The following is a 143,174-nucleotide window of genomic DNA, read 5'->3' on the forward strand; positions in this document are numbered from 1 at the left end:
GTGAAACCCTTTGGAGTAAAGGGTGGGTGCTTTAGGAAAGTGTTCAGGACCGTGTAGAAAATGTTTATCTGTAAAAGAGATAACTGTGCGTGTATGAAGCCATAACTTGAACCTGGAACAGCCATTTAACTGAAACAGCCTTTTATTTGTAACATTGAAATAATCTGTCTAAAGAACAATAAATGCTTATAAACCTCTTTGTACCATCAAACTGAGAAGAAAAAGTCTGTAAAGCAATTCTAATTTGTTTTATTTGTTAAAAAGCCTCTCAGAGTTCCATTTTTCCCTCAAAAAGGTGGCCACGTACGATTCTTGACAGGATTTTGCCTAAAGGGCTTGTGTGTGCATGAGTGGGTGTGCCTGGGCTATTGGCAGCTATCTACTGAGCCCCTACACTCCCCCGCCCCCCTGGGCCTCTGTCTCCATGAGGGAGTGGAGTGTGTTGTAGCAAGCTTCATAATGTGTGGAGTTTGAAAATATCTTCAATTTTGCCTGACAAAGAAAAAAAAATTACCCCCTAGGTGTCTGTGCAGCACAGACAGCCCCTCCACTTGGGAACTAATGAAGTGGGGTGTATTGTGATGCGGGATGGGGGTGCTGTGGGGGTGGGTGGGCGGAAAACACAGAGTGCGTACCGGGCACACTCTGGCTCAGCTACGCCTCTGCTACCCCTCCAAAGCAGGAAGCCTTTAATGGCATGGGTGGTACATCTAAAAAATGTCCAAGTTTTTCTGCTTTCATTCCAGTTTCATTTACTGGTACATATCGACATTCACTAAAATGGGCTATGTAACAGGTTAACAGCCCAATTTGGGAGAGGGGGAGTAAACCCCCTCCGGAGGTGGTCCGGCCCTACACTAATGGAAATGCCCTTCCCAGGACATTACCCCAGCGGAGGGGCAAATCCACTGGTGCCTGGCTGCTGTAGCACCCTATGGTGGCCTTGCGCTGCTGCTCTCATGCTGCCCCCAGCTGCCTCAGCATGCTGGGGGCATTCCAGGTACAGGCCGGGAGCGGAGAGATGAACTTAGTCAGCTTTCACTGCTCACCCAGTCCCCACGTATTGGTGGGGGATAGTTCCGAGATTTACCAGATTATCTGTGGTACATTGCTGCTAACCCCTACGGGAGATTCTCTGGAGGTTTTAAAAAACTTTTTGAGCTTCTTGCACTATGGGAAAGCCCTTTGGAGGGGGTTGGGTGGCTCTGGAGTGGCCCCATCCTCACCCACGGCCCACTCTGGATTGGACTGTTAGAGACTTGAACTTCTTAAACATCCATTATTGCTAGGATTGCTAACCTTATTCTTAAACTATTCCTCCTCTCTTCACATTGCCAGATTTTGTATTGTCTTATAAACAGTATATGCATTAGGAAAAGCAGCAGAAATAAAGTTGTCAGCTCAGCCGCATAGAGAAGAAAATCCTATGAAATCAACACTTTTTGAAAAGACCAGAGCAGATATTTTCACAATCTCTTCTGAGTCTTCCAGGGGATGAATAAGTTACTCTGCATCATCTGGTAAACTGCCAGCAACATAACCTTGTTTGAGACTTCCGCATTATAACTGTATTATTAATAAAACAACCCTGGGAAAATGACATAATGTTATTAGGGAGGAAACTGTCAGTCAGATCCTTCTTTGACTCACCAGATAGGGTTTCAGCTGGAGTTGGAATCCATTTGAATTCAAGGTTTCTCTCATAAGTGTAATAAATCTCGGACAGTCAAACCTGGGATAGATCAGTAGCTGAAACGAAGATAATAAAATGTGTTAAGGAGAAAAACTCCTGTTACTGTGGCCTATCTCTAATCTATTCAACTTGTTTACAGCCACACTGGTCCAAAGATAAAACCCAGAATGCAAAGACACAAACCATGCAATACCTTTTATTAGGACTGTGAGGCACCCTGCATTCGTTGCTGCCCCTTCCTCACTGCCCTCCACCTTGTCTTGGTGTTCCAGCTCTGGGAGAAGGGGTGAGGTCTCAGAAAGGTAAGAGGAGGAGGTAGCTGCCCCGTTCCTTCTGTCCCTGGCAGGGAGATCCCCCAGTTCTTAATGGGATTCTCCCTGGACTGATTTCTCCCCAGCCAGCCCTCTCTTGCCTGAATTTGAAGGGGACACTTCACCTGCAACTTTCCCACAGCCATCTGAACCGGCCTCAGGCCCTTTCCCCAGAATCCAGATTAGCTGCCCAGTCTGTTCCACCACCATGCTCTGCCCCACCCCTTCCGTTACCCCCATGGAAATCTGCCTCAGTATTCTTCCTAGATGCCAAGACCTGGTGGCAAGCTGCTGCATTCTGCTGGGCTCCCTTCCCTGCTGCCATGACGACTTTCTTTGCCCTGCCTCCTTAGCCTTCCCCTCTGTGCCCGACTGGTGAGAGGGCCTGCCGTCACCCTGAACCTTCGCTGACCAGCCATCTACTCTCCTTCACAGCCCCAGGTTCTCCTCCTGGGTCTTTCCAAGTTGACCCTTGCCTCTGGCAATCGCTGCTCCTGCTATCTCTTCCTTGCCAGCTGTGGCAAGCCCCTCTATTTTGGGTGGGTTGTTGGCCATGGGGGGGGGGGGAGCTGGCAGGGGCCAAGAGTCTAGGCCAGCCACAGCTCGGGAAAAGGACCAGCCCAATTAGGAAATGTAATACTGTGCAGACTTTCCTCAGAAATCTTTATCAAGCTAGATGTTACTACTAGGTTGAAGTCCTCTTTGTATATTTTGTTTATTTTCCAGTACACCCAAGATTCATGGTATTTGTTCTCAATAACAATCCAGTGACTGGAAACAGTCCTGATTCTAAATCGGGGAGGCTTGAGTCAGAATTGTCAGCTACCATCTCTTTATGGGGTTCAGCTGGCAGCTCCCTCTGTTAAGAGTCTGGGGGTGACTCTGGATGCCTCCCTTTCTTTGGAGGTCAAGGTAACAAAATACTGCCAGGGCAACATTTTTCCATGTTCACAAACCCTGGCAGCTAACTCTATATCATGCTATGAAGAAGAAGTCCTGGTAGGGGATGCAGGGGCACCCCGAACAAATGTTGTCCCCGGATGCCAGGTTGATTTTAAATTTTAAACCTACTTCATAGAGTGTCTATTGTGAGGAGAGGAAGGAAAAAAAAGCTTGCAAGCCACCTTGAGTCTCCTTACAGGAGAAAAATGTTGGGTATAAATCCAAACTCCTCCTCCTCCTCTTCTTCTTCTTTTTCTACTTCTACTTCTACTACTGCCACTTGCCACCACTTGCAGGACCATCTCTCTAAGTACATTCCCAAAGAGTTTTATACTCAACTGGAAACAATCCCCTGGCAGTTCCTGGCCCAAAAAGTATCTGACCTTAGCTAGGACAAGAGCTTTTCAGGCCTTGGACCCAGCCTTACAGAATTCACTGTCTAATGAAAACTGTGGGACTTGGCTCAGTCTGGCAGGGCCTGCAAGACAAAGATGTTTTGCCAGGCCTCTGGCTGGGGGTAATGACAGCATATACATCAGCTGGTCTCCCCCCTTCTCCCCTTTTTTGTTTCCTTGCTGGGCATGGTTAGATTCTTATACCTCACTTACATCTTTTTTTGGGATCTGCCTCTCATTTCTTCCTGAGACCAACGTCACCACGTATGAATGGTGATTCTCTCCTTAATGTTGATTTTAAATTGTATTTGAGAGGGAATCATACTTCGAGAGGGAATCATCCATCTTTTTAGTTAGGATAGATTTTAAGATTACAATAGAAATTATCGCTATGTTACAGGGTTTTATATTTTGGTTCAAATTGATGACTGTGTATCATTGTCTCATAATTAGCCACCCAGAGCCCAGCTTTTTCCAGGAGAGGGTGGGGTATAAGCAAAAAGAGAAATATAAATATATAAATAAATGTAAAATTCTTCTCACCTCCAAAATCCTGTCATGCTTTGGATATATGTGTGAGTGTTAGAAGCTAACCTGGTGTTTAGACTGAGGAAGTTTGCCAGAAACGATCTATTTTAAAGGAAAGACCCTGAATAATAAAAGGCTGAACAAATATAATGCAATGGTGGTTTAAGTTGTAAAGTCAAGTGTTAGTATGTTTAAATTGCGCCCTGAAGCTGTACCCTCTAAATGTCAAGGGGTAATGAGATCCAGGTGGCCCGTTGCATCATTAAAATGCAGCCATTCTTGTATATGGACCAAGCCTTTTCTCCTGCCAACATTAGTTGGTTCCCTTGTATGTCTTTTGTTGGCTGTCCTTGGCATAATGCTTCCTGATTACAAGTAGTCCTAGCTTTGACAGAGGAATGAGTCTCAGCTCTTGGACCCTTTGTGAGAGATGTTATAGTGTGGTCAAAGTCCAACAATTGAAGCAAATCTGGATTTAAGCTGTCCTCCCTAGATTCCACCAGTCGCTGAGTTCGCCTAATCAGTTGGTGATTGCAGTTTGTTCAGCCACAGGCAATTTTCTGAAGGATTGCAGCAAAACTTCCTCTACTGAATTTTCTAGGTGGATTGTTTTGCTAACAGGCAGGTCTGTATAACTCCACAAGTTAAACCCCTAGGGTCCTCCTTCAAGGTAAGCACTTTTTTCATTTGCAATTTTGGAATTAGAAAGGGCATTGTGGTTAAATTATAGAACACCCAAACTGAAAATAGGCCTATATAGTTCAAATTTGCTCTCCCAGATAGCAACAATGAAGGAATTTCTGCTGCCCTGAAGGTAAGAAGAACTTTCTGAGACATGTTAGAGTTATTTAAAAGTTCGACTGAGTGTAAACCAATGATCTGTTCTGCACAGCCTAAATAAGATGTCCTGGGGACTCTAAAAAAGCATTGGTATTTGCAAGTGTCTGTCACAATCCAGACATGGAGGGCTTAACTGTGTGCATGCTAGTTAGCTACTGAGGTCAGAGTTTTATGGCCAGTCCATTGATTAAGTGATGGGATTTGGCAAGTGCCAGTCACACAATCCAGTAATGAAGGAGTTAATTGTTGCATGCTAATTAGTTAGTGAGGTCAGAAGTCAGTGACCAGGTAATTGATACCTATTGGTCAGGCAGATCTAGTATGGGCTACATGCCAGGCTGCATGTAGACATTAGATATATATTATTTGTTACACTCTGCACGTGCTCAGTCGCTCAGTCGATAAGTCTTAGCCATGTAATAGTCTAAGCAGTAAGCTGGCTAATGAGCTAGCTAGATAGAAGATTGTTTTCTTGTTTTCTTCCAAGTTACCCTTCCCTGTTAGTAAATAAACTTTATTACAGTAAAGCAACTGACTGCCTCATTCATTTGCGGACAAAGGTTGTGGCCCCAGTACTTTCCATTGCATTGAGGAGAGCCTTTAAGTAACAGTTGCTGAGTTAAGACGAGGGAAGTTTTGTTTTCTTTTTGTTCCGATGCTCCTTATGGATTACTTTTGAGGATTTCCTCCTTCCTGAATTGAGGAACCCCTGCTGTGACGTTGCTGCCTGGAAGAAACTCCGACGGCTGGAGAAACGAAGAGAGATGGTCCCGTCAACTGACAGGGAAGTAACCTTACTTAAGTTAATCCCACAAGACTTTTTAATTTGGAAAAAGACTGTTTATTGTACACTGGAATCACTCCAGTTAACTGATGTCTTGACAAAAGATCCCAATGAAAATGATGTGGAGAAACAGATTTTCCTTATATGGGATAAACGTGTCTTATCTATGCTTTTAAGAGCCTTAAGCAGAGAAGAGTTTTCCCTAATTCATGAACGTGAAACCGCAAAAGCTTTATGGGAAGGTTTGAGTGCGAAGTACTGCTTGCAATCATCCAAACAGAGAATCATATTAAAAAAGCAGCTGTTTTCATTTCGCCTGAATGAATCAGGAGATCTGTGTGAATACTTAAAGTGATGAATCATGTGTCCTTGATAAAGTCTTCTGGGAGCACCGTTGATGAATCTGACATAATTGCATTAATTTTATGTGGTTTCCCCAAAAGTTACAAAAGTGAAATATCAGTCCTGGAAGCCAAGGACAATTTAGAATTGAATTATATGCTCAATTTTTTACGGGATGAATATATTAAAAGGCAAACAGAAACTGGGAATTCTGAAGAGCTAGGAGTTATGATGCTTGGGAAAGCTTCCAAACAAAGAGATTTCAAATGTTATGCCTGTGGAGGTTTTGGCCATATAGCCAAAAATTGCAGAAAAGGCGGAGCATCCCAAAGCCCATGAAAGGACAGTCATAAACAAACCATGCCTCCGAGTGAAAACAAAGGAAGTGGGAGGGGGAGAATTCCCCATCCGCCAGGGGACGAAGGAAAGCGGTGACCAGAGACCAACCTACACGGTTGCCAACTCCATTCTGAAGACTGCAAAGGATTTATATTTGCTTGATACAGGAGCAGATTGCCACGTCGTAAACTCTAAAGACTATTTTGTTGAAATGACACCGTATAATGATGCATTAACTCAGGCCAGTGGCCTGCCATTTAAGGCTGATGGAAAAGGAACTGTAAAAATCCATGTTTGTGATGAAAATGGACAGCTTGTTCAGCATACTCTTGTGAATGTAATTGTAGTAGTGCACCGCCGACCCAGCAGTGCCGTAGTAGAACGTTGGGACGCCAACGGACCTGCGGCCTTGCCGGTCGCATCGCACCCCCACTCCTCATCCCCCCATGAGTCACGGGTCATGAACTGTCTGGCTCAATCACCGGGCGCAGGGACAATGGTCTTGCCCCCAGGTGAGGATTAGGCTCAGACGCGTACGCTCCTCTCCGCACGTAGCCAGATGAGATCATGCATCACATGATGATCTCCCGGCCTCCCGCTCTCCCGGAACTCCCCCCCAGTCCTCCCTCCTACACGCCCCCGATAGAGTAACAATAAAAGGTGCCAGGAACCGGCAGACGGGAGACTCGCTAGGAACACGGACCTCCGGTCTCCCGCTGCTGGCGATCTCCACCAGATGTTATCTCCGCGTCTGCCCGTCTCGTTCTTACGCTGACCGCGTGGGTAATAACCCAAACCCGAATCCTCGAACCTCCACCCTGCTCACCGTCAGCCAAGGGCGATAACAAGTCCGCTGATCGGCGCATCCAGGGGACCACCGCTGCATCGCCTGTCCCTCTGGATCGGCGCATCCAGACACGGCCCCAGGGACACTCTCTCGTCCGACGGAACACCGGTGAGTATGGGGAGCTTGCAAAAGCAGGGCTTATGACAAAGCATCATGGACGAACTGAAAGCGTTAAAATGCAGGCAGGGTCCCCGTGAAGAGAAGGGAGCTGGGCGCAAATTAGTTGAGGAGATGAAGCTCAGTGTCCATGGTACCCAGTAGAGGGGGGGACATTGAATCCAAGGACTGGAAAACATCGGGCGACTCTTACGCTGACAGAGCCTCAGCGCCCGGTGTCGCCAGCAATGACGGAGACAATGTTTTGTCGCCATCAGCCTGCAGACCTATGGCTCCCTTTGCTGGTGGCCGCCTCCTTTCGATCTTTCACCTTCAATTTCAACCCGGAATTTCTATCCACTAAATTGGACGTCCTCCTTTCTGCTCCCTCTCGCTCTTCTTCGCCCAGATTCAAACTCTCTCGCTGGCCGCCCCTCCCCTGCTGTTCTTTCTTATTTTCCCCAAGCCACTGCACCTCCGCTACGCCACGTAATGGCGCTGGTTTCAAAACTCTTGCAGAACGCATTAGCCACGACGATCTGCAGAAGAAAGAAACCCTGGACGGAAGACGATGCCGAATTCTTGCATTGTGCCCCGTCCACTCCACAGATACCGTGGGGAGGGATGGCATAGTTGGCGGTTGTCGAGTACCGCCCCTGAGCTATGTAAAATCCTCACCGAGCCTCGCAGCGGTCGGCGGGACGGGAGTCACCACCCTATGTGAGAAGCATGCTCGAGGCGGTCGCGAGGAGCCACCTAATGGTCCCGGACGACTGGAAGACCGCCTTCCATGCTCCTGAGCCCCGCACACCTATGCGATCTGGGAGCGGTAGTTCCGCCAGCAATGCCTTAGCAGGGTAATCACCGGGCGGCGCCTACACCGGCCACAAGACCCTTATCGTGTTTCCGATGCCTTCAGTAACCCCAACAATCAGATTGTCCTACCTGAAGCCACCCCACGTCGCCTCTGAGTGCTTACAAGGCGCTTGTCAGGGTCCCCAATTCTGGCCAGCCCACACAGAGCTTCCCTGCCATCCGGCCAAAACCCCAAGAACCCTATAATGAAGCTTGTGAGCAGACTCCGGGAGGCTCTCAAGAGGCAGGTTGACAACGAGGGAGGCTCAGGGCGAACTCCTTAGGCGCTCTCGCCAAAGAGAGCCCTCGCTGAATGCCAGCAAGGCAATCACAGGCTTAGGTATGACCCTGAACTGGCCGACATGCTTAAGGCTTGCCAGGATATCGGGTCCTCACCACCACGCGGACCTCCTGACCGCGAGCCCTTCATCGCCGCCAGGAAACAGCCCGAGGCAGGTGTTTCAATCTGCCACCAGTCCGGACACTTCCCATAAAGATTGCAGGCTGCCCAGTAGGGGCCTCCACGACCTGACCGAAAGGGGTCTCCCCAAAGGGAGAAGACCCTCAGGGAGGTCTGCCCCGAGCCTTCCACCCCTTAAGCAAAAACTATCCCTTGTTACAGGGGCACGGACTCGCTTGGAGCCCAAGCAAGACACCCCAATGTAAGGGCATCCAGGAACGGCCTCACGAGGGCAGCCGTGACGCCACGGCTCCAAGAGCATCCCGCCCACTCCACAGCTCTGCCCAGGTGAACCAGGGCGCGGGGAGCCCCAGCACGGCCATCACTTCCAGTGTCCGGGCGGCCTGATCAGTGGCCGGCTGGGACACATTTAGGCGCCCGGGGAGGAAAGGCAGGCCGGGCAGAAACCCCCCTAGAAATCGGGCGGCAACTCATCGCCCTCCCCATGGTCATGGGAGCTCGGGAGACGAGTAAGCCCAGCTTCACTGCCCTCCCCCCTCACGTGGACCACTAAGACCCCAGTATGGGTAGAGACAGTGGCCGCTGCCCAGAGAAATTGATTGCCATGCACCAACTCGCGGGAGGAGCTGGACCGCTGGCCACATTGAGGTCTCAACATCGCCCTGGAACACACCTGTCTTTCGTAATAAAAGAAGAGTGGCCGGTGGCGACATTACAGGATCTCAGAGCAGTAAATGCCTGTATCCAGCCCATGGCCCTCTTCAACGCGGTTTACCCAACCCCAACCTTATCCCCTCAGACTACCAGGTCCTGGTTGTTGACCTGAAGGATTGTTTCTTTTGTATCCCCTCTCCCTGAAGACCGAAAGTACAGCTTCACGGGTGCCGGTGCTTTTAATCATCAGCAGCCCACGCCAGATACCAATGGAAGGTCTTGCCCCAGGGGATGCTCAACAGCCCCACCTTGTGTCAATTCTTTCGTCCATCACGCCTCTTTAGCCCCATTTCGCCAAAGCGCTGATATGATCATCCATTACATGGATGATATCCTAGTAGCCGCGACCGTAATTCATCCCCCGCGGTGGGTGGCGCTGCTAGCCGACGCTTAAAACAGTCAGGCTCTATACATCGCTTCCTAAAAGGTGCAGAAGAACGAGCCATTTTGTATCTGGGGCATATAAGCTCCTCCACTCCTACTCCCGCCAGCCTCTGTCATACCGAGATTCAAATCTCCAGACACGCCACGCCTCCTCCAGCTGCAGCAGCTGCTCCGGAACCCCTCAACTGGTCCGCCCTTCGCTCACCACCCCTTGCTCAGCCTCCCCTGTTTTCGCTACTCCCCGCCGCCAAAATCCAGGGGACAAGATCCAACTCACCCAGGAAGCACAAGGCGCGACACCTTCGGAGCAGTAAAGGAGGTCCTAGCCAGCCGATGGGTGGATCGAAGATCCCCAAAGATCAACCTCTCTCACTCTTCTCCTCTTGAACATCTCCTACCGGGGTCCTAGGGTACCTGCGGCCGCCACAAACCTTCTTGGTGAATGGCTTTACCTGCCTCATGTGCCCACAAAAAATCTCTCCACCCCGGCCAGCTTTACGCAGATCTCTACCAACCAAGGGCTACGCAGACTCTGGTAATGGTGGGATGGGACCCGAAAAAAATCGCCGCTTCTAAACAGAACAGAGTTCCAACACCTCTTGAATGCCTCCCTCACCCCTCCAGCTGGCCTCTAGAAAACTTCGTGGGGTGACCCTCTTCCACCTCCCCAGACCCTCGCCTCACTCTCCTCCACTCTACCCCCCTGTCCTATCTCGGGCCTTTAGCTGCCCCTGCCCCACTCCGTTTCCACCATCTTTCGCCCGACGGGCAGCGCTGCCGGCTTCATTGCATTTCAACGAAATGGTCAGTAGCAGACCGCTTACACACCGCCTCTCCCCAAGCCTCCGGCCAGCGGGCGAATCTTCGCCTTGACCATTCTGGCCTTTCAAACTTTCCCCAACCCTTCAACCTTTCTGGTCGATTCCCAATACGTGCGGCGCACGAATTGCCCACCTACCCGAGCCTACGCGGCCCCCAGAATCGCACTCCAAACCTTCATGAGTTCCTTCCTGACGCCACGGAACCTTCTAGCATCCAGAACCTCCCAGTACTTTGTAGGCCATAAGGCGCAGCTACACGCCGCCTCCCAGGCTCCCCCCCAGCGAAACCAGCACGCGAGACAACGCCACCCACATCTCCACCCTCTTTCACCCCTTCCAGCGTCATTAGCTCCATTTTTTCCACCAGGGGCAAAAGCACTTTCGCCCGATCCTGCAGCATCCCCTCAACCAGGCTAGTCCATCGTTAAATCCTGGCTCAATGCTCACGCCGCCCCTCGCCAGACCCGGGTAAACCCGAGGGGCCCTGGCAAAATGACTTGTGGCAAATGGACGTAACCCCGTCCCTGCCCTAGCCCCTGGAAGCACCTACATCGTAACCATAGATACCTACTGGGTATGCGCCTGGCTACACCCACTCGGTGAGACCACCAATCACGTCATCCAGCACCTCTTTGCGTGCATAACCGTCATGGGTCAGCCTCCGTTTAAAAGCGGACAACGCCACGCATATTCTTCGGCGCTGCCATGCTCCTACCTCTGTGACCAACTGGGGAATCGTGTTAACACACGGGATTCCCTACAACAGCACCGGCAAGCAATCGCTGGAGAAAGCAAATCGCAACTTCAAAGAGATTTTAGCCAGACAACTAAAGAAAGGGGAGTTAGCCCCCCATTTAGGCCACATACAACAAACAGTCTCAAAGTACTTTTCACCATTAATCATCTAAATTTGCTCGCTCTACCATCAGGACAACAGGTCACCCCATAGAAAGACACTTCAGGCAGTCAGGACTCCCCTCCCCACGCCAAGGTCTACTAAGCACCAACTCCCAGATCGAACCTGGCGGGGACCGGCCCCTCATAACCTGGGGAAGGGGTATGCTTCAGTCCTTCTCCCTACAGGTCTCTATGGATCCCAGCCCGACATGTCCGACCCGGCTCGAGGAACGATGCCAAACGAAGCCAGGCCACACCACGAAGACGGAACAGGCCTCCCCCGAGCACCCCATCCCACAGCCTCAGCAGACTTACAATCAGCATCGAACGACCGAAGATCCGCCCAACCCAAGACTCCCGCGGCAGCCGACCCGGGCTTCTAGACGCCCAAGAATCCCAAAGCTGCAGCCTTTATGCGGCTATCACTGTGGATTTTACAGCCATCAGCAGCTACTAATACAACTACCCCCCCACGGTGACAGTCGGTCACCCCTGCAGGATCCTCATCTACTCTAACCGCCATCCTCCTTCCCTCCCCTAACGCCTCGGCCGGAATTTGAACTTACAGCCGGGAACATCCCCGAGCAGTTAACTCTTGGAACTCTCCTCGCCCTCAGCCACTTGCATGTTATCGAACACTTCTTCCCACTAATTCGTTTCGCAGAGAGTCACGAACTTATAGCTTTGGTAACCATGTCTTATTGTTTAAATTTATCGCATGCTCCAGTTTTCGGGTTATATTATTCGTTATTACTGCATCTCCGCCTCGCTCATCTGCCGACCTTCTGCCACCGCCGCTGCCACCCTACCCCAGGCTCCACCCTTCAGGAGCCTGACACGCCGCTTATCGCTTCCACTCCGCTTTCAATCCCTCCTGTCGGATCGAGCGCGATCGTCCTCCTGCGGAGTCTGCCTCCCTCGTGACTTCCCTTGTGGGAGCCCCCCGGACTTATTTCCTGTACTATTGGCCAGCTGGACTGTGACCTCCTCAAGTCCACCAACTCGCTTCACTGCCCTGGATGCCCTGGCCTCCGAAAGCAACAAGAACTTCATTAAGCCGCTCTAGATAATCATGCCGCCATTAACTGAATCACCAAAGCGGTGAGAGTGTACATAATATGTATTGTTTTAATCTCCTGATGATTCCCAATTGTTTACGTGAGCTGCAAGAAATTGTATCTAATCTGAAGTGTGATGTTTTGCCCCGTTGGTGGTCAGCCCTCTGGAGCTGGCTGCCGAGGATGGTTGAGTGCTATTGTACAGCCTCATGCGTTTGTCTTAATTGTGTGCCTTATCGGATCTTGTTTCGCCTAATGCGTGTCTAATATTGCCTGTAACGCGTGTGTAAGCCCCTCGTGATTTCCCTTACCCCAACCAAGTTCTAATGTGCACAAAGCGGCTTGGTCAGCCCTGACCAAACGGGCGAGGAGACAAGCTGCCCCTTAAATCGCCCTTAAGCGTTTCGCCCCGCTTTCTAAAATGTAAAAAAAAGGAGGAGATGTAGTAGTGCACCGCACTCCAGCAGTGCTCGTGAGTAGAGCGTTGGGACGCCAGCGGACCTCGCGGCCTTGCCGGTCGCATCGCACTCTACTCCTCATCCCCATGAGTCACGGGTCATGAACTGTCTGGCTCAATCACCGGGCGCAGGGACAATGGTCTTGCCCCCAGGTGAGGATTAGGCTCAGACGCGTACGCTCCTCTCCGCGATCAGCCAGATGAGATCATGCATCACATGATGATCTCCGGCCTCCCCGCTCTCCCGGAACTCCCCCCCAGTCCTCCCTCCTACACGCCCCCGATAGAGTAACAATAAAAGGTGCCAGGAACCGGCAGACGGGAGACTCGCTAGGAACACGGACCTCCGGTCTCCCGCTGCTGGCGATCTCCACCAGATGTTATCTCCGCGTCTCGTCTCGTTCTTACGCTGACCGCGTGGGTCGACTACAGTAATGTTTGTCAGTAATTCTCCTGAAAATATAATATCAGTTCCTCGCCTCATTGATGCCGGTTTTGAAATTACAATGAGGCCTTTTCCGCACACACGCAGAAATGAACCTCCATTGGCATGAATTGTGCCGGTGGAGGCTTGGAGGCCTTTGGCACGTTAGTGTGCGATCAGCCTCAACTCCCCCCCCCCCGCCGGAGAGGCAGCCTCCTCCACTGACCTTGTCTTCCAGCGCCGCTCTGGAGGGCTGCAGGGACTCGCCCGTGCTACCCTCTGACCTCCAGGAGTCGGAGGGCAGCGTGGGCAGGTCTGTGCAGCCCTCCAGAGCGATGCTGGAAGATGAGGTCAGTGGAGGTGATGGGAAAAGCGGCGTCTTCCCAGCGGTGCGGTTCGAGGTTTACAACGGTGGCTTCATGCCGCTCCTGGGCAGCCTGGGTGAACAGCAGCCCAGGGACGGCATTTTTGCCATCCCTGGGTCGCTGTATTTTGCCCGTGCAGAAAGGGCCTAAGAAATAACCGTTTTGTGATAAAAGATGTAAGACATGAAACTGAGTACCGTGCTGAGAGACACGGGGCTTTTTTTCTATCTGAGGGATGCTGGAAGAGAAAGAGAGGATGCTTCTGAGGAAAGGGAAAAGATTTTCTCTGTGACTAAGAATTGTGATCATAAAAATTGTCTTTACATGTGGCATCTCAAATTAGCTCATCGGAATTTTATGCTGTAAGGAACTTGTTTTGGATTGTGGTTTAGAAATGAAAGAGTGTGATCTCAGCAGCCAGAGAATTGAGATTTGCATAAAGGCGAAGTCTACTGTTCCTAGGTTGTCTGCTAATTATGAACCAAGTGAGACTGTAATTCTGGAAAGAGTGCACACTGATCTGATCAGCCCACTAAAACCCTCTGTGGGAGGGGCATGATATGTTTTGAGTTTTGTGGACAGTGCAAGTCATTTTGCTTATGTTTACTTGATAAAAACTAAGGACCAAGTGCCTGAGAAATTTAGGAATTATGTTGCTGCTGTGAGAAACAAATTTGGCAAAGCCCCACAAGTTTTATACAGTGACAATTGAACTGAGTATTGTGGCAGTGAGTTCCAAAGATACCTGGAGTCAGAAGGGGTGCAGAATGCCAGAGCAGTAAAATATACGCCTCGCCACAATGGATTGGCCGAGAAATTCAATCGTACTTTGATGGACAGTTCATGCTGCCTCCTGACGCAGGCAAATCTGCCAGATCCATGCTGGGGAGAAGCCGTGAATACTGCAGCTTACCTTTATAATCACAGTTGGTGTAGATCAACCAACAAGAGTCCTTTTGAGATGTGGCATGGAAAGAAACCAGGCCTAAAGCATTTAAAGCCTTTTGGGGCAAAAGCCTATATATATATCCCCAAAGCAGAGAGGGGGAAGTTGCACCCAAGGGCTAAAGACAGAGCTGTTCCACCGGGCCTTCGGAGGATCCAGCCGCTGATGGTGCCCCCCTTCTTTGGCCCTTGACATCCGGGCCAACTGCCACCTAATGAGACTCGCCATTCCTCCCTTTTGGGGGGGAGGGAACTTATAATCAGTATGCTGGACGCCACCCCTCCCCTTTATGGGAGGGGAGGGAGCTTTTAAAATAGACTGTTGAACGCCATTTATTTTATTGGGTTTATGGTTTATCTATTAGAAATAGCTTTATGGTTTTATCGCTGCTTGTAAAATGTTTTAATTATCCTACATTGTTATTCCTATGTTGTACACCGCCCAGAGCCCCTCGGGGATGGGGCGGTATAAAAGCTTAAGGAAATAAATAAATAAATAAATAAACTCGGATTGGTGGTTGGTTACAATCCTCATTCTAAAGGCTTTAGAGTGATGGATCCTGAAACTTTTGAAGTGGAAGTTTTGAATGTTGTTTATGTGGATGAAAGAACTGTTCTGAATGCAGCTGCGCCAGATAACCCCACAGCAAGGCAGCCAAGCCCTGATGAGGAGGAAGAAGTAAGCTTTAATGAATGGTCCCATGAGTTGCCTGCAGATCCCACAGCCCACCTGGCAGCCACCCAGGCAACATGCGCTGGGGAGGCTAACCAGCCAGAAGGGGGAGCAGGAGAGGACAGACCAGAGGAGGAAGAGTGCATACCTGTTGTGAGGAGGTCAGCTAGAGCAAACAAAGGTATAAAGCCAACAAAATACAGTGACTACATTCTCTATGCAAGAACGCAGAATGAAGCAATTGAGCCCACAAGCTGGGAAGAAATGATGCAGTTACCCACTCCTGAAAGAGAGAAATGCAGTAAAAGATGAACTGAATTCCCTGAAGCAGAATCAAACCTGGACTTTAACCAAGTTGCCCCCTGGCAGAAAAGCAGTGGGGTGTAAGTGGATTTGATTATGTTTGTGTTTGATTAATGATTGTGAAACTGTCACTTGAGAAGGGGTTTGATGGTATTTGGCAAGTGCCAGCAACACAATCCAGTAATGAAGGAGTTAATTGTTGCATGCTAATTAGTTAGTGAGGTCAGAAGTCAGTGACCCGGTAATTGATACTTATTGATCAGGCTGATCTGGTATGGGCTACATGCCAGTCTGCACGTAGACATTAGATATATATTCTTTGTTACACTCTGCACGTGCTCAGTCGCTCAATCGATAAGTCTTAGCCATGTAATAGTCTAAGCAGTAAGGTGGCTAATGAGCTAGCTAGATAGAAGATTTTTTCTTGTTTTCTTCCAAGTTACCCTTCCTCGTTAGTAAGTAAACTTTATTTCAGTAAAGCAACTCTTGACTCTGCCTCATTTATTTGTGGACATTAAGCTATTGGTCAGCTAACCCCAGCATAGCCTATGTGAGACTAATCACGTACACAGTAGTTATAAAGTAAAGGATGTTTCTTGGTTTGTACCACACGAGGTAAACCCCATTGCCTTGCTAGGTAGGCATCATGTGGGACCACATAGTGCAAAGATATGTAACTAAGTTAGTGCTACAATAGAAAGCTATACACCTTAATTGTACTGGAAGCCATTCGAGTGCATGTATATATATGTGCCAGCAATTGACTAACAACCCTATACCTGAAAATAATGGCTTTTGATTGCTAAATTCTTGCCTTTTCTTTGAGTTGGATCCAACCAGCTTTTCCATACAGTGTCACCCAATTCCCTTCCCTATTACACTCCCATCTTACATGTCTGTTGTACATGCAAATCCCATGTTCCTTTGCATAGCCTCTTTTTTGGTGATAAAAGTGAACCCTTCCTTCCTGTTTCATCATCAAAAAAGCCGAGTGGATCTAACTTCTTGTCTTCATGTTTAAATGGTTGCTCCAGCAACTGCTGTGACTCTTCCTTGTCTGAGGGACAGGAGAGGGAGGGAGATGCTCTCAGTCCCAATTTCATACCTTCTCCTACGAGTTCTCTTGCAGGCCACACAGTTATGAATTTTCATAGTCTAGCTTAGGGGTGGCCAACCCATGGCACACCAGATGTTCATGGACTACAATTCCCACCAGCCCCCACCAGCATGGCCAATTAGCCATGCCAGCAGGGACTGATGGGAAATGTAGTCCATGAACATCTGAAGCGCCGTAGGTTGGATGAGAAAGATTTCCCCTCAGAAATCTGGATTTTTGAAAAACCGAGCTTAAAAAAAATCACATGCTTTCTTACCTTATCATGCAAAGTACGAACTGGAATAGGCTGCCAATTAATCTGAGGGTGCCACCTTTGGTTGCGAGCAGGAGGAAAAAGTCCGGCTAGGTTGGCTTGAGCACTCATAATAGTTCGATCAACATCTGAGCTTTGGACATAGATCTGAAGAAGTAAACATGAATAGTTCAGAGGAGTGTTGACTCTCGCTCCTATGGATCAAACACCAGACAGCACTGAGGCCCATGCCACACAACACAAATAAATATGTCTTCAGGATGTTAAAAAAGAGTTTGGGGGTGGAATTCCACACAGTGTCCCCCACCAAAATGTCTGAAAGAGGTTTTATTTTTGCTGAAAGCAGATTTTTCTGACAACGCTACACCAGTGACCTTTTCCCCCCACTGAAGGTGCTTTGAAAACATTTCCTGCTTCCTTTGTGAAGGGCAGGAAATGCTTTATTTTTCCCATCCAACTTGTTACAGCTCTCACTTTTGGTTTCCGAGCTCCAACTGTTTGCAGAATACTCCCACAGACACTTCCTCCACTAGCAGCTCATCCCCACACCTGCCAGTTCTGTGCATGTGTCATTTTTCCTTCATCTTTTTGGTTTCAATGACACGTTGAAGCTACGAAGACATAAGAATTGCAGCCGATTCTCAGTGACGAAGAGAGGGGAAACTGTGCTATGTGAACAAAAAAAGTCAAAAGATTCCTTTTAAAACATCTGGAAGACATTTTATTTGTGTTGTGCGGCATGGGCCATGGTCAGGTGGATGTGAAGCTCAAGAATATTTTTTTCTTGGGGTCAGTTCATGGATGAGATGGGTAGAGGTAGTAGTTGAAAAATACTACAATTTTATGCAGAGCATGAAGCTCCCAGAATATGTCTGGATGAAAGGATCATGACAGACACATGGGAGATCGAAAGACTTTGTAATGGTGCCACTACAGAGAATGACCTGTCTGTCTCTAGTGACTACCCTCCTTGGAACTGAACGGAGAGCCCACAGAAAGTTTCTGAGTGTGAGCTTAATGGCTAAATAAATGCTAGGTCTCAGACTGCATAGGCTTTTAAAGGTGATATCCAACCATTTGGATTGTCCCTTCAAAGCAAATTTTAGATTCTTTTAGAAGTGGTAATATAGATTCCCCCAAAATTTACAACAGTTGGTCGGCAATCTCACCATCACATTTTTGCACATCAGGATCTTCCATTGACCAACAGTTGGTCACCACTGGTACAGATTTTGCATATTCATCTGTTGAGAAGGCTAATGCATGCATGTAAATACCTCAACTTTGATAACAACGTTCATGTAAATGTTGCTGAGTGAACAACACATGCTACCTGTCTTTTGTATTCAGGACCTAAAAGTCTCCCATATTTTCTTCGGAAGTATTGCCCAAGATTATACAGCTGATTCATTCCTTCCTGTGGGAGAAATAATTACATGGGTTATAGCTTTAATTTATTTGTGGCTACTGTTTTTGAAGAAACCATTTCAAAGTAGGAAAAGTACTTTGCATATAGGATAACAGTTTCATGGGATAACAGTTTGATTGTAAAACAGTAACGTAATTGAGTCTTGAAAGTGTAGAGCTTAGAATTTTTACCTATTCATTTCACAGCTATGGTAGGAGAGCAGGGCCTGCCAGCATGGCGTAGTGCCGTGGTGCCAAAGGTTCGCCACAACTGGCGTAGTGTTTAGAACAGGTGTGGCCAACCTATGGTGCTCCAGATGTTCATGGACTACAATTCCCATCACCCCCTGCCAACCTATGGTGCTCCAGATCTTCATGGACTACAATTCCCATCACCCCAATTGGCCGTGCTGGCAGGGGCTGATGGGAATTGTTGGCCACCCCTGGTTTCGAAGGTTGGATTAGAACTGGGGACACCAAGTTTAAATCCCTGCTCGATTATGAAGGCTTTCTGAGTGACTCAGTCATATTTTTTCAACCAAATGTACCCTATATATTTGTTGTGAGGATAAAATGGAGGAAAGGAAAGCTATCTAAGCCTCTTTGGGTTCCCATTGGGGAGAAAGGCAGGGTATAAATCAAATAAAAGAATAAAATTGAAGTGAAGTTGAGATTTTGGCACAGTCTCCAGGACTGGCTGTAAGAGAAACTGATCTGTTTTTATTAGTGTTCTTATTCCACTGTAACTCTGACTTGAATAATGCAATTGCTATTTACAGCTGTGTGAATACTCTGTTATAATTTGTGGCCATTTTTGCAGAAGTAATCACTGATACCAGGGTGGAAGTTTTGGAATGTCTACATGGTGTCATCCCCTGATCATCCAGTTTCTGGATTTTCTCCTGCTTCAGTATGATCCTTCTCAATCCTGGTTTGATACAGCATTTTTAGAAAGGTTGCAGTCTTTGCATACTGTTCAGTGATAGCACCCAAAATACATTTACAATCAAAAGGGCAAGAGATAATTTTAAAAAATGAAAGCTGTGAATACTGAGGAGCTAGTAGATCATGGAAAGAGACTGTTATAACATTAGGGCACTCTGGCACTCCAGCAATTGCCCACTTAAAAAAGAAGAAGAAGCTCAAAACAGCCCTCTGGTGCTGGTAGTAACAGAGTTGAGGATGTCAACCATGGGAAATGAGGCAAGGGCAGGGGCCCCTTCCACACATGCAGAATAATGCACTTTCAATCCATTTTCAATGCACTTTGCAGCTGGATTTGACTGTGCGGAATAGCAAAATCCACTTTCAAACAGTTGTGAAAGTGGATTGAAAGGGCATTATTCTGCATGTGCGGAAGGGGCCTGTGTGGCCAAAATTAAAGCTTTTTTCTAAAGGTAAAATAGGAATGTAGAAATAGATTGCCAGGAATGCAAGCTTAAATAGTTACTGGCTTGACTCCATTGTATTCCACTGTAACTAAACTGGCAATCTTATCAGCGGAGCCTCAATTAATAATCATGTAAAACAGTCCCAACACCTTTTTAGTGATTAAAATATATTCAGTAATTTTCAAGAGGAAGCATCAAACCTTGGTGAGTTGTCCAAATCCTTGTGGCCAAGTGGATTCTGGGTGCGCATTCGTGGGAAAAGTTGCAAGGGGAGTTCTGTCACCATGTCGGTAAACCTAGTAGAATAGGTTGAAGATTGAATTAGCTTTCAGGAACTAAATAAATATGTAGTTAAAGAGCCTCTTCATGTTCCTCTTGGAATGATCAATGGACCAAATTGCTAAAAACAACTATATATATATATATAAACCTTTAATGGCATAATTAAAACAACAGCAGCAATATACCAGCAACAATAGCAACACCAGTGTAATAATACAATCTCCAGTACAGTTTGGCCCTCCAAACAGACCGCAGTGTAAGCTGAGTATGCTATAGAGAAAGCATGACTTCCATGTCACAGCTCCATGCTTGTATCCACAGTGGGATTCTGTATAGTAATTGCATGGTGATTTTAGCATTAAATGCCTTAATGGCTGCAGGTACAAATTCATGACCTTTGGTGCGAAAATAGCGACTGATGGCCTTGCAACTAAGTTTGCTTGATTCAATAGCCAATTTCCTTTGGGTAACCCAAGAGGAGTTGTAATTAAAGTGGAGACCCAAGTATTTAAAGTGTTTGACCTGTTCAAGCTGTTCATTGTTTATTGGCCAACTGAATGGTCTCCAAGAGCAAGCAAAACCATTATTTTTGACTTTGCGAAATTAAGCGTCAGGTTATTATGACTACAATATTCAACACAGCGTGCCAGTCGCGTTTTAGAAATAGCCAGCTTTTAATGGGAGAGTAATATGAAGTCATCAGCATACAAAGTATTAAAGGTATGAATTAGAGTATAGTTTCAAAGCAGAGGGCAGTCGAGGAATCCTCCAGCAAAAGGAAGCCAGATCACTTAAAAAAAAGATTAAATAGGGTCGGGTGAAACACACCCCTGTTTGACCTGTTAGTGGTATATAAGGACTAAGTATACCATCAGGAGAGCATTTGACTTGACAGGTAGTATCATGATGTACGGCTATTACTAGTGTAAGTAGCCTTCTGTCAATTCCTAGATTAACAAGTTTTCTCCACAGTAGATCTCTGGAGACAGAGTCAAAGGCCCCCTTTAAATCCAAAAAGGCCACAAACAGGGATGATTTGCTTCCGCTAGTGTATTTTGTGACGAGAGTCCTAAGGATCAAACAATGATCTAAAGTAGACTTTCCATGTTGAAATCCTATTTGTTCTGGGCCAATGATTTTGTTTTCTGTAATCCATGAAGAGAGTTTATTGTGCAAATATTTGGCATATACCTTGCCAGTGATGGACAATAAACTAATAGGACGATAATTGGAAGGGAGCAAAAAATCTCCCCTTTTGAAGACAGGAATTATAATTGCGTGGGTCCAATCTGATGGTACAAGAGCTGTTTGATTAATGGATGTAAAAAGAGCTGCTAGTACCGGGGCCCACCAATCAACAAAGGTCTTAAATAACTCTGGGGGGAACCCGTCGGGTCCTGGAGCCTTGTGGTCCTTTAGTTTGAGCACAATTTCACGCACTTCTTCTGCGCAGACAGGGGGCCACTCTGGACTGTCGTTTATGTAGGCAGAAACATGCAGGTTAGGAGAATGAGGGATCTCATTAAAAACATCAAGGAAGTACTTCTGCCAGATATGACTAGGTATACAAGCTGCGTGGAAACTAAGTGAACCTGAGTCATTGAATACAAGGGACCAAAACTTCCTTGAGTCATTACAGTTTATTGCCTGTACAAGTTGCTCCCAGTGATCCTTTAGTAAGATCAGTTTACATTCTTTGAGAATACTATGTAGTTGGTTCTTTAGGGAGAAGTAGGGAAAATAACACCCAAGGTGTTATTACAGGAGGTATCTCTAAAGATTGCATAAGTCTCCCGTAAGAGTCGCTTTATACGGTAGTATTCATCATTTAGTGCTAGATCATGTTGGCTTTTCGATTTGGTTCTTTTCACATGGCTGGTGGTCAGAGTTGTGGCAATAATCTCCTGCGTTAACTCTTCAAATGTGCGTAAAACACAAACAGGATTAGTAGTTTGAAGAGTGAGTGATCTTAGGGCCATGAGCTTATGGGAATAAAGTATGGTGCTGACTTCCCCAGTGTTATTTTTTAAGGCCAACTCATTCTAACAATATGTAACAGGCTAGCTGATTTGGCCTCAGAAAAGGAGTGGTTTATTGATATGGTGATAGTTAGCGGTAGATGATCGCTCATATGATTAAAAACAACCTGAAATTCCTTAACATGTTTCCTAATCTTAGAGGATACTAGGACCTTGTCAGGAGCACTGCTGACTCTGTGTTGGAAAGATGAACTTCCTCAAGATTTTGTGGTGCCACCTATAGACGGTGGGGTTTGAAGAGGGGAGAGACTTCAGTAGCCCCTAGAGCAGGGGTGTCCAACTCTGGCACTTCAGATGTTCATGGACTACAATTCCATGGTCAATTGGCCATGCCAGCAGGGGCTTATGGGAATTGTAATCCATGAACATCTGAAGTGCCAGAGTTGGACACCCCTGGCCTGGAGTCTATCTTCCAAAGCTGCCATTTTCTCTAGGGAACTGATCTCTGTAACATGGAGACCAGTGGTAGTAGCATGAGTTCTCCAGTTACCAACCGGAGATGAACAACCTTATGAGTTGAACAATTATCCTATGAACAGTTATCGAAGTCCACTGTTATCAGTGGATGGATAGGATTGTTGGTATTGTTGGTATTGCTTCATATTGTTGCACGGGAAATAATTTATCTCGGGGGGTGGGGGGGTAAATAGAACTTAAGAATATATTGTGGAGAAAGAATAACGTGCAGCTTTATGCATCTATAGAGCAGGGTCATCGTCAGCAGTGTGGTAAAGGAGCCTCATACTTACAGTCACCAGAAATTTCAGTTCCCTCCCTGTGACAGTAGCTGTTTGAAGAAGCAGAATGAAGCAGAGACTAAGGACGGGGAAACCAGAGCTGATGAGGCTGCGTGCCTGACCCGGCACTGACATGATCGTCCTGAAGGCAGGGCAAAAATGCTTTTGGGGCCAAAGTGGCTCCTAAGGAACTACTTTATAAAGAACAAAGGGGTGGAGTCACCATGCTGCTCCCACCTGTCCAGCCTCTTTCTGGTCATGCCTGATGTGATGGAGTGTTGGGAACTGGACAATATGCCAGCTGGACAACCAGAATGACATTTCAATATGCATTTACCCAAGTCTCATAATATGTCTTGTTGACGTGCTGGACTGCTAACTCCTGAGACTTGGTTTCCTCCCTTTCTGGGCCTGCCAGCATACTCTGAACATGTTTATAGCATTGTGAAATTGGTATGGATGTTCTCTCAGTCTCCTTTAACACTGGTTTTCTACATCCAATGTCTCAAATGGTGGAGGGGAAAGATGTAGGAGCACCATTTGCCTCTAACCTCCCCTCAAGGGTCATGCAAATTAGGTTCACTCATACTGTTGTCTTTTTTCCCTCTCCTCTCCTATCCCAGAAGTCCTGGTTCCCATCTTGGAAGGACTGTTACCATGCAATGTTCACAAATCAAGATCACAAAAGATCAGGTCTTTCATAACTACCTGAAAGATCTATCTGGGGCCATTGCAGCCTCAGGGCTGTAAAAATACACCATGGCCAGCTTGGTGAAGTGGTTAAGAGCAGATGGATTCTAATCTGGAGAACCGGGGTTGATATATCTGCCAGATATTTAACAGTGACATGAAAATGCATCAGTCTTTCAAGCTGATGTCTTAATTCCTCTGACTATGTTTTTCCTCCAGAACTCAGACTAAGTAGTCACAATATAATTATTTTATTCTTTTAGAGCAAGAGTGTCGAACTCTGCCGCTCCAGATGTTCATGGACTACGATTCCCATCAGAGACATCAACCTTATCAAAGAGGCATTGCCCTGCTCACTCTTTTCTTGGGAAAACACTTCCCCACTTAGCTGTTATCCACCTGATCGGCCAATAAAACTTTTGGCTTCAAGCCAATCTTGTTTAGCAAGCATCTTATTTCCCCCTCTATCTACACACTTTATTGGTATAAGACTTCCAGTCCATCAGGTAGCAGCAACAAAGCCATGACACGTTTTTTTCCCCATCAAGTACTGCTCTTGCAACCAGCTCAGATACCTTGGATATTGCAAGCTGGTTTCCATTTCACTTCTACCACCTCTTCCATCTTGCTTCATCAAACCTTCCTGGACTTTATCTTCTGGACAAGCTTGTATGTTTACTTCCACTAAGTTTTTTAGTGATAGTGCACAGAATGGCAGCTGCCCTACCCCATTTCAGTTGAAATCAGGGATTCTACAAAAGTAACACTTACAATCCATGGATTCCACTTGCAGCTTGTATTGAAGTTTGTGCTTCTGTTTTTTGTGAGCGTCTCCTGGTCACCAATTGACATGGCTTGATCATGGTCTGTATGCAAGAAGACTGTTGCAGAGGGGGTAGAATTCTGGTTTCAACTGTATGCTGTTCGTTCTTTAGGATAATTGTTTAAAAAGCATATGCATTGTGAATTGGTTGTAACAGTCTGGGATGGAGGCATCAATAGAATAAATATAAAAATCTTTATTTAAAAAGTTAGGGAAGATTCTCATGGACATCTTACCCTATATAATTGGGCAGCGTGTAAAGTGTCGCAATGACGAACCCACAGCCAGTGGGTCAGCAGGACTGTCCACTCACCCATTAGTTCAGGTTTGTTTTGCCAGGCAATCCCCTCATCTTCCATGCAACAGCCCTCTTGCTTCCCCAACCTCTTCCAACCTCCACCCTGAGGCCTGCCACTCTCGCACAAGCCCTGTCACCCACCTCTCCATTCCCCCATCAACCTCCCCCCAACCAAAACAAAAACCCACCTGAACCAGCACCCTCTTGTAAGTCCGGGGTGCATAGTGACATGGGGGAGAAGGCAGGGGGCAGCAGATCCCTGTGCGGCCCTCCTGGCCCCCATTTCTAGAGCCCATTTTATTTAAAGTTCAAATGGGCTTTGGGGCTAGTTTGAAATATTTGCATAAGAATATGTAAGCAAGGCATCTTTGTTCCAAAGCCTAGTCAATCAATGAGGACATCAGCACAGCACAATACCATTAACTCGATAGATTATTTGGACTGCTTTCCGAAAATGAAATGATCAAAACAGTACTTCATATTGTATCATCCAGGCAGAACTAGTGCATTGTTAGTTTCACTAACCCATATCAGAACATTGTGCACAGTCATTTCAGGGTTGAGAATTAACGGTTGCTTGACTGGTGACAGTTGATTATGGACATTGATTACAAAGGACATGGGTATCAGTTATGGTCAGGGTTATCTCTTTTAATTAAACACAAGACAACTAAGGGCCAAGAACAATACATTTTTAATGATTTGGGCCTGATTGCGGGGAACGTAATTTCTTAGAGCCTACAGGACCTCAGTTTAGCTTGCGACTGTGAGCTGGGGAAAGTGAGTCCTGTATGTCCATGGCTGGAAGCAGAGGCTTACCGACTTATGCCTTGCCCCAAGCCCCAAGGCCCCGCCACTGGCCTCCATGCCTTTGCTGGAGGCTGACAACTGCTCTCCCCAGGCTCTGAGGGAGAGGTGCCTGGAGACCCAGTTGTCTCCAGGCGCCATTTTCCCCCTGTACACCTCTGGCTGGAAGGGAGTCCTGTGCGTCCATGGTTGGAAGTGAGTCCAGTGCTCCAATTGGTTGGAAGTGCTTTGTCATTCCATTCCATCTCTTAGCGAATTATATCTTAGAATAGTACAATTTTACAGTATAGCTCTTATACATTATTACATTTTCCCTCTCTTTCTCTTGAATGATGGTCTCTAGGAAAAGAGATGGCTAGTGAGGTAGATTATTAACTTTATAGTTATCTTGGGGAATACTGTGGAGATGCACTTTCCTCATGCTTACAACTAGTGGTGGGATTCAGCCTATTTGCACTTATTCGGTAGAACTGGTATCCAATTTTTTGTCTAGTTCAGAGAACTGGTGTAATCCCACCACTGAGTCCTGTTGGAACCGGTTGTTAAATTATTTGAATCCTACCACTGCTTACAAGCTCACAAATGTCTCTACAAAGTAAGCTACTATTTCAAGATGGTCTATTTGGGAAGTGGGACATTTTCAGTTGCATCACCCTTCTTAAAAATTCATTGACAGTGAATCCTGTGACATTCCTCGGGTGATTGGCAGCATCTGCAGACCTCTCCTTACTTCAGTGTTTCAGGAGCTACTACAATTGTAAAATGAAGTGTATCTGGTTACTCCAGCTTCATCCAGCTCTCCTCAAAGGCTTGTCTACATGTTTTCAGTCAATTGGCTAATTTTTTAACTAGTTAGCATCTTCTTCAGAAATATGAAGGAGGGAGGGAAGACCCCATAAAATATTTTTCCCAAGGACTGTTTTTGGAAAATATGGGGCAAAAATCTGTATTTTTTTCTCTTTTTGAATGAGTGAGATGCTTGTTAAGGTGAGGTTTTACTCACTGAACACATGAAAAATGAACACTTTTATAAGACAATCTGCAGCATTCGATAATGATACTATGGATTATACAACATATTTGCAAGGACATGTTTATTGTTTAAGCATGAATAATTTTCCAACAATTAATACACAGTAATAGGTTTGATAATTACAAATTCCTGGAAATCTCCCTACATAATAGTAGACATGTTTACTTAACCTTGAAGTTAGGTTTATTTACAGACACAAGGAACAGAGAGCTGCTGTCACAGTATCAGTAAATTGATTCTCATTTCTAATAATTGAACTAAATCAGTTGACTGTGCAGTCCTAAGCAGAGTCACACCTTTCCTAACCCATTGACTTCAGTGCACTGAGAAGGGCCCAACTCTGCTTAGGAGGGCACTGTGAAGCATGGAACTCTGCATTATAGGCCACAAGGATTCAATACTTTATTTTTCTAAGGTATGCTTTGTAGGCACAGAGGTACACAGCCAAGTGAAATCCCTGCATGGGAATTAATGGCCCAAATACAAAAAGATTCCAAAGCATGGCCAGTCAATGAGAACAGTAGTACAATACCTATGATAGCCTTAAAAGAACAAATGTATTCACTGGAAAGTGAACATTACAGGGATCTGGTGCATGATGTTGCTACAAAGGTTATAAGTGTTGGAACAGTGACAACACTAATCTCTTTGCAGAATGTAGTTATTGCAGAGCTGAGTGATTGTTTATAACGGGTTGGATCCATCCAGATTTTCCGCTGGTGAAAAACAGAGGACCATGCTGGGATCATGGACAAAAACCATACAGGATGGGAATTGTAATAAAGGGAATTAGAAGAAACAAAGGCTGTTTCCGCACGGGCAGAAAGCAGCACCCTAGGGACGGTTAAAACACCGTCCCTAGGGCGCTGTTTGAATAGCACTGTGTTCTGCCGCCCATGCGGTGCGAAGACATCTGTTATAAAAAGCTGCGTCTTCCCGCCAGTGTGGTGCGAACTGCACCCCTGGAGGTTGGAGGGTAGTGTGGGCATGTCCCTCCAGCCCTCCAGAGCTGCACTGGAAGGAGAGGTGAGTTGGAGCCACCTCTCCAGTTTGTTAAATCTTCATGCTGAACGACTACAGACCAGTTGCTCTAACATCTGTAGTTATGAAAACTTTTGAAAGGCTAGTGATGTACCATTTGAAAACCATCACGGATCCACTGTTGGACCCCTTGCAATTTGCATACCGAGCAAACAGATTGACAGACGATGCTGTTAATATGGCTTTGCACTATATCCTACAGCATCTTGAATCGCCAAAGACCTATGCAAGGGTCCTCTTTGTTGACTTTAGTTCAGCATTCAATACTATCAGACCGGACATTCTTCTAACCAAACTAAATCAGCTAGCAGTACCTGAGCATATTTGTAAGTGGATCACAAGCTTCCTAACAGATAGGAAACAGCAGGTGAAGCTAGGAAAAATTACATCAGACACCTGTAAAATGAGCACAGGGGCCCCCCAAGGCTGTGTACTTTCACCCACTTCTCTTCTCTCTGTATACCAATGACTGCATCTCAAACGATCCATCTCTTAAAATACTGAAATTTCCAGATTATACAACAGCGATTGGTCTCATTCGCGACAACGATGAAACCGCATACAGGCCGGGAGGTTGAACAAGCTAGCCTCGTGGTGCCACTGGAACAATCTAGAACTGAACACACTTAAAACCGTGAGAAATGGTGGTAGATTTCAGGAGAAACCCTCCCATCCTACCTCCTCACAATACTAGACAACACAGTATCAATAGTAGAGACCTTTAAATTTCTAGGGCTCCATCATATCTCATGACCTAAAATGGTCACCTAATATCAAAATGTCATCAAAAAAAGCACAACAAAAGAATGTTCTTTCTAAGCCAACTCAGGAAGCTCAAACTGCCCAAGGGAGCTGCTGATACAGTTCTACAGAGGAATCATTGAGTCTGTCATCTGCACCTCTATAACTGTGTGGTTTGGTTCTGCAACCCAACAAGATCGACACAGACTTCAGAGAATAATCAGAACTGCAGAAAAACAATTGCTGCTAACCTGCCTTCCATTGAGGACCTGTATACTGCACGGGTCAAAAAAAAGGGCTGTGAAAATATTTACTGACCCCTCGCATCCTGGACATAAACTGTTTCAACTCTTACCCTCTAAACGTCGCTACAGAGCACTGCACACCAAGACAACTAGACATAAGAACAGTTTTTTCCCGAATGCCATCACTCTGTTAAACAAATAATTCCCTCGATAATGTTAAACTATTTATTATATACTTATTATATAATTACTGCACTACTTTTTTCATCATTCCTATTACCCATCTCCTCCCACTTATGACTGTATGACTATAGCCTGTGCTGACATTTTATTTTATTTTATTTTAATTTATAATTTTACATTTTATGTTTTCATTACTATTGATTGTTTCCTGATTGCTTACTAGACCTATATGACAATCATTAAGTGCTGTACCTTATGATTCTTGACAAATGTATTTTTCTTTTATGTACACTGAGAGCATATGCACCGGAGACAAATTCCTTGTGTGTCCAATCACACTTGGCCAATAAAGATTCTATTCTATTCTATTCTATTCTATTCTATTCTATTCTATTCTATTCTATTCTATTCTATTCTATTCTATGCTGGTGGAGGGCCGTTTCTGCCGTCATGCAGAAACGGCCTCAGTGAAAAAGCTGTCTGTATCCAATCTATTGGTTGTGGGCATTAACACTAGTCCAACTGGGAACCAAACATTCCATACACGTGTCTAGAGCTAGATGTGAAATTATACATGCAAATAGGCAAAGTACACATGATTCTTCAATTTGATCCAGCAGCCAGCAAGTGTTAGGACTGATACTTGGGGAACTGTTTTGACTGGTTTGCTAATTCTTGATTAATATTATGAACATAAGAATTGTTTCTATTCAAAATATCTAAGCATGACTGTAATCCTAAACAGTTGCACCCTTATAAATCCACTGAGATTAAAAGGGTGTAACTTAAAAGGGTGTAACTCTCCTTAAAATGGGACTGTAAGAGTTCCAAATGCTTGGGGTTTGTCTCCTGTATCTCCTATATGGAATCCAGCACCTCCCAGTTAATGTTAAACTTGTTACTGAAAGCAAGCTTTATTATTAATCTGTGGTAAATAACTGATTTTCAGAGATAGTTGGCCAGAAATCATGACACAGTGAAATTTATTACTCCAAGGAAGTGATTGTTTAGATGGAATATCATGCACAGAGGTATTCTGCAAACTCTCTTTGCTTATGTTTTCGTTTTTATTTGATGCATCTTTGTATTTTCTTGCTTTTCCAACAATATCCATATAGCTAGAAGAGATACAAACATGACAGCAGCCTGCTATCAAATCCAGTAGAAATCAGGGATTATTTTCCTGTGAGAAATAATCATAAAAACATTGGAATATGAATCCTATGCATTATATCACGTGATCTTTTTCAGCGCAGTGAAACATTGAGCAATGTGTTGTCTTCAGACTACACCCCCCCCCCAAACTATTTCATTCAGAGAAGTCACATGAAATGTGAATTATAGCATACAACTTGATATCCCAATTTTAAGGTTGTCAAATTCAGGTTGGGAAATGCCTGGAGATTGGGAGGTAAGGCCTATTGAGGGCAGCATTTGGGAAGGTGAGAGACGCAATCTCTCTCTCCAGGGGGAGAGCAGCTCTGTAGCCTGGAGATCAATTCTAATTCTTGGTGATCACCAGATCCCACCTGGAGGTTGGCAACTCTACCTGATCCTGTGAATGATGCACAGAAAAAAGTGTTCTTGTGCATATCAATAGCTGAAAATATGTATACCAGTTGCTTTTATATATGTAATTTATCCTTCTCTCCTGCTACCATCAGTATACTGCTTCTGTGAGAAAACTAAGCATTTATGTCATCAGCTGTTTGGGAAGAAAAATTAAAGGCAGCACTTAATTCCTCCCTCGAGATTTTAATCTTGGTCCAAGTGGAGATAGATAATTGGATGACAGAATGATATTATATTTCCCATCATATTGTAACTCGCTCTATGTGGGCCTACCCTTGCGTCTGATCTGGAGGTTAAAGCTGGTCCAACATGCAGTAGCTCTCTTGCTCACAGGGGTTGCCTGTAGAGATCATATTCATCCTGTGTTGCGCAGTCTGTATTGGCCAAGCCAATTGGCGGTCCATAGCATCAGAAGCATCTTCTTAGACCAACACCAAAAGAGAGGATTTGATTAAAACATAGGTTTTTTATTGACTGACAGGATTTTACTGACTGATTTATATGATTTGTGACCAATTTCACAAGCCTTTATTGGCATAAAATAAACATACAAAATCAGCATACAAAATTTGCCCATTATTGCTCACAATTATAGACACTGGTACTAAAATACTAAATACTAAAATATATACATGGTCCTTCTGTAACTATAGGACATTCCTTCAGCTAAGTTAACTCACTTAAACGTCATCGGATACTGACAGAAGCTAGAAAAATTACTGCTGGCTATATGTGGTCATAATACATAGACATTGGTTGGTATTCATCTAGACTTACGTCTATTATTGTTAGCAGAAATTTTGCTACATTCTCACACACTGTGGGATCCATGTTGTTCAAAAGCATAGGTATCTTAAGAGCATCAGTTAGATTGTTATACAGAAATGGGATAAGTGCAGATTGTGACATTCTGATTTTTGCAAACCTTACACAATGAAAGAGGGTATGATCGAGTGTCTCCACCTGACCCATATTGCATGGACATAGCCTCCTCTGTTTATCAATTTGTTGATATCTGCCATAGAGCAGCATAGAAGGCATTAGATTGAATCTGGCCAGTGTTAAAGCTCTTCTTAATTTAGGGTTGGTGATCCACTGTAAATAATTGGCCATGTGTCCTTGTTCAATTGGAATAAGCAGGGTCAGGGGGGAACACGTTTTCCTCGCAGCTGTTATCATATTCCGATACTCTTGTTCTAATAGCTTAGTTTTCAAGCAGCTATATGCTTCTGATAGGGAAAGAGGGACTAACGACTCTAATGAAAAGCCAAGAGTGTTGATTTTTCCCTCAACTAGTTTCAGCCACCTAGAATTTGCATAGTCGGAAAGCATGAAGTGTAACAAACTGGAGTGATCCTGCAAATAGTGGATACGTAGCCAGTATCTGACAGTTCTCAGCCAGGCCATCGTGGCATATGATATTTGCCCGAGTTCTAAACATAGGGCTGCATATGAAGCATAATTTGGTAAGCCCATAATTTTGTGGAAGAAACGGGACTGGGCTGTGTTTATATTTTTGTTTATAGCTCCGATCCAAATAGGTGCTCCATAGAGGAGCTGAGAGCCGCATTTAGCATTGAACACCTTCAATGCGGATGGTATATACTGGTGGCCCACAGTGAAAAGAAGCGGCTGAATTGCTAGGGCACTGTTGTTAGCTGCAGCGAGTGCTAATTTCCTATGTACTGCCCAATTAAGGTTTGCTAGTAAGAGTTATGCCCAAATATTTGAACTGGTTAACTTGTTCTATGGGTCTGTTATTGATGGTCCATGTATGACTAGGGGGTCTTCTAGCGAAGACCATTATTTTGGTTTTTTCATAGTTAATTACCAGTTCGTTCCTCTTACAATATTCAGCACAGCAATTTAAGAGACGAGTGAGACCAACTTTAGTGTGGGAAAGAAGAACGGTGTCGTCAGCATACAGTAACTTAGCTGGCACGTGTTTAGTGCTTAGTTTGGGAACATGCCCATTGGCCTTCTGGAGGGTTGGCACTAGATCACTAAGGAATATATTGAACAAAGTGGGGGCCAATGTACAGCCTTGTTTGACCCCCTGGTTGTGATGATATTTTCTGTGAGCGGTCCTTTTGTTGCGGCTCTTATTCTGCAGCTAGTGCAAGTGTGTAGCTGTTTTATAAGAAACAGTAGTGTGGGGTCCATGTGTAGCATGCGTCAATTTTCTCCACAGTAGGGCTCTAGATATGGAGTCAAATGCCCCTTTTAAATCCAGGAAGGCTGCAAACAGTTTACGGTTATTATGAGTTATACTTTTGTTAGCTAAGTGTGCTAAAACTGTTACATGATCCAGTGTTGATTTATTTTTAGTGAATCCAATTTGCTCCGGTCCTATTACTTCTGCTTGCTTGACCCAATCTTCCACTCTCCTAAGGAGTAGTTTTGCATATAGTTTGCCAATTACAGATAATAGGCTTATAGGACGATAGTTTGAAGGATTAGTAATATCACCCTTTTTGTAGATTGGGACAACTATAGACGCCAGCCACATCTTTGGGATGCGGCCCGTGTTATTTACATGGGTAAATAAGGAAGCCAGAGTTGTAGCCCACCACTCGGGTGAGGATTTAAGTATTTCTGGTATTATTGCATCAGGACCTGGGGCCTTACCGCTTTTCAAACCACTGATTAGTTTACTCACTTCTTGAGGATTAACCTCAGGCCAATCTGGTAGCTTGTGACCAATTTACTTAAACAATGGCCTGTAAGCAGAGCAGTTTCACAGAAAGAATGGGTTGATGGTAATAGAACACACTTGGGCTGTGTAAGAATGAGCATGGAAGAAGGAGAAGGAGGAGGAGGAGAAGGAGAAGGAGAAGGAGAAGGAGAAGGAGAAGAAGAAGGAGAATAAGAAGGAGAAGAAGGAGAAGGAGAAGGAGGAGAAGGAGAAGGAGAAGAAGAAGTAGAAGAAGAAGGAGGAGGAGGAGGAGGAGGAGGAGGAGGAGGAGCCACCGCCACCACCACCGGAGGAGGAGGATTATTATTAGGAGTCTCAAGGCAGCTTACAAACTTCTTCCCTTCCTCTCCCCACAACAGACATCTTGTAAGATTGGTGGGGCTGAGAGACTTCAGAGATAACTGTGACTAGCCCCTCGCCCACTACCGATCTGCTGGGGTGGTGGGCCTCTCGCTCCATGCCAAGAGGGTGGGCTCTATGGCACTGTATTGCACTGAGGTCCCTGTCTCTCCAGGAGTTTCCCAACCTGGATCTGGCAACCTGAGCCCCTGCAACCCCCACTGGTAGCCAGGGGGGCTTGGCAAGTATTTTGTAGTGGGCCTTCTATTAGATGGACCTTCTATTAGATGTTGGCCTGGAATCCTAACCATGACACGACTGAAAGTATACCTCAGCCTCCAGACCTACCAGGAACAGACATTGGATCTGAGGAGCCAATACTGTCCTGCCTGCTTTATCTCACTGATGCCCCATTTTGTGTGCCTTGCCACTGATGCAGGTTGAACTGTCTTGTACCTACTGACTATAAATTTAATTGGATTTGCCAGGGTTCTAATATGGGAAAAGAAACAGGTGAGACATCTATCCATCTCCTCTGCCCCTTGCATAATTTTATAAACCATTATCTTGTGTCCGCTCAACCATCACTGTCTAAATTAAGAATTCCCAGATGCCTTAGAGTTACCTCATAGGAAAGATGTCACAACCCTTGATCATCTCAATTTCACTCTTTTGTACTCCCTCCAAAAACACATGGTACAAGATGGTGGAAGATGGCACCTGGAGCTAGGTGGTGATTTTTGCAGCTCCTGTAATTAAGTTAGAAACATTGTTTTAGAGGGCCCAGGGAATAGAAAACTGTTTTTTTCACTACCTTATGTGATTAGTGAGCATAGCGAGTTTTGTAATTGTGTCGGGTGAAGTCATGTCTTATTTTGGGGTGTTTTGTTCTGCTGACTGCGGGATGAGCAGATGAGCCGACGAGTCGGATGAGCAGACAAACGGTGAGAGAGATGGGACAATGTGGTTTCTCCCCGCCTCCTCCCTGTGCCTTTCCGTGTGTGGACCTGGGCGTTCTTGGAATTCTCCTGACTCCTTTCCTGACTCTTGGAGAGCCTGGCTTTGGGGGTCAGTGGCAGAGACCCCCAATCAACAATCGATTACCCAGGCCAAGTGTGGATGCAGATGCGGGCAGTGGTGGGACCTTTTATTTTGTTTTGGAATAATAAATACAGAGATGGAAGTTGAGGGTCTATGCGTGTCTTATATCAGCATCTTCTTTTAAATATTAACATTTTCTCAAATGATGCAGAATCACTATAAACCTTCTTAGCTTTTCTACAGTGTTTAGTACTAAACTGAAAACTATGTTAGCTGGAGTGCAAAAACACAACAGAAGAACAGAAGAAACTAAGCCAAATGAATATCATTGCACTGGGATTTAAAAGAGTAGAAGAGTGTCCTCTAGAGGTTATTATTTTCCCACAACTGATTTCATGTATTCTGAATGCTTTGAAGCAGCCATTTGCTTACACATATATCTGACTGTGGCTCCACAGTAGAACCCCATGTTCTGTATGTATGCAGCTGCTCCTTGACAGATCACACTTCTGCTGCAATTCAGGGATTAGAGCAGGCATCAAAAGTGCAATTAAAAATGCAGATTTTCAGTTGAAACAATAGTAACAGCCTTTTGAATGTGTTGGGAATCAGCTCAAAGATGATTTGTTTCCAGATTTCAACAAGTCAAAGGAAGGAAACAAATACATAAAGGAAAACAACCAAATATTGTTTAAAGGAACAATCATGTTTAATATTTGTTTTACTGTCCTGGAACAAACAAATGCAATGGTGTGTATAATGTGAAACAATGCTGATTTCACTGGAACATGGTCCACTGGAAAGCCAGAGAGGCCAATAGGCCTGGACTTCTGGGTTTAGCCATTGTGGAGCTGAGGGGAACATTTAAGGTTGAGTTCTGTGAAGGACAAAAATCTTCATGCCTGGAACAATGTGAGGGATTTAGCAACTATTTTTGCCATTGCGTAATTTATGCACATCTTGTTTCCTTCCTCTTATGATGTTGATGCTGCTTTGGCTTTCCTTTGACTTTAGGTTTGCTTTCTAGCAGATAAAAGTCAACAGCAACATGTCAAAAAAGCAGTACCTTAAAACACATATCTTATGGATATAGTTAGTACAAATCTTTTATTGCACAAATCTTCTGTTTTTGTTTCTTTTGCCATTGTACATTGCTATCATCAGCTATTTCCCTTTGACCTTCACTAATCCCACTTCACATCTATGCAGTTGACACAAAAAATCCTTTGAAAAACTACGTAAATAGAATGTGAAAAAAAGGTACCAGGAAAAATAAAGCTGAGTGAAAATAAAGATCCATGGATCCTAAGCCGAGTTACTTCCTTCTAAACTAGGCAAGATGGGCCATCTCCAAGTTCACCTCGAGAGACACACTGTCATTTTAAAGAGTGAGTTCCCTCTTCCCTCTAACATGCCTTCCCCATGTTGTTGTTATCGTTGTTTTTTACCCCTGGCACTGTTTTAGGTAGAAAAAACAGAGCAGGGTGAAGTCAGGATCTCCTTCTCTCCTGTGGTGCAGTAGTCTCAACTAGAATCAGGCCTCTGTGGTGACGTTTAAAGTAATTCCTGAGGGGGAACTCTTTAAAATGGTGGCGAGTCAATGGGGTGAACTCAGGGACATCTGTTGTGTTTCGTTTGGCTCTAAGTAGACCTGGTTTTATAAAACTGTAAGGATGGCACTAGATTTCCCAGTTGAGGAATATCTATCTGTAGGATGGAAAGGAAAACTTGGCTTGCCCTCACTTCTCAGCTGCTTCAGGAATTCCACGAATGTTGCTGGGCAGGAAGGAAAGTTGCTTTTCTCCTCATTTTTGGTTTCCCCAAAGCTGACTGACCAAGATTGACCAGCTGTTGGGGGTGGGGGACACAGTTCTTTCTGCCTTGCCCAAGCACCATGTTCAGCTTTGAAATGTGTGGGAAATCCGATCCTCACAGCCTTCTCAAGGCCAGTGTTCCAGGCGAAGGACTTCGAGTATCTATGAAGCAGACTGATGTAGAGTACTGTGACTGTAAAATCCCAGATTTGTTTTCCAAGACATTTTTTGGGTTTTAGATCAGAATTGAAAAAGCAGGTCCCAACTCACTTGTGAGTGCAAACGATCCAGCTTGTGAATTTAAAGAACGTCACCTCACATTTGTATATTTTTACTATCATTCCCGCTATTGTTCCCAGATGACAGACAGATAACACGTTTACTTGCCTCACAGTTATAATGGCTTCCTACGCCTTGTTGCATTCTGCTTGCCAGTCATCCACGATGATAGGCTGAAGCAACTGTTTAAACTTGTCAAGCGGACAAGCCCGTGAACAGCCCGGCAACGTGAGTGGAGTAGCGGCTCTAGTAACGCTGGTCAGGTACTGCATCTCAACGGTGTACTGACTGATTTTATGGCATCCAAAAAAGAAAGAAGAGAATTGGGTTATTACCTTCTTGGAGTATCACACAGAAATACAATTCGGGGCTACATGGGCCTCACTAGCAATATTTTTTTTCTAATTCAAACGATCTGAGATTTCTTCTGATAACCACTGAAAATATCAAAACCAACTTGTAAAGTTTTCAACCTAATAGAATGATTGTAGAGATCTGTATCGATGTCATTTGCTTGTGGGAAAAATACGTGAAAACATTGAGGCTGTGCAGACTGATCCTATGAAAACTAACTTACGGCCAAACTACACATTATGTTTTCCATACCGTCACACTGAAGTTGTGAGGAAATGCATAGAATATTCTATAGGTAGCTTTTAAAAAAGTAAATTGCTCTTCCCCAACTGTTTCAGTTTGGGAAAACAGTACAGGGGGGAAGCCAGAGCCTCTCCATACACCCCGTGCCGCTGTCCTTGGCCCAGCCTAGTTATTGGAGTTTTAAAAAAAATTATTTTCTCTGCTGCTGCTGTGGGCCTGGAATGTGTCCTGAGTCCAAGCAACCCCCACCCAACTTGTCAAACACATAAAGTGGCCCTTTGAGTAAGTCTTCCTAATTTCAATGGATCTTCATATGATACAAATGTGCAAACAACTGCATCTTTGCAGTTAGGTGCTCCTAGGTTTTCTAGTTGCAAATTGATCTTAGGTTGTAGCAGATGATTGCTACAGTACAATGACAGAAAAATATCCCACAATGGGAACAATCTTCATTGGATGAAGCAAGGGTTCTTTTTTTAGCCAGGCCAAAGGCAACTTATTCTACAATGTACGGATCCAATGTTGTGGGGATGCAGCCTTCCTGATCCCCGAGCCTTTCCTCCTGGTTCTTTCTGTTGCCACATATGCCTTGAACATCCTTACTTCAGGATCAGGATATGAGTGGGATTGCCAGCAGATCTGGAAAAAATGTCCTATCTCTTTAGTAGAGATTCAATGTGTAGAAGTGGGCAGCTGAACTTTCCCAGCCACAGTTGCTTCCTGCCTCTTTCATCTTTCTCCTGAATAGGTTAGTAATCAGGAGGAAGTTTCCCCATTGCTGCCTAGCAACAGCCGTGGACTTGTTTTGGCAGCTCAGTCACTCTTCTTCATGGGGCCACTTCTGTTATCCTTTCCAGGGCTTGGAGTGCCACAAGGCGGGGTATGGAGAGCAACTCGTATAACGCTAAATGAGCGGCATCAAGTCTACTGAGCGAGAAGCTCAGTCCAGCCAAGGTCAGCCATTTTGAACTGAAAGAGCAGAGGGTCACTCAGATATAAAATGGTCAATGTATAGGTTACAAAGTCCTCCTGTTAAGTGACAACAGGAGGACTTTGAATCTGACATTCAGCTGGAGATTTGTGCCTCCTAGACTCACTTCTGTCATTTTCTGCTTGTGACCACAGGGCACCTAAAGAAGCAACTTCAGTCTTAACCACCTGGAACATATCTAGTTACAGATGGTGCTCAGGTCAGGCACTGCCCAGCATTGAGCTGCGTACTCCCCAAGTCCATGTGGATTTGGGGGGGGAGGGCTCTTCAATGCCGGACTTAGATGGCTCCAGCTTTAAAATGCAGTTTAAAGCTGGACCTAGCCAGGATAAGCCCAGCTAAGCTGAGCCTGGCAGAGCTCAGGAAAGGATCAAGTTACAGCGTGCAGCAGCTGTGGAGCTGGGGGGAAGATGGAGCATAGAAAGCTACAGAAAGTCCCTGATGGCAGGTGCTGAAAGCCAGAGCAAGGCAGTTTTCGTGCATGGGTATTGATTTGGAAGGGCCGAAGGGGGGGAGCTACCCCTCCCTAGGGATGGCAGACAACGGCAACAGGCGTCCGCCCTGCCGAGCAGGGCATCTGGGAAACATCTCTTCCCAGGAGCGTCCGCTCGGCAGAGCCCCACAGCGGAGTGAAACTCCAGCATGAGATATCCGCCCACTGGAGCTCTGCTGTGATGCTGAAACGATCAAATCAAGACCCATGCTGCACCTCACGCCTCTGTCTTTGCTATTAATAAATACGGCTATGGCCGATTGATTTACCCCAGCCAAAAGGAGTGCAGTGTGGTTTGTGGATAGAGAACTTGCCCCCCAAAAGCTCCACCCTCAGATGGCAAATACTTGCCCATTTCTTTCTTGATAGAGCTCAAAAATGTGGCAGGCAGCATAAGGAGGTAACTTTCTATCGTACACATTCAGGGCTGATTGGAGAGCAATTAATGTGGTATCATGCTATAAAGAAGAAGAAGAAATTCTTATGAAACACAGGGGTTTTTTTGATGTGTGTGTGGCTGTGGTGCCCTTTTTATTTTCTCACACTCTAAGGCAATCCTAACAGACATCCCTACTCAACATCTTTTTGATAAAGTTGCAGTACCATCCAAAGTATGTCTATTCAGAATGCTGGTGTAGCTAGTGTGGTGTAGTGGTTAAGAACAGGTGGGTTCTAATCTGGAGAACCAGGTTTGATTCCCCACTCCTTCATCTGAGTGGCAGAGGCTTATCTGGTGAACCAGATGTGTTTCCACACTCCTACATTCCTGCTGGGTGACCTTGGGCTAGTCACGGTTCTTTGGAACTCTTTCACCCCCACCTACCTCATAAGGTGTCTGTTGTGGGGAGAGGAAGGGAAAGGAGCTTGTAAGCCACCTTGAGCATCCTTACAGGAGAGAAAGGTAGGGTATAAATCCAAACTCTTCTCTCTCTTCTTCTTCTCTGGTCAGTTTATTGAATGGACTGGAGTTTACTCCCAGGAAAGTTTTCTCTGGTTTGCATTGTTGACTGCTAACAAGGGGATCGACCTTGCAAGAATACCCAAAGCAGGCAAGAGCTTAAATACATCTATAGCCATGTAGATTTAAGATCCTTAGGTTGGTTCTGCACAGTCTTTATGATCCAGCAATTAATCTGCAGTTGTTGTATGTCTGTAGTTTACTCAGATCTGTATCTCCTTTCTGAAGAAGTCACACACACTTTAGCATGAGGAACTAGGGCAATTTATGCATATTTGAATAAATATCCCATATATCGATTACAATAAGTGTTGGAATAAGCAACTTCTGCATGCCTGGACACTGGGGGGTGCTGTGTATCTCACTCTAACTGTGTTGCCTCTCTTGTTTGCCCTCCTTGTCTGGGCCGGGAGACCACCCACTAACTTCCTTTCTTCCCCATGCTGGTTTCACTTCTGTCCTAGTTTTGACCGGAGCGCATGGTCAATGGCAGCCTGCCACAGTGGGGCTTTCCCATTGTAGCACTCTCTCACTTGCACACACGTGATGGCGTGGTAGAGTGCCCACTTGTTCATAGGGAAAGTATTTCTTAGATTAGGGTTTCTTTCTATCTACCTTTTTCCTGGAACAAAGCTGTGAACCGGAGATACTTGAATAAATGTAAGTTTTACCACACACGCCAGATGGGTGACCTTGGGCTAGTCACAGCTTCTCGGAACTCTCTCAGCCCCACCCACCTCACAGGGTGTTTGTTGTGAGGGGGAAGGGAAAGGATTTTGTAAGCCCCTTTGAGTCTCCTGCAGGAGAGAAAGGGGGGATATAAATCCAAACTCTTCTTCATCTCTTGGGAAGTTTCTATAAACTGCACTCACACACACTACTGGGCAGATCCATAATTCTAAACAAAATCTAACAATAAGAGCATAGGCTATGTGGGCCCACCCTGCCTTCATACAGGCAGACTTATAGGCTAAATATTCATGCTAAACTTTCTGGACATAATGAGATGGCTCACTTAGCTACGTAACATCATCTCCCTTAAATCACAGACACAGAAAAATGTCCTTTTCCTTTAACAAAGGTTTAATTGTGTTAATACTTACTGCTGAATACATCATCATTTTTCGGGGGTCAGCATTGGAAACAAAGTTATCGATCCTTTTCAAAATGTCTTTCACAAGGAGACCTGGATGGAGGTAAGAAAGAAGCTAAGCTCAAGAGAAACCAAGACACATTTCCAAACTTGTTTGCTTTATCAATTGCGATTTATTTTTCAACTAAAGATGACTGAGAAAGTCTAATGGTTTTAATTCAAGGAAATACTGAATTCTAACTAAGTAGCCCAATAGCAACTGATATCAAAAATAACAAGTGGTCTGTTCTGCTCACCACAAAAAAGACATCTGTGGGATGTTTTAAGAAGAGGTGACTGTTTCTTTTCACTCTGCACACCCCCAAAGATGACATGATGAGGGTGAAACTGACCAGAAAGTGAAATTTTCAGGTGGGAAAAATAAGATGCCTCCTGAGCTCTGCATTCCACCCAGCCAGGCAGGAGACGTCGTGCAGGTGGCTTAGGAGCAAAAGGTGTAATTAAAAGCATCCTCAAAATAGGACACCTTGAGCAGAAAAAACTGTGTGGAATTCCTTCCCAAGATGCCTTTTTAAGGTCCTCATGATGTCTTATTTGTTCTGTGAGGAACGACGAGAATTGGTCATTGTAGGATTCTGAATATCAGTTTGTGAGCGCACCTTCATTTTTCTTCTAGAGCCGGGGGGCTGGTTGTTGGGGAGTGGCTTCTCATTGTAGTGGCCTGATAGCTTTTCTTCAGGAAAGTTTTTCAAGTAATTTTTTTTTGCTGTTATGCTTGATTTTCACTTTTCCTCAGATTTCACTTTATTAGTCTAAGTTTTTGACCTCAATTAAGAATGCTTTGTAAGCATTTTTATGGAATTTTATGGAATTGCTGCTATAATGTATTTTAATGTGTTATTGGTGTATTGCATTTATGATACTTTGTATTGGATTTGTTTTATGTTTCATTGTACACCGCCCAGAGCCCTTTGGGGGTTGGGTGGTCTATCAAGACCAATAAATATGTAGTAGTAGTAGTAGTAGTAATAATAATAATAATAATAATAATAATAATAATAATAATAATAATAATAATAATAATAATAATAATAATAATAATAAAGCAGACTCAGGCCCTTCTAAGCTCACTGAATTTGATGTTACCATGCTCCTAAATGCATTTATATGGCCTATGGGATGCTTATACTGGCGTAGTGCCACTTTCCCCTTGTTTCTCCCCTGGATGCTTACCTCGCGGCTGTCCTCTGCGCACTGGGTTTGCAGAGGGGTCTCCTAGCATGTTTCTGTTTATATGCAAGGAAGCAGCTCACAGCCTGCGTTGCAGTTTGTCTGTCAACCTCTTCTTCTCTCAGTCCTTTCTCCCAGTCCTTTCTCTCAGTCCTTCTCTCAGTCATTTCAAGGGGGTGAGTGCAAACAAAAGGAGGGACTGAAAACGTTTTACAAATGTTTTACAAACGTTTTAGGAGATTTGAATGGAAAGGGCCAGTAGCGTTTTATCTGATTTGATCCTAAGATTCTGCAAACAAACCCACACATGTGAAATAACGTATGAGGTACTAAAGTCAGCATGCTTGCCAGCTTATCTTTTTACCGTTTTTTGTTTTTAAAGCTAGTTTCCAGTCCTTAAAGTTGTGCTAGACTATGACATATGAACCTCACCCTTTCAAAACCGATAAGTTTTTCTCATCCTCAAATAACATCAGAGCACAATTCACATAAGAAAAAAGGTGTTTTTTTTTAAAAAAAAACTCCAAATATATTTCTCATTTTAAAAACAGTGTTCTTTGGGGTATTGTTTCAGTAGAAATTTTACATCTACAAGGAGACAAGATGGGGCATGGAGCATACAAGTAACAGAGAAAGGAACCTATTTGATACTCGCCTCCTTGCAGTTGTGATTTTTCTTCTCTTTTCGGCTCTCCAAAGAGTGTGCTTATGGCTAACTCTATCAGTGACTTCAGTTTACCCATCATCCTCTCATCTGCCCAGTGTGGATTACGACGACGATGGAGTTTCTAGAGTTAAAAAAGTGAGCTTAACATTTTCCATGTTAGGGTTGCCAGGTGGGAATATGTGGGGGTATCATTCCCAAAGAGCACAGATGTCGCTTCTGCATTTTCCCAGAAAAGACGCCAGACCGCCAGGCTGACGGCCATTTTTTTTTGCTTACTGTATATACTGGTGTATAAGACTACTTTTGAACCCTGGGAAATCATCTGTAAAGTCTGCGGTCGTCTTATACCCCAGGTACTGAGCAGGTGGTACTGAGCGGGTGGTACTCTATATTTTAACTGGAAAAGTGGGGGGGTCGTCTTATACGCCCAGTCGTCTTATACGCCGGTATATACGGTATTTTTTCCCCCACCACTGCTCAGAGAAAAGTTGAGGTAGGGCTGTGTGTGACCTGGCCCCATCAGGAGCTTGGTAGTTTTGTGCCAGGCCCTTTTCCCTTCCAACTATATCTGTTCTGTGGCTTTATAGATTTTTTGGTTAGGCTAATTATTTTAAACAGTTTTTTAAAATGTAGACTACCCAGATCATCATTTTGCTTTCCACAGCAGCCTCAACTGGTGGATGGGAGCAGAGCCCCTTGGAACGCTACCTTACAGCCTGGATACCCATGTAATCATAGCCAAAGAAGAAGAATTTGCAATTATACCCCATTTTTCTCAAGTGTAAGGAGTCTCACAGCAGCTTACAAATCCCTTCTTTTCCTCTCCCCACATTGTGAGGTAGGTGGGGCTGAGAGAGTTCTGAGAAACCTGTGACTAGCCCAAGGTCACCCAGCCGGATTCATGTAGAGAAGAGGGGAATCAAACCTCCAGATCAGAGTCCACTGCTCTTAATCACTACACCACACTGGCTCTCAGTCTTCTTTGGATGTTTCAACTGCACATACTAGGATCCTGCCATTTTCCAGTTGGACCAAATATACTGGGATAGAACCAGGATCATGCATACCATCCCGCCCTCCCTCCCTCCATGACCTTTATTAGGCATAAGATCAAAGTCAAAGTAACTTTGCTATGCCTTCAGTCTATTTGGAACAGCGATCATTTAAAAGTATCTGGATCTTGGCCCTATCGGAGAGAGTAGGGTTTAAATTGATGTGCACCTCAATAAATTATCTCGGTTTCTCTCTTCACCCGGCTGCCCATTTCCATGAAGGAATCGAGTTAAGACCGGGAGGAAAGTTTCTTTCGCAGCAGCCTTTTTTTGTTTTTACAATCTAGATGCAGCATGCTGCATTCTGATTGGCTCTCCCCCCCAAAGGCTTCTGATTGACTGATCCAGAGCAACCACAGGAAAACCAAGCAGGACACACCCACCCACCCCTTTTCTCAAGTTTTGCAAAGGAGCCAATGCAATGCTCTCCGGAGAAAGGGGTGAGAACGAGGACGGAAGGCTGGGCATGGCAGAAGAACGTGAGGTCAGAAGGGGAGACCAGGGATGCGGGCGCAGGGGAGGGGAGGGGAGAGCAGGTGGTGAGGCATAAAAAATAAACCAGTCCGTCTCCCACGGTGTTTGCACGGGAGCAGAAGCAGCACAGGCTTTTTCAAAAGAACACCAATTTAGCGATTTTTGAAAACCCTGGGATAAGGAAAATCTTGTGGGACAGGCCTGATTTAGGGCCGTAAGCCATGCGGAATTCATGAGCAGACAGGGATATTTCACCTGCCCATCCTAGGACATATGATCTGTCCAGAAAACGCCTGAATGCATCAGCAGCATGTAGTTACATTCAGTCCTCCTGTTATGATATGTTATTTGAAGAGGGCAACACACAGATTTTGTACGGTGTACAGCCTTTGTTACTACATGAAACCTTGATTTTTCAGTGTTCTGATATGCATATATAGAAGGCAAATATCTGTGTGTTGCCCCTTCCAGACAACATGGCATTCATCCGTACCAGAAGAATATATGACGGGTGTCCAGTCTCTCATTATGCCATCGTAATGTCCAAAAGGACTCATCTACATGATACAATGTGAAGCTGTACCACTGGGAGCGGGTACAGGTTTTCAGCAGCTAATGTGCCACAATCATGCTGTTTAAACTATAAACTAATCCCAAACTTTATAAATATCTCTCTACGTATGAGCTGCTTATACCAACTGGGGTCTCCCTAGTGCCCACATGGATCATTATAACCAGATCCAAATGGGTTTGCAGGCATGATTATAATAGGACTTATCTTCAAGTGGGGTTTTCAAAGGTACAGTAGTTAATTAACAATACCTGAACAAATAAAGTATCATAAAAATTCCAGAGTATGTGAGTGTTCAAATCCAGAAGAGTTTTTGCATCATATCTTAGTTTAGATGCTATTAGACCTAGGAGTGGCTAAAAGATAAAAACAAAAATATTAATAGCTTGTAAATACAAATCAGCACAGAGGATAGATTCTGCATAGAGTGACATGGCATATATTACAGTAAATGTCAATAAATGCATTCAGAGTTGATTTTTACTGGCAATTTCAGAGCATCTCCAGCGTAGCAAATAATGAGTATTTTATTCTTGTTTCTATCATCTACCAGTATCAATATGCCATCATTGTTTCAAAGCAAAGTGACGGATTAGCATTTAAAATGGTGAATTTAAATAGTGCAGTTCAGTAAGAACAGGAGCACAATGTGTTAACCAGAGCTCCACCTGATTGGCTAGCTGAGAGGCAGTAGCCACGAGCCATCAAGAAGGTGTGCTCGCCTTACAAAAGAGAGAGAGAGAGAGAGAGAGAGAGAGAGAGAGAGAGAGAGAGAGAGAGAGAGAGAGAAAGAGAGAGAGAGAGTCTTTCAGAGAACAGATTGAGACACTGAGATCGAGCCTCTTGTACAAAAGTGTCAGACATAGATCGTGTCAGTTCACAGATCCAGTCAAGAGATTGTGTCTAAAGGCACAGGGAGACAGAAAGAACAGCTAGGTGTCCAGAGTTTGCTGAGAAATCTCAAAGACTGTGTAGGATAGATCCTTGTTTTCATCAGAGGCTAGGTGGCCAGGTGTGGGTGGAAGACAAGAGGAAAACGAATCTCACAAGAACACTCCTAATAACACCTGGGGGGGTGGGGTGACTAATATCTCAGTAGGAGACCGCACCTAGATATTGGGACTGGAGAATTCCTGAGGGTGTGTTAGCTTTACTGGCAGAGTTAAATGAGGGTTTAGAGAAACCCCAGAGCTTGCTCTGTCCCAAGCCAGTGTGAAACCCTTTAGAGTAAAGTGTGGGTGCTTCAGGAAAATGTTCAGGACTGTGTAGGAAAGGTTTTCCCTTAAAAGAGATACCTGTGTGTGTATGAAGCTATAACTTGAACCTGAAACAGCCATTTAACTGAGACAGCATTTTATTTGTAACATTGAAGTAAAATCTGTCTAAAGAACAAGAAACACTTATAAACCATTCTGTACCATCAAACTGAGAAGAAAAAGCTTGTAAATTAATTCTAGTTTATTTTATCTGTTAAAAAGCCTCTCAGAGTTCCATTTTTTCACTCAAAAAGGTGGCAGCATATGATTCCTGAGAGGGCTTGAGTGTGTGTGAGTGGGGTGTGCCTGGGCTATCAGCAGCTGTCCACTGAACCCCTACACACTTCCCCCTCCTGGGCCTCTGTCTCCATGAGGGAGTGGAGTGTGTTGCAGCAAGCTTCATAATGCATGGAGTTGGAAAATATTTTCAGTTTTGCCAGACAAAGAAAAAATTGCCTCCTAGGTGTCTGTGCAGTACAGACTACCCCTCTAATTGGAAACTAATGAAGTTGGGTTGTGTTGTCCAGATATCTACCCCTGACATAGGTGGTACATCTCAAGAACAGCACCATCCACACCCACGGCCCACTCTGGATTGGACTGTTAGAGACTGAACTTCTTAAACATCCATGATTGCTAGGGTTGCTAACCTTATTCTTATGCTATTCCTCCTCTCTTCACATTACCAGGTGTTCTACTGTCCTATAAACAGCACATGCATTAGGAAAAACAGCAGCAATAAAGTTGACAGCTCAGCAGCATAGAGAAAAAATCCTATGAGATCAACACTTTTTGAAAAGACCAGAGCAGATGTGGCGTTTCTCCTAGTTGCCCTGGCCCCGCAGGTGGCTGTACCGACCCACCTTCCCTGACCTGGGGGTTGGACTCCCCAGACGATGTTACCTTAGCTTGGCCCTGAGGGCCAAGGAACAGTCTTGCCCACAGGGCGCCTTGTGTTAGGCCACGCCTTGTACCCTCCTCCCGTGCCCTGGCCTGGGGTCCCGGTGCTGTTTGGCAGAGCTACCGGCTTGCCTGATCCCTCTCCCTCTCTCTCTCTCTGTTGCCTCACAGAAGAGAGCCCTCTGATTGCTTCTCCCCTTCTCCAGCTTCCTTGCCCCACCCTGTTATGCTTCACAGGGGTGGGGTGGGTGTGCAGCCAGTGTGAAGCCCGGGGTTCCCCAGCCTGTTCCCCACAGCGCTGGGCAGCAGCCCCTTCTAAGCTCCTTGCCTCTCTACCGCTCCCTTCCCCTGCCAATGCCCTCCCCAGTCCCTGCTGCAGCGGCAGCTCCAGAGGCCCATTTCCCTTCTCCTTTTATCTACTCCTCCTCTTGGCCCAGCTGCAGCTCATCACTCTCTCTCAAAGCCAGTTCAGCCGTGAGAGGCCCCTCCCTGCCAACACTCACTCTGCTGGCTTTTAGTCTGTCTGCTGTTATCCTGCTGTCTCTCCCTTTGCCAGCCCTTGCCCTGCCTGCTGTGCTGATTCCGGGTGCTGGGGACAGGGCCGCGCCCGGACAGCAGATATTTTCACAATCTCTTCTGAGTCTTCCAGGGGATGAATAAGTTACTCTGCATCATCTGGTAAACTGCCAGCAGCAACATTTTGTTTGAGACCTCCGCACTATAATTGTATTACTAAGAAAACAACCCTGGGAAAATGTCATAATGTTATTAGGGAGGAAACAGGCTTATAATAAAAGTCATTTTGAAGAACGGCATGAGGCTGGTAGTCAGATCCTTCTTTGACTTACCATATAGTTTTTCAGTTGGAGCTTGAATGCACCTGAACTGAAGCTTTCTTTCATAAGTTTAACAAATCGTGGACAGTCAAGCCTAGGATAGAAGAATAGCTGAAACAAAGATTATAAAATGCATTGAGGAGAAAAGCTCCTGTTACTGTGGCCTGTCTCTAATCTATTCAACTTGGGGGGGGGGGGGGGTGGGGGGGGGGGGGGGTGGGGGGGGGGGGGGGTGGGGGGGGGGGGGGGTGGGGGGGGGGGGGGGTGGGGGGGGGGGGGGGTGGGGGGGGGGGGGGGTGGGGGGGGGGGGGGGTGGGGGGGGGGGGGGGTGGGGGGGGGGGGGGGTGGGGGGGGGGGGGGGTGGGGGGGGGGGGGGGTGGGGGGGGGGGGGGGTGGGGGGGGGGGGGGGTGGGGGGGGGGGGGGGTGGGGGGGGGGGGGGGTGGGGGGGGGGGGGGGTGGGGGGGGGGGGGGGTGGGGGGGGGGGGGGGTGGGGGGGGGGGGGGGTGGGGGGGGGGGGGGGTGGGGGGGGGGGGGGGTGGGGGGGGGGGGGGGTGGGGGGGGGGGGGGGTGGGGGGGGGGGGGGGTGGGGGGGGGGGGGGGTGGGGGGGGGGGGGGGTGGGGGGGGGGGGGGGTGGGGGGGGGGGGGGGTGGGGGGGGGGGGGGGTGGGGGGGGGGGGGGGTGGGGGGGGGGGGGGGTGGGGGGGGGGGGGGGTGGGGGGGGGGGGGGGTGGGGGGGGGGGGGGGTGGGGGGGGGGGGGGGTGGGGGGGGGGGGGGGTGGGGGGGGGGGGGGGTGGGGGGGGGGGGGGGTGGGGGGGGGGGGGGGTGGGGGGGGGGGGGGGTGGGGGGGGGGGGGGGTGGGGGGGGGGGGGGGTGGGGGGGGGGGGGGGTGGGGGGGGGGGGGGGTGGGGGGGGGGGGGGGTGGGGGGGGGGGGGGGTGGGGGGGGGGGGGGGTGGGGGGGGGGGGGGGTGGGGGGGGGGGGGGGTGGGGGGGGGGGGGGGTGGGGGGGGGGGGGGGTGGGGGGGGGGGGGGGTGGGGGGGGGGGGGGGTGGGGGGGGGGGGGGGTGGGGGGGGGGGGGGGTGGGGGGGGGGGGGGGTGGGGGGGGGGGGGGGTGGGGGGGGGGGGGGGTGGGGGGGGGGGGGGGTGGGGGGGGGGGGGGGTGGGGGGGGGGGGGGGTGGGGGGGGGGGGGGGTGGGGGGGGGGGGGGGTGGGGGGGGGGGGGGGTGGGGGGGGGGGGGGGTGGGGGGGGGGGGGGGTGGGGGGGGGGGGGGGTGGGGGGGGGGGGGGGTGGGGGGGGGGGGGGGTGGGGGGGGGGGGGGGTGGGGGGGGGGGGGGGTGGGGGGGGGGGGGGGTGGGGGGGGGGGGGGGTGGGGGGGGGGGGGGGTGGGGGGGGGGGGGGGTGGGGGGGGGGGGGGGTGGGGGGGGGGGGGGGTGGGGGGGGGGGGGGGTGGGGGGGGGGGGGGGTGGGGGGGGGGGGGGGTGGGGGGGGGGGGGGGTGGGGGGGGGGGGGGGTGGGGGGGGGGGGGGGTGGGGGGGGGGGGGGGTGGGGGGGGGGGGGGGTGGGGGGGGGGGGGGGTGGGGGGGGGGGGGGGTGGGGGGGGGGGGGGGTGGGGGGGGGGGGGGGTGGGGGGGGGGGGGGGTGGGGGGGGGGGGGGGTGGGGGGGGGGGGGGGTGGGGGGGGGGGGGGGTGGGGGGGGGGGGGGGTGGGGGGGGGGGGGGGTGGGGGGGGGGGGGGGTGGGGGGGGGGGGGGGTGGGGGGGGGGGGGGGTGGGGGGGGGGGGGGGTGGGGGGGGGGGGGGGTGGGGGGGGGGGGGGGTGGGGGGGGGGGGGGGTGGGGGGGGGGGGGGGTGGGGGGGGGGGGGGGTGGGGGGGGGGGGGGGTGGGGGGGGGGGGGGGTGGGGGGGGGGGGGGGTGGGGGGGGGGGGGGGTGGGGGGGGGGGGGGGTGGGGGGGGGGGGGGGTGGGGGGGGGGGGGGGTGGGGGGGGGGGGGGGTGGGGGGGGGGGGGGGTGGGGGGGGGGGGGGGTGGGGGGGGGGGGGGGTGGGGGGGGGGGGGGGTGGGGGGGGGGGGGGGTGGGGGGGGGGGGGGGTGGGGGGGGGGGGGGGTGGGGGGGGGGGGGGGTGGGGGGGGGGGGGGGTGGGGGGGGGGGGGGGTGGGGGGGGGGGGGGGTGGGGGGGGGGGGGGGTGGGGGGGGGGGGGGGTGGGGGGGGGGGGGGGTGGGGGGGGGGGGGGGTGGGGGGGGGGGGGGGTGGGGGGGGGGGGGGGTGGGGGGGGGGGGGGGTGGGGGGGGGGGGGGGTGGGGGGGGGGGGGGGTGGGGGGGGGGGGGGGTGGGGGGGGGGGGGGGTGGGGGGGGGGGGGGGTGGGGGGGGGGGGGGGTGGGGGGGGGGGGGGGTGGGGGGGGGGGGGGGTGGGGGGGGGGGGGGGTGGGGGGGGGGGGGGGTGGGGGGGGGGGGGGGTGGGGGGGGGGGGGGGTGGGGGGGGGGGGGGGTGGGGGGGGGGGGGGGTGGGGGGGGGGGGGGGTGGGGGGGGGGGGGGGTGGGGGGGGGGGGGGGTGGGGGGGGGGGGGGGTGGGGGGGGGGGGGGGTGGGGGGGGGGGGGGGTGGGGGGGGGGGGGGGTGGGGGGGGGGGGGGGTGGGGGGGGGGGGGGGTGGGGGGGGGGGGGGGTGGGGGGGGGGGGGGGTGGGGGGGGGGGGGGGTGGGGGGGGGGGGGGGTGGGGGGGGGGGGGGGTGGGGGGGGGGGGGGGTGGGGGGGGGGGGGGGTGGGGGGGGGGGGGGGTGGGGGGGGGGGGGGGTGGGGGGGGGGGGGGGTGGGGGGGGGGGGGGGTGGGGGGGGGGGGGGGTGGGGGGGGGGGGGGGTGGGGGGGGGGGGGGGTGGGGGGGGGGGGGGGTGGGGGGGGGGGGGGGTGGGGGGGGGGGGGGGTGGGGGGGGGGGGGGGTGGGGGGGGGGGGGGGTGGGGGGGGGGGGGGGTGGGGGGGGGGGGGGGTGGGGGGGGGGGGGGGTGGGGGGGGGGGGGGGTGGGGGGGGGGGGGGGTGGGGGGGGGGGGGGGTGGGGGGGGGGGGGGGTGGGGGGGGGGGGGGGTGGGGGGGGGGGGGGGTGGGGGGGGGGGGGGGTGGGGGGGGGGGGGGGTGGGGGGGGGGGGGGGTGGGGGGGGGGGGGGGTGGGGGGGGGGGGGGGTGGGGGGGGGGGGGGGTGGGGGGGGGGGGGGGTGGGGGGGGGGGGGGGTGGGGGGGGGGGGGGGTGGGGGGGGGGGGGGGTGGGGGGGGGGGGGGGTGGGGGGGGGGGGGGGTGGGGGGGGGGGGGGGTGGGGGGGGGGGGGGGTGGGGGGGGGGGGGGGTGGGGGGGGGGGGGGGTGGGGGGGGGGGGGGGTGGGGGGGGGGGGGGGTGGGGGGGGGGGGGGGTGGGGGGGGGGGGGGGTGGGGGGGGGGGGGGGTGGGGGGGGGGGGGGGTGGGGGGGGGGGGGGGTGGGGGGGGGGGGGGGTGGGGGGGGGGGGGGGTGGGGGGGGGGGGGGGTGGGGGGGGGGGGGGGTGGGGGGGGGGGGGGGTGGGGGGGGGGGGGGGTGGGGGGGGGGGGGGGTGGGGGGGGGGGGGGGTGGGGGGGGGGGGGGGTGGGGGGGGGGGGGGGTGGGGGGGGGGGGGGGTGGGGGGGGGGGGGGGTGGGGGGGGGGGGGGGTGGGGGGGGGGGGGGGTGGGGGGGGGGGGGGGTGGGGGGGGGGGGGGGTGGGGGGGGGGGGGGGTGGGGGGGGGGGGGGGTGGGGGGGGGGGGGGGTGGGGGGGGGGGGGGGTGGGGGGGGGGGGGGGTGGGGGGGGGGGGGGGTGGGGGGGGGGGGGGGTGGGGGGGGGGGGGGGTGGGGGGGGGGGGGGGTGGGGGGGGGGGGGGGTGGGGGGGGGGGGGGGTGGGGGGGGGGGGGGGTGGGGGGGGGGGGGGGTGGGGGGGGGGGGGGGTGGGGGGGGGGGGGGGTGGGGGGGGGGGGGGGTGGGGGGGGGGGGGGGTGGGGGGGGGGGGGGGTGGGGGGGGGGGGGGGTGGGGGGGGGGGGGGGTGGGGGGGGGGGGGGGTGGGGGGGGGGGGGGGTGGGGGGGGGGGGGGGTGGGGGGGGGGGGGGGTGGGGGGGGGGGGGGGTGGGGGGGGGGGGGGGTGGGGGGGGGGGGGGGTGGGGGGGGGGGGGGGTGGGGGGGGGGGGGGGTGGGGGGGGGGGGGGGTGGGGGGGGGGGGGGGTGGGGGGGGGGGGGGGTGGGGGGGGGGGGGGGTGGGGGGGGGGGGGGGTGGGGGGGGGGGGGGGTGGGGGGGGGGGGGGGTGGGGGGGGGGGGGGGTGGGGGGGGGGGGGGGTGGGGGGGGGGGGGGGTGGGGGGGGGGGGGGGTGGGGGGGGGGGGGGGTGGGGGGGGGGGGGGGTGGGGGGGGGGGGGGGTGGGGGGGGGGGGGGGTGGGGGGGGGGGGGGGTGGGGGGGGGGGGGGGTGGGGGGGGGGGGGGGTGGGGGGGGGGGGGGGTGGGGGGGGGGGGGGGTGGGGGGGGGGGGGGGTGGGGGGGGGGGGGGGTGGGGGGGGGGGGGGGTGGGGGGGGGGGGGGGTGGGGGGGGGGGGGGGTGGGGGGGGGGGGGGGTGGGGGGGGGGGGGGGTGGGGGGGGGGGGGGGTGGGGGGGGGGGGGGGTGGGGGGGGGGGGGGGTGGGGGGGGGGGGGGGTGGGGGGGGGGGGGGGTGGGGGGGGGGGGGGGTGGGGGGGGGGGGGGGTGGGGGGGGGGGGGGGTGGGGGGGGGGGGGGGTGGGGGGGGGGGGGGGTGGGGGGGGGGGGGGGTGGGGGGGGGGGGGGGTGGGGGGGGGGGGGGGTGGGGGGGGGGGGGGGTGGGGGGGGGGGGGGGTGGGGGGGGGGGGGGGTGGGGGGGGGGGGGGGTGGGGGGGGGGGGGGGTGGGGGGGGGGGGGGGTGGGGGGGGGGGGGGGTGGGGGGGGGGGGGGGTGGGGGGGGGGGGGGGTGGGGGGGGGGGGGGGTGGGGGGGGGGGGGGGTGGGGGGGGGGGGGGGTGGGGGGGGGGGGGGGTGGGGGGGGGGGGGGGTGGGGGGGGGGGGGGGTGGGGGGGGGGGGGGGTGGGGGGGGGGGGGGGTGGGGGGGGGGGGGGGTGGGGGGGGGGGGGGGTGGGGGGGGGGGGGGGTGGGGGGGGGGGGGGGTGGGGGGGGGGGGGGGTGGGGGGGGGGGGGGGTGGGGGGGGGGGGGGGTGGGGGGGGGGGGGGGTGGGGGGGGGGGGGGGTGGGGGGGGGGGGGGGTGGGGGGGGGGGGGGGTGGGGGGGGGGGGGGGTGGGGGGGGGGGGGGGTGGGGGGGGGGGGGGGTGGGGGGGGGGGGGGGTGGGGGGGGGGGGGGGTGGGGGGGGGGGGGGGTGGGGGGGGGGGGGGGTGGGGGGGGGGGGGGGTGGGGGGGGGGGGGGGTGGGGGGGGGGGGGGGTGGGGGGGGGGGGGGGTGGGGGGGGGGGGGGGTGGGGGGGGGGGGGGGTGGGGGGGGGGGGGGGTGGGGGGGGGGGGGGGTGGGGGGGGGGGGGGGTGGGGGGGGGGGGGGGTGGGGGGGGGGGGGGGTGGGGGGGGGGGGGGGTGGGGGGGGGGGGGGGTGGGGGGGGGGGGGGGTGGGGGGGGGGGGGGGTGGGGGGGGGGGGGGGTGGGGGGGGGGGGGGGTGGGGGGGGGGGGGGGTGGGGGGGGGGGGGGGTGGGGGGGGGGGGGGGTGGGGGGGGGGGGGGGTGGGGGGGGGGGGGGGTGGGGGGGGGGGGGGGTGGGGGGGGGGGGGGGTGGGGGGGGGGGGGGGTGGGGGGGGGGGGGGGTGGGGGGGGGGGGGGGTGGGGGGGGGGGGGGGTGGGGGGGGGGGGGGGTGGGGGGGGGGGGGGGTGGGGGGGGGGGGGGGTGGGGGGGGGGGGGGGTGGGGGGGGGGGGGGGTGGGGGGGGGGGGGGGTGGGGGGGGGGGGGGGTGGGGGGGGGGGGGGGTGGGGGGGGGGGGGGGTGGGGGGGGGGGGGGGTGGGGGGGGGGGGGGGTGGGGGGGGGGGGGGGTGGGGGGGGGGGGGGGTGGGGGGGGGGGGGGGTGGGGGGGGGGGGGGGTGGGGGGGGGGGGGGGTGGGGGGGGGGGGGGGTGGGGGGGGGGGGGGGTGGGGGGGGGGGGGGGTGGGGGGGGGGGGGGGTGGGGGGGGGGGGGGGTGGGGGGGGGGGGGGGTGGGGGGGGGGGGGGGTGGGGGGGGGGGGGGGTGGGGGGGGGGGGGGGTGGGGGGGGGGGGGGGTGGGGGGGGGGGGGGGTGGGGGGGGGGGGGGGTGGGGGGGGGGGGGGGTGGGGGGGGGGGGGGGTGGGGGGGGGGGGGGGTGGGGGGGGGGGGGGGTGGGGGGGGGGGGGGGTGGGGGGGGGGGGGGGTGGGGGGGGGGGGGGGTGGGGGGGGGGGGGGGTGGGGGGGGGGGGGGGTGGGGGGGGGGGGGGGTGGGGGGGGGGGGGGGTGGGGGGGGGGGGGGGTGGGGGGGGGGGGGGGTGGGGGGGGGGGGGGGTGGGGGGGGGGGGGGGTGGGGGGGGGGGGGGGTGGGGGGGGGGGGGGGTGGGGGGGGGGGGGGGTGGGGGGGGGGGGGGGTGGGGGGGGGGGGGGGTGGGGGGGGGGGGGGGTGGGGGGGGGGGGGGGTGGGGGGGGGGGGGGGTGGGGGGGGGGGGGGGTGGGGGGGGGGGGGGGTGGGGGGGGGGGGGGGTGGGGGGGGGGGGGGGTGGGGGGGGGGGGGGGTGGGGGGGGGGGGGGGTGGGGGGGGGGGGGGGTGGGGGGGGGGGGGGGTGGGGGGGGGGGGGGGTGGGGGGGGGGGGGGGTGGGGGGGGGGGGGGGTGGGGGGGGGGGGGGGTGGGGGGGGGGGGGGGTGGGGGGGGGGGGGGGTGGGGGGGGGGGGGGGTGGGGGGGGGGGGGGGTGGGGGGGGGGGGGGGTGGGGGGGGGGGGGGGTGGGGGGGGGGGGGGGTGGGGGGGGGGGGGGGTGGGGGGGGGGGGGGGTGGGGGGGGGGGGGGGTGGGGGGGGGGGGGGGTGGGGGGGGGGGGGGGTGGGGGGGGGGGGGGGTGGGGGGGGGGGGGGGTGGGGGGGGGGGGGGGTGGGGGGGGGGGGGGGTGGGGGGGGGGGGGGGTGGGGGGGGGGGGGGGTGGGGGGGGGGGGGGGTGGGGGGGGGGGGGGGTGGGGGGGGGGGGGGGTGGGGGGGGGGGGGGGTGGGGGGGGGGGGGGGTGGGGGGGGGGGGGGGTGGGGGGGGGGGGGGGTGGGGGGGGGGGGGGGTGGGGGGGGGGGGGGGTGGGGGGGGGGGGGGGTGGGGGGGGGGGGGGGTGGGGGGGGGGGGGGGTGGGGGGGGGGGGGGGTGGGGGGGGGGGGGGGTGGGGGGGGGGGGGGGTGGGGGGGGGGGGGGGTGGGGGGGGGGGGGGGTGGGGGGGGGGGGGGGTGGGGGGGGGGGGGGGTGGGGGGGGGGGGGGGTGGGGGGGGGGGGGGGTGGGGGGGGGGGGGGGTGGGGGGGGGGGGGGGTGGGGGGGGGGGGGGGTGGGGGGGGGGGGGGGTGGGGGGGGGGGGGGGTGGGGGGGGGGGGGGGTGGGGGGGGGGGGGGGTGGGGGGGGGGGGGGGTGGGGGGGGGGGGGGGTGGGGGGGGGGGGGGGTGGGGGGGGGGGGGGGTGGGGGGGGGGGGGGGTGGGGGGGGGGGGGGGTGGGGGGGGGGGGGGGTGGGGGGGGGGGGGGGTGGGGGGGGGGGGGGGTGGGGGGGGGGGGGGGTGGGGGGGGGGGGGGGTGGGGGGGGGGGGGGGTGGGGGGGGGGGGGGGTGGGGGGGGGGGGGGGTGGGGGGGGGGGGGGGTGGGGGGGGGGGGGGGTGGGGGGGGGGGGGGGTGGGGGGGGGGGGGGGTGGGGGGGGGGGGGGGTGGGGGGGGGGGGGGGTGGGGGGGGGGGGGGGTGGGGGGGGGGGGGGGTGGGGGGGGGGGGGGGTGGGGGGGGGGGGGGGTGGGGGGGGGGGGGGGTGGGGGGGGGGGGGGGTGGGGGGGGGGGGGGGTGGGGGGGGGGGGGGGTGGGGGGGGGGGGGGGTGGGGGGGGGGGGGGGTGGGGGGGGGGGGGGGTGGGGGGGGGGGGGGGTGGGGGGGGGGGGGGGTGGGGGGGGGGGGGGGTGGGGGGGGGGGGGGGTGGGGGGGGGGGGGGGTGGGGGGGGGGGGGGGTGGGGGGGGGGGGGGGTGGGGGGGGGGGGGGGTGGGGGGGGGGGGGGGTGGGGGGGGGGGGGGGTGGGGGGGGGGGGGGGTGGGGGGGGGGGGGGGTGGGGGGGGGGGGGGGTGGGGGGGGGGGGGGGTGGGGGGGGGGGGGGGTGGGGGGGGGGGGGGGTGGGGGGGGGGGGGGGTGGGGGGGGGGGGGGGTGGGGGGGGGGGGGGGTGGGGGGGGGGGGGGGTGGGGGGGGGGGGGGGTGGGGGGGGGGGGGGGTGGGGGGGGGGGGGGGTGGGGGGGGGGGGGGGTGGGGGGGGGGGGGGGTGGGGGGGGGGGGGGGTGGGGGGGGGGGGGGGTGGGGGGGGGGGGGGGTGGGGGGGGGGGGGGGTGGGGGGGGGGGGGGGTGGGGGGGGGGGGGGGTGGGGGGGGGGGGGGGTGGGGGGGGGGGGGGGTGGGGGGGGGGGGGGGTGGGGGGGGGGGGGGGTGGGGGGGGGGGGGGGTGGGGGGGGGGGGGGGTGGGGGGGGGGGGGGGTGGGGGGGGGGGGGGGTGGGGGGGGGGGGGGGTGGGGGGGGGGGGGGGTGGGGGGGGGGGGGGGTGGGGGGGGGGGGGGGTGGGGGGGGGGGGGGGTGGGGGGGGGGGGGGGTGGGGGGGGGGGGGGGTGGGGGGGGGGGGGGGTGGGGGGGGGGGGGGGTGGGGGGGGGGGGGGGTGGGGGGGGGGGGGGGTGGGGGGGGGGGGGGGTGGGGGGGGGGGGGGGTGGGGGGGGGGGGGGGTGGGGGGGGGGGGGGGTGGGGGGGGGGGGGGGTGGGGGGGGGGGGGGGTGGGGGGGGGGGGGGGTGGGGGGGGGGGGGGGTGGGGGGGGGGGGGGGTGGGGGGGGGGGGGGGTGGGGGGGGGGGGGGGTGGGGGGGGGGGGGGGTGGGGGGGGGGGGGGGTGGGGGGGGGGGGGGGTGGGGGGGGGGGGGGGTGGGGGGGGGGGGGGGTGGGGGGGGGGGGGGGTGGGGGGGGGGGGGGGTGGGGGGGGGGGGGGGTGGGGGGGGGGGGGGGTGGGGGGGGGGGGGGGTGGGGGGGGGGGGGGGTGGGGGGGGGGGGGGGTGGGGGGGGGGGGGGGTGGGGGGGGGGGGGGGTGGGGGGGGGGGGGGGTGGGGGGGGGGGGGGGTGGGGGGGGGGGGGGGTGGGGGGGGGGGGGGGTGGGGGGGGGGGGGGGTGGGGGGGGGGGGGGGTGGGGGGGGGGGGGGGTGGGGGGGGGGGGGGGTGGGGGGGGGGGGGGGTGGGGGGGGGGGGGGGTGGGGGGGGGGGGGGGTGGGGGGGGGGGGGGGTGGGGGGGGGGGGGGGTGGGGGGGGGGGGGGGTGGGGGGGGGGGGGGGTGGGGGGGGGGGGGGGTGGGGGGGGGGGGGGGTGGGGGGGGGGGGGGGTGGGGGGGGGGGGGGGTGGGGGGGGGGGGGGGTGGGGGGGGGGGGGGGTGGGGGGGGGGGGGGGTGGGGGGGGGGGGGGGTGGGGGGGGGGGGGGGTGGGGGGGGGGGGGGGTGGGGGGGGGGGGGGGTGGGGGGGGGGGGGGGTGGGGGGGGGGGGGGGTGGGGGGGGGGGGGGGTGGGGGGGGGGGGGGGTGGGGGGGGGGGGGGGTGGGGGGGGGGGGGGGTGGGGGGGGGGGGGGGTGGGGGGGGGGGGGGGTGGGGGGGGGGGGGGGTGGGGGGGGGGGGGGGTGGGGGGGGGGGGGGGTGGGGGGGGGGGGGGGTGGGGGGGGGGGGGGGTGGGGGGGGGGGGGGGTGGGGGGGGGGGGGGGTGGGGGGGGGGGGGGGTGGGGGGGGGGGGGGGTGGGGGGGGGGGGGGGTGGGGGGGGGGGGGGGTGGGGGGGGGGGGGGGTGGGGGGGGGGGGGGGTGGGGGGGGGGGGGGGTGGGGGGGGGGGGGGGTGGGGGGGGGGGGGGGTGGGGGGGGGGGGGGGTGGGGGGGGGGGGGGGTGGGGGGGGGGGGGGGTGGGGGGGGGGGGGGGTGGGGGGGGGGGGGGGTGGGGGGGGGGGGGGGTGGGGGGGGGGGGGGGTGGGGGGGGGGGGGGGTGGGGGGGGGGGGGGGTGGGGGGGGGGGGGGGTGGGGGGGGGGGGGGGTGGGGGGGGGGGGGGGTGGGGGGGGGGGGGGGTGGGGGGGGGGGGGGGTGGGGGGGGGGGGGGGTGGGGGGGGGGGGGGGTGGGGGGGGGGGGGGGTGGGGGGGGGGGGGGGTGGGGGGGGGGGGGGGTGGGGGGGGGGGGGGGTGGGGGGGGGGGGGGGTGGGGGGGGGGGGGGGTGGGGGGGGGGGGGGGTGGGGGGGGGGGGGGGTGGGGGGGGGGGGGGGTGGGGGGGGGGGGGGGTGGGGGGGGGGGGGGGTGGGGGGGGGGGGGGGTGGGGGGGGGGGGGGGTGGGGGGGGGGGGGGGTGGGGGGGGGGGGGGGTGGGGGGGGGGGGGGGTGGGGGGGGGGGGGGGTGGGGGGGGGGGGGGGTGGGGGGGGGGGGGGGTGGGGGGGGGGGGGGGTGGGGGGGGGGGGGGGTGGGGGGGGGGGGGGGTGGGGGGGGGGGGGGGTGGGGGGGGGGGGGGGTGGGGGGGGGGGGGGGTGGGGGGGGGGGGGGGTGGGGGGGGGGGGGGGTGGGGGGGGGGGGGGGTGGGGGGGGGGGGGGGTGGGGGGGGGGGGGGGTGGGGGGGGGGGGGGGTGGGGGGGGGGGGGGGTGGGGGGGGGGGGGGGTGGGGGGGGGGGGGGGTGGGGGGGGGGGGGGGTGGGGGGGGGGGGGGGTGGGGGGGGGGGGGGGTGGGGGGGGGGGGGGGTGGGGGGGGGGGGGGGTGGGGGGGGGGGGGGGTGGGGGGGGGGGGGGGTGGGGGGGGGGGGGGGTGGGGGGGGGGGGGGGTGGGGGGGGGGGGGGGTGGGGGGGGGGGGGGGTGGGGGGGGGGGGGGGTGGGGGGGGGGGGGGGTGGGGGGGGGGGGGGGTGGGGGGGGGGGGGGGTGGGGGGGGGGGGGGGTGGGGGGGGGGGGGGGTGGGGGGGGGGGGGGGTGGGGGGGGGGGGGGGTGGGGGGGGGGGGGGGTGGGGGGGGGGGGGGGTGGGGGGGGGGGGGGGTGGGGGGGGGGGGGGGTGGGGGGGGGGGGGGGTGGGGGGGGGGGGGGGTGGGGGGGGGGGGGGGTGGGGGGGGGGGGGGGTGGGGGGGGGGGGGGGTGGGGGGGGGGGGGGGTGGGGGGGGGGGGGGGTGGGGGGGGGGGGGGGTGGGGGGGGGGGGGGGTGGGGGGGGGGGGGGGTGGGGGGGGGGGGGGGTGGGGGGGGGGGGGGGTGGGGGGGGGGGGGGGTGGGGGGGGGGGGGGGTGGGGGGGGGGGGGGGTGGGGGGGGGGGGGGGTGGGGGGGGGGGGGGGTGGGGGGGGGGGGGGGTGGGGGGGGGGGGGGGTGGGGGGGGGGGGGGGTGGGGGGGGGGGGGGGTGGGGGGGGGGGGGGGTGGGGGGGGGGGGGGGTGGGGGGGGGGGGGGGTGGGGGGGGGGGGGGGTGGGGGGGGGGGGGGGTGGGGGGGGGGGGGGGTGGGGGGGGGGGGGGGTGGGGGGGGGGGGGGGTGGGGGGGGGGGGGGGTGGGGGGGGGGGGGGGTGGGGGGGGGGGGGGGTGGGGGGGGGGGGGGGTGGGGGGGGGGGGGGGTGGGGGGGGGGGGGGGTGGGGGGGGGGGGGGGTGGGGGGGGGGGGGGGTGGGGGGGGGGGGGGGTGGGGGGGGGGGGGGGTGGGGGGGGGGGGGGGTGGGGGGGGGGGGGGGTGGGGGGGGGGGGGGGTGGGGGGGGGGGGGGGTGGGGGGGGGGGGGGGTGGGGGGGGGGGGGGGTGGGGGGGGGGGGGGGTGGGGGGGGGGGGGGGTGGGGGGGGGGGGGGGTGGGGGGGGGGGGGGGTGGGGGGGGGGGGGGGTGGGGGGGGGGGGGGGTGGGGGGGGGGGGGGGTGGGGGGGGGGGGGGGTGGGGGGGGGGGGGGGTGGGGGGGGGGGGGGGTGGGGGGGGGGGGGGGTGGGGGGGGGGGGGGGTGGGGGGGGGGGGGGGTGGGGGGGGGGGGGGGTGGGGGGGGGGGGGGGTGGGGGGGGGGGGGGGTGGGGGGGGGGGGGGGTGGGGGGGGGGGGGGGTGGGGGGGGGGGGGGGTGGGGGGGGGGGGGGGTGGGGGGGGGGGGGGGTGGGGGGGGGGGGGGGTGGGGGGGGGGGGGGGTGGGGGGGGGGGGGGGTGGGGGGGGGGGGGGGTGGGGGGGGGGGGGGGTGGGGGGGGGGGGGGGTGGGGGGGGGGGGGGGTGGGGGGGGGGGGGGGTGGGGGGGGGGGGGGGTGGGGGGGGGGGGGGGTGGGGGGGGGGGGGGGTGGGGGGGGGGGGGGGTGGGGGGGGGGGGGGGTGGGGGGGGGGGGGGGTGGGGGGGGGGGGGGGTGGGGGGGGGGGGGGGTGGGGGGGGGGGGGGGTGGGGGGGGGGGGGGGTGGGGGGGGGGGGGGGTGGGGGGGGGGGGGGGTGGGGGGGGGGGGGGGTGGGGGGGGGGGGGGGTGGGGGGGGGGGGGGGTGGGGGGGGGGGGGGGTGGGGGGGGGGGGGGGTGGGGGGGGGGGGGGGTGGGGGGGGGGGGGGGTGGGGGGGGGGGGGGGTGGGGGGGGGGGGGGGTGGGGGGGGGGGGGGGTGGGGGGGGGGGGGGGTGGGGGGGGGGGGGGGTGGGGGGGGGGGGGGGTGGGGGGGGGGGGGGGTGGGGGGGGGGGGGGGTGGGGGGGGGGGGGGGTGGGGGGGGGGGGGGGTGGGGGGGGGGGGGGGTGGGGGGGGGGGGGGGTGGGGGGGGGGGGGGGTGGGGGGGGGGGGGGGTGGGGGGGGGGGGGGGTGGGGGGGGGGGGGGGTGGGGGGGGGGGGGGGTGGGGGGGGGGGGGGGTGGGGGGGGGGGGGGGTGGGGGGGGGGGGGGGTGGGGGGGGGGGGGGGTGGGGGGGGGGGGGGGTGGGGGGGGGGGGGGGTGGGGGGGGGGGGGGGTGGGGGGGGGGGGGGGTGGGGGGGGGGGGGGGTGGGGGGGGGGGGGGGTGGGGGGGGGGGGGGGTGGGGGGGGGGGGGGGTGGGGGGGGGGGGGGGTGGGGGGGGGGGGGGGTGGGGGGGGGGGGGGGTGGGGGGGGGGGGGGGTGGGGGGGGGGGGGGGTGGGGGGGGGGGGGGGTGGGGGGGGGGGGGGGTGGGGGGGGGGGGGGGTGGGGGGGGGGGGGGGTGGGGGGGGGGGGGGGTGGGGGGGGGGGGGGGTGGGGGGGGGGGGGGGTGGGGGGGGGGGGGGGTGGGGGGGGGGGGGGGTGGGGGGGGGGGGGGGTGGGGGGGGGGGGGGGTGGGGGGGGGGGGGGGTGGGGGGGGGGGGGGGTGGGGGGGGGGGGGGGTGGGGGGGGGGGGGGGTGGGGGGGGGGGGGGGTGGGGGGGGGGGGGGGTGGGGGGGGGGGGGGGTGGGGGGGGGGGGGGGTGGGGGGGGGGGGGGGTGGGGGGGGGGGGGGGTGGGGGGGGGGGGGGGTGGGGGGGGGGGGGGGTGGGGGGGGGGGGGGGTGGGGGGGGGGGGGGGTGGGGGGGGGGGGGGGTGGGGGGGGGGGGGGGTGGGGGGGGGGGGGGGTGGGGGGGGGGGGGGGTGGGGGGGGGGGGGGGTGGGGGGGGGGGGGGGTGGGGGGGGGGGGGGGTGGGGGGGGGGGGGGGTGGGGGGGGGGGGGGGTGGGGGGGGGGGGGGGTGGGGGGGGGGGGGGGTGGGGGGGGGGGGGGGTGGGGGGGGGGGGGGGTGGGGGGGGGGGGGGGTGGGGGGGGGGGGGGGTGGGGGGGGGGGGGGGTGGGGGGGGGGGGGGGTGGGGGGGGGGGGGGGTGGGGGGGGGGGGGGGTGGGGGGGGGGGGGGGTGGGGGGGGGGGGGGGTGGGGGGGGGGGGGGGTGGGGGGGGGGGGGGGTGGGGGGGGGGGGGGGTGGGGGGGGGGGGGGGTGGGGGGGGGGGGGGGTGGGGGGGGGGGGGGGTGGGGGGGGGGGGGGGTGGGGGGGGGGGGGGGTGGGGGGGGGGGGGGGTGGGGGGGGGGGGGGGTGGGGGGGGGGGGGGGTGGGGGGGGGGGGGGGTGGGGGGGGGGGGGGGTGGGGGGGGGGGGGGGTGGGGGGGGGGGGGGGTGGGGGGGGGGGGGGGTGGGGGGGGGGGGGGGTGGGGGGGGGGGGGGGTGGGGGGGGGGGGGGGTGGGGGGGGGGGGGGGTGGGGGGGGGGGGGGGTGGGGGGGGGGGGGGGTGGGGGGGGGGGGGGGTGGGGGGGGGGGGGGGTGGGGGGGGGGGGGGGTGGGGGGGGGGGGGGGTGGGGGGGGGGGGGGGTGGGGGGGGGGGGGGGTGGGGGGGGGGGGGGGTGGGGGGGGGGGGGGGTGGGGGGGGGGGGGGGTGGGGGGGGGGGGGGGTGGGGGGGGGGGGGGGTGGGGGGGGGGGGGGGTGGGGGGGGGGGGGGGTGGGGGGGGGGGGGGGTGGGGGGGGGGGGGGGTGGGGGGGGGGGGGGGTGGGGGGGGGGGGGGGTGGGGGGGGGGGGGGGTGGGGGGGGGGGGGGGTGGGGGGGGGGGGGGGTGGGGGGGGGGGGGGGTGGGGGGGGGGGGGGGTGGGGGGGGGGGGGGGTGGGGGGGGGGGGGGGTGGGGGGGGGGGGGGGTGGGGGGGGGGGGGGGTGGGGGGGGGGGGGGGTGGGGGGGGGGGGGGGTGGGGGGGGGGGGGGGTGGGGGGGGGGGGGGGTGGGGGGGGGGGGGGGTGGGGGGGGGGGGGGGTGGGGGGGGGGGGGGGTGGGGGGGGGGGGGGGTGGGGGGGGGGGGGGGTGGGGGGGGGGGGGGGTGGGGGGGGGGGGGGGTGGGGGGGGGGGGGGGTGGGGGGGGGGGGGGGTGGGGGGGGGGGGGGGTGGGGGGGGGGGGGGGTGGGGGGGGGGGGGGGTGGGGGGGGGGGGGGGTGGGGGGGGGGGGGGGTGGGGGGGGGGGGGGGTGGGGGGGGGGGGGGGTGGGGGGGGGGGGGGGTGGGGGGGGGGGGGGGTGGGGGGGGGGGGGGGTGGGGGGGGGGGGGGGTGGGGGGGGGGGGGGGTGGGGGGGGGGGGGGGTGGGGGGGGGGGGGGGTGGGGGGGGGGGGGGGTGGGGGGGGGGGGGGGTGGGGGGGGGGGGGGGTGGGGGGGGGGGGGGGTGGGGGGGGGGGGGGGTGGGGGGGGGGGGGGGTGGGGGGGGGGGGGGGTGGGGGGGGGGGGGGGTGGGGGGGGGGGGGGGTGGGGGGGGGGGGGGGTGGGGGGGGGGGGGGGTGGGGGGGGGGGGGGGTGGGGGGGGGGGGGGGTGGGGGGGGGGGGGGGTGGGGGGGGGGGGGGGTGGGGGGGGGGGGGGGTGGGGGGGGGGGGGGGTGGGGGGGGGGGGGGGTGGGGGGGGGGGGGGGTGGGGGGGGGGGGGGGTGGGGGGGGGGGGGGGTGGGGGGGGGGGGGGGTGGGGGGGGGGGGGGGTGGGGGGGGGGGGGGGTGGGGGGGGGGGGGGGTGGGGGGGGGGGGGGGTGGGGGGGGGGGGGGGTGGGGGGGGGGGGGGGTGGGGGGGGGGGGGGGTGGGGGGGGGGGGGGGTGGGGGGGGGGGGGGGTGGGGGGGGGGGGGGGTGGGGGGGGGGGGGGGTGGGGGGGGGGGGGGGTGGGGGGGGGGGGGGGTGGGGGGGGGGGGGGGTGGGGGGGGGGGGGGGTGGGGGGGGGGGGGGGTGGGGGGGGGGGGGGGTGGGGGGGGGGGGGGGTGGGGGGGGGGGGGGGTGGGGGGGGGGGGGGGTGGGGGGGGGGGGGGGTGGGGGGGGGGGGGGGTGGGGGGGGGGGGGGGTGGGGGGGGGGGGGGGTGGGGGGGGGGGGGGGTGGGGGGGGGGGGGGGTGGGGGGGGGGGGGGGTGGGGGGGGGGGGGGGTGGGGGGGGGGGGGGGTGGGGGGGGGGGGGGGTGGGGGGGGGGGGGGGTGGGGGGGGGGGGGGGTGGGGGGGGGGGGGGGTGGGGGGGGGGGGGGGTGGGGGGGGGGGGGGGTGGGGGGGGGGGGGGGTGGGGGGGGGGGGGGGTGGGGGGGGGGGGGGGTGGGGGGGGGGGGGGGTGGGGGGGGGGGGGGGTGGGGGGGGGGGGGGGTGGGGGGGGGGGGGGGTGGGGGGGGGGGGGGGTGGGGGGGGGGGGGGGTGGGGGGGGGGGGGGGTGGGGGGGGGGGGGGGTGGGGGGGGGGGGGGGTGGGGGGGGGGGGGGGTGGGGGGGGGGGGGGGTGGGGGGGGGGGGGGGTGGGGGGGGGGGGGGGTGGGGGGGGGGGGGGGTGGGGGGGGGGGGGGGTGGGGGGGGGGGGGGGTGGGGGGGGGGGGGGGTGGGGGGGGGGGGGGGTGGGGGGGGGGGGGGGTGGGGGGGGGGGGGGGTGGGGGGGGGGGGGGGTGGGGGGGGGGGGGGGTGGGGGGGGGGGGGGGTGGGGGGGGGGGGGGGTGGGGGGGGGGGGGGGTGGGGGGGGGGGGGGGTGGGGGGGGGGGGGGGTGGGGGGGGGGGGGGGTGGGGGGGGGGGGGGGTGGGGGGGGGGGGGGGTGGGGGGGGGGGGGGGTGGGGGGGGGGGGGGGTGGGGGGGGGGGGGGGTGGGGGGGGGGGGGGGTGGGGGGGGGGGGGGGTGGGGGGGGGGGGGGGTGGGGGGGGGGGGGGGTGGGGGGGGGGGGGGGTGGGGGGGGGGGGGGGTGGGGGGGGGGGGGGGTGGGGGGGGGGGGGGGTGGGGGGGGGGGGGGGTGGGGGGGGGGGGGGGTGGGGGGGGGGGGGGGTGGGGGGGGGGGGGGGTGGGGGGGGGGGGGGGTGGGGGGGGGGGGGGGTGGGGGGGGGGGGGGGTGGGGGGGGGGGGGGGTGGGGGGGGGGGGGGGTGGGGGGGGGGGGGGGTGGGGGGGGGGGGGGGTGGGGGGGGGGGGGGGTGGGGGGGGGGGGGGGTGGGGGGGGGGGGGGGTGGGGGGGGGGGGGGGTGGGGGGGGGGGGGGGTGGGGGGGGGGGGGGGTGGGGGGGGGGGGGGGTGGGGGGGGGGGGGGGTGGGGGGGGGGGGGGGTGGGGGGGGGGGGGGGTGGGGGGGGGGGGGGGTGGGGGGGGGGGGGGGTGGGGGGGGGGGGGGGTGGGGGGGGGGGGGGGTGGGGGGGGGGGGGGGTGGGGGGGGGGGGGGGTGGGGGGGGGGGGGGGTGGGGGGGGGGGGGGGTGGGGGGGGGGGGGGGTGGGGGGGGGGGGGGGTGGGGGGGGGGGGGGGTGGGGGGGGGGGGGGGTGGGGGGGGGGGGGGGTGGGGGGGGGGGGGGGTGGGGGGGGGGGGGGGTGGGGGGGGGGGGGGGTGGGGGGGGGGGGGGGTGGGGGGGGGGGGGGGTGGGGGGGGGGGGGGGTGGGGGGGGGGGGGGGTGGGGGGGGGGGGGGGTGGGGGGGGGGGGGGGTGGGGGGGGGGGGGGGTGGGGGGGGGGGGGGGTGGGGGGGGGGGGGGGTGGGGGGGGGGGGGGGTGGGGGGGGGGGGGGGTGGGGGGGGGGGGGGGTGGGGGGGGGGGGGGGTGGGGGGGGGGGGGGGTGGGGGGGGGGGGGGGTGGGGGGGGGGGGGGGTGGGGGGGGGGGGGGGTGGGGGGGGGGGGGGGTGGGGGGGGGGGGGGGTGGGGGGGGGGGGGGGTGGGGGGGGGGGGGGGTGGGGGGGGGGGGGGGTGGGGGGGGGGGGGGGTGGGGGGGGGGGGGGGTGGGGGGGGGGGGGGGTGGGGGGGGGGGGGGGTGGGGGGGGGGGGGGGTGGGGGGGGGGGGGGGTGGGGGGGGGGGGGGGTGGGGGGGGGGGGGGGTGGGGGGGGGGGGGGGTGGGGGGGGGGGGGGGTGGGGGGGGGGGGGGGTGGGGGGGGGGGGGGGTGGGGGGGGGGGGGGGTGGGGGGGGGGGGGGGTGGGGGGGGGGGGGGGTGGGGGGGGGGGGGGGTGGGGGGGGGGGGGGGTGGGGGGGGGGGGGGGTGGGGGGGGGGGGGGGTGGGGGGGGGGGGGGGTGGGGGGGGGGGGGGGTGGGGGGGGGGGGGGGTGGGGGGGGGGGGGGGTGGGGGGGGGGGGGGGTGGGGGGGGGGGGGGGTGGGGGGGGGGGGGGGTGGGGGGGGGGGGGGGTGGGGGGGGGGGGGGGTGGGGGGGGGGGGGGGTGGGGGGGGGGGGGGGTGGGGGGGGGGGGGGGTGGGGGGGGGGGGGGGTGGGGGGGGGGGGGGGTGGGGGGGGGGGGGGGTGGGGGGGGGGGGGGGTGGGGGGGGGGGGGGGTGGGGGGGGGGGGGGGTGGGGGGGGGGGGGGGTGGGGGGGGGGGGGGGTGGGGGGGGGGGGGGGTGGGGGGGGGGGGGGGTGGGGGGGGGGGGGGGTGGGGGGGGGGGGGGGTGGGGGGGGGGGGGGGTGGGGGGGGGGGGGGGTGGGGGGGGGGGGGGGTGGGGGGGGGGGGGGGTGGGGGGGGGGGGGGGTGGGGGGGGGGGGGGGTGGGGGGGGGGGGGGGTGGGGGGGGGGGGGGGTGGGGGGGGGGGGGGGTGGGGGGGGGGGGGGGTGGGGGGGGGGGGGGGTGGGGGGGGGGGGGGGTGGGGGGGGGGGGGGGTGGGGGGGGGGGGGGGTGGGGGGGGGGGGGGGTGGGGGGGGGGGGGGGTGGGGGGGGGGGGGGGTGGGGGGGGGGGGGGGTGGGGGGGGGGGGGGGTGGGGGGGGGGGGGGGTGGGGGGGGGGGGGGGTGGGGGGGGGGGGGGGTGGGGGGGGGGGGGGGTGGGGGGGGGGGGGGGTGGGGGGGGGGGGGGGTGGGGGGGGGGGGGGGTGGGGGGGGGGGGGGGTGGGGGGGGGGGGGGGTGGGGGGGGGGGGGGGTGGGGGGGGGGGGGGGTGGGGGGGGGGGGGGGTGGGGGGGGGGGGGGGTGGGGGGGGGGGGGGGTGGGGGGGGGGGGGGGTGGGGGGGGGGGGGGGTGGGGGGGGGGGGGGGTGGGGGGGGGGGGGGGTGGGGGGGGGGGGGGGTGGGGGGGGGGGGGGGTGGGGGGGGGGGGGGGTGGGGGGGGGGGGGGGTGGGGGGGGGGGGGGGTGGGGGGGGGGGGGGGTGGGGGGGGGGGGGGGTGGGGGGGGGGGGGGGTGGGGGGGGGGGGGGGTGGGGGGGGGGGGGGGTGGGGGGGGGGGGGGGTGGGGGGGGGGGGGGGTGGGGGGGGGGGGGGGTGGGGGGGGGGGGGGGTGGGGGGGGGGGGGGGTGGGGGGGGGGGGGGGTGGGGGGGGGGGGGGGTGGGGGGGGGGGGGGGTGGGGGGGGGGGGGGGTGGGGGGGGGGGGGGGTGGGGGGGGGGGGGGGTGGGGGGGGGGGGGGGTGGGGGGGGGGGGGGGTGGGGGGGGGGGGGGGTGGGGGGGGGGGGGGGTGGGGGGGGGGGGGGGTGGGGGGGGGGGGGGGTGGGGGGGGGGGGGGGTGGGGGGGGGGGGGGGTGGGGGGGGGGGGGGGTGGGGGGGGGGGGGGGTGGGGGGGGGGGGGGGTGGGGGGGGGGGGGGGTGGGGGGGGGGGGGGGTGGGGGGGGGGGGGGGTGGGGGGGGGGGGGGGTGGGGGGGGGGGGGGGTGGGGGGGGGGGGGGGTGGGGGGGGGGGGGGGTGGGGGGGGGGGGGGGTGGGGGGGGGGGGGGGTGGGGGGGGGGGGGGGTGGGGGGGGGGGGGGGTGGGGGGGGGGGGGGGTGGGGGGGGGGGGGGGTGGGGGGGGGGGGGGGTGGGGGGGGGGGGGGGTGGGGGGGGGGGGGGGTGGGGGGGGGGGGGGGTGGGGGGGGGGGGGGGTGGGGGGGGGGGGGGGTGGGGGGGGGGGGGGGTGGGGGGGGGGGGGGGTGGGGGGGGGGGGGGGTGGGGGGGGGGGGGGGTGGGGGGGGGGGGGGGTGGGGGGGGGGGGGGGTGGGGGGGGGGGGGGGTGGGGGGGGGGGGGGGTGGGGGGGGGGGGGGGTGGGGGGGGGGGGGGGTGGGGGGGGGGGGGGGTGGGGGGGGGGGGGGGTGGGGGGGGGGGGGGGTGGGGGGGGGGGGGGGTGGGGGGGGGGGGGGGTGGGGGGGGGGGGGGGTGGGGGGGGGGGGGGGTGGGGGGGGGGGGGGGTGGGGGGGGGGGGGGGTGGGGGGGGGGGGGGGTGGGGGGGGGGGGGGGTGGGGGGGGGGGGGGGTGGGGGGGGGGGGGGGTGGGGGGGGGGGGGGGTGGGGGGGGGGGGGGGTGGGGGGGGGGGGGGGTGGGGGGGGGGGGGGGTGGGGGGGGGGGGGGGTGGGGGGGGGGGGGGGTGGGGGGGGGGGGGGGTGGGGGGGGGGGGGGGTGGGGGGGGGGGGGGGTGGGGGGGGGGGGGGGTGGGGGGGGGGGGGGGTGGGGGGGGGGGGGGGTGGGGGGGGGGGGGGGTGGGGGGGGGGGGGGGTGGGGGGGGGGGGGGGTGGGGGGGGGGGGGGGTGGGGGGGGGGGGGGGTGGGGGGGGGGGGGGGTGGGGGGGGGGGGGGGTGGGGGGGGGGGGGGGTGGGGGGGGGGGGGGGTGGGGGGGGGGGGGGGTGGGGGGGGGGGGGGGTGGGGGGGGGGGGGGGTGGGGGGGGGGGGGGGTGGGGGGGGGGGGGGGTGGGGGGGGGGGGGGGTGGGGGGGGGGGGGGGTGGGGGGGGGGGGGGGTGGGGGGGGGGGGGGGTGGGGGGGGGGGGGGGTGGGGGGGGGGGGGGGTGGGGGGGGGGGGGGGTGGGGGGGGGGGGGGGTGGGGGGGGGGGGGGGTGGGGGGGGGGGGGGGTGGGGGGGGGGGGGGGTGGGGGGGGGGGGGGGTGGGGGGGGGGGGGGGTGGGGGGGGGGGGGGGTGGGGGGGGGGGGGGGTGGGGGGGGGGGGGGGTGGGGGGGGGGGGGGGTGGGGGGGGGGGGGGGTGGGGGGGGGGGGGGGTGGGGGGGGGGGGGGGTGGGGGGGGGGGGGGGTGGGGGGGGGGGGGGGTGGGGGGGGGGGGGGGTGGGGGGGGGGGGGGGTGGGGGGGGGGGGGGGTGGGGGGGGGGGGGGGTGGGGGGGGGGGGGGGTGGGGGGGGGGGGGGGTGGGGGGGGGGGGGGGTGGGGGGGGGGGGGGGTGGGGGGGGGGGGGGGTGGGGGGGGGGGGGGGTGGGGGGGGGGGGGGGTGGGGGGGGGGGGGGGTGGGGGGGGGGGGGGGTGGGGGGGGGGGGGGGTGGGGGGGGGGGGGGGTGGGGGGGGGGGGGGGTGGGGGGGGGGGGGGGTGGGGGGGGGGGGGGGTGGGGGGGGGGGGGGGTGGGGGGGGGGGGGGGTGGGGGGGGGGGGGGGTGGGGGGGGGGGGGGGTGGGGGGGGGGGGGGGTGGGGGGGGGGGGGGGTGGGGGGGGGGGGGGGTGGGGGGGGGGGGGGGTGGGGGGGGGGGGGGGTGGGGGGGGGGGGGGGTGGGGGGGGGGGGGGGTGGGGGGGGGGGGGGGTGGGGGGGGGGGGGGGTGGGGGGGGGGGGGGGTGGGGGGGGGGGGGGGTGGGGGGGGGGGGGGGTGGGGGGGGGGGGGGGTGGGGGGGGGGGGGGGTGGGGGGGGGGGGGGGTGGGGGGGGGGGGGGGTGGGGGGGGGGGGGGGTGGGGGGGGGGGGGGGTGGGGGGGGGGGGGGGTGGGGGGGGGGGGGGGTGGGGGGGGGGGGGGGTGGGGGGGGGGGGGGGTGGGGGGGGGGGGGGGTGGGGGGGGGGGGGGGTGGGGGGGGGGGGGGGTGGGGGGGGGGGGGGGTGGGGGGGGGGGGGGGTGGGGGGGGGGGGGGGTGGGGGGGGGGGGGGGTGGGGGGGGGGGGGGGTGGGGGGGGGGGGGGGTGGGGGGGGGGGGGGGTGGGGGGGGGGGGGGGTGGGGGGGGGGGGGGGTGGGGGGGGGGGGGGGTGGGGGGGGGGGGGGGTGGGGGGGGGGGGGGGTGGGGGGGGGGGGGGGTGGGGGGGGGGGGGGGTGGGGGGGGGGGGGGGTGGGGGGGGGGGGGGGTGGGGGGGGGGGGGGGTGGGGGGGGGGGGGGGTGGGGGGGGGGGGGGGTGGGGGGGGGGGGGGGTGGGGGGGGGGGGGGGTGGGGGGGGGGGGGGGTGGGGGGGGGGGGGGGTGGGGGGGGGGGGGGGTGGGGGGGGGGGGGGGTGGGGGGGGGGGGGGGTGGGGGGGGGGGGGGGTGGGGGGGGGGGGGGGTGGGGGGGGGGGGGGGTGGGGGGGGGGGGGGGTGGGGGGGGGGGGGGGTGGGGGGGGGGGGGGGTGGGGGGGGGGGGGGGTGGGGGGGGGGGGGGGTGGGGGGGGGGGGGGGTGGGGGGGGGGGGGGGTGGGGGGGGGGGGGGGTGGGGGGGGGGGGGGGTGGGGGGGGGGGGGGGTGGGGGGGGGGGGGGGTGGGGGGGGGGGGGGGTGGGGGGGGGGGGGGGTGGGGGGGGGGGGGGGTGGGGGGGGGGGGGGGTGGGGGGGGGGGGGGGTGGGGGGGGGGGGGGGTGGGGGGGGGGGGGGGTGGGGGGGGGGGGGGGTGGGGGGGGGGGGGGGTGGGGGGGGGGGGGGGTGGGGGGGGGGGGGGGTGGGGGGGGGGGGGGGTGGGGGGGGGGGGGGGTGGGGGGGGGGGGGGGTGGGGGGGGGGGGGGGTGGGGGGGGGGGGGGGTGGGGGGGGGGGGGGGTGGGGGGGGGGGGGGGTGGGGGGGGGGGGGGGTGGGGGGGGGGGGGGGTGGGGGGGGGGGGGGGTGGGGGGGGGGGGGGGTGGGGGGGGGGGGGGGTGGGGGGGGGGGGGGGTGGGGGGGGGGGGGGGTGGGGGGGGGGGGGGGTGGGGGGGGGGGGGGGTGGGGGGGGGGGGGGGTGGGGGGGGGGGGGGGTGGGGGGGGGGGGGGGTGGGGGGGGGGGGGGGTGGGGGGGGGGGGGGGTGGGGGGGGGGGGGGGTGGGGGGGGGGGGGGGTGGGGGGGGGGGGGGGTGGGGGGGGGGGGGGGTGGGGGGGGGGGGGGGTGGGGGGGGGGGGGGGTGGGGGGGGGGGGGGGTGGGGGGGGGGGGGGGTGGGGGGGGGGGGGGGTGGGGGGGGGGGGGGGTGGGGGGGGGGGGGGGTGGGGGGGGGGGGGGGTGGGGGGGGGGGGGGGTGGGGGGGGGGGGGGGTGGGGGGGGGGGGGGGTGGGGGGGGGGGGGGGTGGGGGGGGGGGGGGGTGGGGGGGGGGGGGGGTGGGGGGGGGGGGGGGTGGGGGGGGGGGGGGGTGGGGGGGGGGGGGGGTGGGGGGGGGGGGGGGTGGGGGGGGGGGGGGGTGGGGGGGGGGGGGGGTGGGGGGGGGGGGGGGTGGGGGGGGGGGGGGGTGGGGGGGGGGGGGGGTGGGGGGGGGGGGGGGTGGGGGGGGGGGGGGGTGGGGGGGGGGGGGGGTGGGGGGGGGGGGGGGTGGGGGGGGGGGGGGGTGGGGGGGGGGGGGGGTGGGGGGGGGGGGGGGTGGGGGGGGGGGGGGGTGGGGGGGGGGGGGGGTGGGGGGGGGGGGGGGTGGGGGGGGGGGGGGGTGGGGGGGGGGGGGGGTGGGGGGGGGGGGGGGTGGGGGGGGGGGGGGGTGGGGGGGGGGGGGGGTGGGGGGGGGGGGGGGTGGGGGGGGGGGGGGGTGGGGGGGGGGGGGGGTGGGGGGGGGGGGGGGTGGGGGGGGGGGGGGGTGGGGGGGGGGGGGGGTGGGGGGGGGGGGGGGTGGGGGGGGGGGGGGGTGGGGGGGGGGGGGGGTGGGGGGGGGGGGGGGTGGGGGGGGGGGGGGGTGGGGGGGGGGGGGGGTGGGGGGGGGGGGGGGTGGGGGGGGGGGGGGGTGGGGGGGGGGGGGGGTGGGGGGGGGGGGGGGTGGGGGGGGGGGGGGGTGGGGGGGGGGGGGGGTGGGGGGGGGGGGGGGTGGGGGGGGGGGGGGGTGGGGGGGGGGGGGGGTGGGGGGGGGGGGGGGTGGGGGGGGGGGGGGGTGGGGGGGGGGGGGGGTGGGGGGGGGGGGGGGTGGGGGGGGGGGGGGGTGGGGGGGGGGGGGGGTGGGGGGGGGGGGGGGTGGGGGGGGGGGGGGGTGGGGGGGGGGGGGGGTGGGGGGGGGGGGGGGTGGGGGGGGGGGGGGGTGGGGGGGGGGGGGGGTGGGGGGGGGGGGGGGTGGGGGGGGGGGGGGGTGGGGGGGGGGGGGGGTGGGGGGGGGGGGGGGTGGGGGGGGGGGGGGGTGGGGGGGGGGGGGGGTGGGGGGGGGGGGGGGTGGGGGGGGGGGGGGGTGGGGGGGGGGGGGGGTGGGGGGGGGGGGGGGTGGGGGGGGGGGGGGGTGGGGGGGGGGGGGGGTGGGGGGGGGGGGGGGTGGGGGGGGGGGGGGGTGGGGGGGGGGGGGGGTGGGGGGGGGGGGGGGTGGGGGGGGGGGGGGGTGGGGGGGGGGGGGGGTGGGGGGGGGGGGGGGTGGGGGGGGGGGGGGGTGGGGGGGGGGGGGGGTGGGGGGGGGGGGGGGTGGGGGGGGGGGGGGGTGGGGGGGGGGGGGGGTGGGGGGGGGGGGGGGTGGGGGGGGGGGGGGGTGGGGGGGGGGGGGGGTGGGGGGGGGGGGGGGTGGGGGGGGGGGGGGGTGGGGGGGGGGGGGGGTGGGGGGGGGGGGGGGTGGGGGGGGGGGGGGGTGGGGGGGGGGGGGGGTGGGGGGGGGGGGGGGTGGGGGGGGGGGGGGGTGGGGGGGGGGGGGGGTGGGGGGGGGGGGGGGTGGGGGGGGGGGGGGGTGGGGGGGGGGGGGGGTGGGGGGGGGGGGGGGTGGGGGGGGGGGGGGGTGGGGGGGGGGGGGGGTGGGGGGGGGGGGGGGTGGGGGGGGGGGGGGGTGGGGGGGGGGGGGGGTGGGGGGGGGGGGGGGTGGGGGGGGGGGGGGGTGGGGGGGGGGGGGGGTGGGGGGGGGGGGGGGTGGGGGGGGGGGGGGGTGGGGGGGGGGGGGGGTGGGGGGGGGGGGGGGGGGGGGGGGGGGGGGGTGGGGGGGGGGGGGGGCGCGGGGGGGGGGGGGTGGGGGGGGGGCGGCGGTGTGAGGGGGCGGGGGTGGGGGGGGGGGGGGGGGGGGGGGGGGGGGGGGGGGGGGGGGGGGGGGTGGGGGCGGGGGGGGGGGGGGGGGGGGGGGGGTGGGGGGGGGGGGGGGGGGGGGGGGGGGGGGGGGGGGGGGGGGGGGGGGGGGGGGGGGGGCGGGGGGGGGGGGGGGGCCGGGGCGGGGGGGGGGGGGTGTGTCCCCAGGCCTTGGCGACGCGCCGGAGGCCCGGGGACAGGCCGGGTCGGCTGGGTGCCGGCGCTCCGCGGCGCCGGCTGCCCAGCTGCTTCAAGGACCGTCCATGCAGACGGTCCCAGCGTCTTCAGGTCGGCGCGCAATGCGCCGACCTCGCCGTTTCCGCCGCCGTGCGGAAACGGCCCCAGAGAAATGTTTTGAGAGTAAGTAACTGGAAGCAGGCAATGAAGAAACATGTCTTTGTGTTGCCTAAGAGACATTCCTTCAGTACTTCTCTTTTGAGAAGATTTTGCTTGTTCTACATTCGTGGTTAAGTCAGCTATCAAGTAATTTCCTCTGTTCCGGCCTACGCAAACAATTGGTAGAGTTTTTCTTTTTAACCTCATGCTACGGAAATGTTGGGGTTTTATTGTTACTTGAAAATGTGCAAACACTTTGGGTGATTCCGCATGGGCCAAAAACAGCAGTGTGAAAACGGTGTGAAAATGATGTAAAAGGGTTTAAAATGGTGTAAAGGGGTTTATACTGTTTTCACACCGTTTTCACACTGCTGTTTTTGGCCCATGCGGAATCAGCCTTTCATAGCTAAAAGTTAGGTTTCTAAAGAGAAGCCAAAGGGCAGATAGGCTGATTTATACATGTAATACTCACTGGATTGAATGACTTCGGCACAACATGGACTGGGATAGGTTGCCAAGGAATTTGTGGATTCCAGATCTCCTCAGTAGTGGGGGGGAATAAACCAGCAAGGTTAGCTTGGGCACTCATAATGGTTCGATCGACATCTGTACTCTGGATATAAATCTAAAAGAGAGGGGGGGAAATAACGTCAAGAACAGAGAATTAGTACACTGAAGACCCTGAGGTTGTAGAAACTCTTTCCCTGGTCTATATTGAATTGGAGCTGTCAGTGAGTCCTTTTCTTGTTTCATCAAGAAGGCAGCTGCTGTTTATACATTTGTCTGGTTTCCTCATGTTTTGTTGAGCTTTTGTGAAGTTCAAGCATCCGCAGATGTGACAGAAGGGAAATTTGTCAGTGGTAGATTACACAGCTTGCGTGCAGAGAGTCTAAGATGGAATCTCTTGGATCTACAGTTAATGACAGTGGTGCCGGGAAAGACCCCTGCCGGAAATCCTGGACGCCCATTGCCAGTCAAGAGAACACAATATTGAAGTAATTAGAAATGATAAATATAGGACTCATGTATTTTTCAAAAGTCTTATTTTTTCTTAAAATAGTGACTTGATGTTATAAACCATTTCTGTTCACCAAAAAATTTAGAACAGAATGAAGAGAATCTCTCCTGTTAATTTTAATACTCACCTCCTCTCGCTTATAAGTGGGACTAAGAAAGTCTGAGTATCTCTTCTTTATGTACTGTCCAAGCTCGTACTGTTGCCGCATTCCAAGCTGTGGGAAAACAATATAGGCATGATTCTGGCTGGAAAGAGAAAGGCAGATGTTCATACTGAATTTCAGGGATTGTAGCTGCTTACCTATCTCACCTACAATTACCTCATATTTGTAGAGCATTTACGCTTGCTCACTTCAATATTTTTCCCTCAACCCATTTCACAAGGCAGATACAAGTGAAACTCTCTCTGTAATACCAGCTGCCCATGTAAGGCTGGGTGCAGGAACATTTAACCTATGTGTATTATAGTTTTGTATTGTAAGTTTTACCTAAAGCCAAGGGATGTATTTATCAGACCTTTATTATGTAAGGGTGAGTTTTTTAGATCAGCAGCTGGTGGTATATCTTCTGTCCGATAGAACTTCTTTTATTACCCACCTAGATATCTGTTAGCCACAGTAAAGATCTGTGAACAGCTTGTGTGTGCTTTTGATAATGTTACTGATATTTTTAAAATGTTTTTACATATTACTTGGCTTTCTGTGTAATTTTTAGAGGATTCCCATCTATTTGTTCTTTTTCTTTCTTCTTAAAAATGTTTTTATAGCCGTGATGTGATAAATGCCTAATAAATGTGATGATTGATTGAGAAAGGCAATAATATTGTTTTTAATACCAGCTGACTAGTAAACATCCACTAATTATGATTAAGTCAGAGTAAATCAAACCAGGATCTGAAACCATGACTTGAAGTTGGTTTCCTAAGTACAGTTAGTCTTAAATATGGTTTGGCGTGATGTACCAATGCAGATACATTAGGTTGCAGATGCAGATACATTCCCTCCACCCACATCAGTCCTTTCTGGAGAAAGTTTATTCCCAGGGTTGCAGGGTCTACAATGGCAGCCACACAGACTGTGGTGGAGAGGAACCGGTGAAATCTCCATGTCCTCTCTTTTCTATTAGTGGAGAGCTGATGGAATAGGCAGAAAGGAAATTTTTATTCCTTTCCCCCTTGCAGTCTCCTGTCTCATATAACTGTTTATTCAAATGGTTCTTGCAACCCTAGGAATAAGCTTCTCTGGGTCTGGAAAAGACTGCTGGGGAGAGGTCAACATGGGGAAGATCCGTAACCGCCAGTGCCTTCCACTGACAGATCATGTGAACTGACTGCCTGTCTTAAACCTCACCCGTAAATCATCCCATACTTTGCTTACTTAACCACAGTGATCTCCACTAGATGGGGTTATATTAATTTTCTGTATATGGGACAGCTCTTGAAGATATCCTGGAAACTTCAGTGAGTGCAGAGTATAACTGTCTACCTTTATTTATAAAAGACAGCATCAATTTTGAAATGAATACATTGCATATTGATTGGGCTCCATGCTCAATTCAAGGTTCTGATTCTGGTTCACACTGATAGACCATTGTGCGCTTATGGGCTTCTTCGCAGTGAGCATACATTCCGTTCAGTTTGGATTCTCTGTTAGGCACTTTCCCCCTTGCCAAAACTTACTGTGCTCTCAGACTAGAGAATCTCCATGGTTTTTGAATTCTGGTAACGTACACCTCTCCCGCCTTTTGCAGGGAAAGCAAAGAGAATCAGCATGAGTTTTACTGTCTTTGGGTTTTCTTTCTCCTCTTCCCCTTCCTCCACCCATCCACTCATCCTTCCTTCACCCACCCACCTATCCATCCACCCATTACATCCTTCAGTATGAGATTTCTGGTCATGGAAGACTTAAAATTGAAATACTTCGGGTCTACCTGTTGAATAATAGATCCTTGAAACTGACATGAGATTTATAGTTTAGCAAAATAATGCTACATCACAGACAGACACACACCCTCCCCATCCAAAAGGCAGCAGGCAGCCTCCCAAGAGGGAAGTTGTAGGGAGAGACAAGGATGTGGTGGGTGGGCAAAATAGCAGCTTGGCTGGGGACACTGCACAGCAGGAAGTGTGGCTTTTTAAAGAAAAAACTGTGGGAAAACCCAACTGTGAAACAAAAAGCCACACAGGAAGCAGTAAGTGCACAAAAGCTCATAAAGTCTTCATGTCTTCTTGTGCGTACAGCCTGGGGCCCACATACTTTAGGGACCATCTCTCCCTAACTGGGGAACTGAGCATGTTCCTTAGAGACCGTTAAGATCAGGAATTAACCACTTACTGATGGTCCCTGGTCCCAGAGAAGTGTGATTGGCCTCGACCAGGGCTAGGGCTTTTTCAGCTTTGGCCCCAGCCTGGTAGAAAGCTCTTTCTAGTGAGACCAGAGCCCTATGAGATCTCATACAGTTCCGCAGGGCCTATGGAGCTGTTCCACCAGGCTTATGGTTGAGACCAGCATTGTACCACTCTTCCCTATCCCCTTTTCCCCTTTCCCCTTCTTTCTCTTCCCTTTTCTTTTTTCTGCTCTCTTGTTCCTTCTTGCCCTTTTTGGTCATCCTGCCCCCATTAGCTGAGGTGCTGATGTGTGACACCCAAAGATGTAAACATTGCCGCTTGAGTCTGTTGAAATTTCTCAAAGTAGGGAAAGTATGATGATGAGGTTTTAATGTTGATTTTAATGTGTATACATATTTATTGTACTTGAATTGTGTTGTGAGCTGCTCCAAGCCTAAAAGGGCAGAGGTAGCCTATTAAATAAATAAATAAATAAATAAATAAATACATACATACATACATACATACATACATACATACATACATACATACATACATACATACATACATAAACAACAACAACAACAACAACAACTCCATACACCAACTTAGATCTTCCCATCAGTTGCTGTGGGGGGTGCCCCCATTCCATCTGGGATGATTCTCCAAGTAGAACTTACCTGTTTACAGTGGTGGACCCTATATTGTGGATCAGCCTTCTGAAGGAATATCATAGGGAACAGAGAAACTCAATTTGCTGGGTTCACAAAAAGGATCTGACTGACACCAAACAGCTACTAAACTACTAAATAAGGGAAATTTAAAAAAAAAAAAAAGGGGGGGGGGTAATCAGAAGTTCTCTTCATACTTATTTATTCCTTTACTCTGTTTTAAATTCCTTTAGCTTTAGTTCAGTGTTGTCCACTTTAGTAAGAAAATAAGCTGCCCTGATTTATGACATTTTATCTTTCTTATCACTTTATCACTCCTTATCTCTCTCAGGAACTGCTTATCTGCATTTTGACCGTTATGACATGCATATCCTTCCCCCATATCCTGTTTCTTCTGTTGCCTTATCTTCTACATGCCAAATGTGACATCACTTAGAATGTTTCTCTAGGTTAAGCATAGTAAGATACTTGGTTGGTGGTTAGGAGAATAATGTATATATGTATGCAAGACTCTGGATGCCACTGGTCAGGCAGAAATAATGGTGGGAAGATAATTGCCTCTAATTTGTTGTCAAACACTGGTGCTATTTTCCATTTAATATTTTATTGGTCCAATTTAAATGCACTGCTGATGTCACAAGATCTATATAGGTTTTGTTCAAACAACATATTTTGGATTCTTTTTATAAGAGCAGGTAGTTCAAAAAAATGCTTTAGGGCTTACTTTCAGGGGATATCTTATTCCCCCCCCCCCAATGATTTTGTGCCCCAGCCATCACCAGATCAGCTGCATGGGAATCTGTAACTAGAGCTTATTTTTGGAGTAGGGCTTATATTTCAAGCATCCTCCAAAAATCCTGAAAAATCATGCTAGGACTCATTTTCAGGGTAGGTCTTATTTTCGGGGAAACAGGGTAGATAATATAAAATTTGCTTCCATTGAATAGTTTGTTGGTCATTTAGACCCTTTGGGTGAACCCAGAAAATTAAGTTTCTCTGTTGGAACCTTCCCTCCTGTATTTTTGAAAACTAGATTCCCTTTGATTGTCTTCTCCATGTTCTCAGCCCGGAATGCTGAATTTGATTCTGTTATCAGGAAAAGTTGAACTTTGATTTTTGGTTGCAGTAACTGTTCTTGATTCAGGTAACTTTCATACCGTAAGCCACTTATTTCATATAGTGTCTAAACTTTTGTACTGTAAACTACTTTGAACAAAGCCAAAAGTGGGACATGCATTCTCAAATAAGTATTTGAATAAATAACAAACCGTTGTCAGTTGCCCAAAACCTTGTGGCCATTCACTTTCTTTGTGTAGCGCATTGGGATAAGTTTCAATGGGGCTTCTGTCACCATGTCGATAAATCTAAAAAGATTGTGTAAAAATTGTATCATTTTAATCCACTTATTTTCTGCTTATTCCATTCAAAACAGCACCCTTTGATAAAGTGTTTTATTTTTGCAGAAGTGTGAACAAACTGTCAATATAGAAATACCATTTGAAGGTGGAGGAGAGGAAAGCAATGTAAGCTGCTTGGGGTCCCCACTGGATAAAAATCCAGGGTATAAATGAAATAAGTGAGCAAGTAAATAAGCAAACATAGCGGTTCCACTTCACTGTAATGGCTGATAGCTGTAAACAGAAGTACCCTACATAATTGTGTCTATTTCACTTTCTCCCCACTTCACAATTTTTAAAAATAAAAATCTTTTTTAAAAGCATATTTAAAGCTTTTAATGCTCTTTCCTTGTAGAGAGCCTCTCGTTTTAAAGGAAATATTCCTGTCAAATGATCAAAAATGTTGGCTGCTGTTTTCTATGCCTTTTCAAGCATTTTGATATAGTTTGCCCCAGTATGGAGAAAGGAATTCACCTGTTAGAAAGTGGAAACCTTACTTGTGACATACATATTTCTCTTTTGGATGTACAAAGATTAAATGTGTGGGGAAAGTAAACCAAAGCCAGAGAATAAGCTATGAATTTGTTAGAAAGAATAACCAGAATGGTACAGTTACTCACTTTTTGCAGTGTTAGGTATCCATTTATACAACTATTTGGGGCACAAAAGCAACTAAAAGAATGAGAAACATCTCCTGCATATATTATTTGTCTTGAATATTGCTTTAAGATAAGGGGTGAACTGTGTTATATTCATTTGCACTGCATACATATATCTAGTTTTTCTTGGTGTTTATATATATGTTGTATGTCATTTATATATACGTTGTATGTCATTATATATACGTTTATTTTATTTATTTATTTTTATGGGTTTTTTATACCGCTCTACCCCCGAAGGGCTCTGAGCGGTGTACAACACAGTTTCCTCTACACAGTGCAAAATAACCCATATAAATACCCCATTAAAATTAGATTAAAACACACTTTGATTGTCTTTCCCTCGCTGTATGTCATTTATACATAGAATATTTAATAATGGCATGATGCTGATTTAATGAAGCAAAAATATTGTTGAAAAATGAGTAGATTTGATGGGAAACATTTGGTACGATGAAGTGCCATAACAGAGAAGCAATATTCAAATGGATATTTCAGGTTCGAATCTGTGTGGATGAGAAATTCAAATGCATCACTGCTCTGAATAATGTTGACCCTTGAACTTTATGAATTACATCAAAACATTCATCAAGTGAATAGGCATGAGAAAGCTGAATATGTCCTCCCAAGTATTTCATCTTTAGTAGGAAATTTTCACAAAGGATGCTGATGAAAATGCTTGGTTCCAAATCCAGCTGGGTTGGCTGTCAGAACAGATCTCTGTGTGGGCTCTTTAAATCCCACAGAAATGACTCCCACGGTTGTTGGGAAACTGGTTGGAATGATCACAGCATGTCATGTGTTTGTAAATCTAGGAAACTTCAATTTAATTGCCCTTTTCATTTGTTTCTTGTAAACAGAGTGATTGCCATATTGATCTTTGCAAGGTCTCCAGAAGTCCAAGAACTACAAAAAATGCATAACATTGACATGCTAACACTCCATATTATTACCAACACAAAAGAAGGGGCAGTACCCATGAGGATTTGTTTTCAGCTCAGCATCAACCAAGGATAGGAGACCAAGAGAGAATAGTCCTAAGCAGATCTGAGTGGTTAAGCAAAGTGGAGTCTAATCTGGAGAACGGGGTTTGATTCCCAACTCTTTTACATGAGCAGTGAACTGTAATCTGGTGAACTGGATTTGTTTCCCTGTCCTTACACGTGAAGCCTGCTGGGTGACCTTGGCCTCAGAACTCTGTTAGCCCCACCTACCTGGCAAGGTGGCTGTTTTGGGGAGAGGAAGGGAAGGAGTTTGTAAGCTGCTTTGAGACTCCTTATGACTGAGAAAAGCAGGGTGTAAATCTAAACTCTTCTCTTTTTCTAAGTCCCATGTTACTCAGTTGGACTTACTCCAAGGAAAAACTTTAGGATTGCAGCCAAAATAACTTCTGAAGACTTGTAATAACTAAATGCAAATGCTCATAGACAGAACTGACATTTGTCTCTTTGTGTGGGAGGCAGTTGGACAGGCTCCTCCTGTTCTTCTAAAACTTGCTCCTACAGTTACTAGGAGGTTAAAAAAATTACTGCAGCCAGTACACTTAAGTTACACATTTGGCATGCTTTCTTCTTGTATATATGCAAGAGCTTTGTTGTCTTCAAGCTTTGTTATGATTCTGTCATCTGCTTGTGCTGAAATCTCTCTCCCGCTATTGCTAAAGGCTGGTATACCAGTCAGGGGTTAAGTAGGAATTAGATAAAGCAGCTAGTCGATAGATGTGGAAAAATGGGGTAATTGTTGAAGTCTTGTGAGAGAGGAGAAATCTGACCTCCCCCCCCCTCCATTTGCTACTATCTTTGGGTTCTTCAATCTCCAAGTCTAGTCCTCCCTCCTACTTCTCTAGGTTTGTCTCACACCTGCTTATTCACCTCTCTTCCACCTCAGCACAGGATGGATTGAAGAAGAACAGCAGGGCAGGGCAGGTCATGTCATGTCAGGTCAGGGAGGCAACCTGGTGCTAATTCCAACCTTCTTTCCTTACCTCCTGTTGCTAGCAGCAGCTGCTGCATATTTACATGCCTGTTTGAGTTATAGAAACTAAAAATGCCTCCTGAATTACCAGATTTTTTTTAAAAAAATGATATGTAGACATGCACCAATATCACTAATAACTTTTGGGCTGGGGGAAAGTGATCGAGTTCATAATTATAGTGTTATAGAACTGGTAGTTTGTGGACTTAGTCTAATATCACACATCCGTAACAAGTTCAGGAGAAGGCTTACAGTCCCATCCTAAGCAGAGTTACACCTTTGACTTCAGTGGCCTTAGAAAAGTGTAACTGTTTAGGATGACACTGCTAGGGACTGCTGAAAATTAGTTGCTCTTCAAATTAAAGTTCTTTTAAGCCATTTTCTAATCTGGCAGTCTGTGGACCCAAAAGTACTTGGGGGGAAGGGGTTGTTCCCCTTATTTTTTTAAAATAGCAATTTTCTGAAAACCTGGGTTTTCCCATGTTTGAAGAATCCTGTACCATAGCTGTGAGTACCCTCCCATTTGCCTAGACCAGTGGTGGCAAACCTTTTTGAGACCAAGTACCCAAATTGCAACCCAAAACCCAATTATTTATCGCAAAGTGCCAACACGGCAATTTAACCTGAATACTGAGGTTTTAGTTCAGAAAAAAACGGTTGGCTCCAAGGCGTGCGTTACTCAGGAGTAAGCTTGGTGATAGTCAATGGATTTGCTTTGAAGCAACCATGCAACTCTTCCAATGGGTGAATCACGACCCTAGGAGGGTTTGCTCAGAAACAAGTCCCATTGCCAGCAGCCGAGCTTACTCCCAGGTAAAGGATCACGCTTTAGTTCTTCACATGAAAATCAGTGGGATTTAACAGTGCTTAACAGGGTTATCTACACTGCTTCCCCAAAACTAGGTCTTAAGTTTAATGCTAATAATCGAGCCCAGCGGCCCAGGCCAGCTTACATGCATGTGTGTGCGTGGGGGGGCAACTCTGTTTGCGCTTGTCAGTAGAGAGGGCTCTGAGTGCCACCTCTGGCACCCGTGCCATAGGTTCGCCACCACTGGCCTAGACCCATTGAATATCCACATTTGAGAGGGTGGGGAGTTTATATTTCTCACAATACCTAATAAACCTCATCTGAAACGAAACCAATTTCCAAATGTAGCTAGTGGTATGGCATGGGATCTGTTTAAAAAACCCCCCAGATATCCCACTGAGAACTTCTAGGTGTTACTAAAGTAAACTTTTTATGTGTTTATATTTAATAAAACATTAAATCCTGCCTTTCCCTTGGCCCTGGCCATAGGTAGGTATGAATGGATGTACAATGTGTGCAATACTAGTCTTACATGGGCTCAAGAGCAGAACATTTGAAGAAGAGTTAGAGTACAGATAATCTATAATGAAGATGACGACAGTACTGAAACCAATTGATTGCGATCAGAGAACAGTGCTCTTGAGTTCCGTCAACTGGTGCATGTATTATTTCTCTGCTGCTATCATGATGCCATATTCACCTCTACTGGAAAAACTAGTCTTTCCTCCACTGTACACATGCTCACGCAGACAGTCTCCCTCTCATGCATTTGATGAAACTGTTGCCTTTGTAGCTGTGCCACATTACCATGGCTACTCTCCAGAGACTTTGCTTAAGCCTCATTGAGAGGCATTGTCACATATGGCACATATGGCAAATTTCATATAAAATTTCATTTTATAATCTCTAGTAATCTTTGTTTTGGCCTCAGGATGCTATATCTCTGTAAAGGTTGTAAGCAAACTACATGTTCTTTTTTAAGGCAAAGAGACTACCTATTCAAGCACCATTGTAACTCCAAGGAACTTTGAAAGAGAACATAGGAACTTGAGTATTATATAATGCATAGCCCAACTTAAAATATCTGAGATTCAACAAACTTACTATTTTTATAGGTAGAAGAACTCAATGACAAAACTCTAGCCTGTATGGCTAAATCATACTCCACTTGTGTGGCAGAGCAAACAAAATTCTATTCTGAAGAACCTACTATCCAAAAAGATTTTAGCAGCAATAAAACCATTCACTTCCATGTACTTACTACAACCGCAAATGTCAGTTTCCGTCCAGATGCAGATTTGAAAAAGAGAACGAAGAGGATGAGTAGGCAGAAGTGCAAACTTCTGGAGCTGCTTGTTCGACATGTTTCTCTCATCTTGGCCACAGCTATGCAAAAGTGTTTGTGATTACAGTAGAAGTGCTTTTTAAAGGGAGGACACTTGGTGGGAATTTCAACAGGAAATGGTAATTAGGCAACTACACATCTATTTCTTAATCATGTTTATGGGATGTACAGAGCTCTTGTAGTACTGGGACCTAAAAATAAGAGAAACATGATCACTGGTAATTTTTGCTTGAACTATCTGGCTCCAAATGTATACTTCTGTATAGGGTTACCTACTGTGCTCTTGTAAGAGTACATGTATTCTTTCTGAGGGGGTAAAATAGTGAACCTTTGTTTTTCACTTATAAAACCCAAGTGTACTCTTTTTTAAATAACGTTGTAAAAATCAGATGATCTAACTTAATACATTACTTTGTGTTTACTATTTATTTAAAAAATCTTTCTTGTACTCTGTTGCTAACAGTCAGTAATTACAAGTTCTGTTGTTGCCAGTGACATCTGTGGCTAAAATTAGAAACCCCAACCCCGACATATAGCCTTTGTGTATCACATTTGAGTTGTCTTCACTGTTCATAATTGATGAGTGTGTAACACATGCCCTTTTTTACTTTTACATTTTTATTAAAAGGTTTAGAACTTAGGGTCTAGGGAATGAATGGTCACAGAGCATGGGCAGTTAGTAAATTTGTCATTACAACTGTAAGATCCCCATCCCTTAATCAGTCTGACCTGCAGTAAGATAGGGGAGGCCCATAGCTTGACTGAGAGAACTGCTAATTCTTTGCAGGTTTGTGGTGGGCCCAGTCATGGAGAAATTGCATGCTAGAATATCCCCTTTCAGAAATATTATAAAGAAAGGTGTCAATTGACTTGTGTTAGTTGCATTGTGGAACACTTACCTCGGGGCTGTTTGCTACGCAGTGAGGTTGTAGTGTGGTCTCCTTGCGTTTCTGTTTACACACCTATTACCTGCCATTCAGTTTGCCTGCTGAACTCTCCCAGATCTTCTTTAACTGGTTTTCTAAACTCCACCCATCAACTCACTCTTAAAGGCACACAGTCACAAGATTGTTGCCTTTGTTAAAGTCATTTAAATTACTGATATATCGATATTGCTGTTATTGCAGATATATCAATATTATAGTTCCTTTCCCAAAATAATCCCCACCTCCCAAGTGAAAGGGGCAAAGCAATTCCCTGGACCATACTCTGCTGAAGAAGAGACCATGTGCTAGAACTGATATTCTCTCCCCCTCGCCAAACACACACACCACACACATACACACATCACATCCACTCACACCTCCTGAAACTGCTGCTGCGAGAGGAGAGAGAGGCTTGTTATTTTGATATTCCTAGGTATTTCAATATTCCTCTATTAGATCTGTCATTATTTCGATAGGTCTACTATGGTACAAATGCATGAAGCTGAAATAAAGTTTTTAAAAGCCCCCTTGATCATTGGAGAAAGTGTGGGAGGCAGGGGGAGGCAAAAAAGCCCAAAGCAAAGAATAATGTAGCGCCATTTGTTCCATCTTCCTTGCAAAGCAGGGGAAAAGGTTTCTCCTTGCCTGCTATCACAAGCAACAGATATTATGGGATATGCCAAGAAGTGATTGTGGGTGTGTGGGGAGAGGTGGCCGTCCGTAACAGAAGCTCTGCCCTGAACAGAATCTCTCTTCAGTGTGGGGCAGAGCAACAGTTTATAATCAACCATAGTTTAAAACTCTTTCCTCCAGGAGTCAGCAGGAGAGCAGCAGGAGCAGAAGCAGCTTGATTTGGGCCCCTTCCGCACACGCAAAATAATGCATTTTCAAGCCACTTTCACAACTGTTTGCAAGTGGATTTTGCTATTCCGCACAGCTTTAAAGAGCACTGAAAGCAGTTTGAAAGTGCATTATTCTGCATGTGCGGAATGAGCCTGGTAATTTGTTAATGGTTAAATATGATTGCTTACAATTTTACAATTATTTTATGGGGAACAAAAAAATAGTTAGCCAAAAGTTTGAAGTAAGGCAAAATGTTAATTCAATTACATTTTTAAGTTTTCTTAAAGTTCAAATTATTGATCCCTTTCGTGTATGTTTATTGCAAAAGTACTTGAAAGGTACTTGAAAAGTACTTTAATCAGTATCCAATTTGATTTTTATGATGATATTAGTTGAAGGTTCTGATCATTTAATTAAAACTTTATATTTATGCCAATTGAAATTGTGTTCCAGATTTTTTTAAAAATTAATGCCTACTACATTTCACACACATTAAAAAAAATTGTGCGCGCGCACACGCACACGCACACACACACCGTCCAGCCCGCTGCATCATTATTTTCTTTTAAAGAGTCTGCTTGGTTATTCTTTTCTTATGATCTAGGGATGTGATATCATCTGTGTGATATTATGCCCTCCGGAAGACGGAGCTTTGAAGATGGAGCTTTCGTGCACTGGCAGGAGGTGTTGTGGAGTCTGGGGAGATGTGGAAAGAAGCAGGTGCTCATACTTTGCCTCTTCCCTGGCCAACTGAAAACCAAGTTGGGGAGGAACAGGATTTGGCTACCCTTGTTCATGCACTTAGGGTTGCCAGATTCCAGGTGGTGCTACAAATGTGAGCTCTGGCACCAGAAAGGCTAGCAGTCCCAACAACTGAATCTCTGGGCCTTTCCCCACTTACCGTAAGCCCCGCGCTACTTGAGGAGAGTAGCGCGGGGTTCCTCCTCCCTCCCCACGGCAGGGGCGGCCACAGCGCAGCCGCCTCGACGCTGCCGCTGTCGCGCCCCCTTAGCGCGCGGCATCCCAGGCGCTCTTCCGAACGGAGCCTTTTGACGACCCTGCACAGAGCGCGGGGTCGTGGGGACGCCTGGGCGCGCGCCTGGGATGCCGCGCGCTGAGAGCAGTGTTTGCATTCCATTATTAATCACGAGTACAAATTAAACATTATTCTGTAACTTTCATGCATACTCCTCATAACCCACAATGATGAATATCAGTGTTATTATAAGCAAATGATGCACTTTTGTTAGCTAGATCTCCTGTGGGCTGCCACGACTGCTGAGAGCCTTCTCAGAATATGGTAATGTGGAAGCACTGACAATTAACCAAGGGAAATCTAAGGAAATGGTGTTTTCTATGTCTGATCACCCAAAAATATATAACTGGCATATCAGTGGGAAACCTGTAGAGCAAGTAATCCAGTTTTGTTGTTTAGGATTTCACTTCCTGGGAAATTTGGCCTGAAGGGCCCATCTTAAGAATGCTCATAACAGGGCCTTACTCACAGTTAAGGTCATAATGTAAATATTTTTACAGCACAAGTGTCCAGTTTGTTACTGCTATTTCAGTTTTTAATGCCAAAGTAGACGGTCAGTTTCTCTACGGAACTCTGAAAAACCTGCAGAAAGGCACTAGATTCCTTTTTGTCATTATGTGCGGAAGGGGCCACAGAGTGTATCTGAAAGGCAATCTCTGCCATGAAGGAAATGTTTCCTTGCTGTGGGGCAGTGTATAATTGGCCCGTGACTGTGTTTCTGGCCAAATAGAAACTCTGGAGTATTGTTTATGGGAATGTGGTACCATTTACAGTATTCAGGTTTTATGGATCACTCTTCTTTTGTGTGACAATGAGAGGCTGTCAGCAGCACCAGATGAAATTAAGAAACTCTTGACAGGCATGGATTTAGGAGTTACATTGGCTGTAGCCAATTTTTTGCTCATCAATCAAATTCTGAGGTCCTCAATTGTGACTGTATCCAGTGTGATATTGCTCAAGGCCTGTAGGCTAAGGCTCATTCCGCACATGCAGAATAATGCACTTTCAAACTGCTTTCAGTGCTCTTTAAAGCTGTGTGGAATAGCAAAATCCACTTGCAAACAGTTGTGAAAGTGGTTTGAAAATGCATTATTTTGCGTGTGCGGAAGGGGCCTAAATGAACAGTACATTTTTTTAAAAAGGGATTAGAAGGGTGCAACAGCACAATATTGTCCCATTAATTGCTTTTGGGATGCTTTGCTTGAACTTTGGAAGGGATGATCTTTGGATGAGAGTTGTAATCCCTGGAATTTCATCCCTGTTGGATACGGTGGTGGTTACATCTGAAATTGTGTTTCCCACTGAAACTACTGGAAACAAATAAACAAAACAAAAAATGACTCATTTTAATTTCCACTTCATCTCTTTAGAATAAAAGCAGTAGCAACTCCCAGTCCCAATGTTCTGTTTTTATAATCTTACTAATTGTTAAGCAGAAATGTGCCTCAATGCTAAACCTTTTTGTCCTGTTTGGAAACAACCTGCCTTTCTTCTTTGGGCATTTAGACTGATCTGAGAAGCAGTATTGATGTATTAAATAGACGCTTTGTTGATGCATTCAGTTGTGTGGTGACATTTGTCCAATTCAATCAGGCAACAGGCAACATAAAAAAAACTTATTTTAGGTCTATTAGTGTTGTCTCCCTGACTTTTTCCTTTTTCACATCCACAACTTACCACAGATGTTCCCAGGGGTCAAACCCAGTGGTGGGATTCAGCAGGTTCTTGTAAGCAACCAGTTGTTAAATTATTTGAATCCCACCACTGGAACCGGTTGTTAAATTATTTGAATTACATCGCTGATCAAACCTTGTGTCTTGGAAATTTTTTCTGTGAAATCATTCTGCACAGCTCCTTTCACCCTGTCATTTTGGTTTTTTTCCCATTGTCTCTTCTGTTGCATTTATGCTACGTGCTACTCTTAAAAACGTATTATTCCCGATGGTGGTAGGGTGCAAAAGAACAGCCCTCCCCTCCTTTTTCCTTTGGCACAGGCCCTCTAGCATTACTACAGTTACATTTTGAACTGGTAACTCAAAAATGTCTCAGTCTCCATTTCTACTATTGAGAACTACCAACCTAAAAAGGAAACCAAAACAACTCCTGGAGCAGGCATTAGTACCTGAGGGAACAGAAATATGTAGAATTCCTCCACAAAAATTACATTCATTACTGGGCAGTCCCTGATTACATGCAGCGATTGCTCCTAATACTCTTTTCAATCACCTAATACCCTTTTCAATCTCTGCCCTAACATTTCATCATTAGTTCAATATGAAATTGGCAAAGCTGATTCAAACAACCATTCTAGTTTATATCTGCTTGAATGTAAAGATCACAAGTTGGATGTGAAATTAATGTTAAAATTGCTAATGCAATATGAGAAAGAGAAAAACATTCTTTCAAAAACGAAGGGTATGCATGAGGAAAAATGACTGAAGTGGAGCTTGGGTAACTGCATGGGGGCCAGGTGGGGCGAAGAAATAAAAGCTGTTTTAACATGATCGCACACTCAAGGGAAGCTGGCTTAATAGGAGAAAAACATATTGATAAAAACATTGTGGTAAAAGTACTCAGGAAAACAATGGAGGAAAAATGAAGGAAAAATCTTTTCAGAACCAAGTGGAAGAAGAAACTTGCAGAATTAATACAACAAAAAGTAGCATTTGATGGTAAGATACATTGTAAACGACTCATAGAAAAGGCTATTGTCATATATTACACAATATTAGAAGGTTGATGAGGAGATAGAGGCCTCATTATATTATTTACTGGGCAATAAGGAAGCTGAGCAATGGAATTTTCTTTCACGAGGTGTTGCTAGTGCTTTTTCAGTTGGTGACTCAGAAGATAAGAGGCCTTACTTGACTAAACACTGCTCTGATTCTGAATACTGATAAAGTCCTCACACTTACGTAGCTCCTTCTTTACCCCATTGCTTAAAACATCTTTTTGATTATCTGAAAACCACGGCTTGCATTGTTGTCATGTCAGAGTTTCAGAAAAACTTTGAGTTAAGGGTGGAAAAACACAAGCAGAGTAGAGAGAGCTGGTAGAACCTTGGGTTTAAACCAGGATGGTTAACAGCTGCAAAGGCTCCCAGACAAAGATTCCCTCTCACCACTCAAATTAAACTATGATTGCCAACTCAAGGTTGATACATTCCTTGATATTTGGGGGATGCAGTCTGACGAGGGCATCTTATATGGGCATCTCCAAATAAACCACATTCTTTATGAATAACTTTCAGGATAAGATTAACTTAATTAACTGTTTACATGACTTAGAAACCAGCATTAGAAGAAGCGAAACTGACTAGCTACATCAGCCATGATTCAGTTTTATAAGATATGAAACTGACTAGCTACATCAATATTAGAAGAATTAGAAAAAGTGAAACTGACTAGCTACATCAGCCATGATTTAGTTTCTTTGCCCCCTACCCTCTAGGATATTTTTCATGTTAAGTACCATTCATTTAAAGTCCTAGAATCCTAACAAAGCCCCCTTCTCTGCTCAGAGTGTCTCAGTTTGCCCAAGCAAGGACAATTCTCTTCCCCATCTCCCTTGACTGGGTCTTGGAAGGGCAATGCCAATTCCTCCACCACCACTTCTGTCTTCATTTGCAACTCCAACTCCCAGAAACCGCAAACGCAAAACCGCAACTCCCAGAAACTGCAAATGCAAAACTGGGCAGTAATTGGCCAGACCCAAAGGATAGAACTTTTTGTCAAGAGCAGATGTACCACTGCTTCCTTTGTTATGTCTTGTGTGAGGAACTCTAATTCCTCCTCTGCCTAGGGTTGCCAAGTTTCCCTTGGCCACCAGTGGGGGATAGGGGTAGGGTTGCCAGATCCGGGTTGGGAACCCCTGTAGATTTGGGGATGAAGCTTGGGGAGGATAGGGATCTCAGTGGGATACAAAGCAACAGAACCCACCTTCCAAAGCATCCAAGTTTCTCCAGGGGAGTAGAGCTCTGCAATCTGGAAATAAGCTGGCATCCCTACCTCTGCTTTACTTTTCTGATTTGGTCTGACAAGGGCAACACCAATTCCTTCTCCTCTCCAAGCCACACGATGACACTAGTCTTCCAAAATTGGAAAGTTGCCTGACGCTAGTCTTCTAAAGATTTCACGTGGGACCTGAGGAGAAAGAGAAGCAAAGCTGATGTTTTCACTCATATTGGAAACAGTGAGAATTGCAGGGCTCTGATATAGGGGTTCAAACCATGCCACAGGTTAGCTTCTGGTCCGTTCCATTGGATTGGGCATATTATTGGGGGAGACAGAGTTCTTCACTCATCGAATGAGAGGTGAAGCCTTGTAGGGTCATGGTAGGATTTTCAAGAAGATAGTTAGCCTCTGGCCTTTTCTTCTGTTTCTCACAGATTATGGAATCTAGAAGATTCAGAAGACAATGTGTGCTAGAACAATGAGGGGCGGGGGGCCCTTCCATGCCTTATAGGAGCCTGCCTTGCCCCTTTGGATGACGCCACATCACCGCTGCGGCCCCCTGGCGTACCCTGCCTGGGTTCACCTGACTCTCACCTCTGCCATCCGAGGGGGCGGAGGCCTCTCAGCTCCCCCCTTACACCGACCCCCTCCTGGTCAACAATGACAGCCTTGCCTATATGCAGCTGCTCTTTCTTAATCAAGGCCAGACAGCTGTGAGAAGGCAGATTACCAGTGAACTGTTCATAAGAGATGACAACTTCAGTGGGCTTTGGGGACTAAGTGTGGAGCCTCCTCTTTTTAAATTTTGAATGTATTTGGTGCTAATGGTTGGCCTACAAAGTCACAGAAGCCACCTGGAAGGGTTTGAAGTTTGTAGTTTCTGAAAAGCAACCTCTCTAGTCTCCAGTTGTACTGACTTTCTGGTTCAGAGCCCCAGTAATTTTAGGTCCTTATTTTCTTTCTGGTTTTTCTTGTGGGATGGTGTTCGGAATGGCTTTCCAAAATCTCATGTGTCTTACATACAGCTGAGAAAAGAATTTTGTTGGCTGACTATGTAGAGCACAAATAAGACATCATAAGAATGGGGAAAAGGCATCTTGGGGAGGAACTCTGCACAGCTTCCCCCCCCCCCCCCCCCCCGAGAAGTCCTTGGGACACCTTATTTCTGCTTGAGCCATCTTTTTCTAAGTAGAAGAAGAAGAAGAAGAGTTTGGATTTATATCCCCCCTTTCTCTCCTGTAGGAGACTCAAAGGGGCTTACAATCTCCTTTCCCTTCCCCCCTCACAACAAACACCCTTTGAGGTAAGTGGGGCTGAGAGAGCTCTGTAGAGCTGTGACTAGCCCAAGGTCACCCAGCTGGCGTGTGTGGGAGTGTACAGGCTAATCTGAATTCCCCAGATAAGCCTTCACAACTCAAGCGGCAGAGCTGGGAATTAAACCCCGTTCCTCCAGATCAGAGTGCACCTGCTCTTAGCCACTGCTCTTAGCCACTATGCCACTGCTGCTGAAATGTTGCCTTGTTTTTCCAGAAGCTGTCGGGGAGTGGGCGGTATAAAAATCCAAATAATAAATAAAAAATAAAAAATAAATAAAGATGTCTCCTCTGAGCTCATTATGATGAGCTCAGGAACTGAGCAGACGTCTTATTTTTTCCGCCTGATTGTTAAAGCTGTCTGGTCAGTTTTCTCCACCACTCGCACCTAACATTTTAGGATCCTATTTACAGAAAGCTATATAACCTATATAGAAATATATTATCTGAAATTTTACAAAATGTGTAATTATTGGGAACTGGTCAACATCCTTTATAAGCATGGACAAACGACCTCCATTTTGGTTGTTGTGGGTTTTCTGGGCTGCATGACGGTGGTCTGGTAGATCTTGTTCCTAATGTTTCACCTGCATCTGTGGCTGGTATCTTCAGAGGTGTATCACAAAGAGAAGTCTGTTATACACTGTGTCCATTTTGCCTCTTATCTGGTAACTGCTGTTCTTCCTGGACACCGGAGGAAAGGTTTCTTGCTACATTTATTTGTTGTGCCTAGAACTCTGTTAAATATTTCATATTTATTCTCTGTTTTCAGGTATTCACAAAGACTGATGGCAGGAAAATATTGCTGGGAGTTTGTTGACACTCTCTTCTCTATGAACAAGAACAAGAGTTTGGATTTATACCCCCCTCTCTCCTATAAGAAGACTTAAGGGGGCTTACAAACGCCTTTCCCTTCCTCTTCCCTCAACAGACATCTTGTGAGGCTGGGAGAGTTCTGAAAGAACTGTGATTAGTCCAAAGTCACCCGGAAGGAATGTAGGAGTGCGGAAGCAAATCTAGTTCACCACATAAGACTCCACTGCTCATGTGAAGGAGTGGGGAATCAAACCTGGTTCTCCTGATTAGAGTCCACCTGCTCTTAACCACTGTGCCATGCTGGATCTCACGCTGATACAAATTCTTTGGACTATAATGAATGTATGTCAAAACCATTTACACCCAGCATCAGAATGCCTTAACCCACAGATACCTGATTAAATTCCAGTGACGACCTATTTTATTATTGAAAGCCCATGTGGTGTATTGTTTAAGAGTTGCACTAGGATCTGGGAAACCAGTTTCATATCCTCTCTTCCACAAAGATTGCTCAGTGGCCTTGAGCCAATCATGCTTTTTCTCAGCCTAGCATACCTATCAAGGTTGTTGTTAGGATAAAATAGAGGAAAAGCAAGTGATGTATACTGCCCCTGAGTTCCTTGGAGAAAGGATGGGATAAAAATGTGCCAAATAAATAAATACTAGTCGACACAAACCTGATCACTGGAGTGTTTTACGGACAATAGACACATAATTATCCTTGGATCAAGTTATATACAGTTCACTCTCCAAATGAAATGTTGGACTGTCTGTTTCCTTGACTTTTGAGAGCTTCAGAGCACATGCAGTGTCTCAGAGCTGGGTTTTTGCCATTTTTTGCCATTAAACAATTTTGCCATTGTGTATCATCAAGAAATGTGGAGGGAAAACAAGGGATGGAAAGGAAAGCACATTACTTATCCTACCTGTTGCCTTATTAAATGTTTGACATTATTTATCTAATGTGTTGCCTTATTAAATGTTTCCTGCATTGTTGATAACACTTAATGATTTTCTGTGAATTCAGTTCCTGAAATCCCATTTTACAGCTAAGATAAATGAGCAGATTTTTAAAATAAAAGAATCAGATCTTCTAAGATCGCTTTGAAGAGAGCAGCTGTTGAGCTTCTAACATGCCCACCAGAGAATTCATTAGAGGAACAAGTTGCTTGAAAGTTTCTTTAATACGCTGGCAAGTGGCTGCTGGCCTCTTTACCCTGCGTTGATATTTCTTGGCACCTTCTCCTTTTAGCAAATTTCCAAAGGACTTTCATGTCGGAAACAGACAGATTTTCCCTTTGAGATGTCAACTATGGTTGAGATCAAGCTTATCAAGAGAATCACAGCAGCTCAGGACTAGAAACTGCTTTGGCTCGATATCTACAATATGGTCAAAGTTATCAAAGTTTTTGTGGCCTTGTTTGTGTTACTGAGACCCTTGGCTTCAGACCAGGCCCCTAGCTACTTAATTGGATGCAGTCTACATCCCCCTTGGCTGAGCTGCTTCTTCCTTCAGTTCCTTCCCTGATGCTTTCTTACTTGTCCGTGACTCTGTGAGTGGGTACCGCTTTTCTCCAGCTGGTGTTGCCATCCTGCTGCGTCTTTGGCACTTGACCCCCTCCCTCTGGCTCGTGGTTGCTTTTTCCCATGGGCCTCTGGTGGCTGGAGCAAGCCCCACTGTTCCAGCAGTACCCACTTGCCCAGCTGCATTCACTTCCAGTCAGGCTGACCAGCACATTCCAATGCCACCAGAGGCCCATGGGAAGCACATCCCACAGGAAGCACATCCCATAGAAAGCACATTCAGGCTGGCCAGCATATCCCAATGTGTTTATTTGTTTACTTACTTCTTTTAAAGCCTGCCTTTCTTGTTGAGATGCCAGGTGGTTACCAGATATTGAAAAAACTCAGTCTCACAGCATAACATATCCAATACAGACAATACAACAGGAACAGGGTTGAAGAATTAAACTAGGTTGGATGAAGGTCTGTTTTCGTCAACATACCATCCATCACCAGGAAGGAAAATATGCTGTCTTTTTTCTCCCTTGGTTGGAAAGGAAAAGCGCAGTGTGTATATAAAGTTTAGGAGAATTTTCATCCCATAATAGATGCATGTTAAGAGTTGTCTTTAATAGCACTCCAGTTATGACACCAACAAGGTAACATACATCCAGTTCTTGAGATATTTCCACTTTGATCAGCTTATTCAGATTCTAAAAGAGATGTGTTGGCGCTCTCAGTTACATTCCTCTGATCAGTAGCCAGTTCCTGATGCAAGTGGGCTGATAATGAGCTGGCTTGTACATGCATGTTTGCTATTTGATATGGGAATGAGCCTTCACACATTTTAGTCAGTATCTTTCACAGGATTTGGATCCCAACCGGAACGGAATTTCAGGAGGCATTTAGTGCTGCTGCTGGAAAGGGAAGATGGGAAAATGGCATTCCATGAACAGAAGTGTTTAGTCAGGATCCAACCTATGAACATAGATATTGATCAAGGAGATCAGTTCATCTGTTAACCCTGATCATGTGGTGAGAAGTCACATGATGTACCTCCTTGCAGATTACTGACTGGTGTGTTTAGATATGCGCATATTCTTTCATGTAGTTCAGGACTGAACTCTTGCTTAGAAAGAGGTGCTGGGGTTTGATGTGTTAGACTTATTAATTCATTTATTTACACCGTTAAAACCTTGTCTTTCTGGCCTCATCAGGGTCTTCAAAAATAAAATAAATATAGAACTTTAAAGGTACCTTTAATCGTGCCTAGAAACAGTTTGAGAGCCAGTGTAGATGGGCCAAGATTGGAGTGATATGGTTCCTATGACCCACTCCAGTCAATATCCTGGCTGTAGCATACTACATTAGTTAAAGTTTTTGAACACTCAAGAGCAGCTTCACATGTTGGAGCAACTAACTGAGATTAGATTAGAGTACTCTGGTCTAGATGTAACCAGAGCATGCACCATAGTAGCCATTTCTTTTCTGCCCAGGAAAGATCACAGCTCACTAACTAGTCCGAACTGGTAGAAGGCATTCCTAGCCACAGTTACCACATGTTTATCTAGTAGTAGACCTGTGTCGAAATGGAATGCCACCCCATCTAGAATGGGTGACATGTCAAATCAGGGATCAGACCTTCCACTCACCAGTACCATTTCTGTCTATACTGCTGAGTGTAATATACACTTAACTATACATACTTCATACAGTTGCATCTCTTTCACAGGTAATATTTAGACACTAGCTATTGCAACCCTTGAATTCTAATATGAAGAGTGTCACTTATGCTGAAAGGCACAACATGACTCCACATAGAGGACTCCTGTGTTTTTATGTTGTGGAGGCTTGCTGTAGTTCATAGGAAGGAAGAGTATGACCTCTAGTGGCTACTCCATTTCTAGATAGTATTTTTGCATGGATTTTACATTTCCTTTCTCCACCCAATCCAGTTTAAGCTTTCTTTGCTTTTACCTTGCAAGCAAAAATTCAATATGGGGTAACTTACTCACTGACTATGATGTTTGCCTCCTGTTTTTATGTCTTTCTCAATATCCAAAGACATTGTCCCTTATCCTCCTCTGGACAGAAAGTAATAGAAGGAAACATACAAAAAATACCAAGGCTACAAGCAAATGTCTACAGTAGGGGTGTCCAACTGTGGCACTTCAGATGTTCATGGACAACAATTCCCATCAGCTCCTGCTGGCATGGCCAATTGGTGTGGCAGCAGGGGCTGGTGGGAATTGTAGTCCATGAATATCTGAAGTGCCAGAGTTGGACACCTGTGGTCTACAGCATGGCCTATATAGCCACGTTCAAACTTATTTAGTTGTCCCTCAGCACAACATGAAGTGATGGCTTTCATGGGTAAAGAAGATATTCCTGATCAAATATAACACTGCAGCCTGATCAAGGAGAGGAACAATAGCTTCATGTAGATCAGGGGTAGGGAACCTGCGGCTCTCCAGATGTTCAGGAACTACATTTCCCATCATCCCCTACCAGCATGGCCAATTGGCCATGCTGACAGAGGCTGATGGGAATTGTAGTTCCTGAACATCTGGAGAGCCGCAGGTTCCCTACCCCTGATGTAGATTGTGCAATGGTGTAGTGCCAAGGGGATGGGGTCGCGCACGATGCACCAGTTGTGACGGTTCAGGGGCGTGGCAGGGGTGTTCCAGGACATGGTGTGGTGGGCGGGGGCGTGGCAGGGGCGCAGGGCGCACTCATGCCCCGGTCACAGTTCCCCCTCGCTCCAGTCCTGAGAATGTGCCTTTCATGAAGAAGGTTCCAGGTTCAGTCCAAATTGTCTCCACGTGGAAGACTTCAAATGGCTGATACTGAAAAGTCTCTCCCCGCAACATGCACCTTGTGAGGTAGGTGGGGCTGAGACAGTTCAGAAAGAACTGTGACTAGCCCAAGGTCATCCAGCAAGCTTCACATGTAAGAGTAGGGAAACAAATTCCATTCACCAGATCTGCCGCTCATGTGGAGGAATGCAGAATCAAACCCGGTTCTCCAGATTAGAGTCCACCTGCTCTTAACCACTACACCACACTGGCTCTCAAAGAATCTTTGCTGATTTCAACATACCCAAGATAATTTCCTAACAATTTGCTTTATACATTACCTCTATCGTATTAAGTTGCCAAAAGACAGCTATTCTCGGATACTTGCATACATTTTATGTGCTCATTGTTTGTGTTTTCACAAACCTTAGTAAATTTCCATGTCCCTGTGGTCAATCACAATCTTGGTATAACTCTTTGGGAGGGTTTCAAAATGGGGTTTGGTCTCCTTGTCTGAAAATCTATTAAAAAGTATGCAGACTTTATTTGTTCAATTATATAATATTTCAGCCTATTAGCCTGTAATGGTTCCCATAAGCAATCTATCTAAATCATTATCTTTATGGGCCATAAACATTAATGAGCCATTTATTTGTATATTGCATGTGATGAACAACTCTGTAAAATTGCTTCACATGTATTGAATATTAAAAATATTTTTACAATTACATCAGACATTAGTCCCATTATGGGTATAAATTGTTATTTGTTTTCATTGACATTTTCATAGCAATTGAGATGTCCTGTGTATGCCGGAAGACACCCTTGCGTATATTACAATAAAAGACCACTTTAAGATATAAATTATATAAAAAATAATTCTATTGTACCTAATTGGTGCCCTGACCTGGATGGCCCAGGCTGCCCCAATCTCGTCAGATCTCTAAAAGGCAAGCAGCATCTGCCCTGGATGAGAGACCACCAAGAGAGTCCAGGGCTACTGTGCAGAAGAGGCATTGGAAAACGGTCCAAATGGCCCAGATGTGAGATTGCCATAAACTGTCTGTGACTTGGCGGCACTTCCTTCTACCTCCTAATCAGTATACTTCAATGGTACTGAAAGTGTAAAAGTAGGCCAGAGTTCCAAGTATGGTGCTATGGAACCTGTGACAACTTTTCTGGCACCCGACAAGCATTTTTAGGAAGTGGGTGGGACCAAGTGGGACTTTTGTTTAGCAGGGTTTCTGAATAGCCATTGCAGATATGATTGGCTGCACAGATTCAATCGTTGCTGCACTGTGTGACTGAAGATATAATGTGGGTAAGCAAGAGTGTTTTTAAACAAGATGTCCATTTGGGGCATATGAAATATTCAAGAGTTACTATTAGAGTTATTCATAATCCTCCTCTGACATTCTGTGGTTGGCTGTCCCTCCTGCAGCTGTCACTCTGAGTCAGAATTCCAAAGGTGCCAGCCAGCTCAAAAAGAAGAAGGTTTTGGATTTATACCCTGCCTTTCCTGTGAGGAGAGTCAAGGCAGCTTACAAACTCCTTTCCCTTCCTTTCTCCACAACAGACAATTTGTGAGGTTGGTGGTGCTGAGAGAGTTCTAGCGCAAAGTCACCCAGCAGACTTCATGTGTAGGAGGCAGGGAAACAAGTTCACCAGATAAGAGTCCGCTCCTCACGTGGAGGAGTAAGGAATCAAACTCAGTTCTCCTGATTAGAGTCCACTACTCCTAACCACTACACCACGTTAGTTCTTGAGGATCCCTCATATAGACTACAGCCTAAAATAAAATAATGTACAAAAGAAATTAGGAAATTAAATGAAACAGTTCTGCCAGTACAGCACTCCACATATCTAAATTCAGGCGCATTTCCACAAGAAGAACCTTGCTGCATAAGACCAATGGTCTATTATTCTAGTACCCAGTTGCCCTCAAGGACCAATGAACAAAAGAAGGCCTTGGTTCTGGAAAAATACCTTAACAAAAGCATTTGGGATGTCCAAGTATTTAATATCCACAAGATCACCCCTTTCCACATTTTTGTTATCCTTAAAAATCTTGAAATGCTTGGTGAGGCAGGACTTCCCTTTGTAGAAGCCATGCTGACTTTCCCTCAACAGGATTTTGAGGGAAAGTTAAAAAAAATACCTTGCAGTTTGAATATTTTGCCTCCCTTATATCTTCTTTCTAAACTCTTGATTGATTATGGAAGTTGCGTATACGTTGGACAAGAATGGTTACAATTGGACAGCAAAACTTGTGCCTGCTGTGACCCGGATGGCCCAGGCTAGCCTAGTTTTTATTTATTTATATTTGTATCCCACCTCATGCTAGCATCTCTAGGTGACTTACATAGGTTAAAAACAATAAAAACCACAATAAAACATCATGAATAAAATATTACAATTAAAACAACAATAAAATCACATTAAAGTAAGCCCCACTTCCCCCCCCCACTTCCCCCCCAGACCTGCCTGGAAACCCACTTCCACTCCCCAATGGGTTTCCAGGGAGGCTAGTCAACACCCTGTGTGGAAATGAAGATCTTTGCCATGCGCCTAAATTCATAAAGGATAGGTATATGGCAAATCTCTGAGGGGAGACTATTCCAGAGCCTGGGGGGTGGCAATTATGGAGAAATCCCTCCCACATGACCCCACCTCCCGCACTTTGGCAGGGGGAGGTACCAATAAGAGTGCCTTCCCATGTGACCTCAGAGCCTGAGCAGGTAGATATGGGGCAGATGCTCCTCCAGGTTGACTAGGCTTTGGGCTTTGTACATCAATGTCAAAACCTTGAATTGGACCCAGAAAGGAATTTGGAGCCAGTGGAGTTTCTTAAGAACCAGCATGATGTGCATCTGGCCAGATGTATTGGCTAACAGCCTAGGTGCTGCAAGCTGCACCAACTCCAGCTTCCTGACTATCTTCAATGGCAGCCTCACATAGAGCACACTACAGTAGTCTATCTGAGAAGTTACCAGAGCATGGAATACTGACCAAAAATGGATAGAGCTGGCAAACCAGACAGAGCTGCTGGAAGGCCCTCTTAGTCACCACCAACACCTAAAGTTCAAAGGACAGCGATAAATCCAGGAGTACCCCCAGATCTCAGACCCAGTCCTACTGGGGCAATACAACCCATCCAGAACTGGATGCTCCACGATCTTGTGGACTCAGGAGCCCAAATCCCCCAATGCTATTTTCTGAAACCGACCTTGATGATAGGAGTAGAACTATTGCAATACAGTGTTCCCCAGCAATATCCCCTGGAGTTGGACAGTAAGTCATAAGCCACCCTAATAACTGCAGGATGTCTACTAGCAGAAACAATGATAACAGAACAATACACCTTTGTCACTGCCACTTGGCAGGCTCAATAATGGGCTCTCATCAGTGTCCAGTCAGATCCTCACACAATTTCCATCTGATAATAGGCTCTCACCAGTATCTGGTCAGATCCACAACACAATTTCCTCCAACTGCACTCAAGCCGTCACACTTCCTGCTTCATTGCCCTGAATATACCATGGTGCCCGAAGGGCTCTACCAGCATGACAAGGGCACTCAAGAGGTTCATGTCAATGGCCCTCCAATCTCACCATTCCATGACAAGGGACAGAGCTTAAGTTCCCCTACTAATGGATCACCTCCAACCCACCCAGTCACAAAGACCAAGTCAAGAGCATGCTCAGCTGAGTGTGTCAAACCAGGAAGAAACTGAGATAAGCTCCCTGGTTGCCATGGCAGCTATGAGGTCCTGAGGTGGTCCATCAGAGACATCTTCGATGTGGAGATTGAAATCCCTGAGAATCACTGTACCTGGAGCCTCCATCTCCAACACCGCCACAGATGTCAGAAGCTAAGCAGCGTCAGTTATGGTTAGTACTTGGATGGGAGATCACCAAAGAATACCAGTGTCCTTATGCAGAGGAAGGCAATAGCAAACCACTTCTGAATGTCTCTTGCTTTGAAAATCCTGCTGTGCTGCTATAAGTCAGCTGTGATTTGATTTACACACATACTTTTGCCTAGTAGTCTGTACATGTTCTGATACTGCAGATCCAGCTCAGGCATTGATTTGTGTTTGACATGGAAGATTTTCACATGCACAGCAGACCCTGAGCAAGCAGAAATATTAAAATGACTCATTATTGTTAGCTTTTGTTAAATAAAAACAATGAACCCCCCCCCCCCAATCTTTTCCATGTGCACAAGCTGTGCTACATTTATCAGTGATTTCAAGGAAGGCCAAATTCTTTCTTCTTCTCACTGATCACATTATGATTGAGCTCTGAGTGAGTACAAGGCCTGCCAGATTAACTGTCTTTTATATATATCTTGGGGTCACTTGGGTTGTTCTTACTTGAGTCCTGAGAAACTTTGTGATGATGTGCCTTTGAAGTTTCCTTTAAAATTATGATGGAAGAAGATAAGGTTTCCATAAAGCTTAGGTATGCACAAAGCAAAGAATTTTGACTTCATACATCACATTTAACTTTACAATTAGATAAAGACTCCTGCAGAATAAGTGGGAAAGATTGCTGTGGCCAAATGGGTTAAAATGTCTTCTGCTCATTTGAAAGGACTAATGGTTTCAGAATCTCAATTCAGCACAAAAGGTGGATATTACCTGGTGAAAGCTCAGTGTATTTTGAAAATCGTTTGCAATTCTGAGAGGAAAGACGAACATCTATCCTGTGCTGGGGCTTCACACTGTACATTGTTTACTTGTACAATAGATGTAAATGGCTTTCACTCGTAATATCACTTCAGAGCAGTAAATATTCTTTCAGGGAGAAGCAAAGATAATGCATTCCTATTCCTTCAAACTATCTTCTGTCATTTCAGGAATGTAGTCATTTCAGGCTATAGTTTTCCTTCAGAAAGAAAGTACTAGAATGTGTCCCCTTTGGGCTTGCTTGTCTCTCTATCAGGGTGGGAGGGTGTCAGGACTGGATCTACATTTTTTTTGGAAGGGGGCAAAAGTGTAAAATGATACCACCCATATCTTATAAACATTTTCTTCTCTGTATATTTTATTACCAAAGTCCCTTAAACCCATAGTTCCTGCCTCGATAAAGTCTTTACTGAAGTCTTCTTCCACCTTCAATATCTGTAATATTTTAACAGCTTTCTCTGTCTGCATTTGTTCAGGAGCTACTGTCTTGGTGTTTTGAATGATGGAGTTATCAGCTTTCTGACTATTTTTACAGTTTTGATAAAAGTAGGAGTCTTGGTCTTCTCTAATTTAGGGCATCTAGACCAGATGTGTCCCTCCTCCTGACAAGGGTCGAATCCCCACTGAGAAATTAAGCTGGATACATCCCAGTTACAAACGAAAAGCACCTTTTTCATCATGGTTTCTCCCTCCTTACTGCAGCGTGTGTCTAGTGGAGACCTCGATGTCTATCTTGGTTTCAAACAATGTAAATTTCCCCATGAACACTTAATTTGCTCAGTGGGTCTGTTCTTCCTCATCCTGATTGGCTGTTGTGTTGTGTTGAGGCGGGAACTTTTTAAAAAACTTTTTTTTGGTGCAGCTATGTCGCTACGTAGATGTGTAGGCAGAATTTTCCCACCTTCTGATTGGCTATTGTGCTGGAACAGGAACACTACTCTGCCCCTAATTGAAAATTCATGTTATTCTTCTCGTTTTTACGTTTGAACGTAGCTACACATAAACAATGGTTCTGTAGCTTTTTATTTACATTCCTTTGTAGCCATGCCCAGCGCGGCACAAAAAAGGCTGTGCACGCTCTGCGCACAGCTCACTATGCTCTGATTGGCTGGAAGGTTCGAAGGGCAGGAAGAATAAGCCGCGTCTGTCCCCTGTTTCTCCCCATCGATCTGGCTTCAGAACGTGATTGGGAAAAAAAGGTGCACTTCAATGCACTTCAATTCTGAAAAAATGTGGGACAAGGTGGGGAGCGTGTACCAGAACTGGGATGAATCCGTGTTCGGCACTTAAGCGGTTGGGAATTCTTGCTTAAACCGTGTTTTTTGTGTGAGAGTATCACGATAAATTGACCATGGGGAATTGATAATAACAGCAAACAATCCCTTCGGATATCTTTTGTACTGGAGTGGCCCACCTTGTAGGGTTTGTGTACAGAGTTCCAACTTTGTCATTAGAGCTCCAATTCTTCCTCAAGTTCATTTGGTAATGAGGCAACTTCCGTCACAGTATTTAACTTTTTATCTTTGCAAAACCAGTGGAGTTGGTAAAGAACCTGTTCATAAAATTGTTCCAAGATGACCATCTGTTTCAGCTCTACTCATCTTCAGGGCTTTTTCTATGCGGCTCCCCATTTGGACGTATGTTTTCCCTGGTTTGCGTTTTATACCTCTGAATGTTTTCCTACTTTGTTCAACTGTAAGGTCAAATCACACCCTAACCCTCTTTTTAAATATATCATAATCAGAAGTTTCCTCCTCTCTTAAATCAGCATAAACCTTGCTTAATATTCCATATAGTTGTGGATGTAAAAACAACATTCTGTTTTCTTCAGGTATTTCTAAGTCATGACACATTCTTTCAAAACTAAATAAAAATGCTGCCTCATTATCTCAATTCTGGTATCTAGGGAACCTTGTTACAACAGCTGAGGGAATTTCCACAGTGCCATTTGGTTTCGGTAACAGCCCTTAGTTTTATTTCTTTCATTTTGAAGGCAAACGTCTCCATTTCATGACTTAAACTTGCCCCTTTCTTTCTTTTCAACCTGAATTTGAGCTACCTTCTCCTTTTCCTCAGCCTGAATTTTGACTAACTCAACATCAGGTGCCATCCTAGCCTGACTTTTTCTTTTTCTACCTTTTCCAATTCCAATTTAAAATAATCAGCTCTAGTTCCTGATTAACATTCGCCACTGATATGCCGTCTCCATAAGCCTCTTTAGCTTTCTTCAGAGGCGCCATTTCTGACAGGAAAAAAATTTTATTTTAATAAAATGAAATAATTAATTTCTTATATTATATGTACTAGTGGTGGACACTCTTCTTCATGGGTTTATTCTTTGAAGTGCAACTCTGCCACCAAAATATCTGTGACAATTGTCCGCTCTGCTACAAGTGCCCTGAGGGAACTTTTTCTTCCAAAATTTCTAACACTCACTTTCAGGGCTTTCTGAGCAGCCAACCCCCTTAAACAAAGAAAAACAAGGAAGAGAGTGTTGCTACTGGAACACAGCCATACAACCTGGAAAACCCACAAATCCTAGTGATTCCCTCCGTAAAAGCCTTCAACAATACAAGGAAGAGATAATTGCTAACACTGAATGAACCAATTTATGATTTAGGTTGGTCATGACAGGAGATCATTGATTGACCAATCTGGACACACCTAACTAGAGCATTTTAGGCTGCAAGTAAAGTAGGCTGCAAGTGAACTTAACCCTCCCCTATGAAATGAAACCTTCTCAAACATTCTTCAAAATAATATGTCTCAGTCGGTTCAAATTAATGAGAAGGACACCATCCTTTTAACAAGCTTAGTGACCTTGAGGAAATAAATGCTTACCCCCAATTAGTAACACCTGCATGAGAAAGGCAAAAGGATTTGACTAGGCCAAAATGGATTCTCTCTTGACTGGATGGTTGAAATGGCTCTGAGCTTTGGGTGAAAGTCTCTTTCTCTGTATTTCACATGGTCTTTCTTTGAATAAAGAATATAAGAAAAGTCCTGCTGGATCAAATGAAAAACTGAGGTAATTCTGTCTCCCTGAGTATAGCAAGTCAGCTTCTTCTTAGAATCATTCTATTTAAAGACATTGGTTAAAAATGTTTCTAGTCCCATTTTGAAATTGGTGTTTGTGCTAGCTCCCCACTCTCCAAGGTTCTTCTGTTCCTTTGTGCAAGAAAAGTACAGTCTCATAGATCTGGAGAGGAAGATTTTTTTAAATGTCATTCTTACGAAGGGAATGCATGAATAGGCAGTTACTTCCTTGTGACACATTTCTGTTGGTTCTGTGAGGCAGTTTTCCTTTTAAAATGTTCCCAAAGAAACAGTTGCTCTCCAGGTTTCCAGGGATCCTTGCCTGCCTTCTGTTGCAATGACTAAAATCTTTCCATGGGATTGGAAGTGACAGAAACTGGATTTCTCTCCTTTCTAGTGCATGCCTTCTGTTACTGAGTGTCCTCATTGTGCTATTCATTGTGCTAGCAACATAGGCTTTACTATAGTGACACCTAATGATAAAATACAGTATTTCAGCACAGCTTTATATGACTGCTTTTTCAAAATATATTTTTGTAATCTAGCTACAATGTATTTTAAAACAGAAATATACACCTTTCCCCACAAAAGCTACCACAGAAAGTATCCACAAGTGTCAGTTGTTTAAATTTATTATATTTCCCCACCAAATATGTTACAGGGATAGATACACGCTCACTCTCTCTCTCTCTCTCACACACACACATTATATTATATTATATTATATTATATTATGTTACAGGGATATACACAAACACACATATTATACACACACACACACACATATGTATACACATACAGAGAGAGAGTGCACTGTTGGATGTATATAAAGGAAAGCTTGATTAAATTATGGATCTAAATTGGAAAAATTTTATGTTCTAGGCTCAGAAAGAATGTTTGAATATATTGCAACTAGTGGAAATTGCCTGAGGTAAATGTAGTAGGGAAAAGTTATATGTAAACAATAAAATATATTTTTCTGATGGCTTCTTTTCCAATTGTTTTCTAACAAAGGGATCTGTAACCTGTCGCTTTGAGCAATCTACTTGAAGCAAACAATGTTTCTCTGTCTCCTAAATAGCTCCTTCAGACAGGTTTCATTGTACTGTTTTCATCATACCACCAAGAACAGCCGTTAAGTAATTAATTTTGATACCTTTTCTTTTCCTTATCACCTGAAGAAGAATACAGTCTCTGCACACAAGGAGGCATAGATGATAGTATAGAAATTTTAATTTCCTGCAGGCAATATTTCATGATGTGTTTGCAGGCTTAGCTTTGTTTGATCTGACTGAGAACTTTTATTAAGGCACTAGTGAAAGTATAGATCTAACTTGGCCACTGTAGTAAAGCGCATATTTAGAGCAATAGCATTCATAACCTAGAAGGTTCTGCTTGGTTTATGGGTTATAATTTTAGGTGAAGAAAATATAACTAGAATTTATTTTGAGATGCGAAGCATGTGGCATCCCAGATATCTGAAGTGATTCAAGCTTGTTTCAGTGCACAAATGATAGGTGAAAATGTAGGTGACCTTTAATGAAAGCTACAAATCCCATCTTCTGACTCCCTTCAATATTCGTCCCTCCCACTGGTCCTTATTAGTATATCCCAACTCTGTTCCTACAGAGTGCTCTGCAAAGTATTAATGCAGAATGTATTCCATTATGGAAAAAATTAGAGGCACTTATGAAACATGTAGAATTACAATTCATGAATTGCTTCGATGTGTAAATTTTACAATCAAATGGATTGCAATTTTTTTTAATGAGGAACATGCACACTGTCCACATTTATAATCTCCTGTTGATTAGATCAGAAGAAAAAATTTAAAATGAATTATTTTTGTAATTGATTATAATTACTAGAGCTTTTACCAACAGATTCAATATTTTTATGTTAGAAGGGTCTTGACACTAATGCTTGCACATTTTGGTATTTACTTGATACACAATGTCCCACAAGGGGGCCTAATTATAAAATGGATCTGACTAATTTTATTGCAGTTCATCGGTTATGGTTTTTTATTTATCAATGTAGTTTATTGTTTGGTGATATTAGATTAATTGTATGGTGGTCACTTGTGTGTTTGTTCATTCTTTACATATCATGGTAGGCGGGACATATTGTGCACTGTTTACTCATGTGAAAATTCATGGGTTTGGTATAGAAGTCAATTATTTTAAGTATGTTTGGTATATCACTGTAACATTCTGATGAGTTCCTGTAGCCTTGGACTGCCTTATATGCAGACATATTGCACTGTGTATGTATATTATGAAGCAACGTATGTGTAAATGTATTATTATTAAGTAGCTTGCCACTGTAAATCTTATAGGGTACTGGGCAGAAGCTGAGGAGCATCTATTTACATATGGCCTAATTAGGGCCTGCTCGACGTGGGTATTTGGCCCAGTTGAGAATGGAGTGGGAATGCCAGACTCTAGATGGGATCTGAGGATCACCTGGGATTACAGCTTATCTACAGACTACAAAGATCAGCATTCCTGGAGAAAATGTATGCTTTGGAGGACGGACTGTGTGGCATTGTACCCCACTGAGGCCCCGGTTCTCCCCATGCCCCACCTCCAAATCTCTGGAAGTTTCTAAATCTGCATATGGCAACCCTACTCCCCCTTCTCTGCCAGTGCCCAGGGGAAACCTGGCAACTCTAGAATGGAGTTATAGTTTGATGTTAGCCTGCAAAATTGTATTTGGTTAATAGCATGGAGTTGTGTTGAGTAGTTAATGCAATTTACATTCCTAAAAATGATCTAATTAAGCTTCAGAGGGAGTTTATTTCATTCAGCAGATTTACACCTCACTTCGGGTGTAAACTATTGGTCCTCTTGTAGTATTGAGAATTTGATTCAATAGAAGCAAGCATTGTGGTAACAACACTTCTTTTTCTTTTGTTACATAGCGTTTTTAAATGATAAACATTCAGCTGCCTTCACCAGTAGTTTATGTACTAACTGCTTGAAATGGTTTTGTGATGAAATCCTCATGAATGGTTTTGAAAGCTTTGAAGAGTGTTCACAAACTGGAGTCTGATGAGTGGTTAACTGGTAAGTGATAATTAACAGCTGTGTCTTTGTTCACTGTCTTCTGTGGGACTGGTGTACAAACCTTGTGATATTTGGTCCTTTGAGGTTTTTGCTGTTGTTGAGAGAAAATGCCCCTCCCTAATGTAGCAGAATTTTGTTGCCACCTGAGGAAAGGAAAATGAGATCCAGGGTGCGGAAAGACAACACAGACAACCACCTTGTGTGGAATAAATTTTGGGCACAGCCTGTTTATTGGTATGCTGGTTGAAGGAAGCAGAGGCGCGGCATAGAGGACAGATCCGGCACTGGGTAGTACATCTGCTGTCCCCCAGTAATAACCTTCCTCCAGCCTGATGGATGGGGAGAAAACCAACACCCAGAGCAGCAAGATAGTGGGAGCCATCTGGGTGCTGGCCTCTGGATGAACTCCCCTTGCTGCCAGGGGACATGAGCCACCTGGGCATGTGGTACACATGCTTGCTACTACCCCCCCCCCTTCCAATATACAATATATTGGTACAATATATCTTTTACAGGCAGCAGCTTTATACTTGTTGCACGCTATCATTCAGAGGCATATGCAATGGCCTTGGACTCTGTTTCCAAGGAACAGAAGAATATACTACTTCAGCAGCAGTGGCGTAGTGGTTAAGAGCAGGTGCATTCTAATCTGGAGGAACCGGGTTTGATTCCCCGCTCTGCCGCCTGAGCTGTGGAGGCTTATCTGGGGAATTCAGATTAGCCTGTGCACTCCAACACATGCCAGCTGGGTGACCTTGGGTGAGTCACAGTTCTTCGGAGCTCTCTCAGTCCTACCCACATCACAGGGTGTTTGTTGTGAGGGGTGAAGGGAAGGGATATTGTAAGCCCCTTTGAGTCTCCTACAAGAAAGAAAGGGGAGATATAAATCCAAACTCTTCTTCAATCTTCTTCTAGGAAGATTGACAGCATCCATTGATGAAAGATGTAGGATGTTCATTTACATGATTGGCATCATGTCAAAATGATTTAATTTGTATTGTCAAAGGCTTTCACGGCCGGAATCACTTGGGTGCTGTGTGTTTTCTGGGCTGTATGGCCGTGTTCTAGCAGCATTCTCTCCTGACGTTTCGTCTGCATCTGTGGCTGGCATCTTCAGAGGATCTGATTTAATTTGTGTTTGAACAGAGAGGGAGAAAAGCAATGGCAAAGATTTGTGCCATACAATGTGTGACTTGTTTATGAAGAGTAACATTTTGTTTTAATCTCCTTTAATTTATATTAAATTATATTTTTGTAACCACACTGATTATTAATCAAGTCAGTTTTAATGAGGTTCAGACATTATATTTCTATGTTGAAAAGATTGGTAGAATCGTGTTTGTGTCCCTCTACTCTGGGACCAATTAGGACAGCAACAACAGCAACCACCAACCAAAACATTCTCCAATTTTCAGTTGCTTGAAATAAAAATGACTGCATAGGGAATCTCATCACAATTATACACTGCGTGGCTTTCAGCAGGAATCTAGCAATTACTTACTCCAGTATTTCTCAATTAGTATTTAATGAAACTACTTTAAATTGCTTCCCTACCTAATTCACTGTAGGCAACCATATGAAAGCAGGGATTGTAACTCAATTTCTTTGCCATAATGTTTTGACTAAAAAAAAATACTCATTTTGTTTTTGTTTTACCTTTGTCGCAAATGCAACCTGTGAGCCTTTATTGTTGTGCCACTTTTTGCTTCATTGTGTGGGTTTTTTGCCCTGTTAAGTGTATACTTTTTTGGATGTTTTGCATCAAAGGAACTTAAATAGTGCAAAAGGCACCTGCAAGACGTCCTCTACCTGGCTGAGCAGCATGCAGAGCTCAGGACGCATCTTATTTTTCCCGCCCAACCGTTTTGTTCCCTGGTTGTATCAGCCTCCACTTGTGCCTGACATTTTGTGTGCTGTTGAAGGGATTCTCCCTGCCTCCATTTGCTGAAGGCTGCCCAGGACGTTTGCTCTGCAGGCTCCAATCTTGGGCACCTTTTCAATGCAAAAAGTACATAGTTGCACTCAGCTTGTCCTGTCCATTCCAGCAATATAGAGTTTCCTATTTTATTTTTTCATTTTCGAGGACATATCTTCGAAGATACGCAGCCATGCATAAGAGAATTTTAGTCACTTGGGGGACTGCCTTAACTCCCATTGAAAAGCATCCCATGATTGGCCCCTTCCACACATGCGTTTTCAATCCAGTTTCACAATGGTTTGCAAGTGGATTTTGCTATTCTGCACAGCTTCAAAGAGCGTTGAAAGCAGATTGAAAGTGGATTATTCTGCATGTGCAGAAGGGGACATTGAAGAGAAGAAGAATAATAATTTGAATTTACATCCCCCCTTTCTTTCCTGTAAGGAGACTCAAAGGGGCTTACAATATCCCTTCCCTTCCCCCCATAACAAATACCCTGTGAGGTGGGTGGGGCTGAGAGAGCTCCGAAGAACTGTGACTAGCCCAAGGTCACCCAGCTGGCATGTGTTGGAGTACACAGGCTCATCTGAATTCCCCAGAAGAGCCTCCACAGCTCAAGTGGTAGAGTGGGGAATCAAACCCGGTTCTCCAGATTAGAGTGCACCTGCTCTTAACCACTACGCCACTGCTGAGAAGTTCGTCATTCAGTTCCAGAAATTTACTGACCTTCGCTGTGCCATACAATGTCAATCTTGTTTATGTTATCTTTCTGTAAACTACAAGAAAAGGAATGGATTATTGACTTCAGGAAAGTGCTTGGAAGAGAAACTATATAAGAAGTTCTTAATTTTGTTACTAGGACCTCACACAATACCTATTCTGATATAATGATTGCTTCACAAAAGTCAATAAATACAATAAGCTTTGTGAATCAGTTACCAAGGAAATTAAAGAAGCAATTACAGGCATGTATAAACTTGCCTCTTGTTTGGTGATGAAATGAAACATTTAATAATATTCATAAAACTGCAGTTCTATCCTTGGTAAAATTTCAGAGTGGCTCCTTGTGCTTTTTCCTCATGGTAGGGAAATATTTTGACAAAATAGAAAACAACAAATATGTACTAAACCTGAATTTTCATTATGCAGAGGTGACCACAAATCTATCGAGACCTAATATTTATTTAAAATATATACACCTTATCTACACAAACTCAAGGCAGATAACAAAACAGCAGAGGCAGCAGGTCACAGAGATCACTATTGTCCAAAAAGTGAAAGCCAGTACAAGATTAAAATACAGAGTTCAAAGCCAGTGCACAAAGTGAACAGCAGCTAAAATAGTCTTTGCCATCCACCAATATTCCCAGGTCAGAACAGACTCGCACACCTTCCTGAGTATAGCAAGTGAAGGTCTCTGCTGGCCCCATTCTGGTAGGACATTCCAAGTCATTGGATCCTCTATAGAAAATGTCCATGATGTGACTGTTGTCAAACAGACAATCCTAGGTAAATGTAGCACCAGGAGAAAGGTCTGAGGAGTACAATTGGTACCCAGGAGTATAGTGGGAGATGCTGAGAGGTACTTTGATCCCGTGATTTTCAAGGTGATAACTAGTACTTTTGACTGGTTATGGAAGCAAATAGGCAACCACTGGATGTTTTTTTTTCCCAAGCAGCTTACCCCAGAGTCTTAACTCCTGCAATCGGCTTCCTTTGGAATTTCTGATATATCGTCATTGCAGGTTCTGATATGCAAAGAACATGCTACAGGAGTTGTAGATCAGCAGGAGTAGGTCAGCAGAGTCTAATGAATAGGCAAGCTTACATGCCAGATGTAACTGAAAGAGGGCATTCTTTGACCCTTTCCGCATGGGCCATTTAACCGGGTCAGGGCTGGAATTAAAATCGTTTGGGGCAGGAACTTTGCATGGCTCCTGCCCTGGGTTAAATGGCAGAACCAATGCACCATTGCGAAGGGCTCTGGGCGGCAGCTGCCATTTTGGCCACGATTTTTAAAAACCATACCTTCTCGCCTGCACAGCTCTGCAGGAGAGGGTGACCGGCCCTCTTGCCCCTGAGGCATCAGATATGGCCTCGGGGGCCCGCCCCCCGTCCCTGCAGGGCAGTGCAGGGAAGAAGGTAAATTGTTTAAGAAGGCGGTCCGCGGCAGCTGCGGGGTTACTCACATGGGAGCATGCAAATGGCCCTGGGCCTGCATCGGGATCAATTATCCCAGCTGCACCCCACATCCCCTGGCCCGTGTGGAAAGGGCCTTAGCAAGGCTGAATGCAGGAGCACCAGCAGATTCATAACTTGATCTACCAAAGAAAGCTGACTGCGTCCTGGGCTAGTAGATCAATCCCAGCTAAGCATTCTGCCTTCTTAGCCAGCATTACCTCCATCTTCTCTGGGCTAAGCTTCATTTTGCCCACCCTCAACCATTGACTATTGCCTTAAGATACTGACCCAGGAGGACACAGGTTCTAGAGATAACTTTCTGGTTAAATAACTTTATGTAAAGCTGGGTGCCATCCACATATTGGTGACAACACACTATTGATATATGAACTAAAGAGCCTCCATTTTGAATAGTCTTAGCTGAAGACAAATTTGCTATAGACAGCTCAGATGCTTGAAGGTAACAGAGAAAAGATACATTCCTTGCATGATATTTCAAAATAAAGCAATGGTACAATGCAATATTTCTTTCTGTGAAAGTTTGAAGGCTATCTCTATGGAAATGCTGCCTAAGCAGCACAGATACACCAGAAAAGGCAGAAACTTAGAAGAGTAAATAGGGAAATTCTTATTATGTGATAGATGGAGGGCTCTAGAAGATTGTACTGTGGATGAATCAAGATTGTTTACTGCTTTATCTAAAAGATCAGACTCTCAGAGATTGCATGAACTTTCACCTTTTCACTTGTTAGAGCTCCCTTTATTCTAACAAAGTCTCTTTCTTACTTTTCCTCCTGACTGGTCCATCGTTGGCAATAAGCACACCAGGAATGGTCCTATTTGGCTAACACTCTGAAACTACTGATGTTTTCAGCCAAAGGTTTTACATTCAGGCAAAAGACAATCAAATCCTTTGGGCACCCCTTACGAGTCCCACCAACTGATTCAGCCTTTCCTATGGAAATTCTTTGCTTCATACCAGCAGGTAATAAGTGAAACCCTCCAAATGCTGTCCCCTTTACCCCAAATATTAACAGTAAGTTTGGCCCAGCAACATATCATGGCTGACCACATCAAATGCTGTTGATGGGTCTAATAATATCAGCAGCAAAGGGATGCCCTTATCCAGTTGTAGCTGGAGATCATTCACCAAGATCCAGTAGTGCCATTTTAACCCTGAAACCTGACCTGAGCCAGACTGAAATGTGACATGCACTTGTTCACTGCTGTTACAATGATCTTCTTGGCTAGTCTTTCCCAAAGAAAGTGTTGCCACTATAGAAAACAAAGCTCTCCAAGTTAGAATCATAGAATCATAGAGTTGGAAGAGACCACAAGGGCCATCAAGTCCAACCCCCTGCAATGCAGGAACACACAATCAAAGCACTCCCGACATACGCTGATGCAGCCTTTGTTTAAAAACTTCCAAAGAAGGAGACTCCACCACTCTCCGAGGCAATGAATTCTTCTTTTCACTAAAATACTAAACTTGAGTTGCACCACTTCAGGCTACAAGTTGGGGTCTCACATGATTCAATGTGCCATACAAAGAACCCCATAAACATGAAAAACTTGAGGAGATTAAATATTACATTGATATATGGAGAATGCATAGACCCATATGCACATCTCATCTGAACAGCATGTATACATTGTCTTTGTTTGGATAATGTGAAAACCCTGCAAAAATACACATCCACAATTGTGTGTGCAATTTGAACATGCACAAGTATTTTCACAATTACATTAAACATGTATAGAGGAAAGGGAAACAGGAATGATCTTGCTGCTTCCTCCCCTTGATTGTTAAGTCAACGTAACATGAACTAATATGATGAGGGAAGGAAATGAGAACTAGAGGATAGTGGGTTTTTTTGGTCCTGGGACCAAAGTTAAGTTGTGGCTTGAACCAGGGTTCCCCAAACCTGATACTCTAATCTCTGCACCACAGCACTATTGATTTAATAGAGTAATAAGATTGCCCTTATTCTACCATGATGGACATAACATCTACTCAGCAGGACCAGGTTCCAAGTTACTAGACCATGGTGAGGAGTTCACTCTCAAGTTTCATTTCATTAGCATATTCCATCCCACATGTGGTTTCTATAATCTCCTTTTCAGGGGTCTGATTTTGGCATCCCAACAGGCTTGCCTATTCTGGCTTAAGAAGTTTCTGGAGATTTGAGGATGGTGCCTTGGGACAGTGGAGTTTGAGGAAGGAGGAAGCTCACAAGAAGCTTATTCTGTGATGTTAAATCCAGGGCAAAAGTCAGCTCCTCCAGTCCTTTTCCATTCAGGTCACTTCCTTCCACCAACACTTAAGTCCCTACCTTTCTCCCACTTTCCCCTCCCTTATGTCATTTGTGTTTTATATACCATGCTAGCCCTTTGATCCTTAAATATTTGTGCTGCTGTCTAGTTGTATTCCACTCAATGTAATAAACCAAATTCCTTTGATCTCTTGTCTAACTCATATCAACACATAAATTGCCATTCTACTAGTCTTACAACTTGAAAGCACAATAGCAAGATAGATATGTATATTTATATAAATAGATATATCTATTTACATGAAGCAAGATATATCTATTTACATATACTCACTAAAAACCATCATTAAAATAAATATTTGGGTTGAAGTGTCATTTCATCACAAGGCTAATGTGATGTTTGAGGAGTGCTATTTTGCATACAAATCTTCCAGTCCTTTTTGTTTGTTTGTTTGTTTGTTTGAAGACCAAAGCAAAGCTTTGGTGACTGGAGTCTTTCTCACATGTTGCAATAAATTTTCTATTTTTAGCAGTGAATTGATTATCCATTTTTCAGTGTATAAAGAGGATCACCTGCTGAGCTCTAAAAGAAACATCTCTCTGTTGTGTACTTTGTACATGATTAGGCACTGTTATGCAGCTTTTATGCCATCTGATTTATTTTTGCTGATGATACCAATTTCCCGAAAATCAATGTAGTTTTAGTGCAGCAATTTAGTTTTTGTAGGGCGTTCCGTGTTAGCATTGTTTCTATGCCCAGGTATTTTTCCATCCTGTCAACTATGGTTTTCTAATGCAAATGACTGAGCTGAACAGTATTTATGGTGACAATATACCCAAGGCAGATATAACTGTGTAATAATTGTTGAATCAATAATGCTGAGAGATGAGAAATGGAAAAGGGGGGTCTATTTCAGATAAGTTGTTGCCCTGGAAATGTCTACGCTAATTTCTTACAGTAACAAAAGCAAAACTAGAGAAAGTATATGGATTTTGCAACTAGAAAAATTATGGCATCGCTTTGGAACATCATTTTCTCAAGACATGCAGATGCCCTCTGCCTTTTCACTGTCCAAGTACATATACCTGGTGTAGCTATTTAAAAAAAGAAAACTTTTCAAGTTTTATATATTAAAACACTTTGCTATTAAGGATGTTCCTGGCCACACAAGGATCTTTGGATTATATCCCAAAATGAATTCTTCATTCTTGAGTGATTGTAGAGAAGAAAGGTCTTTTGTGGCTGTAGATAAGAAATTATAGAGAAGAAGTTATAGACTGTGGAAAACCTTTATGTCCCGCCATGTTCCCTTGGAGGAAAGATAGAGCATTTTTTAAATTGGTGTTGTGAATAGAAGGTAGGAAGCTTTCTGAGTATTTCCCAAAGGCTGTTGAATATTTAAAGTTCCATAATGTGAGCCATTTTCAGCAGCTTACCTTTGCATTGAGTAGACAGTACAAAAGTGCAGTCTTAACTCTAATTTAAAAGACTTAAGTTTTTCCAGCCATAGAGATAAAGTGATGGGGAAAGTTTCATCTGCTAAATTTTTAAAATAGCCTTTTGCTGTACCAGGCATGGATTCAGGGTTTACACAAGGCAGAAACCATCATTAAAATAAATAGTATCTACACAGAAGATCCATTAACAACTTAACATCACAAACCTTAAGTTAAACCAGCCATCACAGTCAGAATGGAAGACTATCCAAGGGCTGTTTACAATAGGTTTACATAGGTTTGGAATAGGCAAAGGAGGAAACGGGTCATGCTTCCAATGGAAGCCCATCCTACAAATATCATAGTCACCAAAAAGAAAAGTACTGCAATGGGCCACCAATATAGACTGGGTGGGAACAGGGAAGACAGACTCAGACTTGGCCTAGGGGTCTGCAACCTGCGGCTCTCCAGATGTTTATGGACCACAATTCCCAATTGGCCATGGTGGCAGTGGCTGATGGGAATGGTAGTCCATGAACATCTAGAGAGCCGCAGGTTGCAGACCCTAGAATCAGCAGAATGAGGTACTGAGGCAATGTTCAGATATTAAAATTGGCTGTATGACTTCAGACTGCAGAGGAGGGTTTGGTTTACCAACTTCAAGGTAGAACCTGGAGGTCTCCCAGAATTACAAATTATATCCAGACTAGAGACACCAGTTTCCATGAATGAAATGGCAGGTGACTGTCTAGCATATTATTGAGACTAGGAGAAGCGGGTTGATTCTTGCTTTTAAGGATACTGTTGAACCAATCTTGTGGGGAGGGATAGCTTCTGGGTGCAGTGGAGGGCAGCTCTGGCATCTTTGCCTCCTTTTTCTGGTGTAAAGGGCACCCCCGCTAGTGGAGAAGGCACAGACACCAGCATCCAGGTACTGCACAGCTCTGCATTGTCAAAACCTGGAAGTGAGAGCTGCTGTGGAGCTACGTTGGCATCTGAGTAGACACTGGCATGAGGGGCAGGGGAGAACGGGCCAGCATATTCTTGGGGGTGGAGCTGCCTTCAGTCGACTTCCACCTGGGCTTTAGAGTCTGAAAATATTTCAGGGGGCGTATGGAGGGCTATGGAGGGCTTTCCAGGTGGCCAGTGGATTTTTCTTTGTTGCTGCCTCCCTGCACTGCCTGAAAGCCCTCTGTAGGCAGCATGGTGGCATGGCAGAGGTGGATTGGGCTGTGTAGACCAGAAGCTGGTTGAAGACTGGGAGATAGATAGGGCTGTTGTTGGCTAGTGTCTTCCTATAGGCTTTCAGCATGGATTTCCCCCTTAATTCTGACCAAATCCTGAAAAGGATTGTTGAGAAGAGGTTTTTTTTCAGTTTGTTTTGGTTGAGTAGAACAAAATAACAGCTAGTTATGCCAGCACAGGTATTTAGTTAGAAAGGATAAGTATTGCTTGCATATAGAATCCTACACATTATATAAAGTAGAAATTATATGATGGGGGAAATTTTAAATTTGAATTTAGGTGGGAGGAAGTGACTTCACAAGAAGGAAAAGAATTGGTGTGTGATCTGGATATGAAATCACAGGATATGACATCACACCCATTCTGAGCTCCTACAGAACTGCCAAAGCACTGCCACCACATCGCCAAGTATTAATGATTCACATTTCCTTACATAAAAATTCCTTATAAATTGAAAACTAGCACACTATGGGAAGAACTGTATTAGAAATTTTCCCTCTTAATAACTATTTTTTAATCTGCAGATAATTTAATAATCCCTACATCTAGGATTGTTAAATGTGGTTCTTCCCATCAGCAATCCGATCATCTCTGAATTCCCCGTCGCATTCTGTTGAGTTAGAGGAATTCCTGTTTTTCATTAGATATGTGTCATTGTTGTTTATTTATAGCCCACCTTCCTCGCTAAAACTATAGGTAGATTACATGGTGTAAAACAAAACAATTAATTAGCACAAGACATCTAAAAGTCACAGGCCCATTGGTAAACTTGCCTTTTTTTTAGTAGGCGTACTGCCATGAATACAGGAATTCATAATAACTTTCATCAAATGGAATTACATGTTCTGGAATCACCAAGTGAAAACAGGAACCTAGTGGGAGCAAACCAGAAATACACATAACAAAAACTCCCCCATGTTTTACAGCTTTCATGCATCACAACTGTAGATCAAAGTCTTCCCTTATTTGTTATGAATGCATTATGCTTCCCCCTTCTTTAGGTCCTGTTGAGTTTTGAAAACAACTGTTCTTAACTAGGAACTATTTATTTACAAAACCACATTGTGCACATAATTAAAATGCACAAACATCGTATGCGTTTGCAGCTTTTCAGGTCCAGAACCTCCTATGTCCTTTATGTGAAAACAGCACTTCTGCACTAACACTGCCATAAAGCACAGTACTAGGCGTGTTCTGCTTATGTATAATAGTAATTTTTTACAGCTGCATGAGATTCTGTGAACATTAAATACAATAATTAAATACAATATTTTATTCTTTTTTCCTCCAGTGAAAATCACTGCTAGGAAGGGGCAGGAAAATATCAAAAGGTAAGCAGAATTTAAAATATTGGCAATAGTAAATACCATTATAAAAATGGTGCCCCAAACCCACACTTTGCAGTCAACAGGTTTAACAGCATTGTTACGCTAACTCTATCTTGCTTCCTCCACTTTTCCTCAGAAGTAAACCAAAAAAGCTGAGAATAGAGCACTAGTTATCACCTCCCCTTATTTACAGATAGTCAAAGTCTCCCCCTTATTTACAGATAGTCAAAGATAGTTATCACCTCCCCGTTATTCACAGATAGTCAAAGGGAGAGAGATGCACAAGATGATAAAGTCCATGGCAGAAAATCCTTCAGCCTGCAGGGAACAGATGCGTGCATAATAAAAAACCAAGTATAGGCACTGGGAAGGCTGTTATTTGGATATTACCGGAGACTGAAATTTTTGAAAATTACTATGAAGGATGGGGTCGCTAAGACAGGGTTAACGAATGGGCTAAAACTGTATGAATCATGCAATAGGAAGAGATGTCTCAGTGATGAATTTCAGACAAACCCCTCTCCTAGTCTACACCATTTCATCTCCCCTCTCTGAATCAGGCATCTGGCTTGCTTTATAATGTAAGTCATTGATCCCCTTCACCCCCTGATAGCTATGGACACCATGATGCCCACTGAGTCATTTTTTGGTGCCCATTTGCTGCTTCTACAAAGTGTCTCTTCCCAATTCAATGAATTATTACCAGCTTTCTTCCACCTCACTGTAGCAACACAAATGCCGGAAGGAATTGCCTTTATCATTTCGGGAACACCTATCCTGAAACAGCAACCTTGGTTGTAACAGAATGCTGGGCTTGTTGGACTCCTATTGACTCCACCCAACACCCACTCCCCATTTGCAAGATTTCAAAAGTACCCACAGGCTCAAAAAGACTGGGGACCACTGGTACAGATGGTGGCTACAACTGTTGGTAAGACTATGGTTCTTTCTGCACAAATCCCCTAAAACATTTCTAAAATGCTTTCAATCCCCCCTTCATAAAGATATATGTCTGCACTCACTCAATTGAAACCCCATGATTTCCCCCTTTTTTTCTTTTTGAGTTCTATGTTGAATCAATGCTTCACTTCTTGACTACCTCATGCTGCATTCTATACTCCTCATATACTTGATGCTTCGAAGATAGGGGCCCCCCATAAAAGAATGAACAGAGAAATGGTGCAAATATATGGGTGAGGGGGAACTGAGTGGCGCTAAGGAGGAAGTTCAGGGAAGCAGAGAAGCTAGGCGAACATAGTCAAACACAGCAACTGAAGATGTTTTCAAAACATTTCAACCAGAGAATTGTTTCATTTAAAACATTTTGAGGCTAGAAATAAAATGTTTGGAGGTAAAAGCAATGCAGAACTTCATGGAGGAACTGTTTTATTTCCTGCCTCAATTTTTTTACAAGGTTTGCCTGGAAAAACCACTGAATAAATTCTCATCAAACAGAAACTAAGAAGTCCTGTCTGAGAAGGCTATAGTACCCTCCTTGTAATGAAATCTCAGCTTTCACCCTCTAATAAGTAAGTGCAGCAATACATCAAAGTGTGTTGGTGACCCATGAGCCTATAATTTGTACATGCACGTGCATGAAGATGCCACCACTCAAGTAAAAAAATCTGATTCCTTTCCCATAAATATGCTTAAAAAGATAAAGCACTGTCTCATTACTGTCTCATGGGTGACATCATGTCATGACGTTTACTAGTCAGACAATGCTTAGGGGGTGGTCTGCCATACATAGTTGGTTTATTGGCTCCAGCATCCTATGGGCAGCCATTCTGTAGCCTCAATCATCTACACTTTACCCCCAGCAAGCTGGGTACTCATTTTGCTGACCTCAGAAGGATGAAAGGCTGAGTCAACCTTGAGCTGGCCACTTGAAAGCAACTTCTGTTGGCTTCAAACCCAGGTCATGGACAGAGTTTTGACTTCAGTACTGCAGCTACAAAACTCCTACAATATGTTCAATCATGAGTAAATCCTCCATAGTTCACTGGATTCATTTCTTAGTATAAGAACATAAAAACAACAACCAGGTGGATCAGACCAGAGTCCATCTAGTCCAGCTCTCTGCTACTCGCAGTGGCCCACCAGGTGCCTTTGGGAGCTCACATGCAGGATGTGAAAGCAATGGCCTTCTGTGGCTGTTGCTCCTGATCACCTGGTCTGTTAAGGCATTTGCAATCTCAGATCAAAGAGGATCAAGATTGGTAGCCATAAATCGACTTCTCCTCCATAAATCTGTCCAAGCCCCTTTTAAAGCTATCCAGGTTAGTGGCCATCACCACATCCTGTGGCAGCACATTCCAAACACCAATCACACGTTGTGTGAAAAAATGTTTCCTTTTATTAGTCCTAATTCTTCCCCCCAGCATTTTCAATGGATGCCCCCTGGTTCTAGTATTGTGAGAAAGAGAGGAAAAGTTTATCTCTGTCAACATTTTCTATCCCATGCATAATTTTATAGACTGCAATCATATCCCCCCTCAGACGTCTCCTCTCCAAACTAAAGAGTCCCAAACGCTGCAGCCTCTCCTCATAAGGAAGGTGCTCCAATCCTTCAATCATTCTCGTTGCCCTTCTCTGCACTTTTTCTATCTCTTCAATATTCTTTTTGAGATGTGGTGACCAGAACTGAACACAGTACTCCAAGTGCGGTTGCACCACTGCTTTATATGTGTGTGTGTCTGAGAACCATTGTACCCACACTGCCAAGTTTTCTATAAATTATTCTGAAGCATTAAATAAATGAAATGAAGCATTACATAAAACACTTCAGTCCCATATCTAACATGTTGCTTGTTGACATCTCTGAAATGTAAAACATGTCACTTTCCTTTGGATTTGTCACTCTTGAGGGAAGAAAGGATGCTCTCTCAGGTTCCTGTTGGATAAATAAAGGCGATTTTGCTGGTATGTGTCACCCTCAAACCCCACTGAAAATTCAAGAGTGGAATATCAAATGTGAACTCTCTCCGTTTCATATCAGTGCCTCCTGCAATGCAAACATTAATATTCTCTGTATGCCTATTGTGGAAATTGCAAATTAATTATCGTTTGCATAATTAAGCTGTTCCTACTTCAAATGCTAAAAGCAAGCATGCCCTCCTTGGTCTTGAGATCCCAACTGTGCCATTGGCAGATCTCAAATGTAATTTATCCAGAGACTGCTGTTATATATATGCTATTGAATATAGAACTATAAACAAAGAATAAATAGAAGGTGAGGGCACTTTGCACAAAGATATAATTTAATTTAATCGAAGCATAACAGTGGGTGAGAGAAAAGGAGAAAATGGGAGCTTTCCCCCCTTCCAGCTGTTATTTATTTTCATGTATTGAGCTCTACACTTATCTCCTTTACACTTGGAGAAATTTTGAGTACAATGCCTTAATCTGCAATTATTCTGCTGTCTGGATAATTTAATTGTTATCATACTGAATTCTATTATAAAAGGCCCCCTTGCAGGGTAGGCCTCCTTAGCCTCATAGGAGCTCCGTCACCCTTGTGGAACAAGCAGGACATGACTCTGAATTCAGTTCCTAAGCTCTTTACTTACATCAAGTAGTCAACAACACTTCTGCAAGTTTGAGCCCCTGTAACACACTGACCACTTCCTTCTTTCCCTGTCTCCCTTTTATCCCCCACAGGAGGTCTCCTCTCTCCTGGGAGCTCTAACCTTCTAGTGGCTGACAAGCTGTCTGTCTTACCACTTCTTTTAAATCAAACAGGAACTACTGTATATGTATATGTTATTGTTTGTTAAACATGGTCCAGTTTTGAGGGGAAGAATCTTTGACTTAGTATTCTTTTAATTGCCCTGACATTTGAACAATGTCATCTAAAGTTTGTTTAGGAATAATTAATCCATGCCTTGGGCAGCTGGAGAGCTGCTATTAAATTGTAAACATTGTGTGTATATATTTGGTAACCCCTGGGTTATGGTAAGACACTGGAGCACTATTCCTGTCAGACTGTTCATTTATCTTTTGATAGTCTTGGCAAATATTTGATAATATAGACCATGGAATTCAGATCTTGGCGCATGAAGCCCGTGAAGCTGCCTTACACTGAATAGCAGCCCTCTTCCAGAGTCTCAAATCATACAGCTGTTTCAGCATGAATAGATTCATCCCAACTGGACTGAACAATTGAATCCAGTACAGAAAATGGTTTTTTACATTACATTTTTAAAATCTAGCCTTTCTTTCAAAGATCTCAAAGCTACATAATTTCTTTTGTGCATGTATACACACTGTACCCTGCCACAGTCCTGTGAAGTAATTCAGACTATGTATATATGGCCCACAGATACCATGATTGACTGGGGATTTTAATCCAGGCCTCCCCAGACTCAGGGCCAAACTAAACAAGACTTTTTTAATGAGTAAAGTCCAAGTTCCACATTCCTGACTCACTTTCCTCACAGCCCCATAGAAACTGTAGGAATGTTCCATTTTAAACATTTTAGGGGTCCAATTTAGCTCAAGACTGCTACCTGGGGGAGAAGAGGCTGAAATGGCCCAAGAGTGTAGAATTATTTCCCCCTCACACAGGGAAACCTGGACTAGACTCATTGGACTAGCTGCTCACAAAGGGAAACTGGACTAGACTCATTGAAAATTTTTTTCCCCCAGTTTGGCCCTTAGTTTGACACTCTGATTGTACATTGCATTAGCTGGTATTGTCTGGGTGGTACCGTTCAAGCTTGCAACAAATCCCTTGGTTTCTTTAGTTGTGAGGAGACGAAAACAAAAGACAAGAAGATCCATAAAATGCAAATACAGGTTCATGCAGACTAAGTTTGCCTTAAGGTCATAGAGGGAAGATGAATGTGAGAGGGCAGTTTTCAGTGCTATATTAGACAGAGTTACACCCCTTTACCCATTGATTTCAGTCAATTTAGAAGGGTGCAACTTGGCTTTGATTGATATCGTTACCAAGTTTTGCTATCTGAAACTGGGCTCCTTGTTTGAAACTACTATGCTATCTTGGGTTGTTTGTATTACTATTTCCAGAAGCAACATAGTATTATTGTCCTCTTCTAACTTAAGACCTTGTGCAATGACTGCTTAAACAGGAACTCACTGAGTTAAAAAAAAACCCACAAGCCTGCAGAATGCATTCCGTTCTTTGGGTGGGAGGGTGTTTATAACTGTAGCACATACCAACAGTAGTGAAACATAAAACACCAAAATTGCAAAAAATGAATGATGAATGTGAGATGCCAGCAAGTCTTCTGAGCATTATAAGAAAAGTCAATTCTGAGGAAATGCTTTCTTTTAATGACTATTTTCCCAAAAGGTATCTCTCCTCCTTTCTATATTTACTTGACATAAACAAATACTGCTCTCTTTTTCCTGCCTCTGAATCCTGCTCCCAAATACAATTTATCTATAAAATCAGACTTGGTTGCTATGGGAATTATGCTGCAGTGGAGGAATTAACCCCCAAAGGTAAAAAATGCTGGGAAAGTCATACAGTTAGTGTAAGCAGTCACAGCCTTCCTCCTGTGAAAGGTTGCCATGAAGGGATGAGGTCCAAATACTGGCATAAGAGCAAGACACTGTTCCACACAAAATGAATTCTTCTCAGAGGCTTTTGGAATCCATTTTGTGTATCAAGCCTGGTCAGGAAGGTGGTTGGCCACTGAACTTTTCCCCTGGCCATAGGATGTACCTGCCTGGACAATGGGGCTAGCTAATCTCCACTGTGTCACCCTAAAATCCAAGCAGACCATTATTTACTCTTATCCGCACCCATCCTAGCAATCAGTCAGTATTGAAGAGAATAGTTCAGGTGTTCTGTTGGGTTCTGACAACTCATCAAGCCTCTCCTCTCTTTTTGTTGGGACCCTGGAAAAGCAATCAATTCAATTCTTTGTTGCTGGCTTTTCAGCCAGCTTTCCTCATACCACCTCAGGACCCATTTTGGGGTATACATATTGGCCCCTTGGCCATTTATAGTGTGTGCGTTTTGTTCTGGATCTGTGCACGACCCCCATTTGCATGGGAGGTTTTTCTTTGCTCCTGGAAATGCTGGTCATTTTTATCTTCAGTGCTGATTTCCCTGAACGTCCCTTCAAGAATGCTGTCATCTGTCCCTGAAACCTTATCCAATTTCCTCCTTTTTTTCTCTTAGCTCTTGTATACTTTTTGGGCTGATGTTCATTGCTTTAAATATATGTCTTGATTTACTATTTTTATTCTCTTATAAAACCAATTTTAATTATAAAACTATCAGCTCACTTGAGAGTTTTCACCTAGTACTACCCTGGTATACGAAGGTTATTCATCCCCCCCCCCCCCCCCCCCCTTGCTCTCTTGCCTAATTACTACTGGGGGCACTGAATCCACCCCATAAAAAATCTATACCTACGTCATTGGCTGGAATATAAGAAACAATTATATTAGGACTCCTTCAGTGTCATTAAGTCATAGAAGGGAACTAGTACAATCTAGTATGTTGTTGACAATTCAAAATGAGATCCCCTCCCACCATCTTTTCTTCTAGTATTAAATTGTTGGGCCATGTCACTAAGATAGTTGGTGTTTTTGCATGTCATGCTGGTTTTGAAGAAATATTGATGGTGAGATAGTATGCCAGTAGCCAGTGAGGTAGTTTTCTGCCAAAAATTACCTGGCTCCACTTACTGCAGTTGTCAAGGGGGGAGAGGAAACTACACTCTTAGTGGTAACCATTGGGAGGTGAGACATATAAGTAGTGGCATCTTGATCAGCACCATGCAATGGGCTACTGACATATTTAAATACATGAAACAACTTTACACAGAGTTAGAACATTAGTTTCTCAAGGTCAGAGTTGTCTACTCAAGCGTGATCTCAGCTGGAGATTTTTCATATCATACTACTTAATTCTTTAAACTGGAGATACCGGGTATTAAACCTGGGAGCTTCTGCATGCCATGGACCCCACCCAAGGTGCTAACCAGCTATCTCCTTAACATAGTGCCAGGCAGTCCACAGTCATATATTGAAAGGTACTGACAGGGATGCTTCCAGCCACTGCCACTGTTCTCCGTGGTTGCTGGTAAGGATTTGGTTCCCCTTAACCATTCATCCTGCATTGCAATTTGGGTTGCCAATCTCCAGGTGATAGCTAGAGATCTCCTGCTACTACAACTGATCTCCAGGCAATGGAGATCAGTTCAGCTGGAAAAAATTGTCTTTTTTGGAAGGTGGACTCTATGGCATTATACCCCACTGAAGTCCCTCGTCTCCCCAAACCCGGCCCTCTCCAAGGCTCTACTCCCCCCCCCCAAATCTCCAACTATTTCTGAACCTAGAGGTGGCAACTCTAAAAGTATTAGACAGCTGTTCTTGCCAGAGGACGACAGCATAAACCACTACTGATAATGTGCTAAATTATAATAGTTGAAATTTCCCCCTCTGCTCCCCTGTGCATTTTTGGCCTTTTTAGAGATTCTTTTTTCCCAAACTTCTTGCTTACACTTCCAGATATGCTCTGGGAGAAAGGAAAAGAAACTAGCAAAGAAGAAAAACATTTTAAGACAGGAGATAAGGAACTATATGGAACTCATTTCTCTTTTCTTTATACTCCTTGCCAGGAACAAGCTATGACAAGCTGCTTTAATGCTTCTTCCATTGTTGCCAGTAGTTATACTGCCACGTCAAAATCAGGGCCCCTTGTGAAAATTGAATTGAGGAGGATGTCCTAAATGCAAGAATGGAGGCCCAAATGTTGTGAAACATGAAAACAAAGAACTCAGCCAGAAAAGTCTGGTTGGAATAATACAGGTTTATATTAAGTGGACTTCTAGCAAACAGGGTAAAGTGTAAATTTCTTCTTCACCTGGAGGCAGTGATAATAGTCACACTGATTTGAATGTAGCTAGCGTCCAGTGCTGGCCATTTATGCACGCACTACTTATTTCACAGCTGTTTGCTTCACAGTTGTGTTTTCCAATTGTTTTTTGTTCATTTGTTTGTGCAGGGATTCTTCTCCTGCAAAGTGCTCCTAGCTGAGCCAAGGCACCATTTTGCCCACCTGTTTCTTCCTTGTTGTTTCCATGTGGCCTCTATTTGGGGAAGTTGCCTGCCACTTTATTACTATTTTTGGTCTAAAGTTACTTTGCTAGACCTTGCCAATTTCATGTCAATTTCAGCATTAAAAAAAACCCCTTCTGATTGTTCTGAAATGGTGACACAAAGAACTGCTGAGGAGTAGGCAGGGGAAGGTGGGGAAGAGCAAGCAAACCCGAAGGAAGCCTAACATATGTGGATCTCCTTTGCTTTTCCTGTGATGGGAGTAAAAAAGATGCACTTTGAGAGCTTTCAGAAACTGGGGGATTCTCCGATCTGAGAGTGCAGTATGTTCTGAAGAAGGGGAAACATGTGCATAACCAAGAATCTAACTTGAAGGGAAGGTTTGTTCAATGTGAAGAAGACTACAAGTGCGTAAATGAAGAGCTGAAGTTTTTCCTTGATGCTGTGTGAATGTAGCTGGCTGGCTGGGCACACTTTTCTAGGATTAAGCCCCACTCAATTAAGTTCTAAATTGGATGAGACCACAAATCTAACAACATCATAGCAGGTGATAGTGAGTTAAATTAATTGTACATTGTGTCACTTTGTTTTCCTTCTATTTAATAAGACTTCTAGCTGTAAAACTGCATGGTTCTGTGATTTTGTAAAGTTGCCTAGATTAGTATGAATCCTCAGTGCAGCAGACAATATTTCAGGATTGTAATTGAGAGCGATGCATAATAAATACTGTATTCTCCCCCCCCCCCCCAATGCATTCAAATTTTATATATATGTGCTTGATGCATGTGCTTTGAGTGCAGACTACCTGATCCAGGAGCTCTCTAGATGTATGGGATACACATGTAGCGTAACTGCCATGTGGGTCTCCTACCAGATATAAAAACAGCTGAATTGTTTCTAGTGTTGAGCTGCTCTGTAGATACTTGTACATGATGGAGTCATAATGGACTCTGAAATGAATAACTCTTGCATGTGTATCTTATAATACGGTATGAACTTGAGCTTCTGTGTAGCCATATAAAATCATAAGAAAAGTCATGCTTCTAGGAAGCTCACTAGCATGATGACTGCAGCAGCATCGTACTGCATGTGTTCTACGCACCTAATTTAATAGGTATGCTCCTCTGATACTGGAGAGAACAGGCATGCATCTTACAATGGACTAGTATCCATTGTAACTAATAACCATGGAAAGCTCTATCCACCATGAATATGTTCACTCCTCTCTTAAAACCCTCCAAGTAGGTGTTCATCACCCCATCCTGGGGCAGGGATATAATTATGACCCTTTCCACATAGCAAATGCATAGTGAGTTGCAATTGGGGTAAAGTAACCCACTTTCCTGTTTCGTATTCTCATGTATCCGTGCAGGCAGCGATTGGAGCCCATGGAAACAATGTGAGTTGCTGTCGTGCCTTCGCACAGAGACATGTCTATTTTTTTTTATTTACCTCCCACTGATGTGTAGCTTTTGAATTTCTCACCCTTCATCTTCAGCAGATGATCCCACATTCTAGTACAGTGGTTCTCAACCTTCCTAATGCCGTGACCCTTTAATACAGTTCCTCCTGTTGTGGTGACCCCCAACCCTAACATTTATCCATTTTACAGATGGAGAACACTGATGCAGAGAGTCTTAGGCGACCCCTGTGAAAGGGTCGTTCGACCCCCAAAGGGGTCCCAACCCACAGGTTGAGTATTATGAGAGAGGGAGAAAAGCTTCTCCCTGTCCACTGTCTCCATACCATAATTTTATAGGCCTCTGTTATGTCTCCCCTTTTTTTCTAAGCTAAACTAAGCATTTTAACTGTCCCTCGTCATGTGGCAGATGCTTTAACTCCTGATCATTTTGTATGTATGTTCACATGTAGCAAGCCAGCCCCAGAAAGATGAATGCAGGGATCAGATCAGCTGTGCGGGGCTAATATTTTTTGGACTGGAACATTTTCAGGAAAGCCATAAAAGCCAATATGAATATAGGAATTTTTTTGGCTTTCCTGAAATTTTTCAGGTCTTCTAAAGCCAAACTTGAAACATACTGAAAAAAGGTGGTCTTTACTTTGGCTTGCTGCGGAGGCCATGTGTATTTATTTATTCACGTTATTAATAGTTCACCATTTTCTTTCTGGGACTCAAGGCAGATTACACGTGGTGGCACATCCATTAGACTATGTAATGCAATTTGACTTCTAGATATCTGGAACTCACTAGAGATCTGAAAACATGTGACTCAAAGCATAAGTATTAACGGGTTACTTAAAATGATGCAAAAATATATCACAGGGAATGTATAGGTTTTCCCAAATTGCATGCCTCTGGGCCAGTATCAGGTTTAGAAAATAGTGCAGGGGAAAGGCCGAAGCCATGTACCTGTGGTCATGATCCTAACTGGGCTGTACCCACATGGGAACTGAAGAGAACCTGCAACTCATGGTTAGTTGTGTTATATCTGACAGAGGGTGAAGACTCCAACCTGTGTCCATAATGTGTTGTCCCCAGTTACCCTGTCAGTATTTGCTTTGCTGGCACACAGTTCTTGCTTGGTAAATTCAATGAGATCTTAAATTTGCTGCTTAGATTTCTAACTACTTTCTTGGGTATGAATGACCTACTTCTAGATGGAATAACAGTCCTAAACTAGACTTTAGTAACCTTCAGACATGATTATCTTCAAAAGTGCAAGAGCTATGGGATGCGGGGAGGAGAGCAAAACATCAACACAAGTAATGGACAGGAGTATGACTGTCTTCTCATTAGGTCAAAAGACTAAAAATGTAGAGGAGGAAACAGTGGGCAACTGGCACCACCAAAGAAGGAAGCAGTTGAGACACCTCCAGGAACTGCTTCTGAGGTGTAGGAAGAGCCCAAAGACTCTGAGGCAGCCCACACCCTGGGATACAGCCCTGGCTTCTGATTTAGACCTGGATCCTGAACCCTCTACCCAGTGGTGGGATTCAGCATGTTCGCACCACTTCAGCAGAGCTGGTTGTTAAAATGGTGCTTGTATACACCCAGTTGTTAAATTATTTGAATCCCACCACCGGAACCGGTTGTTAAATCCTTTGAATCCCACCACTGCCTCCACCCTAGGGTTACTGCTACCCTAGAGATCTCTCCCCAACAGACCAGCAAACTCAGTGGTGGGATTCAAATAATTTAACAACTGGTTTCATTGGTGGGATTCAAATAATTTAACAACTGGTTGTTTGCAATCACCATTTTAACAACCGGTTCTGCCGAAGTGGTGCGAACCTGCTGAATCCCACCACTGAGTAAACCTCTCAAAGCCCTGAACAACCTCAGCCCCATTGCAATAACCATCTCACCATCTCAGGTATGGCACCTTGAAATACTAGAAACATACAAACATAGAGCTGGAAAATGATCTCAAGGGTCATCTAGTCCAGCCACCTGCACAATGCTGGAAATTCACAGCTACCTCCCCCAACTCCACTTCCCCAGTGACCCCCTGTTCAATGTCGAGAGGAAGGCAAACAATTCCAGGATCCCTGGGCCAATCTGGCCTTACCCTGGGCATATGAGTAAGGGCCACAAGAGTAGACACTGACTCATCCCTTCCTGCCCCCTCTTTCATGACTTGCCTAAATTCACGGTGAATCAGAAAATCAGCCTGTGCCCTATGCCATGGGCCCTTGTTGGCATTTTCAGTTCAGTTCTGCATGCTTATTAAGAGTCTTGGAAACAGTAGCACAAGCAAAATCTGATTTTAAAAGGTGAGTTCGGAGTTCCTCTGCCTCAGTCGTTTGAGTGATGGTAAAGATAAAGATGCCTTGACCTAGGTGTAGGGGTGGCAGTTTTTTATTGGTGTTTTTCAAGTTTAAGTTTAATAGTCCTGGACGTTTTTGAACCCCACTCCCCAAAAGCTGATTCCTAAGGTTGACTTTTGGGGATTTTTTTGAAATACTTTGGGTCTATTACAGCCAAACCTGAAAAACTGCTGCAGTCGCTGAGCTCCACGTGGAGCTCTATGTCGAGCTTGGAGGCAGCAAGTGCAGAGCTGTGTCTGCGTACTGAGAGTCCAGAGTCCAGCTCAATGCCTGTGTGCTGCCTCCTAGTACTACTTGTAGCTGGGAATTAGCAGTGTTGATGATGGGTCCAAAGTGGCCCAATTCATGCCAAATTGTTTTTGCATGATTCAGGATCCACTTTTTGGACCTCCTTTAACCTCCTGCCTTTTTCAGGTGAACCCCCCCTGAAAAATACCCAATAAGGGCCCCGCCTCCTTTTCGGCTTTAGCTAAATCCCCACCCCTACCTGGATGGACCAGGTTAGCCCAATCCGTGCAGCTCTTGGAATGTAAGCAGAGTCAGCCATGGTTGCTATTTGGATGTAAGACCACCAAGGAAGTCAAGGGTTGCCACACAGAAGCAGGCAACCACAAACCACCCTTGGACATCTCTTGCCTTGAAAGCCCTGCAGGGCCATTATAACTCTGTCATGACTTGGCAGCACTTTCAACGACCGCCAAAGATTACAAATGAAAACGAATGGGTAGGAAAAGCAACATTTGTGTAATAGCCACTTGGTGGCAGTATGTCAGTAACTATCCCTGAACGGAAAGTTTGAAGTTGTTAACTGCTAGGATTTTGGTGTGTGCAAAGATGTCACTTGACCTTTCTGTATTTCATCTTCACACATTGAAAGGAAGCCTCCAGCATTAGGAAAATGACACTTGGACTGAATTGCTACACAATGTTGAGGGAATGAGATCTTGGGAAAGACCTACCAGCAGCCCAAAACGGCTGGTCGCTTACAGAGCAAAAGGCAAACGACAATCACTGAAGTGAAAGAATTAATTCTCGTTTAATGGGGAGGCCCCTGCATGCTTTGCCATTGATTCTAAACATTCATGTAGTTAGCTATGCAGGAACTATTTTTGTGTGAGTAGATAATCTTGTATGGGTTATGGCATCACATTTAAATGATCCAGCTTCATGGGCATTGCTGCCGGCATCCTGCTGGGATGGGAGTTAACAGTGTTATGAGGAAGGCCTGAATGATATTTCCTGTGTTATTAAACACCTGAATATCTGTTATTAAACATCAGCTATCCCACTTGCCGGGGGGATATAAATCCAAACTCCTCCTCTTCTTCTAATTCTTCTTTCTCTTCTTCTTCTTTGATCACCATGACCACAGATGACTGTCATGCAGGACCGACCCATCAAAGCTACTGGCCCTGGTGAATGAAAGTGATCTCCACCTTCACAGGCAGGCAATCTCTAAACAGTGCTGGGAGGTAGCACAGGGGAAGGGCCTATTTGATTTTATGGATTTCTAAGGCACGTGACAGGCTTGCTTTGTGCAGCCAGATATTGCACCAGATGGACCGCTGGTCTGATGCAGCACAGTTCTTCTTATGTGCTGTTTTGACTTGGGAAATTGCTGGGCCTTTGCATTTGTTTCAAGCCTTTCACTGCAATGGATAAGGTTGCCAAGTGGGCTGGAAAAAATATCCTCCTCCTTTAATAGAGGTTTAATATGCAGTTGAAGCTTTTCATGGTGTGGAGCTAACTTATATCACCTGGTAATTGTAGCAGATGGGACAGCTGGAGGCCCACTTAAACAGTTGCTAACTTGAGTGAGCAGTGGCTGATTTTAAGACATAAGCCAGTTGCACAGTGCATGTACTATTTGAGCCCCTTATCCTGCAACAGTAGAGGCATTGCAAGGGGGAAAAGCGCCCAGTGCACTGGTGCATCCTCCGCCCCCACCCTGGAATGCCCCCGCCATGCCCCGGAATGCCCCCTCTGCACCCCCACAGGGGTGCCCGCCTGGTGCGTCGTGTTCCCCCCTGTCCCCTTGGAGCTAAGCCTCTGTGCAACCGTGATTTGTATGAGTAGTTGGTAGGAAAAACTCTTCCCCCTCACTCTTGTAAACTCTTAGGGAAGTATACTTCCATATATGCATGACTTCCATATATGCAAGCCCTTTGCTTTAGGGAGTACTAGGACTGGGTTGACTGGGAAATTAAAATGGTCTAGGTCAGGGGTAGGGAACCTGCGGCTCTCCAGATGTTCAGGAACTACAATTCCCATCAGCCCCTACCAGCATGGCCAATTGGCCATGCTGACAGAGGCTGATGGGAATTGTAGTTCCTGAACATCTGGAGAGCCGCAGGTTCCCTACCCCTGGTCTAGGTCAGAGCAAGCAAAGCAAGCCAGCACTGCAGGAACCATTCAGGTGAGGTGCAGCCAACCATACCAACAATAGCCATTGGTTCACCCTTTACCTGCAGTGAATGGCAGTGCAGGAGGAGGCAACAGGTGAGTTGACACCTATCATCATTGGCATTCAATAATCCAGACCCAACAGGCCCCTCAGCACTGGGAGAACTGATATAACTGCTTGCTTTCTGCCATCAGCAGCCCAGCAAGGCAATAACCCACTAGGGACTTTCCTGACAAGTGAATCTCCAAACTCCAAGGTTTTCACATGATAAAAGCAGCACCTTCAATTTGTGATAGTCTGGAGGAAAAAAATATATAATATCTGTATTACTTACTACGCTTGATCTTAACCAGAAGGTCAGCTGTGAGGGTGATCTGGCTGCGAAATCTGTCTCCCCATTGATCACCAGGGTTAATTCGGCTCATCTGGCTGGTTTGGCAGGTGTCCCTTACCTCCCTTACCACTTCATGTGTGTCCCTCCAAAAGCTGTGTGCTCAGTTAAAGAGGATGACCATCCCAGATAGGAGAGTGTATTGTTCTTTGGTCAAGGGTATAAAATCCTTATTATAATTAAGAACCTCCCCACCCCCCATTATTCCCATGAAGAAAAGCTGCATAGCAAAACATACAGGGGCATGAACATTGTGTCTGACCTAGTAAATCTTGTGCATATTCTTCAGTCTTCCATGGATCAATCTAATTACCTGTCATTTGCTGATGTGCATAAGAAAATCCCAATGCCTTTTTTTAAAAAAATCAGTCTCAAAGGCAGAGGAACTGAGAGTAGAGAACTGATTCAGGGCACTTAATCTTCTCTGTATCCACCGTTTTCTGCATTCCAGACTGTCCTCTTGAGTGGTTTTCCCCCTGTGGATATCAAAATAAGAGTTTGAAGAGTTTTCTTGGTGACAAAACATTCAATGTCCTTAAACAGTGTACTGATACTCATTGCTAGCTAGTGAAGCAGTTTTCATGTTGAACTGTAATGTTAAAAATGACCATTATAATGTTTGAAACTTCAGCTATTCATAATGTAGATGAATAGCTAATTCATACCGTTTTGATACTGATCTATTGAGCATGAGAACCCTTCCTCTCCCAGGCAATGTTTTTGTTTTGGTTGCTCTGGAACACGGTGCAAATATAGTTGTCTTCCTTTATCGAAACCTGCTTTTGTTATTCACAAACAAACAGAATCTTGAAGTGAGTGTGAGTTACTTCTGAACTATGAAATAAGTTGGCTTAGCCTACAATTCCACAGATAAAAGCAGAACTTCTGGTTTCTAGTCTGTCTTTCTCCGTCTATTGCTTCAAAATGCAAGTTGTGAATGATCTTATATCAGTGTGAAGGGCCCTGTGGATAAGTCTGATGAGATTCTAGCTTTTTTGGTAAGGAGGATGACACATTGTACTAGACATATGGTGTATCCATAATGAGATTGGCGTTCCATTGAGGGCTATGTTGAAATGATCAAACACAATTCTCTTAGGATCAATTGGAGTGGTTTATTAATTAATTAAAAGCAGATGTGGACAGTGTGCTGAATAACCATACTCCTATTATTTGTATGGACTGCCTAGAGGAAGGATGTCCTTAAGGGAGAAGAATGCTTTAACGAAAACAGAACGTTTGCAATATTCTGGTGATGTGAAATGGTGTCTTATAGCCTGATATCATCAGATCTTGAAAGGTAAGCAGGGTTGGCACTTGGACTTTTTCAGACGAAGTCAATAGCAAATGACCCCTGCTTCTTGCATACCTTGAAAGCCCCTTGCTGAGGATACCATAAAGTTGTTTGCGACTTGAAGGCACACACATGCATCAATCAACTTTTCTAAACAGCATCAAAATTATATGTTTGTTTACATTTTGGATGGATACTCTCCCTTCTGCTAATTCTTATGTACCAATGAAGTAGCAATGTTATCACTTTAGAGTGGCTATTAAGACAATAATTATGAGATCCAGGACAATGTAAGGGCTTTGGTGAGCCACAGTCCTATAGATACCTAAGATTTCTGCTGACAATTATGGCACATGGGGCTCCCCAACTTTATTTTTAGCTAACAAGAAGAGGGTCTCACTTGTATTTACAATACTGTATTTGCTTGGTCATTGCCCAAAAGTTGCAAACTGTGTTTATTTCTAATAGAAAGTAGGTTGTCCAGCCTGCCAGTTAAAGTTCTAATTCCAAGACCTTCTGTTCCTACCTGCAGAGATGAGGCAGGTGGGAACCAGAGACAGTTGTTTTCAATGGTGGGGCAACACCTTGGAAATGCTCTTCCTTGTGAGTCTTGCCTAGTGCCTTATATTACTGTCCTTCAGGTGTAATTTCTGACAAGTTTAATTTTTTAGCTGTTTTTATGGTCTGCTTCTAGCCTGATGGATATCACTTTAGCATATTGAATGTTGTTTTATGCCCTTGCCTTATATATAACAAACTTTAAAATACTGATATTTTTATGTTGTTGTTTTCAAATGGTTTTATTATATGGTTTTACTTTGTGAGCTGCCTTGTGCAAGTCTCTTGAGAGGCAGAATATAAATCCTCTTAACTAAACAAAAACAAAGGTAACATTTGTAAGTGCCCTGACCTGGATGAACCAGGTTAGTCTAACCTTGACAAACATGGAAGCTAAGCAGGGTTGACATTTATTAATTTATTAGATGGAAAACCACCAAGGAAGTCCAAGGTTGCTATGTAGAGGCAGGCAATGTCAAACCACCTCTGTTTATCTCTTGCCTTGGAAGCCCAATGGGGTTGCCATAACTTAGCTGTGACCTGATAGTCCTTTCTACCACAAAATTAGTAGGCATAATGGATTAATGGGTGAAATTTGCAACCCACATTATAGTCTAACATTCAACATCTATGTTGCTACTAAAGTAATTTACAGCCCAATCCAGATTCTTTGGGTTGTGGCATGTGGTACCACTGCGGTGCTGTCCCACTGCCTCCAAAGGACTTCTCTGTGTGGTGGAAAGCCCAAAACGAAAAATTGAAACCCCACTCAGTCAAAATCTCCCACAGGGGATAATGGACATATGCCAAAAAATGTGGCACATGTCCCAGTCCAGCTACATCAGAGCATGGGGTGGGGAGGGCAGTGGAAGTTGACCTCTTACTCTCCCCAGAATGCCCCCAACCATGCCGGTGCTGCTTTCTGTGATGGTGGGGCTGAGTAATAGCAGCAGCTTCTGGCTTGGATTCTGCAGAGCTGTGTGGTGCCCGCTTGCACATCTCCCACCTCTGCTGGTGCATTTGGCCCTTGTGCCAGTGGGTGGGCACCTGCTCTGGCACAAGGGTGTGATGCTTCTTCAGGTAGGTCCAACCCTCCCTTGGATTGGGCTGCCTGTGCTGTAGAAATTAATAATGGGCAAATGTAACCCAGACCCAAATAGTAAAAGGCTGGAAAAGTTTTGAGCAGCAATGCAGACAAAATAAGCAGTCCACCCCAAGACAGAGAAGAACTTAGTGTAATATATTCCAAGCTGAGGAAGTGCAAACTTCATCAGTTTGGATAGTAGAAATGAAATATAAAAAGACTCTAGAGATGAAATATAAGACCAATCATTCTTGGCTAAGCTTCTCATACCTTCAAGAGTACAGATTCCAACCTATTATTTAAATAACAAAATGAAATGTGATGTTCTAAATTGACATATAATCAGCCTTTCTACTTCATGCTGTTTCAATCAGTTTGCTTGTCATACTGTCATTTCAAGATGACTTCTCTTTGCCTCTCAAGTGTCAGTCTTTATTATAGTTCCCTTGAAGCACCTTTTCAAAACTGGGATATTCTATCCACAAGTAATTTTATTTCCTCCAGGGGAAGAAAAAACTCATTTTGGTCAACTTTAGTAGAGGTGACACACTCTTGTTCCATAGGAGTGAAATATGAATAACAGTTTGGTAAAAGTTTTGGGATTTTCAGTGGGGAGAAAATGTAGGATTTTCTTTCAGTTTTCACAGAAGACTACCAAATTGCTCGACAGAGAACAGGTTGAATTGTGAGAAAGCAAGTTTCATGTTGTCACCTAGACATTTCGGACAGCTTATTTTCCTTTTGTGTACATCTATTCTCAAGTCATTGGTTACCACACTTTCTTCCTGACAGGGAAAGCAGCTAAAAAAACTACCCAACTTCAACAAACAATAATTTAAAGCAAAGTACAATTAATAAACAAATGGAAAATAAACATTCTACATGGGTTCTTAGTGCAGTGACTGGCCCATTTAATAGCCAATGGGCTGTGGAAAATGGGCCAAGGACCAAGGGCTCTTTTGGCTCTTGGCCTTCAGCTTGTGCCAAAAGGTCTGCCCCCTCTGGCCGTCTCTAGGTTTTATGGCTGAAAATGCCAAGGAGACAGAAACACAGCTGAGATGTTGTGCAGATGTTCCCCAAAAGGTCCCTCCCCTTTGCTCATTTCTTCAGTACAATATTCCTGAACATTTTGTGACATTGTGCCAGATGAGTAAGTTGGTGCCTGGTTTACTACCATCATTTCTGACCTCAGACTAGTACTCCTTAATTTTTGAGAAATGAACTTTGACCTTCTAGTTTGTGGGTTCCACTGGGGTGTGTGGTGTTTATCACTTACAGTTGCTTGCAGTCTCCCAGTGGAAGGACCTGACTTTGGTTCTGTTTGGCTTGTCACATTGCCTTGTGATTCTACTGGGATTTCTGGGCTCTTTAATGGGCACATCTTTTGTCCTGGAAGCAGCTTGGAGGGCAGGAAATAATGGAGTATGGCTGAGGACCCCCTGTTCAGGGACCCATGCAGATGTCCAATCTACTTGAAATTTGGGAATCATTTAAACACCAGGTAACCAGCAGCACTGATGCAATTTTGGTATTTGCATCTTTAAAAAGAGCCCCCTCAGTTATGCAGAAATTTCCCCATGGAGAATAATAGACCCCCAAAATTCAGAAACTTGAAAAAAACCTGAATACCATACCAGTATTTAGAATGTGGGAATATCAGAAATACCAATACTTTTGGGATCCAATATACCTATAGCTGAAAAAGACCATTTTTGTACATTTTGTACAAAAATGAGCTTACAACCAGCAAACAGGCTATGACCTGAACCAGCAGGTGCTTGAATATCCCTAGTGCTATTGCATTGAAATGCAAAATACCAGACCAAACCTTACAACCCTTCATGTTATGGGCAATTTTCATTCCAGTTCCTTAATGAATTTACATTGTGTCAGGGTCTGTAGATACCAAACCCATGTGTGCTGTTGTACAAGCAGAGGCGTAACGGGGGGAAATGGCACCCAGAGACATCTGTTCTACGGGCGCCCCCAACCCCACCCCCACCCCCACCCCCTCCCAGTTGCTGTCTTCCTGGTCACGTGGGGCCCAGTTTTGCACCCCCCACGTGACAAGATCAGAGGGTACCCCTGTCCCTAGGCAAACACACCACTGTGTACAAGTGTTTTCTCCATATGTATCTGTTTCTGATACAGAGTTGTTATTCAACTTTCCAGATCATATGATTTTTACAGTTTTAACATATATGCTGAGATTTCAAATCTGTTGGTATTTGAAGAATGTGACAATAAAAGCAAAGGTAGGATACATATAGAGCCATCTTACACAAATGCACTCTCTTCAAGGCCCATTTCCTCTTCTTTCTGGTTGGTAAGGCTGTTCTGAAGATGGCTGTGATTCTAAAGAGTCAACATACAGACTGGCTCACTGCAGACTGAAATGCATGCACAGAAATGTTTTCATTTACTTTTGATATACTTCTAACATCCATATGAGAAATCACAAAATGAATGAAAGAAAACAAATTTTAGGGAAGAAATAGATGTATCAGTTAACCAGAAACTTCTCTTCTCATATTGCTAATGAGAGTTTATATCTAGAAATATTCAGAAGAGTTTGGATTTGAAGAGTTTGGATTTATATCCCATCTTTCTATCCTGTAAGGAATCTCAAAGTGGCTTACAAACTCCTTCCCTTCCCCACAAGAGACACCTTGTGAGGTAGGTGAGGCTGAAAGAGTTCAGAGAGAGGTGTAACGAACCCAAAGCTACGCAGTTGACTTCATGTGTAGGAGTGGGGAAACAAATCCAGTTCACCAGATAAGAATCCACCGTTCATGTGGAGGAGGGGGGGAATCAAACGCAGTTCTATAGATTAGAGGCCACTGCTCTTAACCACTACAGCACACTTGCCAACATTTGTTTTGAGGGGATATTATTTTAAATGTTATTTAAAAGATAAAGTTAAAAAACTCAGAAATGAAATATAATTGCAGAGATTATATTCTTTAGCAAAGCCACATCTGAGAGATTACAGAAAGTAATTATATTAAAAATCATGTGCAGGTGAAGCTACAAACAGTATATGCAGTAAGGCTTAATTAAAAACGTTGAAGTAAAACAAATCATTAGAATTGGCTGTGTTAAGGTCCCAATTTGCTTAGGAAATTAAATGTGATAAACTGGACCTTGATATGAAAATCTGTCCCATGTTTCCCTTCTCCTTTGCCATCTGGCAGGAAGAATACATCACCATGAAACATTCATTAGTTTTTCCGGCAGCACCTAGAACCCCATTGTGCTAGGCATTGTTCAACCACAAGAAAGGTCAAGTCATCCTGCAAGCAAATATTGGCCAAGTTCAATCTCATTTATTTCTTTTTAAAAGAAAAGAGGCCCATGACATCCACAGGATACATTTGGGAAGAGGAAGGAGGAAAATCCTCCATGTTATGCTAGCATAAATTTATGATATTGTTTATCATAGCATTGTCTTGGCAAACCCCAGCAGCTAAGCGATACTGGCAGCTCCCTTTCTTTGGGTTCAGTCTGAGACACTTAAGGAAAACCCTGGTGTTGGGCAAGTAATTTTTGCCTTTATTAATTGAATTTCAGATCTTTAAAGGACAAGGTGCATTATACAGTAATCCCCTGTAGCAAAGTCAGATCCTTGATAGCAGGAGTGTACAGTCTACATTTGCATTATGGAGATGTGTGGGTGGGAGAGAAGAAAGAGATGGGAGGATCAAGGGTAAGCATCTTTAAGCTTCGCTTTGGTTGACTATGCAAGTCACAAACAAAAGCTTTTGCAGGAGTTCAATGAGCGAATGCCACGTTTTTCACAAAGTAGAATCATGAATCATCCTGTGAAGTTGATGGTTGGTAGTGTATAGCAATTGTCATTGTACCATTTACATTGCTTGATTTTATTCCCTTTTTAAAAGTGGGGAAACTGATGCTGAAGGAGAATAATTTTCCCCAGACCATACTGCATTTTTAAAAAAGTTGTCTGCAAAAGGAAGTGAGGGAGCTGGGAAAAGCAATCAGACCAATGGCCTGCAGGAAATCCCAACAAAGTGGTTGTATTGGGTCAGGGTAACTTACTACCATTTTGGCACTCCAGGACAAAAGTTGTACCTGTGTGGTTGCCATAGGGCAAAGTGCATATTTTCTAACTTTGGTGTGCTCGAGCTTATAAGCCACAAAAATCTATGTTTCCAATTATGTGAAATCAAACTGAAAAATGCACAGGTTGCTCTAGTGTCATATAATGATGACCACATGTATTGAGAGGATCGAATATGGTGTGATATCCCTGAATGTGCAGCTTTGGATAACTGAGATTATAATGATTGAACAGGACCAATGAACAGTGGCAGAAGTAGGTAGATCTGGATTTCTGCTCTCCATCCATTTCTCATCCTACAGCTCCTTCATTCCAAGCACTTTACTTTAAGACTTAGGGCCCTACTAGACAAGACATATTTTCACAACTGTCATAGGGTACTAAGTTCACAAATGCCGTGGGGGTTTGATTTGGATTAGAAATACAGTGCAGGGGGAAGAGGGTCTTCAGCTGTCCCCCATGCCATTTTCTTTACTCAAAACTTTTGTTTGTTGGGAGACTGGATGTGTAGTCCTTGGTGCATATGAAGACCTCCAAAAGAGCAAATAATGTCTCTTGTACCATTTTGGGTCAGATTCAATGGCACAGGTGTGGGCTGAAGCCCCTTCTCTCCTGGTGCCACAATTCTTATCAAAATGGAAACCCTGTGGCACTTGGGAACTTAGTTCCCAGCAGCTGCCATCTAGCTTAGAGTGTGAGAGTTGGGTTGGGGGAACCCAGATACAACTAATGGGAAAATATTGTGTTTTACTTGACCCTCAGTGGACTATATTACTTTCACATAATAGTATCACAACTGCTCCATGTCCAGGTATAATAGGTTACAGTACTATATTGAAGTAAATTGCCTAATTGCTTTTAAATCAGTTATGTGGTTTTATATTGTTTAAATATTGTTGTTATGCTGCCCTGAGCCCCTTGGGGGAGGGCGGGGTATAAATACAAATATTAAACAAACAAACAAACAAACAAACAAACAAACAAACAAACAAACAAACGCAAAATAGTGGGATGCCTTTGGCCTTTATAACCTCTCTTTGTCTTGGACTGCCCTGGCTGCTTATAACCATCTTGGTCTACTAATTTTACTATTTTTCTGTACTAATTTTAGCAGTAACTCCCTCCTTGAAGATGACTATTTTCGTTGAATTGCCAAGGATTCTTGGCACAACCAGAAGAACCTTGGCTAATCCATTTGTGTGGCTTTGCAGTTCCTGTCTCAAAATGCAAATAGAAGACCACAGACAGAACAGCCATGATGAGGAGATAGCCAAAGGATTTTAGCAGTTCCAAATTTAGCACAGTTGGTCACATCTAACAATTAAGATGGCACCTCCTTCATACTCTTGCATGTTATTGAAATTGTACTTCTATGCAAAGCGTTAATCCAGTGCTAAGGTATTAGGCAGGAACAATCACTTGAAAATTATGTTGCTGTATATTATACATTGCTGAGGCTTGTGAATAATTTCATCTGATTCAAATGGATTCAGGCCACGTCTGCGGTTAATTTTGAATTCTAGGCTGTATGCACTATTTTCAGTTCTTTCACGGGATAATTAGAATGGAGTGAGACACCATCTTGTTCTATGCCACTAATACACAGAAGTACTTGCTTAATTTCTCACTATATAGTGGAATGCACACTTAATTTGGCAGAAGACTTTTCTTGTTCAATCGCAGTTCAGACAGAATCTTGATTGTAATTCTCTATTGAAACTTCAAGATACACAGCTAAACAACTCTAATATCCAAACTGAAAAGTTAGAGTGACCAAGAATCTGACTGAAAGAAAAATAAAGTTCTGCCTTCCATGTTATCTTTATTATCCACATGTTAATATCCACAGGTTAACAATAGCTGTAAATATCAACCTTAAAACTGCAGCCTAAATTAATGTGGCTTAAATATAAGCCCCATATTCTGTAGGATCTTTTCAAAGGAGGGAGTGTAGAAAGCATAGAGAATCGTAACATCCTGCTGTGAAGCACTGTGGCAGCGATTCCACATAACAAACTCAAAATGAAAGGCAAAAATCACAAAATGGTGGCTAAGAATTGTTTGGAGGGGGTAAATGTAGACATAAATCATTGTAAAGGGGGGTATTGTAAATCATTGTAAAGGGGGGCACACTCTCTTTTTAAACTGTTACCATCTGGCAGACGATACAGGGCCCTCAGAACTAGGACAAAGAGGCTTAGAGACAGCTTCTACTCTAGAGCTGTGGCTATGCTAAACTCCTCTGCTTCATATTGATGTATTTGGGGCTGTGTAGGGATGGGTGGAAGAAGGGGAAAGTGAGGATGATGTATGAGTCTGAAATTGTGTGCATCGAGGAATGCTGCTGTAAATTTCATTGTGCGTGCACAATGACAATAAAATGCTTATGCTTATGCTTATTGAAAACATTTTAGAAACGCTTTCAGGGATTTGTGCAGAAAGGGCCACTTTCTTGAATCCCACTAAAGTAGGTCTTTCTTTGGGAATGAAGTCAAAATAATCAGAAGCTGTAGCAAATCTTATTACCATGTATGCTTGTCTGAAGAATGGCAACAACCTAATTCCATTGGCAATAGACCAGGAAAAATGCAGCACATGGGTGAAATCCTATATGCACCTAGCTGCACACATTCAATAAGCTTTTAGCATTTAAGGTTTTTATGTGAAGCACCACCATGGAGAAGAGCCAATCATTGCTTTGGAGCTGAATTTCCAGGTTGAATGCAGCACTTCCAACCAGTGAGTTATTAGAATTATTTCATTTTTTTACAAGCTTCTAACCCACCTCCTCGCAAACAAGAGAACCTAAGGTATTTATAATAAACACTTCATGAAACAAATGTAACAGTACAATAAAACGCCCCTAAAAATCTCTCATGAAATATTACTCAGTCAAACTTGCCAACTTTCAAGTAGGGCCTGGAGATATCCTTGAGTTACTATTGATATCCAGACTATAGAGATTGGTTCCCCTGGAGAAAATAGGTTTTTTGTAGGGTGGAGTCCTACTGAGGCCCATCCCTTCCCTAAACCCGGCCATCCTGAAGCTCCACTCACCAATTTACAGGAACTTCCCAACACAGAGTCAACACTCCTAGCCTCAGGTGAGCCAAAGCACAGTCCTTTCCCCCGGGCAGAGATTCTTTCCCTGGCACAGGGAAAGGCAGAGTGAACAGCTGGTCCCTCTCAGCCCTGTCTGGAACTCTGTCAAAGCTTCGCAGGCATTGAAACTCCTTATAAAAAACAGATTCATTTCTATTACTGTGAAATCTAATTGCTTTAACAGTTGAACCTGCAAGTGAAGAAAAGACAGTTGGCTGGCCTTTAATGAGAACCAGGCTGAAAGACATTTCCAGCAGATGCGTATCATTTGAGCAGGGGTGTCTTTTGACTGGCCGCCACTTTGAAAAGTCATGTGGGGATGCATTTTTTGGTCATCCCCCGCCCTCCCCCCAGGAGTAACAAGCACATGGCCCGCCGAGTCTGCCCTCTTGACCTATTCAAGCAAGCAGGGTTTGCTCCAAGGGGGGGGCAGGGGCAGCACTGGTGGTGGGTCACGGCAGCAGTTGCACTCATGGGCTGAGGTAGCAGGCACACCACACATGCAGCAGCCCAGTGAGTTCTCTCGAGTCCAGCTTCAGCCCAGCAAGCAGGGCAGCCCAGTGGGGTTGACAGAACAGTGCTGGTGGCCAGCAAGTTGCACCGTCATGGCAGCAAAGGCACCTGATCTGTTCTCACACTTGCCCATCTGCCACCACTACTTGCCCATCCCACTTGCTAACCCTGCCACTGCCATTGCTCACCTCACTCCCTGAGTGCTTCTCGGTTGACACCACACTGCAGCAGGGCCAGGTGGCCTCTACAACCTCCCCTGGAGGCCCCCTTTGTAGCCTTTGGAGCTTTGGCTTTGAGAAAGACACTGCAGGGGTGGTGGTGGCAGCGGCTCTCCCATGGCTCACCCTTTCTCTCCCTTCCCCACCGAACTGTTTCCCTCCTTGTTCTCTTCATTCCCCTAATTCTGCTGCCCTTTCTCTCTATCCCCCTTTCTTTCCCTTTCTCCCCTATTCTGTTCCCCCCCCCCCCCCCCCACACACACTTGTGCCATGAAGGCTGGCTGGGTGACCTTCAGTCAGTCAACTGCAGCCCAATCTACCTTACAGGGCTATTGTGAAAGTAAAAAGGAGGAGAGGAGCATGATGTAAGCCACTTTGGTTCCTATTGGGTA

At 51.8% G+C, this 143,174-nt stretch overlaps 1 protein-coding gene across 1 annotated transcript; it reads right to left on the bottom strand.

Moving 5' to 3' along the window:
* Window positions 1-34,878: 34,878 nt before the first annotated feature.
* ACP3 (acid phosphatase 3) lies at window positions 34,879-82,990 on the bottom strand. Its single transcript, XM_048511378.1, has 11 exons — window positions 82,867-82,990; window positions 78,036-78,131; window positions 73,899-73,985; window positions 73,226-73,378; window positions 47,392-47,490; window positions 44,639-44,743; window positions 42,279-42,411; window positions 40,404-40,486; window positions 38,694-38,800; window positions 36,370-36,549; window positions 34,879-35,191 (listed from the first exon to the last, which is right to left on the bottom strand). The coding sequence occupies exons 1-10, from the start codon at window positions 82,978-82,980 to the stop codon at window positions 36,390-36,392; spliced, it is 1,137 nt and encodes a 378-aa protein (XP_048367335.1). The 5' UTR covers window positions 82,981-82,990; the 3' UTR covers window positions 34,879-35,191; window positions 36,370-36,389.
* Between the last annotated feature and the right edge of the window lie 60,184 nt (window positions 82,991-143,174).

Source organism: Sphaerodactylus townsendi, linkage group LG11, assembly GCF_021028975.2.
Source record: "Sphaerodactylus townsendi isolate TG3544 linkage group LG11, MPM_Stown_v2.3, whole genome shotgun sequence".
Taxonomy (NCBI): Eukaryota; Metazoa; Chordata; class Lepidosauria; order Squamata; family Sphaerodactylidae; genus Sphaerodactylus; species Sphaerodactylus townsendi.

Coding starts and splice junctions, on each gene's coding strand:
- ACP3 (XM_048511378.1), bottom strand. CDS start 82,980: ATGAGAGAAACATGTCGAACAAGCAGCTCCAGAAGTTTGCACTTCTGC. Junction 78,132..82,866: donor AACTGACATTTGCGGTTGTA/GTAAGTACATGG, acceptor CAATCTTTTTAG/ATTTATCGACATGGTGACAG. Junction 47,491..73,225: donor TGCCGAAGTCATTCAATCCA/GTGAGTATTACA, acceptor TCTTTGTTTCAG/CTATTCTTCTATCCTAGGCT.